This window comes from Diuraphis noxia, unplaced genomic scaffold, assembly GCF_037042655.1.
Source record: "Diuraphis noxia isolate RWA-SAM2 unplaced genomic scaffold, SU_Dnox_SAM2 contig0002, whole genome shotgun sequence".
In the NCBI taxonomy this organism is placed as follows: Eukaryota; Metazoa; Arthropoda; class Insecta; order Hemiptera; family Aphididae; genus Diuraphis; species Diuraphis noxia.
In genome coordinates this window covers 65,696,736-65,840,914 of record NW_028301712.1, presented here as the reverse complement: position 1 = coordinate 65,840,914, position 144,179 = coordinate 65,696,736, and the positions used below count along the sequence as shown (strand labels likewise).

Genomic DNA, 144,179 nt, shown 5'->3' with positions numbered 1-144,179 from the left:
AATAAATAATATTTTGTTTGACAACAATTCAGTCTCAAACATGAAAAAAAATTAGTTTATATACAAATTGTTAGTTTTTTTTTCAATCTAAATTGTTGAATGACTATTTTTTTATTACATCTTTAAATAATCTAGAATCGTTTGGCAGTAGACTTATTAGTAGTACCTATAATATAAACAAATTGGGTGACATAAAATAGGCAAGGCTGAAATCGTCAGTATAAGTAATCAGTATATATAACTCTTGAACTATTAAAATATGTTTCAATCAAGTCTACAAACGGTAGTTTTATGGACAGTCTCAATAATACGCGCATATCTATATAATCGATGGGATTATACTAAAGTGAAGAGCTGAATGCATGCCATGGTGTTAGAGGACGACTGCCAAGATACCGTGTGGCGTGATTGATGCCACGATGACGCCGATGGATGTATAATATTATGCTACAGTCAATTAGCAGTACCTTTAGTTTATAGTATATATTAATTATAATAATAATAATAATAATAATCATATTATCATCGTCAATCAAACACATGAAAAAAATTGGCAGTGCATCTTTTCGCCTACAATCGTAGCGTTTAACAAAAAATAAACATAAATCAATTGTATTTTATGATGAAAACCGAAAAGAACGAATCCGCAAAAATTTGGCCAAAAATGTATACATAATAATATATAATTACTAGATATAATATAACATTATACATTATAATAATATGGTCGTACTACGCCTACACGATTCGTATATCGTAAATACAATTGTCAATAATATTATATTAGGCTGCTTTACAGCTGTCAGCTAGTGATGTAATATTCTTCTTTCTTTATTATATTTTTATAATTGTTGAGCTATCATAGTTACACTAGAAGCTATTAAAAAAAAATTCTTCTTTTCGTTATTGATATTGAATTATTGCGCAGTTTGACACGAAATATTAAGTGTGTTTATGTACAATAGTTTAAGACACGGCTGTTGAAGACCTGTTTGTAGATTAAAAATTTGAAAAGATGCCAATATAGTTTTTTTTTATCCTTATATAGATACGAAATAATATAATATAATAATATATAATTGGAAACATACACCCAGCAAAACATATCATATTTTTTTATATCGACTAAATAAGATCCCTCTCCTGTGAAACAAAATATAACACTCCCAATTCGATTGTGATTAATATACATATTATATTCACGCACACGCTGTACATAATATTATCATAACCATAATATATATTACGCATAAATATAAATTATTATATAGAATCTACTTCGTGTCGTGTTGAGCAGATTTACAGAGGAGAAAAATCAAACAGAAGGCGTAGGATCGTGGAAAGCGTGGAAGAATCCGTGAACGCGGTAATATTATTATACCTAATAACAAAGTATATTAATTATTGTGATAAATACGATGGGATGGGATGGGTTTGAGCTGCAGCAGCATATCCGTCGTCGACCGTATACATGGTAAAACCATTAGACGAACCGACATGCGACGCCGCGGTGTACCGCCATCCCAGAGACTTCCATCTGCAATAATTTGTACGAACCCGGACACGTACGAGAGTGCATATATATTATATTATAATAAAAATAATAATATTAACAATCTTATAAATTATATGTACCTATATTTATACGATATCATTTGTATATTATATTATTATGTACGCGCGCACACGTCACAGACTGGAGATGAATAGTGTAGGTTGTATTACAGGTAATCATACGTAATATATATAATGTATTATAATACATAATATTATAATGTCGTTGTATCGCAGGTAATGCTGGTATATAATAATAATAATAATAATATGTTTATTGGGACCGGTCCAAAATCCAATTAGTGCGGCTGCTACAGGAACGGTCGTTGAAAAATCGGCTGCGTTTCGGATGTATGCAAACGGCAATCGGCTGCAGCAGAATATAATATTACCTATATAGTTACTGCAACCTCGGTCGCCATCATGGCCTCGGACGAAGACGAGAGTGCAGTGTCGGTAAATTCCTCTAATAGGTTGCTGCAATATTTTGCATTTTAAATTGTTATTTAAAATAAAATTGTTCACCGTCATGTTTTCTCAGCTCGATACACGCAAATCTTGACTGTTTATTATTGATTTTTTAAATGATAACAATAATTAATTGTATATTTGTATTCTCTAAAATAGCTAAAAATCTACTGTGGTTCAGTCGTAATTACGACTGTATACAATACTCGACTGCAGTAGTCTATATACACTATAGAGTTGCAGCTGTAATCTATAGGTCGTCATCGTGACCCCAGATTATACCTTATCATATTGTTTTTTCGACTCGATTCATTAAACCTGAAAACGTCGAAAAAATGATTAATTTATAATTTATTAACATATTAACATTTAAAACAATCTCTCAACTGTGATATAAGTATATAATAATGATACATTTCCTTGCAATGTTCTGTGTATGTGTTGTGTGTAAAAAAAAAATTAATATACTTATTGTTTTTTAGATTACATCGTATATATATCCGACATTCCGACATCCATGGAAGATTTTCAGATACGTTAATAATATAATATGATAATAATTTATGCTCGTTACATATTTTAGTTTCTTAATGGAACATAAAATGTTATTCTAATCGGATTTAAATTGTTTGAAATGATTTGGGCGAATCTACGACAATGCTGGTGAAATTATGTTTTTAGAAAGGATATAATATTATATAATATATAATGTATAAGATGTGTTGAAAAAGTGCAGTCTCAATTCGATTGGTAATGATAATGCGTGCGGATTCCACTACCTAATGAAGATTGTTCTCACGTTTTAAACTAAAACGATGAATCGATCAGCAGCTACCTATGTATTGCGTACGTGTTTTTTATTTTAATCATTTTTTTGTTGAATTTCATAACTATAGGTATAATATACAATGATATTATTACATTGTCCCTGAAAAGTTTTTATTATATCTAATCACCTACAATATACAATGTAAGAATATGTAACTATAAATTACACAATACAGTTACAGTTTTAACATTAATAATTACGAATATCGAGATATAGTCATCAATACTATAAAATCTGACGATTACCTTTACTGTTATTATGATTGAAATTTATAAAAAAAATATATTATTACATAATATACATAAATACTAAATCGATTCAATCGTAACTCATATATTTACAAGAATTATATTTTATATATAAAATTACATATTGTGTATAGTGTGTATATATTATTTCAAGTCTTTGTTGTAGAAGATTAAATATTTTAGATAATAATATGTGTTATGTTATTTTCAGGATATGAAAATGATTAAGCATGGTCATCGCTGAAAAATACTGATAAATATATTATAACTATTATACATATTATTTGTTTAATACTGTATGATGATAATACGAATGAAAGCAATCGAAAACAATGTCACTTTATCAATAATATTATAATATATATGAATAGTTATTAAACTTCAGTTTTTCAAACTACTAATTAGGACATTTTACTGATTTTCACATAATAATACATTGATGTATGATATCTCCAGCAATTTTATTTTATTAGCTGTATGGTTTCAGACTGTGAAGTCCGAGTTACGTCTGCAAGAAGAAGGAACGAACGTCTAATTATTTTACTTGTATTATATTTATATTATATTATATTAAGTATATTGAATATATTTTGTTTTTTAGTATCTAATTATTTTTTGTTCATTAAACGCTCTAATACATGATGTCAATATTATAATGGTTATGATAGATGATAGTCAAACTGTCTGATCATAGATAACTGCTATACAGCCATAACAGAATGCATTCAACTCAGCTGGGTCAATTAAAAATAAAGTTTATTTAATAAACTCATATAATATTATATTATTGTTATGCATGTTATAGAAGCAGTATAATTATGTCACGGATAGAAAAAAAAGGTAACTCGAAAAGTATTATAAAAAACTTCATATACGTATCGATGATAAGTGATAACGATTTATAGTAACTATAACAACAATCATCAGTCATCATATTATATCTATACCTACAGTGCGTCATATAATAATAATGATATATACACCGCGGTATCGACCAATATTGACCTATTGATAGGTACCTAATAAATCTAACATATGACACAAAATATGACATTAAATACAACGACGCGCACACATCTATATAACCTCACATATCACCTATAGGCTATAATAATATGTGCGGTATACAGCAATAACGTACATTGTTATTGTTATTGTGTATCTGCTGGTGCTGGTCCAATGTGTCCTGCCTACACCTACACAATGTCCTCGCACGATGATACACATATTACCAAGTGTACCAACTATACATGTTGCGGTACACGGTGGTATATATAGTGTAACGATACCGTATACATATACATCATATGATGTGCGTGTGCGCGTGGTCGTTATGCGTACGATATAATATACTTATATGCGCAGAGGGGCGTTCGGTGGCGTAGGTGGCAACTTCGGCGCGGGTTCAAGGGTTAGCCGAGTTAATGGTGTTTTAAACGCGTCTCTTAAAAACCCATTAAACGACCCGGCCGGGGAAAACTCGTTCGGCGGCGGCAATAATGACCATGTGCCGGGGAGGAGCCGGTGCCGCGGCCGCTCCCATTGGCCGCGCGTCATCGCCTGCGAGAGAGAGACTGTCCGCGGCCAGCCGGACAGCGGCCCGCTGACCACTTCTGGTCGTCGAGTGGGAGACCACAATGTAGTGTTGTACAGGTGTTTGTACGCGCGCGATCGACGGAAGGGGTTGTGTGGAGGGAGCGGGTGACGGTCGCGGGACGGAGGCGCGCAATAATCGCCGACCCAAGCGTTCATACGACTGCAGTATAGGTATACGATCCATATCATCATTTTATGATATTTTATATGACGCTCAGAGCATATAATGATAGCACAACAATAATAGTAACATATAATAAAACTTTTTTCTGCTTTTATTATCAGTTGATAACGATTAGCTTTCGTGACGTGAACAATATTGTATTTTATAAAACTATATTTTCAATAATTTAACAATATTGTTAAGTCGTGGAGAACATTAAAAGATTATATTATTAAAATATAAATGTATTATCATTATATTATACGACTGCGGTCTATGGTCTTCACTTTATACGTCATTATATTGTATAAGACAGTTAATCCGAAAATTAAATCCAAGTAACAACTATTGTGCAGACAGCATTAAATGGAAATGTATTTTCTATTTTTTCTTCAATTTCGAATTACTGTTACACATGTATAGTATAATTAATTGACACTATAATTTGTAGAACATATCATAGTAAGATAATTCATGAACTTACTTATACTTATAGTTTATATTTTGTAATTTAATTCATTTTTTAATCAGATCCAATATCTCATAGTCAAACATGCGTTTAAAGGATAAACCAGTGAATATACACGATGTAATTCATCATAATGTTTTTATTAATTGAGTATAATAAAATTGTACCAAATGGTAAACAATTTATTGATAGTGATGAACATATTACTTAACACTCAACGGTGTGCAAGTAATCACTAATTACTAATTAGTATTATAATTTATAATAATGACATACATATAGGTGTTCAATGAGATAAAAAGTGAAAGAGGCCTACACATAAATAGCTATAATTACATAGATTAGTATACATAACGCTCTAGTCCGAAGTTAAAGGTAATAGAATGTAACACAGAATAATTTTTGGGTGACCTTCAAACAATTGAATTAGTTTATTTTTGTGACGACATGGTATAGTATATTACTTTTGGAAAAAATTCAAAAATTCAAAATTGTAATACTTTTTATTTGTTTTAAGCAACACTTGATAATTATAATAATTTTGATAACCGATTTGGATAGAAGATAAAACTAATATATCGTTCTACTTTAAACCAAATATAGCCTGTAGTATCCATACGAATTATTGTATTTTATAACGTTTGAATGATTCTAAAATACATATACATATTAGGTCTAGATGATTACTCATGATCTCGTTAAGGCAATTGCGGAGGTACACTAAAACTAGGTTATAATAATGTAAATCGGCCAAAACTGAAAACAATAAAAAATTTTACTTTTTTACCATGACTATTGACTATGATTAAGAATAATAATCGTACCAACCGAAAATCAGTCACGTGTTACCGTATAACTTGCATAGTGCCAAATGTTCTTGTTGAGTTGGAAAGGATTTCGAGTCGGAATTTAAGTGCATATGAAAAAGAAAATATATTTTTTTTATTTAAAATATACGTATATCGTTGGCTCAGGGAATTGTAAAGATGTTGGCACGAAGGCGTTTACAATTTTTCGCATAGAGTAATATTCCCATTATATGTGGCTCTGAAAAAATGTGAATTGCCTAGATATACGGTATATCATATACCCATCATGACGTATATTATATCAGCTGTAGATATATTAAGTTATGGATATGTGATAACACATCGATAAAGTTCATAATAAATGGCTCTATATAGGTATATAACAGACGCTTTAAGCGTAAAAATTAAAATCGGTTGGAACCACGCACTACATGTTATATTATGTATGTATCAGTGACGATGGCTGCAGATATGAATCGCCACTTCACGTTTTCCGCAGAATAATAGCTTTGGTTCCAAAGCGGTCGAGCGATTCGTCGCTTTCGTCGTTGTCGTTGTCGGTCGATCGGTGCGCACTGAGAAGATGGTATAATATAGATTTACTTTTCTTTCCTCTCCTGGCACATAGTATTTTATGTATACCCGTGTATAGTGTATTTATATACATATGTATACTCGACGAATCGTCGATATAAATTCGCGAGTACGCCGCCGCCGTCGCTACCGACCGATTTGTAAACGTCCGTGGCCGCAGCCAGCATAAATCAAACGGGAAAGGTCGCCGCAACTATTACGCTCGAGCTCCTCGCGACCGAGTGCACTGCTGGTCTCTCTCACACCCCCTACCACTCTACCCCTACCCTTTATACTTGCTAGTTCTTCCACCATCTCTCGGTCATTATCTCTCTCTTTCTCTCTCTCTCTCCTTCGTCACGGTCCGTTGTCTAATAATTATTACCGTCATCATCGTTATACTGCGTGCGTTGTTATTTCGCACCGATTTCTATAAATAAATATTATGTATACAATATATCAATATTTGTGTGTACTCGCCACTTGACACGCGTTATTCTGCAGGTTCTTTTCTTTCCGTGTTTACACACATCCAGCATTTTCCTACACACGCGCACTAACGTATTTAATTCGGATTGTTTTACCGTTGATCTTTAAACTATATTTTAGGCAGTTAATAACTCCAGCCACTAAAAAAGAACGCTCGAAGTCATCGATCCAAACACTAGCGTTTACAGGAGTGCAAATACCTGTAATAAATTATAATGTAATAATTGTTACATGCGAATATATGGGTCATAATATCTCATATAGTAAAACAACGCATAATATAAGTCTATATAATATAGGAGGCACGTCCTGTATATCGATCGATATTGCTTTTCTGATACAAATGTATAATTATAATTTTTTTCGATATGATTGATTACCCTTTCATCCCTACAGACCACATTAGCATTAAAGTAATGTATACAGTCCGGTAAAAGTTCGTTATTTTCGGATGGCATTTATTATTCTATTGCAATATTATCTACAAATTACAATAATACCATAATATTTTTCTATGTACATCCGTAGTAAATCAATATTTTTATTCAGATTCCTCGATAGTTATTAATTAGAAAACACTGAATAAATGATATATATATACAATATACATTTGGATAAAATATTTATTTGGAAATTTGATTTTTGAATATTTGTGATTAAAGCTAATTTTCAATTTAATTTTAATAAACTAATCTAACAAAAAAAATATTGCAACTAATTAATGTAAATTGTCAAAGTTAAAATAATCATGTTAAGTTTAATGATAACTGTGTGGATAATATTATTCGAAAATAATAGCTTAATTCAAAATGTAGACTGGTTAGTTATTGATTATGCGTTATACATAATGATAGTATTATAACTATTAGGGTGACAGTATTGTGCTGAACATTTCCCACCCGTTCCTGGTTTTTTGAAAGGAAAAAAAAAGTATTATAACTATCAATTTTCAAAAAAAAATTAACTATAAAATGTATTGAAAGCTCTGCTCATTTTTATAGATTATCTAACTATCTTATAAATTCCTCATACTATTGAGAATTATTTAGAAAAATCGATTTTTATTTAAAGTAACAAGATTTTACCGAAGTTATTGATTTTTAACGCAGATAGGTAAATACGGGATTTTTGAAATTTATATACATTATGATATTATAATAATAATTTTTTTATTTAATTAATTGACGCCAGTCGGCATTTACATACATATTGGTGATATAATAGTTAATTGAGAAAAAATTTTAAAATTGTGTAAATGAGAAAATTATAGATATCATAAATAGTATATTAAATTTAACATAATAATAACTTAATAATTAACAATAATATGATATTATGTCGACTGACTCATACGATTTTATGGAAAGTGTATAGAAGTACCTATGCCAGGGTATACTTGGGCAGTTATTTTTAAGACTACAGGTCACTGTTTCTTGCAGTTGGAACTTAAAAATCAATATTATAATTTTCATCATTACCTATAGAATAATATTTTATAATATTATTGCCTATGCTAAATCAAACTAAAAACATTTTGTTTTCGGTCATCAAGGCATCAGGCTTACAATTTCCAGACCATAATTGTATAACAAATTACAATAGTTCTCTGTCATTTGGATGAACATTGGTTGATACCATATCTAACTTACCTATAAATTCCCAGCGTCCGAAACGACCGAAATGCGTGGGCGTCCACGTGAAACGGTCATTATAATAACATAAAAATGCAATTCCGGTCTCAGGTGTAAACGACATTCTCTTAACTCATCGTTATAAAATATATATTATAATATTATTATTACGTACCTTATTAGATTGTAGCGGTTAATTTCTGTGCCTAATTTTTTATTTTTTTATTTTTAATAGGTTCGTTAAGCGAAGTTGGTTTTTTTATTTTCTCCCCGTCAAAAAAAGAAAGTGTTATATTTTGCTTTGAAGTCAACTAAAAATTATAGATATAGAAATTATATCTATATATACGTCTACATGGGTAATATACTAATATTGCTGATGCGATTGTTCGTTTTATGTTATTATTGTGCAAGTCACAATGATATATTTTACAAAGCTTTCACCACGTTATACCAAAAATTATGTAGGTATTTACTTTCACAAAATACAATATATTAAAACATTGCAATTGTTCCGGTACTTAAATGTGGTACATTATTACACTTAAAACGTTTGAAAATAAATACACATTATCAATTCATCAAATACTGCAGCAGATATTGATTGATAGACGTTGAGGAATTTACAAAAGCAGAGCAAAAATGTAATATTTGTACACTGCACAATTCACACATAGATATACACGCGCGTGCGCATGTACACACGATATCTATTTGATTTATCTGAAACTTTAGATAAGATATATATAGTAAACGTTGCAATTTATTTTCAATAATAAAAATGATACGGTTGGCGTATATAGTAAAACCTAATTTATCATATGTTTAACCCAGTGTCGCGGGGTGGTTATTATTTGAATTTCAGTAATTGAATGCATTTTAATAATCCTATTTAATTGATAAGAATAATAATAATAATAATAATAATAATGGTAACAATGGAGAAAAAAATACATTACTTACCGCCGACATTGCAGCAGCGTGCAGCATAAACCGCAAGTTTGACTCGACCGGTATACAACATGCACACGCCCTTGTCTTTAATCAAACACGACGATGCTTCTGCAAAATGACTATAAAAATATAAAAAAATCTCATCAATTTACACCAACAAACGAAAGTTGACCACTGCAATAGTATGCCAACTGCGCTTAAACAGTCAAACACATACTATTATAATTTATAATAGTATACCTGTATACCTGATATCTGGCGATATGTTGCAATTATAATCGTTCATAATATATTACATTATAAACGCAATATATTATCAGAGTGCACCTGCAGTGTGCGTATTTTATTATTCAAGTATTATCATAGATTAAGTACCGCAGTTATGAGATCACTGCGCAACTATAAATATAATAATGCAATTTATGTTGTAAACTCATCGAAATATGTTAGGTACATCACACAATCTGATATTAATCAATGACGACTGACGAGGTTATAGCATCATATAAAACAATCGTGTACTTATGTATAACAATGGAAATATTGCCAATTAAAAAAAAAAATATATATATATAGACTATTTAGTAAACACTAAACTCTCATGTATCAGAAAAAGTGCATTCATTTCCATATATGGCTGTTGCTGTATGGTCTATGTAGAAACTATAAATAGATAATTTATATCATAGCCCCACTATTACGGTGCTGACCCATATATAATATTTATATACATATATTTTTTCCCTATTATACGATTGGAGGTCAAATATTAATTTATTTTATACCGCCTGACTTTGGATACGCTGCAGGGTAATTCAACTTATAATTTATATCATATAACAATATATAAATCGGTTACCGACTAATAATATTATTATTCTTAACGACGGACGCCATTAGTTTTCCTCGGCGGGCGATTTTTCTATATTCCCTGCCCGCGTTCGCTTCTATACGGCCTTCGCGGCGGCAAAGGTATTATTCAATATATACATATATATATATATATATATATATATATATATATATATATATTTTTTATAATTTGTTTTCTCTTGCCAGCGCACAACCCCCAAGAGCCCTTCTAGCCGCTGCCGCCGCCGTATGCTTCTCGTGCGGCGGTATATGCGCGCGTGACTGTTGATTGATGCCAGGCCATCAGTCAGAGACTCGACCGAGCGACCGAGCCCCCCTCGGCGTCCCGGCCGACGACGCCCTACTCCGCCCACGGGGCCCACTCCACCGGCGGTTTTTATTTTATCGCCGCCGTCGACGGACCGAATTAATAATAACCACCACCTCTACCGAGACACTGCGTAAATAGTGCATTTTTCCCTTGTCTATATGATTATGGTATATAGGTACTATATAATATATGTTTATCATACTTTTTAGCTTTCCTATACATATATAATATATTATAATATTACAAAATAATAATGATAATGTATACTCCTAATTTTTTTGCCGCCACGACTGTTTTGCAATGACGTTAGTAGTATACCCGCAGCAAATATATTGGCTTATTATTGTTTCACTTGAGAAGTTATAATAATATTATAATCAAAATATTCACTCAAATCACTCAATATTATATTAATATTCTCGACAAGAATTTCTTAAAATTTGTTTCATCGTATTCAATAAAGGTTTATCATTGAATTTAAATTGAATTCATCCATTTCAGTGACGAATCATCTACAATACTGTATACAGAAAATTCGGTATAACTGTTTATTAACATTTTTTATTTTTTAAATTATGTTAAGTCTCTATTTTAGACTTTATTCTCTCGACGGTTAAAATTTTAAATTTCTTGAGAGAGTAAACTAGGTACAGGAAATACCAAATACATGTGCAGGACTTGTGAAATGCTGTAATATTACATAACTGATAAATTATGACTTCTAACCTGCTACGTTATTGTTCATTTACACAGTAATTAACTTAAAATTTGATTCATGTTATTTAAGATTACAGGTTTTTTTAAACTAAGTTGTACTAAATTTATATTATATTAGAGTGGTATTGTCAGTCAAAGTCATTAAGTAATCTTCCAGATTTGTATTTTATTATTTTTAAATTAGGTTATTATGTCTTGTTTATAACGTTTTATTCTTAAAAATAGTAATTTTGTTGTTCTAGGCTTCTGCAGGACGACCATCTAAAATGTAATGTGTTTCGTTCGTGCAATATATTATGAACTTATGTTTTCACTTTCTTTTTTTTTATTATCATCACTGATAAATGATAATGCGCCATCTAAAATATTTATGTGACTTCGGATCGTTCTTTGTAAAAAGTTATTTCATTATCTCGAATGGGAGCACAAGATTCAAATCAAAAAAAAAAATCCAGTCTTTAGACGAGCGTGTTCAATAATTTGGTACGTGTTACGTAAGTATATAGTATAATCGATTACTTTCATATGATTATTGCGTAAATATCAATACTGTGATTTACGGTGTGTACAAATTTACAATCTACAAGAATCTGAAGAATCTACACGTCATGTTTTGCGCCATGTATAATATATTATTTTTGTAATACTATATACGTATATGTATCCTACAGTATTTAAACTGATATCTTCGTTTCATAGTTAATTTTCGCCCTCAGGTTTTTGTCATAATATTAGGTGTTATAAATTATAATAATTCATTTCTGAACGTCCAACGCTCGAAAATCGCGTACCGGGAAGCTGAGGAAAGACTAGTTTTATAAACCATTCCCTACTGTATTATACAATGACGTAAAAAACCAATTAAAACAGCTATGTTGTTTAAGTACATATAACGTGCATGATAACCAATAAGCGGCTGAAGAATTAAAATATTATTTTTTTTTTTTTTTACACACAGTTACAACGGCAAATTTCGAACGGTTAGGTTACACCATAAATAGTGTAAACTATAATAAAAATATAAAATAATATATTATTATGTCGGTTTATATAATTACTATACTGCAGTCTGTTAGGAGTTAACTATTAGATAGTTTAACAGTTGAGCCAATACTATCCATCTAAAATTTGAGAAATGTAAATACATAATAGTATTATTATATATAGGTAAATGTAACAATACGAGTATAGCTAGGTGCCGGGTCTGACAAATGTCGTATAACATTTTTTTATATACTTTATTGTAATAAAAGTGTGAAATTTTTTGTTTTGATTAGTTAGATATGATTGAACAAGACATAATATATATTATCACATTTTTGAAGACTTCATACCCATATACATATAGCCTAGAGTTATATCATATAGATAGGATAGTAGGATTAAAGTAGTATATATATAATATAGAAGTATGAGATATATTATCTTATTTTAATATTATGAAATTCATTTCATATGAATGGTAAGTGTATAACACAAAATATCTTATCTGTCATTTGATAAGATACGTGATATATTAAAGTTGTTTTTTTTATGAGCTTTTTAATATTATTATTCATGTATAGATAAGAAATCTTATTGTTAATTATTTTCCAATTTGTAAAAATTGGAAATATTTTATACAAGTTATATCATAGTATTCAAATAGGTACACTCAAACTAAAATAAATAAATATAATATAATAAAATACAAATGAAACCTGTCCTATAATAATTTTTTTCTCAATAAAAAAAACTCTATTAAAGTAAACCTACTTTAAAATTTTTAAGTATATTTATTCAACTATTTTTTGTTTTTATCTTTTTAATTATATCTTTACATAATATTTCCCCATCTTTCTCTTTTCTGTTTTTTGTTGGATCAATATTAGGCTATGTTTATATTAAGAAAAAGTTATAGTATTAGGTACAATCATGGCTAATTCTGTATGAACATTAATTCATTACATTTTTTGAAAATTATAATAAATAGGTTATAAAAAATAAATAAATATTATGTTATTAATTGCTTATTTATACTACAGAATACTAACAAAACTACTATAAAATAAAGATAAGTAATTAATAAGAGAATGATGGATTGAAAGAAATCTAAAATAAAACAGAACTTGGTTAAACATCGATTCATTAAACAACGAATATACGGTTTATTCGATAATTATTACTTGTGTTCAAATTGTTAAAAAAAGCACATTAATTCAAAGTTTAGCCAACATGTGTGATAAATATGCCTATAGGTATAGGTGAGGTTTATAATATATAGGTCAAATTAAAATATTTGTGGTAGCGACGAATTTACGGTAATAAGAGACTATCTCCTTGAAAAAAGATGCTGTTAATATTGTATGTTACACTTTTCGTGTAATTTTATGATTATATAGGTATTAGGTATGCGTTACAGGATAGAATGGCAGGACGTTGAAATCTCTCTGCGGTAAAAAATAAGCTGAGGACATATAATATATATATAATATAGGACATGAGTATTAATATATTTCACAATTTGTATTATAATTAATAATAAAATATAAACACGTATTGTTATATTATATTATTTTAAATTTTATAGCTCACATTACAAAAACGTGTGAATGGTAAAATTAACATCGTATGGTGGCTGGTATGATGTTTAGAAGCATCTGTGAACTTGGGACTTAAACTCAAAGCAAAACAACAAAAACAAATATTATAATACGTATGCGTATTACATATATATAAACCATCATTAGATTATCAAAAGATGTAATCGAAATATTACCATCTTCTAAACGTGCCGCCATGGCGAAGGTACCTGCCTACAAAATCTATTTTGCTTCTCCAACGTCCACCTGTCTATTCATACAATTAGAGATCGCGTGCAATTCTCAGGTCTAAGCCGTTTTAAAGTATACAGTTGCGGTGACGCAGCATTAGTGTTGATATTACATAGGTACGGCTATGATGTTAAGTGAGTGAGTGAGCAAACACGTAAATAATTTCCATTCATTAATTTAACTAACACCAACTAATTAAAAATTGAAAGTTGAGTGACGGAGTGACCATCAATAAACTCCTTGATCTCCCCGACTTCCGTGGCTGAAAACACACAAACGGACCTCCAGGCCCCGAGAAAAAGATAATATGCACAGAAATATACCATACAATATATTATTCGTCAGATGACTCCGATGTATAAGTAATAAGTAGGTAAAGTCAGCCTCGATTTGTTTGATATAAAAACAAAATACAAGTAACTGTATATAGGTAGTGACTGTCGTAGTGTATACATGTATATTACATATTATAATAAATAGATATACCTACTCAACACAAACTTGCAATAATATAATATAGCGTTATAGGTTCAGAGTTTCAGACATATTATAAACATGTAGGTATAATTTATATATTATTATTTATTTTAATCCTCATTCGTGATAACTGTAAATGACATTGTAACCAAAATATCACTAATCATCTAACCAAGTAACTAGTGAGTGATCACGTTATTGGAATAAGATAAAACTATTAACGGGGATGTACCATATTATATAAAATATGAATCACATGATACTATATGGATATTAAATTATTAACAATCATTTACGAGTAGACCGTAATAATTAGTAGGTTTTTAACTGCACTTTGACAATACGCTGATTGTACTACCTAATCCGTAACATAATAACAAAAAAAATAAATAAAAATAAAACATCAAAATAACATCATACCACAGATTACTCAATGGTGTTACTATGATAATAATTAAACACACGTCTTGTGAGATTTTGTCGAAACCTGCACGATTAATGTTGATCGCTACACGTATTGCTCTCTAGACGACGATATAATAATGATATGTGTAAATAGGAACTCGCAAAATAATAAATCATACTTAAAACTGAACCAAAGTCAGGTTTGACATAAACATAATGTAAGTATTATGATAAAGTGTATCTAACCACTATACGTCATATACGTTCGTACATTTTGTATGATTTAATGTATATATATATATATATATATAACCAATGCACGGTAATGTATGAAAATTAACAGAGTATGTGCCACGGTGATACACACACACGCGGCGAAGCGTCTTACGATCATGGCGGTTTGGTCGTTGGTGGATGAGGAGAAGATCGCCTCACCAAATAGGTTTCTTCGCGGGAAAACTTTTAATCGCCGGCCGTTTGCACGCGCACGCGCGCGCTCTCAAACAACAAGTCTCGCAAGTCTCATAAACGTCCACGGCCGCTTCCGCTGCCAATGTCGATTAGCGCCACTAGAAAGATCCGCTGCAGCGGAAGCGGAATGAAACGGCGTGCAAGCGAGGTGCCTCATCTCCCCGAGACGGCGGCGCCGGTGACGACCGAAAATAATGTCTTTACCACCGTGTGCGGCGGCGGTCGCCGGTCTCGATTATTTTAATGGCAGCCGTTAAGAACGAAAGTCGGAGAGAGGCTCGCGCGCGTTTAACGTCCCCCCCCTCACCATGCTACCGTGGCGGGCAGAAGGGTTGAAATAGGGGTAGGTATGTGCGAGAAGTGCGATCGTTTTACTACTCACGTATACACGATACAATAATAGTTGTACACGCAGCTATAGTTAGGTATACCTACGAGCGGGTACATGCAGACGCGCATGACGTATTGTGGGGGGAGGGGTATCCTACCAACATAATATATTGCGCACGAACATAATCGACAAACTCTTTGGAATTTCACCGAAGTCGCGTGAGACCACAGCTGACTGAACGTCGGTCGTTACTGAATTATCGTATATATATACCTATATATATATATATATATATATATATATATATATATAGTGTGTGTGTCGGGAAAAGAACCTAACCTACCGCGGCGGCGTGTGGCATCAGCGGGGCGATTAAGGACTGCGGCTCGGCGATAATCGTTTTACGGTCGACGCGGCGAAAACTCGACGAATCTTCCGTCGCGGGCGTGTTATACATCGAGTACATCCGGATATATATTATGTATATAGGTATATACATATATACGTATAAGACTTAAAATAAACGTACATTACGTGTAGTTATATTATCTTAGCGCAATTTTAGTGCATAATACTTCCGGATTCGAACGTTATATATCACATAATATAATATAATTTTTATTGTGTATAGGCATCATTATATATATATGAATTAGGTATACTCTAATATATTATATATCAGCGATATGTTAATGTGAACGAAATCACTAAAATCTAAATTAAAACTAATAAGTTTTCCATGTGCGATTTTAGTTCTTATAGGATATTTCAAAATAGGTTAGGTTAGGTTAAAATAAATACAATTATAGTTGTATTTAACAAATGTTAAAAATAAGCGCTGAAATTTAATTTTTAATGCTTTAGCTTAAGCTTTATGCTTAGGCGTTTAAGAAAAACAATTTTAGATTTTGCTGATGGCACATTATAAATTTAATTGTTTTTATTGTAACGCCACACTACTTGCTGTCCACTCTTTCTATTTATATCATCTTTATTTTTTATATGCCTACCTTGTTATATCACCCTATAATTGACACCTATACGTATAATGGATAGTATATGAGCTAGATGATATATGTTCCATTATAATCTTCGTAACTTTATTCAGAAACACCTTTAGGTACGTTATATAATTTGAAACACAGTACCTATACTTATTGATAATTGCAAAAACCACAACTCAAAAGTAAAAATTAACCTCACCCTATCTAAGGCAACGTAAATACGTAATTAATTTTGTGCCCTTTGTGTTATCATTATAAGCACTTTTTATTTAGTTTTAAGACTATTTTACTGTTTCTTATCACAGCGTTTTCAACTATAAAGTATAATTATTCTTTTTAGGTGAATATTGCGCTTTAAATACTTATCTGAGGTTAGACGATCAAGAAATAAACATATCGCGGTAATTCTTTTTATGAAAATGAAAAATTATTTGGGTTTGTTTTGCAAACGCTGTTGATGTTAGATTGTGAAACATATACACAACTATACTGTATCATCTATACGCATACAACTTTCAGGTCAGGATAAATGGTGATTATAACAATGTTATGATCGCAATGACCCGGATCAAACGAAAATACCAAACAATTTTTATGTCACATATATATCTATTATAATAGGTACACGCTATAGTCGGCAGTTTTTACAAAGCGAAGAAAAATCGTCGAGATAGCGTCGGTGTCAGCGACCGAATCCTTATCGCTGGGGTTGTAGACCTTCCTGTCCTATACTATATTATAGTTACTATAATATAACATACGTCCTGTTGAAAATGGACATATACAATGTGGATTGTATCTGGTCATCCGAGGTAGTCGCCGCGCGCTTACAGTATAGTCTTGAGAGGCGGTTCGGCGACTGACAAATGACGTCGTCCATATAAACCTGTTCGGCCGGCGGACCCAATCATCGATCAGCAGCTCAGATCACACATATATTATTATAACATATTATAGGTACATTTAATATATATATATATATATATATATATATATATATCTGTATATGATGTACCTACGTGGATATGGGTAGGTAAATGTACATGCGCGTCCACACACTAATTAAACGTTTCGTTTCTCGATGATATTTTCGAATAGTGTAAATCTCGTATGTATAGATGACTTGCGCAGGTATGTGTAATATTCTTTTTTCCTTGCACGCTATACGCGGGGCCGATCTGACTCGTTTGATTTTTCGGTTAAATAAAAAAAAAAAAAAACGGTCCAACCAAACATTAATTATAAACGAGACTCTCGTGTACTCACGCACACATACATATTAATATATATATATATATATATATATATATATGTTTATCATACAAAATATGGTGACTAATGGGCAGCGGAGAACCATAAAACGAAATCTCCGGACCTATATACGTACCGCGTAACAAAAGGCAATTTGTTTTTGTTATTTTTTTTTCCGGAGGATATCGGTATAGGTCTGCGACCCACTAAATAATATGCGTACACTTCTCTAGAACTACTGCCTATAATATATATACTCTATTATGTATATTATAAACCTGCTCGTCGTATGTACGAAAAAATAAAGCGTATACTAAGAGTGCTGGAACCCCGCTACACCGTCTGACGAGCGAGCACTCCCGAGGCGGTCACTGCGCTGCTGATGCTTTTTCACTCGCATCGCAGCAATAACAGCAGCAGCAGCAGCAACATCATCGTCAGAAACGAAAAACCCTCGCGTGATTGATATTATAATATGTAACGTGACGTCGGACGGAGAGACTTCGGCGGCAACTATCGTTATAATAATTTACCATTATAATGTTACGCGTATATAATACGTATACGGCTCGTTATTATTCTTACTCGCAGCGAGAGAGTTTTATATTCGTTTCGATCTTCTGAATATAATGTAAACTAATATATTTATGTATAATGATGGCCTCCTCTCATATTACGTTGTTGGGGTGGAAATGTCCAATAATATATATATGTGATACATACAGCGCAATATTACATATCATTATATGATTATTATTATTCATTGAGTTATCATATTATATTATTATAATCGGTATTCCATAAACAGCTAGTTGACTAGGATTTTCAACGATCGTCAAAACCTCGAAAATATTGACTTACCGCGGGACACTCGAACCTTCAGAGACGGATCCTCCTGGAGAATGAAGTGTCTTCGTGCACGATCGCCCACGATAATGTTGAATAATCGTATAACCCTTTGATTTTTTATTGAATTTTAAATGGTACGTACCACAGAGTCGACGCATAATTAACATTATTTAACGATGTATAGATTTTGAATTCTCTACGAATCGACGAATCTGTTCGTTTAAGGTCCGACTATACCCAATTGCAAATGGTATATACAATTGTATGTTTGTACTAGTATATTTAATAATAAATTACACTATATTAGTATATACAGTATACAGTATACACATTACACATGTTATTATATGTATTCAAAACTCACAATATATTTTATAATACTATTATATTAATACAGTCTCAAACGGACCGAATTATTCACCGCCATTGTAATACTAGCTCTATTATTGTAATAGCCGACTATATTTGTATAATAAGTACAGCGTGAACCTATATTATAGGTGGGCGGTACTCGTTGTTTTTTGCGTTTATCTATATATATATATATATATATTTTTTCATTTATTTCTTACATTTCCGTGAGAGAATATATAATGTAATACAGTGTAATACGTTATCAAACGATAATAATAATATACCAATTAACTCCCGACACAAACGAAACAACCCGCGCGTGAATAATTAAACCGTTCGTTATAATTAAACGCGTGCAAAGAATATATACACGAATATATTATAATATATACCATGCCTATAGGTACGCTGTGTATACGTAAAACACGTTGACGAATTAAATCTCATTATTCACTCGAAAACACTCTTTGTATCCTCGACGTGCACGTAAATGACGTATGGTATTTACACGAATATTAAGTCACGATAATATCAAAAACAGAAGGGAAAAACGTAAGAGGGAAACTCGCGGGATATATTTTAGTCAGTAAAGGTAGGTAGTTTTTTCATTCTCTGTAAAATTCGTTTCTCGCCGTATCGCATGCCACGAGTATATATTTTATGTCAGTATAATAATATAATTTCATTACGTTTATGCATAATTTTACAATGTATATATTATGTATGGAGAACAAAACTGCATTTATTTCGTGGTGCGCTGTTAATCACACAAAGTGTATTTTATACATATTTAAATCACAGGACATTATGCAATTTTCGATTTATATGTGTACATTTTGAAATGGCATCATATACGTAATATTATATTGTCTGGTGCGTGTGAAATATTGTCATTTTTTGATAAAAAAGAATAATAAAAAAACATGACTAAAAAATATGTGAAGTTACGCATTATAATAATATGGCCGCAATACGACAATACTATAATAATAAATTATAATATTATAATATTAATTCGCGCTTTGTATTTCCTCCGATTGTTCTTCGCTTTTCGGAGCATAACAATAAGCGTATATATATATATATGCAGATATACACAGAGCACAATAAAATGCAACAATAATAAATAAATACGCGTAGATACACCACCGCATGCGATAGTAAATATAACATATTATTATAATATCGTGGATATGGGTGCCTATATATTGTCACACGTGGTGTCGACATCCGAATAGACGAGCTCGCGCATGAAGGGGATGACGAGCACAACGAGTTCTACTGTTACAACACGCCGCTGCAGTGTAAGTCTTCTGTGCAACTCGAGGGGGTGGTTTCCAGGGGTATTATTAAATTATTTCAGAACGGCGGTGTCTTTCTATGTATGTTTTTACATCCCAATTCGATCTACATATAATCACACAGTAATATGTGTGCATTTGTGACGGAGGTAGTTATATTATGATGCTTATAATAATATTATGTTATATAATGTAAATACATTGATGTACTGCTTGCATCTCATCGGACGATTTAGTTCAGGATGTATGTAAATATAGAATAGACCTATATGCGTAATGCGTGTCATATAACCTTCCTACTAAAATTGACGATTCTTCTGTCTTAAGCAACATCATTTTAAAAACAAATTATACTAACACACAAAATAAACAATTATTATAATAGAACCCTACACTCAAAATTATATGTCTCTTGTACACCTATAAATATTTTATTGTCTAGTGGAATAATAGCAATTCAGCAAATAATTTAGATTTTTTTTCTCAATTATTTAATTTTTTAATATTTATTATTATACATTTTTATATTTTATCTTTAATATCCTTATTGTATAAATAATTAAACATGATGTAATAATCTTCTATTTACGCAACTCTGATATTAATCATTTTTTTATATATATATATCAAATATATACCCTATATGTGGTACTATGTAAATTGGACTAACGTCCGCTAAATAAATAAATAAATATATAGGTATATGACATTCGAACGCTAAAACTATATTATATGAAGCTGTTATATGCGGCTTGGACTGGGCTTTTAAACGAAAACGCATGATCATCGTCGTATATATTCATCGGATACTAAATTATATATTATCATAATATATAGTCAGTGCAGCCAAAGACCTGCAGGCTGAGCGTAATGATCACACGACATTTGAACATGCTTACATCTCGAAAATTTCCTACACGAGCAGTATGCACGTTCATCGTCAATAATTACCGCCAGTTTATGTTATATATATAATATAAATAAGTGTATACAGGTATATTATGCGATGGAGTAAATATTCTTGAAATTCACGAGTCATTAGTAACACGTCATAATATTATATTATACTAAATATAATTGCTTATATAAATAGAAGTCACATCAAACGATCACGACCACGGATAATGGATAATATATTAAACCTGACAATGATTCGGCGACGCAATGACTACGCGAAACATACGAATACATTCTACAACTATCCACATTAGTTATATAACAATAGATTTGGTAATTTATTGTGATACCATTAATTAGGTATGCAAAATATAAATTTACGAAAACAATAAAGTATATAACAGGGGTGACCATCACAACGAGGCTCACAAAGTCACAAACCATATACATGTGGCTCTTGACACCAAGATTTAAGTAAAATTGATTAATATAACATAAAAAGCACTTCTCAAACGTAAAATCGCATTCTTTAGCATGTAACTAAAACAATAATGTACTGTGTAGGTAGTCTAAAAAATAAATGTTCCTTTATTTGTTATAAAACTTGTGTTCATTTTATAAACATATATTAACAACGTGGATCACTTCAAATCAGCTTCATAAATACTGAGCTCCTAAAACTAAGGTTAGTTGTCACCCATGGTATATAACGTTTTTATCGTGATCAGAGCTTTTGGTATTAAACTGTTTAATAAATAATATGTAACGTAACTAATTAGTTACATACTAGGTATATTGAAATATACTATGTATTATTGCGTTATTAAAACACTCAAGAAAATCAAAACAATTTAGAAATAAATTTTGGTTGTGTTTAATTGTTGAGTATATTTATATCTATTATAATAATGCTATACTGCAATAGAATCGTATTAAATCCAGTTAATAGGTATATTTTACTTATTAGATATGTATTAGTTTTAGACCAAAAAAACACATGTTCGATTATCGTCATATTATAACGATGACAATCTATTTATTTCGTATACAAGCAAATTGTATTATTATATAATATGTATTATTTGATATGATAAAGGTAGGTAGGTAGGTACTCTACCCTTCTCGCTGCAATAGTGAGTAATGACACGTCGTATGATGCGTCTCAATCGGGTCCACACAAACCGATTCGGGTATCGAAACATTTAAGAACTATAAGTACCTAATACATAAAATATTATTATTAAACTAATGCCATTATAAAATAGGCGTTATTTTATGTACGCATATATTACATATTATAATATATCTATATTGTAATGATAAAATATATTATGTACAAATCTACTGTCTACTGTACTTACCGGTAGCTCCCACTGCATACCTGCTACATAGATGCTTTGGTCCGATACTGTTCTTTTCGTCTCCCGAGGGGGTCCAAACACCATATAATAATAATAAAATAATAACGATATTAATATATAATACGCATTCTGTCGATGGGTCGGCCGCCACCGTTTAGATTGAGACGTAAGCCATTTCGTGTGCTTTGTTGTTTTTTTTTTTTTTTTGTACACAAGAACAATGGCGACATTAAATCGGTACAAACGGCCGTCCGTTGAGGATGTCGAGAGAGCGGGGGAGGGGGAAGAGAGTGAGGAAAAAAAACACTGTGACTTAACTTATTGCCTGCCATTATCAAACGACAGTGTTTTTAAACGACCGTACGGCGGCGGCGGTGGCTGCGGCAGTGGCTGTGCCACACGACATCTGAAGATTAACGACGAGCGATCAAATCAAACGTCGATACGACCATGTCCGGGGCAAATCTTTGGGGGTTCTATCATTGCGTGCTTATATTTTATTTTCGTTTCCATTCACGGCTGCCACCGCCTGGTAGTCACGACTGTCGTATAGGTATATATTATATATGTTTGTAAGTATTATGTATGTACACATGGTGGACGACTACCAAGACGCTACCTCCCCTCACCATCTCACACGATTGAAGCAACCAAACTCTCTCCGATCCGGTGTTATATAGGTACCGAAATTCATCTCTGAGTGTTCACTGCTGGTCACATAAAACTATTAAAAGTACATAAAATTTTAAAATTAAACATGAATTTGTACTCTGGATGAAGGCAAAAAAATAAGAACTCCGATTCCACAGTGACGCCACCAATTGGATGATCCAAACTTCTATACTACCATATAGGTAAACATCCAATTATTGGCCAGTCATCGAATTTCATAATAACAACGCGCTGAATGGCAGATTTCTAGATTTCTATCAAATTTGTCACTGAGAATCCAATATTAAATAAAATGATTAGATGTCTTGAGTCTACTGAGGGATCCATAGCGTTCATGGACTTGCGTTCTTTTAACTTCTTATTTATTAATCCATTATCTAACTAGTTTTTCTTTAACGTCGGTTCAGCCTTGTTCAAACATACCTAAAATTTATATGAGATATGATATATACATTTACTATATTATATTCGTGTAATGAAATACAGTCACATCGTTATCGGCGTGTTGTAATTTGCATTTACTTGTATAAATGTATCAAAGCTGACTTCGCGTATATAATAATATGTAACCAATCGCGAGTAAGAATGGCCAATATATTATATACGTGTACCTATATGCACTCTAGGTACAACTATTTTGTAATCTTAAATTTTTGTTTTGTTTTTACCAAATATATTTATTGTACAGGAACCTATATATATATATATATTATATACTACTGGAAGTGATAAAGTGATGAAGGTCAGTCATATGTGTCGTTATGGGAATAATACATTATAAATTTACGACTTGTGTTATTATATTGTATTTATTTTTCTAGCAACATACCTATCCACACAAGTGACAGTAAACCATATATATATTGCATGTCTCCATGTTTTGAAATAAAATGTATAGACATATGTGTTTCTACTACTCTTACGTCACATATGATATTTTATACATCTAATGACGTGATCGTTAAACTATAATTATAGAATAAACATAAGGTCGTTCGATATATTACAACTCACTAGCTATATCTAATGTAAATTTCATATACTTATATCTATTGCGTACATATTATTACAATACAGTTAGCTGCATACAACCCATCTGAATACAGACCCACAAACGGCACAAACAAACACGTATTTTGGTTTGTTATATTTTGCACACACGTATATATCCGAATATAACTTATTAAACGCATATGAAATATTCTTATTCTAAGTTACTGCAGTCTATAAAGTTTTTGTAATATAACAACGCAATTGATTAGTAAAATTATGATATTTTTTTCAAACTATGAAATTTGTAAGCATCATAAAAAGTTTAATCAAAAATGTTATTGTTACCTATTATAAATAATTTTTATAAAACCTATGTTATGCTTATACAAGGTGTAACAGATAGAACTGACTTTAGGAATAACTTTTGTTCAAATAAATATTTTTTATTTACTTTTTTTGTTCATTAAGTGACCCTAGCATTACATGTTTTTTTGTTCATTAAGTGACTCTAGCATTACATGTATGATACATTCTTTTCATGTTTATTTTTTAGTACTGAAAATAAAAAAAATTTAAATTTAATAAAAAATTGTTTGGATAAATTCAATATAGTCTATTTGTTAATTTGTTTTTAAGAATTATTTTGACGGTAAAAATATTTATCTAAGTCAAGGTAGTTTATTTTTAGTATTTTTTTAAAATTATTATTTTGGTTAAATCAATCTGGAACGTAATAACTTTTTTAAAAATATGATTTTTGAGAATTTGCTGACATGAGTATATTTCTTAAATTATTTACTGATCATATAATATTTATTAATTTTTGTCATACGTTTAATTAGTATAATTTTTATTTTTATTTTTTGTAAGGTCTTTCTGTTACACTCTGTATTATGATAGTTTTTTAAATGGTCTTAAATAGTTTTGTATGTTACCACGTTTAATTAAAAGTAAATTTTGGGCATTGAGATGAGGACATTATTTCAAATGGAAAATTTGAAATAGATTAATGGTTTTTTCTCTACCAATCGATCAAGTTTTAACTTTTTAAAACAATAATTTCATTCATATTGATGATGTTTTATTTACTAGCAAAACGAAATATTATTAACTACATCTAACTGCAGATACTGTGCGTGAGAAATCGATTGTTCAAAACAAAAACCGTTCAGGAAAATGTCATGACTACAAATTGTTCAAGTCAAAATAATAAATTACTCTTTTCTACTATGAGCATGAACAAAGTGAATTCTAAACTCTAAAAAGTTATACATTTTTTAGAGTATGTAATATATTTAAAGTAATATTTAATATTATCTCTTGACGAATGATTTTGACAACTTATTAGAAAATGCGTACCTGTACTTTTATTAATATTGCATTATTATTATAAATCGTAATAGTAATTACTATACAATTGGTAACAATATAATACCATGTTAAAATCTACTTTCAACCTAATTTACTGGATGAAAACAGTATAGGACCTATGCCAGGGGTCAACCATTAATATTTTCAACGGACCACATTAAGAATTCGGAAAATTCTCGCGGGCCATATAAATGCAGAGTATATAATATTTACTATAATATGCCGGTTAGCCAAAAATATTTTATTTCTAAATAAAAAAATATACTCTTATTAATTATTTAACTAAAACTAGTGAAAATATAATTAAATTATTGGCTTTTGCTCTCAGTCTGCGGGCCGGTTAAAATGCATTCGCGGGTCGGCTGCGGTCCGTGGTCCGCCATTTGGTGACCCCTGACCTATACTATTGGTGTAGGTATACCTATTACTTTTATTTACGTGTATTATTACATTTATATCATACATTGTCTTGTAAACAAAAAAAATTACAAAATTAGTGAAAATTTACCTATGTCGTGTGTATACAACATTATACATTTTGATTTAATACACGGATGGTGAAAACAAAAATAATATTTCGTTATTTCCCCTCGTTTATATTTTTATTCGTGCAGGGTGGTAAAAACGCATTCAAACAAACACACACACAATATATATATATATATATAACATTACTCTGGCGCTATCGTTGCGGGCTGCACGTCCGCGTTAGTTCTATATACACGAAATAACGACGTCTCGTTAGACGACGATCAAACTAAGGTGGCGGTGGCGGGGAGGAGGGAAGGAGACGTTGGATCTCAATTTCTTGCGAGGCCAACTCTCCTCGTGCACCACGCGGCATCTCTAGAAACCGATGGACCGATGGTTGGGAGCGGCGGGAACGGGTGCGAGGAGAGACCTGCAGCAGCAACTTTGGCGCGGACGCTTCGAACTGTGAATAAATTACCATAACAATTGAAGGATATAACGATTCCTGAGGGCTATACACAAAACCGGGTATATATATATATGTTATATTATATATAAATTGAGAGAGAGAAAGAGAGAGAATGCAACAACTCTCCATTTATATACATATATAATATGTGTATATATCCATCTACATTCCGACGCCAAGTGCGTCTGTTTTCGCGCGCGCGACGTCCCGAGGGAATCAATTCCGAGAATCCGCTCGCGTTGGCAGACTTGATTAAAAAGGTTTTGTGCACATCGGTAAAAGCGTTGGTGGTGACGGCGGTGGTGGTAGCAGTAGCTTTTCGGTTTTCGGCGTAGAACCCAAACAACGTCGACGACGACGGCGATGACGATGATGATAATGATGATGATGATGATAATAATTTTAGTATAGTAGTAAAGATAAACTTTTATTTTGTTTCCCCAGCTCCATTCACTGCCGACTGCAATATTAGGTACAATCATTACATGCACTTATTTGATAATATATTCGTATTTTAATAAGTGATCATAGCATTAGTGGATTAGGTAGGTGATGACGATGAGGTTAGGACATAGATATATTGATAGATGACATAGATGATTCAAGAATGGAATAGGCAAGTTGATGCATGCAACGGAGAGAAATATTTTACGCGTGTGATAGATCAAGGTGTTTTCTCACTTCTACGAAGAGTTGTTTGATAGGTAAAATAAATAATAATATTGATAATACGCTATGATCACAGTCCACAGCTTATTAGCATAGATTATAAATTCGTATCCATCTATTATCCGATATAACTACAAATAATTCGGGTAGGTAAGTGGTCAGTATAGGTACTACACTTTGCACTTATCACGGCAGTGACGTTTCGATCTCGAGTCGATTATACGCGTACTTCAGTGCGCCTAATATGATATTATTCTACCTATAACGTGGTAAAAAGTTTACGTGTACATCACAGCTTATGTAAATGTATATATAATTACCTATATATTTACTCAAAATATATACTCGAACTGACGTATAAGCGCCACGCAAACATATAATGGTTAATATGACGTGTATTATTATCATGTATAGTCGAGGCGTTTTGTTTAGGCAGCCCCAGGGACGTCCAGGAGCGTTTCCGAGCCGGGTCCGAATATATATTATGACATCATGTAGGATATAGATGGGCTCGAGGGTAGCGCACGTTATGAAATTATTGCTAATAATGTACGCGTACGTCCTCGACAATGAAACGATGCGTATGCAATGTAATATTATTATATTATAAATAGAGCCCGGAATTATATTCTTTTGCATATAGAAACTCTAATCATCAATAAAAAAAATTTTGATTAAATTTTTATCAAATGTAGTATACTACACTAGATGCTTTTCCACTGTATTATACCATTTTGTATGTACCATTATGATTTTTCGATATTCCTTGCAAAGAAATTTAATATCTAGTAGCACGGCATATTTACAAATGACATTTTTTTTTTAAATTTAAGTAGAAAAATGTATGAGGAATCTTGATTTTAATTTTCAAATCTTAGATATAAAAATAATACATTTTATTAATTTCTAACTGCGGACGCTTATAAACAAACATTGTGGACTTACGCATACTTTTTTTTATTCTTACACTTAAGATGTTATCATTATAACAGCATATTAATTATTTATGATGATAATTAGAGAAAAATCATAGTTTAATATATTTTGGTGAAATTAATCTTATTATATAAGCCTAATAATACGATTTTTAAACGTACCCTTTTATGTTTATTTATTTTTCAAATTCAGGAATCTCAATGAAGAAATCCCTAATAGAAGTATTATACAGATAAACTACTTATTCAGAATGGGAAATTCATTCACTGCGCATTTAAACATCCAAATCACTTGAACATAAAGGAAGACGAGTTTTAAAATTACTTTTACTCGTCGTAAATGTGACAACGAACACAACGGCAGAATGATGTCCATGAGTATAATGACGTATATAATTATGTATCGAAAATTATAATTCCCGTTTTGATTTGAACAAAAATATTGTTGAATATCTTTAAAGACTATCGTCTATCGATAGTCTTTGTTATTAGTTTTGTTATTGACGTTGGCAAACAATATTTTATATGAATATAATAATATTGCAAGCGGCGTATGTAAGAATCATGATAATTTATTATTTGAGTAATTGTATATATTGTATGATTAGCAATGAAAATTATTGCTAATTTCCAATATTGGATGTACCAAATTTTAGAATAATTTTAACATATCTATGATGGTGGTTTTAATGTATAATATATTATGAAATTGTCAATTTCTCTAATTTAATTTTATGACAAAATTGTATGGCCTGTGTGACGAAGAGAGAGAGAAAGTGCGTGTGTTTGTGTTTTGAAGCTAAACATAATAATCATACACTACTATTGTTTATAGACAACAATATATTATTTTTGTAGCACCATAATACACCAATACGTGTAATTTGTAAATTTTGTTTTTCAAAATACTATAACGAAGCGAATGAGACATTAACGCACTAGGCGCCGTAATGTAAAATATATGCATCTGAAAAAAGTAGCAAATAATAATGATTTCCATATTTTAAGAAAACAAAACGAACAAGGAAACGTAAGTATATACCTACTATATGTAGTAATTTTACAAAATGTCTGATTTAATTTTGAGTTAACTTAAAATGTATAACCAATTTATTATTCTATACTATAATATATTATACACATATACATAACCGATAACCCAATCGTTTTTCAATTTTTTCTCGAGCTACGCTTTAGATGCACCCAGTGGCCAGTAACCTTTTTATTCTAAATGGGTCATAATACCTATATTAAGGCAGATTACTTAGGAGTATAATAATTTCACGAATCATTGCATAAACCATTGTACAACCCTCCAAAAATAACCTCGTCGTAACAAATAGCATATTATTATTAAAATATTAATTAATAATAAACTGTATTTTACAGTGTCGTGGACGCCAAACGGACACAACGTGTATATACGAATTAGAAGCACATGCCCGGCAACGATGTGAGCTGGTATTTTTTAAAAATAACCCCGTCTATGTTTTCATACGTATTATATCGGTGTAAGACACGATAATATTTTAATTTCTGTTTCAGAATAATAATAATATAATATGGAGATTTGTTAAAACGATATAATATACTCTTCGAATTGTATCAGCGTTTCGGATCTTAACATTGTATATAATATCATAAACGAGTCTTTTTTTTTTATGTATAGATTTTGAGTCGATTACGCGTTATTTTATACAGTTCAAGAATAATTTTAATTATTTCATTTAGATTTTCCGTTGACAGCTTCATAAGAATATATAGGTATAAGTATTCTGATTTGTCATTCAACGTGTATGCCTTATATGGATAGGTGAAAACGATTTATACTGATTTAAACTTCAATATTATATACACACTTGAGTTGTACAATTTACAATAATAAATTGCATGTATGTTATTCCGACACAAAGATGAAAACCAGTAAATTTTTCTGAACAAATTATTTGAACATATATACGCAATGTATTTAATAACTACACATAATTCATATTTGTCTTGAATTCTTGATATACTGCAGGATAAATAATTTTAATAATTTTACGATAAATATAATACCTGCAGTAGTAGGATTATATTATAATAACACTATCGATCTAGAAAATAATAAATAATAATGACCGAAAACCAAAAACCCCACAATATGTATCTGAAACTATTATTCCTATAGTAATATCGTTTATCGAACAAAAGGATTCAAAGACGAAATTTTAAAATCTAATATTATAATATTATCCAAGTCATAATATTACTACATTAATATATTATTATAATATTGTACACAAAACCAACACGTTGTGCATACACGTGGCGTGCAATATTTGAACACGAGACGAGTCCAAACACTCCAAACGCATCCAGGAGAGATTTCATTAGGAAATATTAAATTAAGTATTCCACCCGCATTAATTAATATCTATATGGAACTAATAAATTAGTATAAAGGGTCCACGGGTCTATATACTATGATATACTATAAATATAGGCACGAACATTTTTCACATTCCTCGTCGGCCGTCGCAACGCATTACTCGCTGTTGGTCCTCGTGTGCTTGCATTATTTTATTATTATTATTATTCTCTCTTTGTCGGGTGAGTTTTTTCCTCAGTTCTAGTCGATTAATTTTTTTCCTTTTTTTTAAATTTTTTTTTTTTGTCACCAAAAGTCTCCATTAGTATCATTTGCTTATATATATTATATATATCATTATGTATAAACGCTCGCGTTTTCAGCACAATTATTTTCTACAAAAATAAATAATATACACGTTTGCGCACACACATAATAATATATAAATATGTATATACGGTGCGTACACACACACACACGCGACCGGGTCTAACGTGGCCGGGACCCTATCGGCCCACATCTCGCAGTCGTCGCCGTTCCTTCTATGTTTTTCCAACCGTAATGAATGGCTCGCATTAGCGATATTAATGGTAGCTCGTAATTATTATTTATTTCGAGTAAAAACGAAAAACGAAAAAAAAAATTAAAATAAAGAGAGAAAAGTAAAAAAATAAAAACGAAGGGTATGAAAAAAAACAACGGGAGCGAAGTAAAAGATTTTTAATTAAAACGTGTTTGGATCAGCATAATTCCACACGACGTATAATAATATTATTTATATAACGTGCACATAGGTATTATGACTGCAGACGTGATACGAACATGTATATAGTAACACCACATGTATATAATATGTATATAAAAATCGAACGTCGTAGTGATGATAAAAATTTTGTTGTCGCTCGACAACGGCGGCAGACCTATTATAGTGGTGTGTTGCAGTTGTGTATAATAATGAAATACATTTACCTGTCCATGTGCATTGTGCACCCATAGTATCGGGGTGATAATATTATATTTTGTTACGAGTATTATAATATTTTATGAATTTACGCAGCACGTTGCATAATATAATAATTATATTTTTAAAATAATATAGTGGAAACTTCGACTTTTATAAAAGTATACCGTTGTGAGAAATTGATATTACTACTAGGTACGACGTTATAGCCGTGAAAACTGTATGCACACGCAGTTTCATCAGCTCGCACAGTTTCCAACCCCATCGCGAAAAAGGTCAATAATACATTTCAGCGCACCTATACTTAACCTATGTTAAGTGTCCAGTATTTCACGTTTTAAATTATAGAATAATATGTTTATTAGACTACGATTGACACTAGCGCGTGACAGTGTGGCTATTCGGAGTAATAATAATAATTGATCTATTGCATCGCGTATTTTTTTTAAAATATATCTTTATCAATTAATTTTTTATATACTCAAATATATATACCTATATGCACGTTTCGCATATAGGTTATACGGTTAAAAGAATTCGATTTGTTTTTAAAAGTTAAAAAAAAATAATAGCACGTTAGAAGTAGGTATAGTGTCAATAGATGTCAATTACCTATTTCATGTTAACACACATATGATAACACATTATGATAACCAATTTACTAACTGCATCACATGCTTATATAGATTATTATAAATTTCAAGTTTTCCTAATAATACCAAAAATAAATAATCATAAAAAAAAACTTTTAATATGATGTGGTACCTACACTAAACACACTATATTGTTCACTAGACGCATTTATAAGCACTTCAAAACATATTCGATATAGATAAGTAGTAAGTACTATCAAAAAAACACACCAGAAATCAAAAACTATTCAATGCAAAAAATAGTTGTAAAATTAAAATCACACATCCAATATGAACGCAGCAAGTATGATTAATTATTAAAAAAATAATTTGTTTTTTGTCAGCGTAATAATTAATTATTATAACTTAATATAATATATAATATTATATATTTCAAGATCTAGGATAAATGATTTAAATTTTTCAACTATTTCCATTGAATAGTTTTTAAGTTCTGGTAAATTAATTTAATAGTACCTATATATTTATGTTTAATGCTAATCGATGAATTAAACCGAAAACATGATTAAACGCACTTTTATGTGAACAATTTATTAGTTTACGAAAAATTACATCGTTTAACACTAATATTATTATTATATAGTTTTCACATTATTAAGGATTCTCTAAAGTTTAATATCATTAAACGCTTAACACATTTAAACTTTAAGTATAATATATAATATATTATTATATAAGCTGATTCTTAAATAATTTATTGTGATGTGACTTATATACATATAATGTATATAAGTATATATGTATAGGTACTGTTTTAAGATCCAGAGTAATGCGATGATTGTATTGGATTTAAATAATGTGTGTTTTTAAGAAAATAAAATAATATAGGGAACGCTGCAGTTAAATAAAAATACGTTTGATTATTTTAAAACACTTAGTAAAACATTATATTATACGATTATAATTATTTTACTTGGAAATTAACATTTTAATCAAATATTTTTTTATTTTTTATTTTTTGAAATTAATGGCATTTATTATTATTTCTAAGTATTTGTAGTTCGTCGTAGGTCAGACAATTTTTTATCACTTCTCGACCGGTTCAAAGGAAACATTAATTACATTTTACGTCTCCATCTTATATAAGATTTTTAGTTTATCTATACACATAAAGTATTTAAAATAATGGAATTCTAATGTTAAAATAAACACATTTATAATGCCTATTGTCGAAATGAAATGATTGGACTATATGTATACAGTGTTTAAAACAATCAAATATATTACGCATCGGTTATTGTTGATGATAAAATATCATTATAAATCATTGGAGCTAGGGCTATGGCAATATTCATCATGCTACATCATATTCATTTACAGGTGGAAAACTAGAAATATATTAATACTATACAAGAATTTAAAAAATAAATAAATAATCGATTATTATTCAACAGAATTTTCGTCAAAAGTTGTCACACATAACTCATCACGATTCATAATTATAAATTATTTTTATTTATTATAATACTGTGTACTCATGTCTTGCCTGGTTGATCTTCATTCAAGGTGACCACGATTATTCAAAAACGGTTCGAGGTGTTAGATATTTTATAATTATATATTATATACAAAATGTATATATATTTCTCAATGAAACAAAGATTTACTCTGCTTTAATTATACCTAGACAATAAACTTCACGTTTTGATCAATTTGTATTTAAACCGACCTAAACCTTTCAGGCGAATTATATTATGAATGCGTTCATAGGTAATTATTTTTTATTTTTTTTTCGATTAACTCTTAACTTTAAAAAAATATTGTCATACCTAGTAATATGTAATATATACAGTCATAAATGAGTAATGACGCAATTAATGAAACATAATCAAAGAATATAAATAATTAATAACGAACCCTATTTTTAGAAACGATCGTATCAAAGTCAAACAGGTAGGATTAATACGAATTAAGATAAAACAAAAATCAGATGGATACCGGTATAATATTTTTTTTTTTACGTTTTCTGTCCTTACGGTTGTTCTGCGCATAGTGTTGCCCACATTTGTCCGCGTGGGTTGCGTTTTTGTCCTTCGGGCCAACAGAGGGCACTACGAGGGTGAATTTCGCACTGCAGCGAATTATCGTTTTGGCAACCAAGGACAGAGAAACGAACACAGTCACTACCCGTCACGTCATGCATAAATGATAAATTCATAATACTCGATGGTTGCATGTTTAATAATACATATTATACAGTGCTTGAATCGGAAAACAAATCATCAGAAGGGTGCAAAAGTGTAAAAAAAAATGAGTGTACCTGATGATCTAATGTCTTACATTGATAAGGATTTACCTACCTTAAGCGGTATATACTAAACATATTATTTTTTTTTAAAGAGTTATTCAACACCCCCACCCTCTCACCAAAATCAAGCGCTGGGACTGAACTATAATAATATAATCACATAAACAATAATAGCTCATAATCGTAATATGTAGGTATTATAGTAGGCTAATAAATATTTTAAGCTGTTGTTCGATTAGCAGCCGTTTAACTTAATCATTGCATCTGCCTCGTAAAATATTACATTGTTCTTTAATACGAAATTAATGCCTATGTGCAGCTAAAAAGGACTTTTATAAAAATTAAAACAATTATTAAGAATAATATTTTTTTTATATTCTGTGTTTAACTGGTATAATTATTAATCAAATAACAAACTGCGGTGTACCATACTTACGTACACCATTCAGTTTATTTTTGTTAAATAATATAAACATTGGTTTATATTCCATAATATAGTCTCAATTTAATATATTATGATATTCTAAAATTATCCTTTTAACGAGGAATCCATTAATCATATCAAATCTCATCTATACATATCGAATAAAAACTATAGTATATTATGCTGTGTCCATTGGCAACTTACATTGAGAGCCGCTCGCTTTTAGTTAGCATTAATAAAAGTTGTTTCTCTTTAATAATGATATATATATATATATTATGAACAATTGAGTTATTGAGCGTGTTTTTTTATTTTTATAATGACTGCAGCAACGATTGTTAATGTGTACTTTAATAAGTAATTATTATCATTATTTTCGATGAATATTTACATGAGTCTTGAAATAATGCAATTAATGTTTGAAATGTCATCAAGATTATTGGATATCGTAACAGTAATTTGAATATTATGTATTTCGTGTACAACTGCGCTACTACGTTAGAACAAAGGAAATAATTAAATAGCAGTAATACTATAGGTTTAAATTTTCTACTATTATAAAATGTTTTTATATTAATATTATGTTTTCATTTCCGCTTTTTTGGTGTTTTACTTTCATGCCATTATGACTTCACGAGGTATCAAACCGTGAATAATTGTAGTCTGTAGACTTCCAAAAACTATAAATAAATGCATTATTTTTAGATGTTTGAATTAAAAAATATTTATAAGTAGTAATCATAACAATATTAATACACATTAATAATCGCATGTATTTTTTCATATAAAATTATAAAATGTATTGTTGGGCTACTTGGATGGTTCAATTTCAGGTTTTCGATATATTTTTTTATTCAATCTGATATAATAATTGTTATCACCGCAACTAAAAAATGATTCATAGATTTTTTGTGAATTTTGATGACGTCAATAAAATTTAATAAGTATACTAATTTAGAGGTAACTATCATTATATAAACTCAACACTTTATTATATCTTACTGATTTATCATTAATTGTAAATAAAAATATAGTAATTTAAAAATGATACAAGGATTTTTTCATATAATTTTACAGTTTTTTTTTTTTTTTTTTCATAATATAGGTCATTTTTGTAAATTGAATGAGCTGTAGGTCATTTACTTTTATTATTATTAGATTTACTGCGTACAGGTGCTCGTTTACTTCACATAAGCGTGTCAAACATGCTTTTACAGATCGTAAGTAGGTATTATTATTGCAATAATATATATATACCTATATATATTATGTCATTACTCACGTGAACGCACGAATAAGAAACGTGATCTATTAATAGTCTATTAAAAATGTGTATTATATTTTGGATGAACAATGAATTATAGCTCATAATAATTTTGTAACGCATTAAATTATATCATTTCAGATTGTACTTAAAACTCAATAGTATAACGCATATAAATAGGTACTCCCCAAAAATATGAAGTTATGTTCATAAGGTCAACAACAATCCGGTTGAAAAGTGATAACAAATTTCTGACCTATGGCATGCTATACGAATCCTTAGTGTGAATAATACTTTATAAATTTATAATATACCACGGTCATCACGTTTTCGAGAAGATAAACTAAAAACATATTGTGAAAAAACTTGAATGTATATTCAATATCAGTTTGTTTTGTTTCTTTGTTGTAATTACAAAAATAATAACTTGTTCTTTTTCCTAACGTTTATCTGAATATTTAATAGATGAGGAATAATGTTAAAACGTTTTTGATCTTGTTAAGCAATGCCTAGTCAATAATCAGTAGGTAACCATAATATAATGTGATACAAAATAATAATATGATACAAGCGATGTTTTTTAAATAAATTTTAGTCTAATCTAACATGTTAGGCACTAGTATAAAAATCAATTACTTATGGTACCTAGTATATATATATTATAAAAAATTCTTAGAAATAAAGTACGACGTCTCCGCTTAGAATTATTTTGACATGAATATGTATTTGGGATGGATACACGTTTTATGTGTCTGACTTTTTTAAAGTTTTCGTTGTAATGATAGCTATTGATGAAAACATAGATTTATGATTCATAGAATTTCCTTGTAAAAAAAAATATCCAGTACCGTGCTATGGTTTTTGTGTAGGTAACTACAACAATTTATCATTGAATTCAAATTTAAATGATTCGTTACAGTGAATTACTTAACGTCGAAGTTCTATTAATTCAAACTACATATCATATTGAAAAGTGAGTTAAAGTAAACAATTCAAAAAATAAATATATTTATTTAAATTATTATTATTTTGACAATTTAAAATACATTTTACCAATCAAAAATGATATATTTTTAAAAATAGAATTAAGGGTTTGACTACTAAGGTTATGTAAGGGGGGACAGTTGGTTGGAACATATTTTTGAATGTGTGGCACGGATTTTTTGTCAAAAACTTAGGAGGTAACCCATCCGGGAGCTAGCAACACCAACCGCTACGTACATTCAGAACGTTTCCGCAATAGAGCGTAAGACCGCGCCACACCAACCCACCAAAAATGATTTTTGTGATATAAAAATATACATTCGTTTGTACGAGAATCAATTAGTTTGGAATATTTAGATCAACACCCGTGTTTGTGTGGCAAAAACCGCATTCCACCTAGAGCAGACATTTACATTTTACAATAGTGTGACGTGTGCCACATAATATATTACTATGTTGTCATCGCTGTATAAGTTATTGTCTTACGTATTGAAAAAATCCCTTCAAAATATTTAAATATCCATCTTATCTTTAAGTTCTTTTAATATATTTTTTCTCAAAGTTGTCTTTATTTAAAGTTTTTCTTTAATTTCGACGTAATAGTCTGTTCGTATTATCGTATATTGTACACATAATACATAACCAATAATAAATCAACTAGCAGATTATACATAATACGTGCTTATATGACAAACCTGATTTTTATTTAAATGTCTGCAAGTTTTTTTTTTATTGTTTTAGCAGGACCCAATAAGTTGAAGTTATGTCTAAGACCTAAGTACATGACCCGATTACACGAGAGGCCTCTTAGTCCATCAACATACTTAATTTCATGGAACTATCTTAAGTTATTTTTAATACTTTTTTAAATTAATCCTCAGCATATCGACTACTGAAAAGTTCTAATAATTAAAAATCTAAAAATAAACCCATTTGATAATAAAATTATAACTACAATATTAGGTACCGTAACCGTAAGTCATAATTATACAAAATAATTTAAATCTGACGATTCATGTGTTTAAATTATCTTAGATTACTTTTTTCCCATTAAGTAATAATTATAATGTTATAGAAGTGTTATTATTATTATTGACTACGTATCGTATAAGTGAACAATTATTTGATAATATGCTCCAGTTATATAGCATTAGTATTTTGTAATTAGTATATAAAATTATCAAAATATTAAAAACAATGACGTAATTAACATATATTAAAAGTAGAAATCACACTAAATCTGGTAAACCTACATTTGATGGTATTTCAGTATTGAGATACGCACATAACTTAACAATAAAAAATAAAACATATTCCAATTCCATTAGGTATCATATAATCAAATGGTACAAAAGTTATTTAAAATGTTATTATATGGTGAAATAATAAATGATTATTCTTAATCAGTAAACTATTTTTTTCAGATTATGCAGTTTAACTAATAATTAGTATAGAATTAATATTTTTTGTTTGTTTAATTTAATTTAAAATATATATGAGTACTGAGTCGCACTGAGAGAGCTTACGTGTGATTAGGAATACAAAATATAATCACGTAAAAATAACATGCGTAGGTCAGTGCTATCAGAAAGTCCATTTAGTTCCATCGTATATATATTTTTGTTGGGTACCTACGTTATTTATTGAGCAATAATCTAATAATTTATATATACCTAATAAGTGTTTTAGATTAATGTATTAGGCGTCATTTCGTTTAGAATTTATATGATGTGATGAACTTCGTTTATATTTCCTGGTTTTTTTTTTTTTTCAGTGTTCTATATTGCTATACCTAGTGCAGTACATTATATTTGGTTTAAAACTATTTTTACATGATCTATATATTAATATAATAGCAGTATGGTAGATATAGGTAGGTATGCTATATATATGACGTTTCTCGAGCGGCACAGGACTCGGGCCGCGACTGTACGTATACACGACAACTGTGGCAATTAATTCGTGTCCGCCTCTATCCGTGGCGATTGATGTGTGGCGCGTTGGCGTATATGCGTTTTGATACACCGATGTGTGCGCGCGCGTTCCGTTAACAGCGTTCGCCAATTAAAGTCACTTGTCACACTTGTCAACGTCTACCACTGATGCCGCTCAATAATACCGGCAGAAAACGCTGCTTGATCGATAGTCATCACCACCACTCGCGTGATTTTCAATAGCTTTGCATGGGAATATATATATTATTATTGTACACCTATACTGCACTAAACCAAACTCGGTTAAATTATGCACGACAATAATATATAATACACCCACCGAGCTGGCCTATTTCGGTTTGTGTATTACCGAGGTACGACGTTGCTCACGCGTAAATCCTCGTCGACGAAGTAAAACCGCTGATCGATTAGACTCAGTAAACGGTTCTAAGTCGTGATGGTATAATAAAACCTTTATGTGTAGCGGTTCGACTGGAATGATATTATCATCCGTCGAGATTTGAATATGAAATTATATGGTCCGTTCAGAACAAAATCAAAAAGTTTACTAACAAACGTATGAATAACTGAAGTTGTGTCCTCCATGTAACTGCTAATCAATTTCTTTACAAGTTGCAAGACATTAGATTTTTCATTATATACCGAAGCCATACGACTCAGTTTAAATGGGTTAGGCTAAGAAAACGGTATATCTTATTGGAAGTACAATTCCAGATATGTACATTGTTCATGTATTATATAGTAATTATTATAATTATATATGTATTATTTATAAATATTATCATATTGGATTCTCCTATATTCGTCCAGTGACCTCGGATTGATATGAGAAAATAAAAATTCACATTTTTTTATGGTCTTCACATTTTAACTTTTTAAAATAGGCAAATATAACTTGCATTTTTTTAAGTAGCAACAGGTGTTTTCAATACCAAATTTGGACCGAACTTTTATAAAGTCATTTTTGTCTCTTAACTGTGACTTTATATCCGAAACCGTCTGCATGATCGCGATTCCATGTATTTTTTTCGCTGGATGACTCGTTGTTAATATCAATAATACCTATTGTATTTCTCGTAATTTGTATTATTTAACAGATCATACTACTTATCGTGTGTAGTGTTTGCAAGCATTACAATTAAGTTATCCGATAATCTCCAAAATAATACGAAGGTTAGAAATAGATACGAAAATAATGTAAAACCGAAATGTGATCGTTTAACAAAATATTGTTATGTAACGTTATTGTTATTATATCTAGGTTAATACGTTATAATTCTTAACATGAAATAAATTATGTGTTACTTATGATTATAGTGATTACATTACGTTGTGTTACTATCAAACCATTAAGATATTAGAAATAGTCCGTTCTACAAGCAGTCATTTATCGTTAATTTAATATTTTAAGTTTTAATAACGCAAACAACTAATTATTCTTATTTAACATATGGGCATTGAGTCCGCGATAATGTTGATGATTTTATGTGGCTTTAAAAATAAGTTATTGTTATAATACGACATTAGAATTATTTTAATCGAAGGTATGAAAAAATTAAAAAACATACTTCTTCTAATCAAAACCATTCTTTTAATAGTCATCACTTAGCTACCTAACTTAGGTATATATTCAAATAGGGAGTTTAATAATTATGATTAAAATGACCTTTTGATAAGCCAATTGCGCTCAGTCTTTTTTGGGTCGATTATATACCAATTTCGCTCAATAAAATAAAAAATATTCAATGAACGTCAATATTCATAATATTTGTAGAATATATATCTATTCCTATAATAATACACATAATATGCATATAATTCAAATGTAATAAATTACTAGGTATTATAATATTATTCTACATTACCCGTAGACTTTCATAAAAACATGTATGAATTAATAGATATTTTTAGCAAATAAAAAAATTAAATAATTATTTAATAAACGTCAATAATACTAAATAGTTAATAATATGCACACAAATGTAATAAAAATTCGATAAATGACTATTATAATATTATTCCACATTATATTATCTACTATGTACTTTTATAAAAATGTGTATTAATAAAAAAAATGTCCTAAAATTTTACCAGCGCAATTGATATACTGGCCTAAAACACAAATTTTGTTATAGGCGCAACTGGTCCATGCCCTATGTATATTATATCCCTCAATCGATTGCGTCAAACGAAGATATCACACATTGGTTGTAATCTATATATGTAGGTAGATATACGTATCAAATATTTCACAATTAATTATTCAAAATTATGAACCTATAATTGAGTATAATCAATTGCAGTATATACGAGTATTAAGAGTGATGCACTGCAAGTCTATAACATAATGTGGCCCATACACAAACGCATATTATTATATATATTTGTAAAATGTTTTCGAGCCATCCATTCTTTACATTACTTTCCGATGGGGATGATGGACCCGTCAGGACAATGAAGCAAAAACGTATCAAATCTTCGCTGAAATAAAAATAAAAATATGAAATTGATATCAATATAAGAGTCGACAGAATGGCAGGACCCGTCACAGCGTGGCAGCTCTTCCATTTCCAACACGCAAAACGCTCTTTCTCTCCTCTTTTGCGGCATTTGCAGAGATATACACACGCCGCCGTCGCACTTTTTACGATTCCATCAATTTTATTCAACCGCTAGACCCTCTCGTCGTTCTTTTTACGTCCGTCGACGTAACAACTAGCGGTGGCGGCGGCGGTGTGACAGACAGACAAGACCCTTCTCTTTTCGGGTGGGTTTTTTTATTTTTATAAAGCTCGGCGTGTAAGTGTACACAAAAGAAAACCCCTTTCGAAATATTTTCACCGCTAAACACAATAATTGAAAGGTATACATATATATACGCGTATATATGTATGTGTATATACAAGTATATATATTATGCTAAAGTGGTGGCGCGTAAACGTCATCGCCACCGCTGCCATCTCCCGAGCTACTATAATAATTCGCGTGTACGATATATATTTCATATATGTATACAATGTAAACTACCCTTCGCCTACTATACAGTCGCTTGTACACCAGACGATATTATATAGTACGCATTTATATGAAGCACTTGGACCCGATCATGAAAATACTGTCAAAATCATAAAGTTTCTTAAAATAATCAAATTGTATAACCTTATCTGACATTTGTATTTGTATCTATTTTGTACTTTGTATTATTTTTTAATTTTTAATTTATTTTTAATTTTTATTTTTTTCTCTTCATATTTCTCTTCATACTTCCAATGCTGTACTTCTATATTTTAAAGTTATACATTTATAAATAATCTACATTGTACTTAATATTCATAATGTTATCTAGCACCTAATTTAATGTTTACATTGTACAATATGCCAATAACCTTAGTTGTTGCGGCTTTAATAAAAAAAAAAAAAAATTATATAGTACGAAAACATTATTCCGAATATTGTAATACAATAAGCATCATAACAATAGCATTATTAAAATCCTGCAGTGTAAACGGCGGTGAAGTTTTAATTATAAACATATTAAACAGGACAGAATATACCCGAATGGAGAGAATAGTATAAGGTATCAGAAGAAATGTTTGGATATTCACAAAGATTAAATTAAGGTTATCCGAAGTATTATTAAAAAAAATTGTGTAACATTATATACTCGTATTCTTTTGGAATATAATGTTCTTGCTCTATACCTATGTGGTTACAATAAAATTTTCAATAAGCTTTCCCTTGAAAAGTAGAAATTATATCGACAGTGATGTACAAAGATCAAAATTATGTGAATAGATGAATTACTATTATAAGGGTTAATCTGCAATTTACATAAATAAATAAACATAAATGCTTTAGTGCATATATCACATAATATGTAGTCTACCGACAATTTACGAATTTTAGTATGCGCTATACGAGTGTATATCAACCTACATTTTGACAAGGAATTGAATAGGTATCTTAATAAAATTTTGAAACGTCAATATTTTCAGAAAAATAAACTCAACAAAATGGCTATCTTTAATTTTTTTTGAAATTATTAAATAAAAATATATTTTTAACTTTTTTACCAAAACATTAAAATCAAATAAAATATGAAATAATTGTAGTTCTTATCCTTGTGAGTCTTATTACAAAATTAGAATTTCGATATCACCATTATTTCGGGAGATATTGCAATGGGTTAGGTTAGGGACACCTTGTAGATGCTTCATAAATGGAATAAATCAAAAGAAAACTCTGCTATCTATCACGGTAATTGACAATATAATATAAACATGCACCTATATAATAATATAGGTAATATTATAATCTTCTTTATTTATTTATATAATTTTGTATGTTAAGTACAATTTTGTATACAAAAATGTTATTATTTGTAATGAAATAATTAAGTCTTGTTAAACAGTACTATTATATTATATCACTCATTGAACACAATTAATTTTCGTGATAATATCTGAATAACGATCAAAAGTTGAATCTAAATAAATGCCGGTTAATAATATAAATTATAATATAATACTGTTTTCACAACACATTTCTGTTATTTGTCTGTTCTTGTTCCATTTTATTTTTTGAGCATAAAAAAAATCATTGTCCGTTTAAATACTTTCCTGATTGATATATCTGGATGACCCTAACCACCCCCTCACATATTTAAACATATGTAAATATTTAAATCATCGTATATCCAAACGAAACGATTTGCATCGTCCGTCGAGTATACCCGCCGAGACAAGGGATTCTAATCCCTTCAAAATCCTAATTGACTTTTCGATCGCAACCCGTTCACCATCAATAATAATATGTATATTATTATAAAGTAATTGAATATAGATACGTAGTAATTTGGCGTGGTGACATTTAATTAATTAGTCCAACGTTGGCACCCATCGTCATCCGAATCATTAATCGCACAACGTCCGCATGCATATTATTATACATGCAATATACGCGACCGCATCGTTGATATATTAATGCCCATTATAATAAAATGTTCGTTTCCTTCAATTATATTATAATGCAATTATTACCAATGTGGGCATGTGGCGATGTCTGACACGAATAAGAATAATTGTGTACCGAGCATCGCACATATAATAAACGCAAATCGAATAGGAATCGAATTTTCGTGTGTAAGCATATCATAATAATAATATGTAATATATTAAACGAACAGGAATATAATATTAAAGGGCAAAAAATACTATAGAAGAAAGGATTGTAGGGCATCGCATCGTTTAATGATATTGTTGGGGGTAAAGGAGGGGATGACAATTATTATATTGTTATCGTCTATTCCTGCTGCACCCCCTATACCTACAACGAACCATAGAGTGCGTGCGCGCGCGTGTATATAGTTTAATAATATAATATAACAATAATAATAATATACACATATATGCTGGAAACCGCGACATTTTCGGGGCGGTGACCGGTGATTGATGGACGCTATTTTTGCGAATGGTCGTATTATACATATACATTACAGACATGCTACCCGTCCCTACCCTGTTCCCGCAGTAGCATACAATTTGCACCCAATAATATGTTAATAAAAACCAGTCGCGACAACCGCGACGTATACAATATTCAACTATATACGCTAATAGAGATGTCGTACGTTCGAAACCTCCTCCGAATGTGTATATACAACGTGTGCGTGTATATATATATGTTATATCGTTATATGAGTGTATGACATTACCTACACTTTATTAGTATACGTTGTGTATATTTATTATATAATACTATAAAATATATATAACATGCGCGACGACGTGATAATATAAACGGCCGTTTTCGTACATGCGATCAAACAAACATCGTGATAATTTTATTGTAGAGGGACGGGGTGAAATATTGACGTGTATAAATATAATTAAATCGTATAACTGGTATTTATAATTTTGTAATATTATTAAAAACGTAATATGTTTCGACGGACGTGAGTGGAATGATCTACGACGGATGTGAATTTAGTGATCACGATCTATAATGGGTACGAGATAACGTCGTATTTTGTGTATCATATCTAGGTATACGATATATCCAAATAGTTCAAAATTGTACATTTAATTTATGTTTCCGTGAATCCATTTTTAAGGACTATTAACCTTAGCAATAGGAATAACAATTTTAACAACTGAAAATCTTGTTCGAATATTGGATTAAGTACATATAAAATTTAAAAAATTTAATAAACCATATATACTGAATAACTTAGAGGAAAAAAGGGGGAAGGCTTTTATTTGAAAAACAGAAGTTAGTTTTGTCACAGGACAGTCAGGACACTCTTTAAGTGGAAAATCTAAAGAGTTTGAAAATATCTGGTTATTAAATATTTTTAACATTTATATAAATCAGAACTTGAAATATAAATAAAAAAATTGGTGTATGGTGAATCTGTACCCAGTATGGTTGACCGAATCGACTTGACTTTGTTCATACTTTAGTATACAATATATATATATATATATATATTATGCTATGGCCGGAAATAAATTTCAAAACTTTATTGAATTATTGAAGATAAAAAAAAAAAAAAAAAACACCACCCAGAAGTTAAAAACGCAATTTATTGTAAACCTGTTGATAGTCACACGTGGTATGGCGTATTATATTATATTATTATATTATATCACCAATACGGTTTATTTCAAAACGATCGTTTTTATGATATACGAATGTCGGGTGCGGGAACAACCCTATTGTGTGTATATGACGTAATAATACGTATATACGGCTAAAGAATTCGTATTTAATGTTTACCATACATTTTATATGTATAACATAGCACATGATATGTGTTGCAGTCGACCGCTGCGGTTTTTGAAAACGGAAAGGATGACGACCTTTTTGCGAGATAATGCGACGTGCGCCCCGCAGAGGAGTCGGTCGGTCGGTCGGTTGGCGGCGGGCCGATATGGCACCGATAAATCTTTTTATGTTATACGCTGCGGAAGCCGACACGCGCGTTATCCGAAAGTAAAAAAATAAAAAGACGTTTAATTCTTCGCGGTGGCTACCATGCTGCCGATTTACATCATTTTTCTATATCACGCAACGTGTCTATTATATATTGTAATATATATATTTATCGGATATAATATAATATTTTTTTTAAAAATATTTTATACGTATACAATAGTAAAGCATACAGTGCACACCCATACACGTACTCTGCAGTAAGTAATGGTTTTTTATTTATTTTTTTTCGACAAACGGGGAATTTAGATACGGTGGACGGACCTTAAATGCGGTGCGTATGGCATCCGAACGTCCGACGTGATAAATCGATTTCGATAGACGTTTTCGCAATTCCACAGTCGCCCGCTCGCGCAGCAGTCGTACTACACTAGCCGCACAATGGTATAATTGTATTTTCTGTGTCGGTTGACAATGTTTCATTATTTTCGGGGAGCACAATTTTTTTTTTTTTTTTTTTTATGTTTTTTTCCAACAGCTAAATCCAAATTATATATATTACATTATTATTATACTCCTATGCATTATATTGTTATGTTCTAGTTTCGCAGGAGCCGCCGACTCAGCCCCTGCCGCCCACCACACGGCGTGCGATTTTTTTTTTCACAATACGACCAATGTCGGTCCCGGTGACTGCAACATCGCATTATAATATATACGCGGGCGCGCCATGTGCGTAAGGTTTTCGCTCTATTTCATTCCGAACGTTTCCCGAATAATTTACACCACATATGGTGGCACAGCGGTGCTTACGGACTTAACGGGCTATTAGGCTAGATCGATTTCGCCGTCGCAATCGTGTGCTTTGCTCTCGCGAGCGTATGCGTATGCGTGTGTGGGTGTGTGTGTGACTGCGGTTTTCGCTATTTGTGTGCACCGCGTAAATTGCCACCGTCGACGAGTCAATTGCGATATGATTGTTCTGAGTAATATATACATATATTAATATGTATGGATGTGTGTGTGTGAGTGTGAAATACAATAAAAAAATCAAAAAAAAAAAAATCCGTGGCTTGAATTGTGAGCAAATTGATTCGATCCCGTAAAATATGCAAAAGCCGAAAATATTTGCAGTACATACCGTGCAGTCCGATATATTATGTATATTATATACCCTCGTATGAGAATTATTACAATAATGGACGGACGCAAACAATAACTTGTGTACGAATATAATAATAACACATGCGAATAGGTATATAGTTATATGTATTATGGTGTATATGGTTTGATTAATGTAAATACCTGCGAGGAACCTATACAGCAAATTCGGTACTTCTAATAAGGAAAAGAATACACACTGACTGGCCGTCTTTATGTATGTCTTGATTTGAGAATTTTAATTCCCTCGTTGTCTTAACTACGGCTGTGTGTTGAAAACGCGGGTGCTATAATATAAGCATCACGGATCACTATCATCAATACACATTGTTTACAGTCATCATAAATTCATAATTACAGTTTCCTAGTGCACCGTGTACGCAGACGTATTAATATTACTCATGTTATTAGTTTTTACGCCATCAAATATTTGAACTTAATAACAACATTATATTCCTCATCATGGTGAAAATCCAAAGTCGTACCTACGAAACACCTATAAGGTTCTTTTTTGAAATCCGAGATGATTGGTTGTGCGCACATGCTGTACCGCCTGTACCTATATTATACGATTAAATGTAATTATATTATACTAGATATAGCATGCGAACCATTGTTAATTCAACTATTCAATCGCAATCTTATGATATACTCGAAATATAATCTAAACGGTATATCTACGTAACATAATAATAAAAATATAATATATGCGTATCCTATCTATAGGTGTCGGTTACAATGGATGCCGAGTGCAGTGGTCGGCATGGCATTGTGTAATTTTTGGCCGTTGCATAACTCTAATATATATATACTCATTTCTATTTATTATAATACGATTTGTGCTGCTGTAACACACCACACGATAACTGATCATACTTCTTAGTATTTTTATTTATATTCTTACGTTCGCGCGCACGTGTATGATGTGTCTGTTTTTTTTTTTTTTGAATACGTATATGTCCTACCAGATGTTCATCGGTAGGTGACCGAGAGACTTGCCCCCCGAATCATGATGGGGTTTTACCACTTGGGCAGAATGGAATCAACCTGCAAATCAATAAGTATATAATAGAATGTGCCAACTGCATAACATTAAGTTTTAATGTAGTTAAAATAAATGATTTAAAAACAAAAAAACATGATACATAAAAATTATGGGTTTTAGTTATTATTTCTTCACAACGTTATAAAAATTTAAGTATTCGTTGATTTTTATACAAAAATCGTAAAATCGTTAAGGGTGCGACGGAACCGATGCGTTTTGAGTAAAAAACTTGTTTCACATGAATAGCTCTCATGCCTTAGAATGGTGGAATTAAAATCTCAATAATTTTTTTTATTTAAAATATAAAGAATTTATACGTGTTGAATTTTATTCCGATATTTTAAGCTCGGTTATCAGAAGTTTTGATAAATGCATAAACCTTAATTTCAAATTAACAGAAAATATCAAAGTTTGTGAACTCTACAAGTTTTCCAGTACCTTGCTCATTTTAGATTCTAAGCGGAGCGAGGAATGTATTGATTTTACAATGATGTGTGTTTTTTTTTTTGTATTTGTGTCTGTCATCACGTTTGGTACAGTAAAAGTGCTTCGATTTTCGACTTCAGTACCTCGTTTAATCAGAAAGTGAATCTAGTTGGTACTTTGGGGGGGGGGGGGGTTAAGAGTAAAAATTTCCCAATATTTTTCTTAATAATTAGGATAAACAAACTAAAAATTAAGGAAAAAACGGGAATTTTTACGCACAACCAATTTTCGACAAAATTTATTTTGAATTTTGATGTAACTTTAAAACAAATGACCATAGATACATGAAATTTTCACCAAATGTTTATATAAGTATATATTCTATACACCATGCAATTTTCAAAAAATGTCGACTTAAGTTGAACTATTTATATAGGTATATGCAATTTTCGTTAATTATTAGTTTTTTAAAAATTAATATCGATAAAAATTTAATTGTTGGATAGAAGAGCTTGAAAATGTAATACAGCGCTCCTAACATATTGCTACAATAGCAGTTTAAAAATAATTTTTTTTATAAGCATTTAAATTTTAAAGTTCAAATTTTGACTAGGTAAATACGTAAAATTTACGGCAATGTTCAAATTATCTTAGATAGAAATAGTTTATAAAATTTTTTCTTATTAAATCTAAGGTTTAAAAATTTAATTCAAGATTCCTTATAAATTTGTCTACCTTTATCAAAAAAAAAAAAATATGTCCCCCGGAAAGTCAAATATTTTAACAAGTATTAATAATATATAATATATCCTAGACAGATAAACCATCTCCGCTCAGAATCGTTTTTCTTATACAATGATATTATAATATCATTAGATTCAAATTTAATTCCATCCATATTACAGTAACTCATTTGTAACCTACTGTACAGCAGAACGATATCCACTTTCCCGCTATTTATGGTTTAATTTTATTTTCGACATGGTTTATTGTATGATGATGCGTGACTTCTACACAACGCAAAACATGACATTTTCCGAATTTTCGTTTTTAAATAATATTATCCAATAGGAGAGCTTTAAATCAAACTTGCGATGACATATAATATGGTGTATATAAAATAACGTCGAAACATTTAAGAAATAAAAAACACGTATTTTACTAAGTTGCCGGTTTGTACCTCGCTTATCTGATCTAAAAATTACCTGATATAGTCGCTTTTATATTATTCAATATACCTATATTATATAATATCATCATCTATTTGGATGAATTATATTCCAAACGCCTTCCCTACTAATTTGATCAAGAATAAATAATTCAGTAGTTGTATACATCGAAGAAGTCCGAATTCCCTTCGAAGGGTTTTACTAGAGATATAACCATACCACAGTGGCACGTGGCGTACTCATGTCTTTATTTCTTCGAATCGATTTTAAAACGAATCTTAAACCGAGTCCGAGTGTATAACATTATCCATCTAACTGTTATATTGTTGTATTACTGTATGTGGTGGCCCTTATCAAATTTATAAAATGCTAAAAAGCATACATAACCAATATCTTACAATCATGCATGAATAGAAAAAAATTAAACAAATACAGTAAAATAAAATTTTTTTTCCTGTTAAATAAAAATGTTTAATGGACGTCCATTTAAATCGTTAGTTGAATCAAATACAAGTATATTATATATATATAAATAATGCATAGGTACTGCTGAACGTACAGATATCTTATTGAGGGATGTTCTAATTTCGAGTGGCGTGCCAGTGCAATTGATTTATCGTGGCATGTTCAGATAAACATGACAAAATGGTCCAACATACCACTTTCTTCATTTCTTTTTACTTCACTCTATACTGGGAATACTTACATTCAAAATATAAGACTCCTTTCAAATAAATGACTAAAAACAATGCGCTGTTTTCTCATTTTTACTGTCAAAACTGTTCAAAACACCATTGCTCGTCGGTCGTTTCACCGATGTTAATACATTATTATTATCATTAGTTTTAAGAGACCATAACATTATATTGACGTTTAAGAAATTTAAAACCATAATCTTTGTGCTTTATTGTTTTTTATTATTATTGTTGTTTTACGCGTGTACCGTAAGTAGTTATAATAGGTACAAACTGTTGAACGGAGATTTTCTATTCGACCCTACCGACCCACACTGCGTAATGTGGCTAATTGTCAGCGTATGCGATTTAATTACACTGTATTACCATGAACCCAAAAGCCATAAATGTCAGCCAGCATTATAGGGGAACTCACCATCATGCTCACATGGGTACTATGCGATGATTTACATTTACATATACATAATGTTAAATAGTGTTCATTGAGTACTTGGTGTTTACGAACAACGACGATTACTATTATTATTATAGTCTTCGTGATGACTGATGTTCAGACAAATATTACACTGATGTAACTTTTAAGACTGTCATTAAAACTGAATAATATTATTACTTTCTTGTTGTATCCGAAAAAAAATGGTAGACTAGAAATAAATAATCGTTATTATTTTCTGTAACTTTCTACGATTTTTACGTTTTGCAAACTTAATACCAACCTAATAAATATAGGCATTTCATTCGAACTATGTATTATATTATACTATTTCAATGGGTATACCAGAAATATTTCAAAAAAATTCCAACTTTTAAGTCTTCAATATTTGTTATTCATTTTTTGTTTATACTTTAGTCTATGTATGTCACAGATAATCCATAGCTTATAATATTTTAATCGAGACTGAACTTTTATTATATACATACCTAATCTAACTATTCTAATTTAAATAATAATCTTAAAGATTGTTAATCATGGCGTAAATAATTATTTTGGTCAAAATATTATGGTCATACGACTAAATGACATTCGAGTCTCGCTACAATTCAATATTATATTTATAATGTTGTACAAGCGATGATGAGCGAAATGAGTTTCTAAGAATTAGTTCCACGTTAACGTCATAACAACGAGCATAAAACATTTAAACATCATTATACCTACATGTATACTCAGACAATCGAAGAAAATATAAAGACGTTACATAAACACATGATAATATATTATACTTGAAAACCGCTACAGACAGACCTATCACAGTCGTGGACTGCGTCATTACACGATAATAATTATCTTAAATATTTTTTTGTTGGGTCAGAATATTTCCCGATAGGATTGATAATATGAGAGGATAATTAGTACACACACATATTTCCGCGGGCACTGAGTCACAACTTACAAGTAAATATAATATATGTATAATGTGTTAGTACCTACTGGTCCTTGGAAATGATGTAATGTGAATATTATTATATATAAGCATCACAAGCACCAAAGTGCGTCTTATAGCGTATACCGTATACCTAAATGACGATGTACCTATAGGCAGAGTTTCGGGTGTTGAATATTATATACTAGTGAAAATATATCTACAAATAATTCGAAAACAGCCTTGAACAACACGCGTACCAATAAGAACAAGGCACACAATAATCATATACAAATTTTCATACACACCAATTTACACTATATGTAATGTATAGTCGACACCTCCATCCACATCACGTCGCAATATATTTGTACATATTGAATATAAGGTGATTTAATTGGCTACATACCAAGCCTACAATATCTTATTCAGTAAATTTTAATTTTGAAAAAAATGTCTTTATACATATAATATGTACATAGTAATATACATAGATGGGTTGTGTGCACTCGGGGTAATAATTAGACACTATAAATTTAGGCTTGCCATTCATCCCGGTTTGACCGGGACAGTCTCGGTTTTAACAGCATGTCCCGGTGTCCCGGTCGGTCATTCATTTTGTCCCGGTTTAATGTTTATGGAAGACAAGAGAAAATAACTTTAATATTATTTTGTTTAATAATAAAACATAGAATAGTAATATACATAGAATTTGGGTTTAATTTGTAATTAATTTTATTTAAAAATTAAAAGTAATACAGCTGTCTTGAAAACAATTCATTCAACCGAAAAGTTTGAACATTAGGTTATCACTAGAGCGCGGATTTCTATGCAATGCATATTTTTTTCCTTTTAATATTTTTGGATTGTTGTCAGTTATGTCCACGAATCATCATAATTTGAAGCAAAAAAAGGTTTTTACTATTTTTATTAGCTTCTAGTATTAAACTATGATAGCTCAACAATTATAATTGAACATGATAATAAAAAAATTATACGAAAAAAAAGGTTATCCAATATGATGTCCCGGGTTGGTATATAATGGTTTTATATGGCAACCCTAACTATAATCCATAATGGTTTAAAACAAAAACAAAACACCGATCCGTAATTGCACTATAACACGTGGACGTGGCCATAATATGTGGTAATGTAGACGGTATTGGGATAGATATTGAGAATTAAACGAAAAATAAACGCACGGAGGGGGACACTCTTGCGCCATTATATATTCAATGTTGTACTTGGAAAACATAAAGATTTTAATAAGTAATCGTTCCTTTGGTATCAAGCTTTATACAGTATGTTACAACTTACAGATAATATCTGTAGGTATACTGCATACCCCCCTGCCGGCGCCAATGTCCATGAATATTTGGTATTCGAATGTTTATAATGTAATAGACAAATAAACAATAATAGTCTACAACTAGAACAACAGGCTAATTATTATACTGAATTATACAATAATATTAATCTACAACATTGTGGAAAAATACTTCCGTCGAATTACAGTAGCACATCAGTACCTATATAATGTATAGGTATAATAGAAAAGTGGCCAACCCCACAAGCAGCAGTCTTATTAATAAGAACGCGCCGTATTTTTAAATGATATATTTTTATAAGAGAGCGTGGTCTCGATTCTGAAACCTATCCTCATCGTCACGAAATGACGGCATACCGCAATAATGATTTTATAGTCATATAATTATATGAATATGTATAGTCGGAATATACTGTAATACGGTAATAATAATAATTTAACTTGACCCTCGGTCCGATTTCCGTTCTCTCCCCATACGATATAATAAACACGTATCCCTGCACCGAATCGTATTGCGGCACCGTGGTCGAATCGTCAACGAGTCTTTAGATTTTAGTTCATTTACATATCATTAATTTATTAGTTATTACAATTCAATTTTACGGATTCTGTGGGTCTGCGTGTGCATGTGTTAATGACTATACATCTACGACTTATACTAAAATCGTGAGAGGGATCATTATTTAAGTTAAATGGCTGATTTTTTATAATTTTTTTAAATATCAATATTTTTGTTAAGTAAATTAAGATCTAGTTTATGTTAGTAACATTTTAATTTTAAATAATATGAAGTTTAATATTATCATAATAAAATAGTAGATACAATAAAAATGTATTAGATTTAACATGAATCTATAAAATGTTCATATAAAATATTTTTTTAAATTAAAATGTTTATTACATAAACTAGATCGTAATTTACTTCACAAAAATATTGAAATTTAAAAAAATTATAAAAAATCAGCCATTTAACTTAAATAGTGTTTTTACCATACACATTTTTCTGAAAGTCAGATTTACAAATTGACTATATTGAATATTTCAAAAAAAAAAATTATCAATTTTGAAGTTTTTTATTTTCAATATTAAAAAATAAAAAATGTAGCACAATTAGTGTCTACGAATTATATTAAAAGAAATTTTTAAAAAATATTGATTAGAACAAAAGTTATTTGTCAGATCTCCGTGGGACACCTGTATAGATTTGAATTATTGGTACTCGACAAAAAGTTGAGCAATTGTTTTGAACACCACTTTTTAGATGCCTTAGCAGTTATATTATATATTTTCTCTAATATTATAACTGTAACGATCACAACACGTTTGTTAGAATACCAACCAAGTAAACAAATAAAATATGGATCTAGAAGATCTATCATTTATTCTAAATTACTCAGACACAAACATGCTGATAACTATTAAAATGCATAACTATAAGTTCATTATAATAATTATAATATATTATGTTGTCTAGATGATGTCTTATCTCCTTGTATATTACACACGTGCGTGTATTTATTTAACAGTTAGCTTTTAATTTTAAAGTGGTCAACAGGAAACGTTTTTAAAGAGAAAATAAAACAGTAAACAAAAATAAATATTTTAAAGCTGCACCTAACACTTAAATCAGTACAGCATGAACACATTTTCAACATGCAAGAGCACACGACTGTCACGACTAATATATAATATCTTAGAAACGAACCATTACTGTTGTTGTGCATTTACAATCCAATATAATAGATGTCCATATATAATAATTTATATGAATAATTATTGGATTCGATTAGTTTTTATCAGACTGGTATTGTTTATTTTTATTATGGGCTCCGTCATTAATCATCATAATTGGTTTAATATGTTTGTTTATTAATTTTAAACGTAATAATTTTTACATTGTCGATACCAATAATCAAGGAAATGTGTTAATTGGATGAAAAACACTTAATTAAAAACATATATATTTCACGAATCGATTTATCTATGCGTGTTTTGTAAACAACTCACATCCTGCGGCTCAACAGCTGATAACGAACATGATTTTTCTCGGTACTTAATGTAGTTATTGTTATTCCGTTTGAGCGTTTTAAAATACGAGGCAATTATGTATTCTTAAATTATTTCATACATCTCAACATGCCAGTAATTAAACAATAAATTAATGGATTTATGATGTATCAGACGATAGATTTGCCAATATTATGACAATATAATATAATAATATGCCCCCGTATACAACGGGACGAACACATTTTAATAACGCAGCTGATGCGACAGTCGATGACATTGAAAAATATACAGTTTATACAGACGGAGCACACTATAGTCTTGTCTACAATAATACTATTTTCGTAATAAGTGCAAACATAATATAATCGAATAAAGTTACGATGATAATATATCGCCACAGTGTGCGTGCTGAATCCGTCGAAAAGAGATTTTAGACGAGCGCGTGCCACACACACTCGTATATATATATTATGATACATCGACATGGCCGTTCAAACAATACATACGCACACATAATATAATACTATATACAAAATACAATATTTAGGTGATTCACCCAATGCCCTACTGCTGCTGTACATCACCACGGTGTGCACTGTGTATATTTACTCAGTCCGGGCGCAAAAATATCGCACACTCCCCTGCGTCGACAATATATATATGTGTGTATGTCGCGAGTGTCTGAAAGCCGGCCGCCGATGGGGGGGAGTGGAGACCGCGCGCAGTCCGACCGAGGGTGGCACCTCCCCGGCGGTGACACAAAAGGCGAGACACGGATTCTGTTTATCGAGTTCATTGTGTTTTTTTCCTCCCCTACACCTCCGCCCCGTCGGCGTATATATCTCCCTAAATTTTCGCCGGACTCGATCCCCGGCCGCGGGAGGGTCCATCGCTCGCGTATACTGATTTATAGGTTAGTCGGTTTTCGGAACCCGACCCGGTAGACGCGCACACACGACCGACAACCATGTCCGCGTACGACTGGCATCCGCACCAGCAGCAGCAGCAGCAGCAGCCGCAGCCGCAACAGCAGTTTGTCGTCGACGAAACTCATCTACACGAAGGCAAAGGTAAGTTGAGAGTATATAATACGTTATTATACTTCCTAGTCAGAAAAATATAGTATCGTGCACAACGGAGCGGGAGTCGGAAACGACACACTATTAACATGACTTTTGTAGGAAGAACTATTTTCGTTAAACCGTCCGTCGTGTTCCAATAACTCGTTTTATGGGTTTTTTCAAATATATATATATATGTCGTGTGGTTTTCTCCGCTTTTTCAGGCGCCAGCAAAAGGTCCAGACAAACTTACTCGAAATACCAGACGGCCGTGCTGGAGACGGTGTTCCAGACTTCCAGGTATATCGTGCGGAACAAGAGACAGCAGATGTCGGCCGAACTGAGCCTGACCGAGCGGCAAATAAAGATATGGTTCCAGAACAGGCGGATGAAGGAGAAGAAATGCCACAAGGAAGCGCCGCGGATCGTCGTCGACCGGCAAATGCCTCAGCTGAGGGGCGAGAGATGTCCACCTGGGACATTGGCTGTCGGTTATGCCGAAGACTATTGCAGCAACGTAGTCGATCCGGCCGATGACCCGCGGGAAGAAGACGCTTTCGTCAGTGGTTACCAAACTGCAGTGACCAAACACCGACCGGACGACGGCGTCGGTTACTCCGTGTACGGTGGATACGATTTGCTGACCGCACCCGATCCGTACGACCAACGTGTGGCAAAACAACAATGTTGGCCTGCTCCCGTCGACTTCCATCAAGACTTGTACGGCGACGTAAGCATATTATAATACATTAATTAACTATAATATTGTTAGAACTTATAACATGTACGTAAGTATAATAAATAATAATAATTTTTGGGCTCATCAAATGCATATACAACTATTAGATTAAAGCGCGCGACCATTATTGTGTCTCTGAAAATACAAATCAAGTTATTATGTCACTCGTAAGATATCACTCGTACTTTATAATATGGTATCTGATAAAACAAACACCGTGATCTATCGCAATAAATATGACGTAATACGAACATGTTCAGTGGGCCCAATAATTATCTTCTTAAAGAATAAAATATAAAAATAAAATGTACATAAATGAAAATAATCACACACGCGTGCAGCCATCTCTTATTTCAATGCGTTTATCAAACAAATATTGTATCATACAATATTATTATTTAGTAGATCTGATAGTAACTTATTACTTATATACATACTAATATAATATCATAGAATAGTATTTCAACTGTTGTTTTGTTGGAAATATTTTTTAAGACATTTTCTGATATAAAAATATATTTCCATATTAAACACCTGTATTTATTTGAAAAATCAATTTCATTTCATAATTTTTTTTTTCAGCACGATTCAAGTCATTTTCAAAGATTGCCGACGACTCATCACCACTATCCGTTGAATTCACAAGTAAATAATATTATTAAAATTGTTTATTGATATCTAACTGACTATATATTATTGTATATTATTAATTGTTATTAATTGGCGCGGAACGAATTACGTTCTTACATTTAATATACGATTATATTCTATAAAACTAATCGAAGAAATTATTATTCTTTAAATCTTAAATCTACGTCTGAGAGCGATTCTATTTTAAATAATATCGGATTTTTTATATTATATAATAGTTTCACAGCAGTGATAACGCGTGTTGTGGTTTTTATAAGCTAATTGCTATTAGTATTCGGTTGATTGTGCATCATAAACCATATTTCATAATTGAAAATTCTGACCAACAAACGTTTGTATCATAATTACGATTTGTTATTATATCTATACACAACCCTTGTGCCATCGACTATATTGATAATGATAATAATTTATAAAAGTCTCGATATCGTATTGTAAGTCGTCCTAACGCGTTTAATTTAAATTTGATTTACAATAAGTACAATATGCGCCTCGGAGAGAATGCACATTACGTTTATTCATGTGTTCAAATTGGTGTTCGCAGGTACAAGACTACTGTTCACCACAGCTGCAAGCTGCGCATGGTTATTGACGGCGGTCACTATATTCTTCAAAACGATTGTAATAATATTAGGTGTGCGCAGTTCGTCCCGCCTGTATAATATTATAATATTCATTATTCCATAATATCTTTCGACTGGTGCATGGTGATAAAATTCTAGTCAATTCAGAAAAAGGTGCTGTCCAGCTGATGAACAATCGTCGGGTGTCGCGTAATAGGGCCAATCATAATAATATTATCACAGCATCATGATAAAATACACTAAAACTCCGTCAGAATATTACGCACCCTTTCGGATCAGACCACCCACACGCAGTCACCAAATGATGCTGCAGCTACCTAGCTACTACACATATACGTGGACCTAATCCAATCTGACACGTTAAATGTGAACCATTCATTATTATTATTATTATTATTATTATCCTTTTTTTTTACATACAAATGAAATTATAATCAAAATTATAATATATCGTACGTTAATAATATTATTATTATAAGTATATTTCAACATAGTTTATGTATATTGTGCATGTATGCCTCTATGTTTTTTCGTGTGTTTTATGATTTTAAATATAATATAATTTATATATACAATTAAATATTAATACAGGTTTTTTTTTCAATCATTTAATAGTCGACATATCGTATAGGTTAAGCAGGTTCGGCACTTCTTTGGAAGATAACGATCATGTAATAATTAATGAACGTAATAAAAATCCAAGTAAGTAATAATAGTAAAATCAACAGCCGGATATAAAAATATGGAAATTAGATGCTGCAATACGTGCGCATTTCGCTGATCGAAACCCGTGCATAATAACGCATATTATTGCGTCTATGGCATACACGCATTGTGCATTATACCTACCCGTAGATATTGTACAGGAGTCTTTCGTTCGTCGGCACGTACGCGGGGGTTGCTCTCCTGCTGCGCGCGACCATTTAATCGCGCAGCTGCCGCGTCACCGTTGTGCACACGACGATATTTTTCAGGTAAGTCCTGCGGAGGGTTTCGTGTTCATGTAGTCTCGTGCTGACGTGCTGACTGCGGTTTATACCGGACATAAAGATAGATATAACATTGCTATAATAATGGTTTTTTTGCACAGACAATATTACGAATAAATTACGATTTTATTGTAATATGTTATTGTTATATTTATTGAAGCGGTCATAAACACTATAAAAATCGTTTTGTTTCTTGCGTTCGGCCGTTACACGTGGCTGAGCGTATTATTTCGTCTTTTGTCACCCCTATCTAATTATTAAAATATATATAACTTATACTCATTAACAGCGAAACCTCGAGAACTCGAATCGGTAATGGGTAAACAATGATGTTGATGATTTGCTGTACCAAAATATGATTTATAGTAAAAATTAGATGGATCTAATACGTATTAAAATTCAGCAACCAAGATATTTCTTCATGTTATCGATAATTTGACTTCAAGCGATTCCTTGAGATTTAGAGGATGTTTTTCAATATACCAATAATACATAATATACCTATAGGTAACTAAAAGAAGCTTGTACATGAATTTATTCTATGGCCCACGAATTTTTTTTTGCTTATTCATAGGGTTGCCATTTATTGGTTATATATTATATATTACTATTATAATTATTAGAGATATATACATATTTTTACAAATGTATTTATATTTTAAAAAAACAACAAATCTTTGACATGGGTATCGCCACAGCAATAAAGTATTATACGACTCAACACAAACTATAGGACCAATACTAAACATTACGTAGGTATTTAATATTTTTTAATTAACATTTATAATACTATGATATTATATGCTTCCGCCGATAAACTAATATAGTTATGATGTTATAGCCACATATAATAAATATAAGTCGAAGAATTCACGTACACGTTGATTGGAAGTATATTATATACCTGCTTATGTTAGCTATATCTCGTCGTCCGCTAAAATACCATTGCAGCTCCGCTTATATTATATGGTATTCGTATTCTTATTGTATTTAATACAATATAATTTAATATGTGTGTCAGAGCGCGATGGCCGATTATAGCAACGTCATCGTTGCACCATGATGACAAGCGCGACGCGGTAGCGTAGAAAATATAAAATACGAGATGGAGAACGGCAGCGCCGACATATACCTAATCTGCAGATGGACATTAAAAACACATTTACAGAATGAATTTTGCAAAACATCGCGTGAATTAACCGGTACTGTGTGGGAAAACTATGGTTGTGGTCGATGAGTATACCTACCTATTATACCTGCCTACTAACTCACATGTATTAGCAGTCGTAGTAAAGGTTGTATATATAGTAGCTGTACCTACACAGTGCAGGTTACCCCGTTACAAGTAAGACCTTGCAGGTAAATTTCGCTTTCACAAACAACAATTATTACTCAGTAATCCATTTTTATACCAAATATAAAATATTTCTGCATGGTCCAGACATTGGAGTACAGCTGCTCACCGGCCGAGTGTTGTTTCAGAGCATTTTGTGTCACACAAATGTATCTATTATTCAGCTAAAAATAGGAAGGCTTTTTTCCAAAAAAATGTGATTTCAGTAAGTATACCTATCTTTCTATCTATGATGACTTGCATAATAATTTATCGTCGTATATCTGATATCAGAACATTTTTTCTCGAAACAATTTTCATCCGTATAGCATGAACTACCGTAGCGTGTATAAGTAGCACTTATAGGTACACAAACTCAATATATATTATTAAGTTCAATTTTAATAGAAAACCAAGAAAAACAATGGTGATACAAATATAATCAATCTCCAACACTATCTGCAAAAAACGGTTTAATTTGACTAAAATGCATTCAAAATTCAATTAAAATTTTTTGATGGTTTATCATCAATTAATTGGCTTTGTTCCAAGGAAAAAGTTTATTTACGACGAGTTCAGTATATTATGAACTGACAAAATTTTGCTGACTATTTTTAAAATTGTTATTTATTTATAGTTTGAGTCTATTTAGTAAGCAATCGTATAGTATTTAGATCATTCTTTTGTAATTCAAAAAATATATGTTATCATATTTCCAGAAAATAAAACATAAAACTTATTATCGTATTCAACACGAGTTATAAATATATATATACCTAATATAATACAATATTATGTACAAAATATATTTATAATAAATACCTATAAGAGTACTCTAATAGTTGTGGGTACTCTCAAAATGCATCCTTCAGTCTGTTTAACTAACGAAATGTTATTTTTTTTTTTACCACTAATAATCTCGGATTACGTCACTACATGGTTGAACAATATTTTAGTAAGTTTCGGTCAATAAATTTTTGAGACTTGTGAATTATAATATGGTTATATTTTTTTGAAAAATAAAAATACCACAATCGAACTATTATGTGAATACTTTTAAAAGGTTTTTTTATATGTATAAAAATGCCCAAGGGATGTACAATAGGTATCTATGTATATGATATATAGTTATACAATATACCTAATATTATTATACAAACGAAATATTTCCGGAAATATTTGTGAAATATGTGAATTCATTTTTTTCACGATTTTTTCTTATATACCCTGCAATACCTATATTATATCATATTATAGTGCGTAATGTTTACACCATCACAAGAACAAAACATTCAGACACAACAGTTCACGGTCGGTGGTAGCGGCGGCGGATCTTCTTAATGGTTTTTTCCGTGACGATCTCTGCGCTCGGAAACACCGTGACCGAAACGTTGTGCATTCACGTCCACCCTGCGTCGCGAATCAGCTGCTGTCCCTTGTTTTTTTCGAGCACCCTGAGCAAATAAAAAATAATAATATTAACACACGTCCACCGATACAGCGATGACTGATGATCTCTAATCGACCACACGCACGTCATATTATTTTACATAATGCGCAATGCATAATAAATTGTATTATTTTGATACGTGCACTAAAATAAAACTATCGAATCCCACAAAATATTATCGATAGATGATAATAATATTATACTGGTACTCTATATGCGCTGTGTCGCGTTATAATAACAATGATAAGCGTGACTATATTAAAATATAAAAGACAACATTATCACGTATATATTATATATAGTTGCCAACCTTTTGCCGCGCGTACTATAGTGAAATATAGGTATATCACGCAGAGTGATTAGGTACTTCAGAATATTAAAAATTACAATACTAATGTTTTGCGTTTTACCATTATTATTGGTTTCACGTCCTAAAAACTATATAAACAAAATTATAAGTACCAAAACTAAATAAACAAATAAAAACTTAGTGAGAACCGGATTCAGAAATATTACATGTATATTATTATTATACTTAAGTTATAAACACCAGTTTTTTACAATTTTGAAATATTTTGTTGAATTTAAAATGGTTTATTTAGTTATATATACGTAATATACCGCAATAAAATTTTAAATTATTAATAAATTAGTGACGAAAACGTTTCACTCATGTTTTAAATTATAATCAAATATTTTTTTTTTATCTGGGACGCCTCTTTTGTACGTATTTCTCAAAAACAATGAATTCTAGGTGTTAAGTTTAGAAAATAACCAATACGTTATAATCTAAACTGAATAAACCAAAATGTAATCTGGAGTCCATATAGGTGACAATATTGAAAAAGGCTGGTCACAATACACTCGAATAAAATAGGTATAAAAATAATTACGTAGGGATTCATAAATACTCATAATCTGGTGAGTTCACATTCGTTTAAGTCTCCGCGAACATATTAGTCAGTACTATAGCTGCTGCAGTTGCTATAGTCACCGGACGACTACGAAGAATAATAATTTTAATAATATTCTATCTATGAACAAACCGTAGGTATATGATGCCGTGGACAGTGTTTACGGGCACCAGGTTTTCGACATTATAATATTCACACTCCCCACGCGGCGTTGATAATAAAACCTCACCCGCGGACGTTTGTAAATGATGTAAATATGAAAATTTATTTTCGCGGTTATAATCCGGCGAATAAAAGAAATAGGGTGCAGTGGCTTCGCTCCACCATACGTCGTTTTCGTGATAAAGTGAATTCGATTAGAATAATAATATCAAGGGCCACTCATGCATATATATTATACATACATATATTCGTGTTAACTATTATACTTATGCTCTTCGTATATTATGTCCGATAAAACTTTTCACGGTTGTATACTATAAAACACTGATCGATTCCATTTGTACACAGTTTGCAGGTTGCCCAAAGTCGTTTTCATACCTAGCTATATATATCCGCAGCGACATTAGTGATGAAACAATAAAGCATCTCGGCTACGATAATAAAATTATTCACGATTGAGAATGAGAACGACAAAAAAGTCTATTAAATCGAAAAAAAATTCGGAGTAACACGCCAATTTGGTCGTCATCATTAGTCAAAAATAAAACAGAAAAACAACAACAACAACACGAACCACCGCGCGGAGACCCTCTGAGAATTCCTTTTATACTCATTTCGAATGGTTGCATGTCATGCATATATATATATATATATATATATATATATATATATATATACATAAACACGACAACAACGGTTACGGGTGGCAGAGGGTGGTTGGGGTGACGACGGCGGTGGTGGTGGTGGTAGTTCCGAGGAAAGGGTGGTAAAGCGGAAAAGAAACAATGCGTGCGTACGCGGTTCGGGTTTTAAATTTTCTCTCCGGGCCAAGGGGCGGATTGTCACTCAAGTTTTGAACTGCATTGACTAATGACACCGGGCCCCGGTATTGGCACACACCCCTCCACCGCCGCCGCCACAGCCACCGACGTGTACACTACTCGCCTCGCTGTAGGGCTGTCAAATACATAAAAGATGGATGGATATTCGCAACAGGCAAATACGCGAACGCACGCACACACCCGCGAGTAAACACTCACACATACGCGCTGGTGCAGAGACCATTTTGAATTTTTTTCGCCGTCGACCCATCACGGAAAACAATACCGCACACACGTCATTATATTAACGTTTATATAATATGTAGGTAGGTAATGAATATAATGATATTTTACGTGTTGCAGTATTTAACACTGTAAATATGGTTGCAGTCATGTACCAATACGTTTTGTCATCGCTGCACCGGTTTGATTTCGTTATCTTTTTTTGATGTGTTCATACGAGACTACCGAAAGGCATTTTAAAAAACCTAGTTAAGAACATCAATAGTATAATTTTATTACACATTATATTATGTATATTCAAATTTAAATAATTATTAAAATATCGTTATTAGGGATGGCCGATATCTGCAAACATTTTTGTTTCTACGTTTAATTAATTGTTTTGAAATATATAATATATTCATAATTTCTTGCAGCTATAATATTCTCTCAAACAATTTATTGTACTATGTAGAAACGTACCTGTATGGCACTTGTAATATTATGATGTATACAAAATATATAAACATAATATGTTAAAGTTGAAGAAAATGTTCAATTGAAATCGCGAGAAACATCTCAATTTCAATATTATACGATCCTATTTGACTATATAGTTCAACCACAAGAAAGGGTATCGACAAATCGAATAAGTGTCGCCCACGTTTAATTTTACCTATATGTACTTATAGGTGCCCATTCTATCGACGTTTTTCATAATCGCAAATGGATAGATAAAAATTAAAATCGCCGGAATGATATGATTATAATATTATAATAATATATACGTGTCTGCCACTTACAGAACCGCCTGACGTGATGCCGCGGCTGTACGCATATAGTAATTTTTACAACAATAAAATTGTTAGCACATGTGTTTGTGTGTGTCATTATTTATATCACTCTCTTCGCGTGAGAACGACCGTGTCGGTGGCGTATTGCGCGTTAAACTGCAAACAGCAGCGGACCATATAGAATCGTGTTATCATACATAAAATTATACTATATACATAGCACCGCGGGGTGCGTGAGGTCGACTCGAATGATGGAATCGCCGGTCGTAGAATTTACGACGCCGCCGCCACTGTTTTATTATTACCATATTATTAGTATGATGTTAACCTAACCGGCATATATACGTATATACCGGCCATAACATATATATATATAACAGTACGGCATTTAGCTTCGATGCAGAGAGAGAGAGAGTGCTGTTGAGAAATTTATCGGCTTATGAAGCAACGGCAGCGGCGGACGCGCATGTGACAAGCATCTGGTCAATACGCACGCCGGAAACGCGCGAGTATTCGCGGCTGTTTACAATCTTTATGATATTATGTAATATCTTTGGTACCGCTGTAGTTCCGCGTAGGTATGCATAATATATCATATTATACGATTCGGTCTCTTCGATGGAGTGGGGAAGAAGAGTGAATTTTATTATTTTTTTTTTTTTGTAAACGACACCTATCCATAATATTATAGTTCGCTTATATTCCTTAAAGATTGTCCTTACACAAATGTGTTCATTCAAGAAAAATCCATGGGATTTTCATATATATACGCTCCATTCTTATTACTCCTTCATAACTTTAATCTCATAATAGTATAAAGTATAAAATAAACATAATATCGTCTTTTGAATCATTTTATCAATCAGAGTTTATTGTATCATCGCAATAATTATATACAGGACTAACTATATTATATCAAGATAACCAAAAAAAAAAAAAAAAAGATTATCGGAAAGAAGTTTTTTAGAGTGGCATGTTCATAGGAAACTGCTGCAGTAATTCAACTACCGCTTAAGTAAATATTATATAGGTATCGTGCCAATATGATATTACCTCGAATGGTAGGTACCTATATATCACCGATATATGAAATTACAATAATTGAATAATCTTGCAGTGGCGCGTGACGTCGGTACGTGGTGCATAATAAGCCAACTCGAATATCATTATATACGTCTTATGGAAATACCTGAACATAATACTTGTTGTGAATGCGCCGAAGAACCTTGAGCAACGTTTTTCCTTCTATTGTCAAAATGCAAACGACTTCGAAAAAAATCTATTTAACAGAAAAACAAGAATAATAGAATATGCATTATTACATCGATGCGATCGTGAACGCATCGTGACGTTTTATCATGGCAATATAATAATAATAATAATAACAATATTATGTCACACACACACACATGTATATACAAGTATACAACATTTTGGGATTTATCATGTTTTTGGAATAACAAAACGGAATAACCCTTATCATAATATCGTATGTGTACGCGACGACGATATCATCACGTTCTATTGGTAATTAAACATTTTTGGCACACCACTTGGAGGGTGCAGACGTGAATCTTTATCACAAAGGCAACGCGACGAGTCGTGTCAGGGGTGGCGGGTCACCATGACCCCAACGCTACTGTTACTGCAGTCTTTTGGGCTAAACACAACACTCTCATAAATACTGCACGCACACACATACACACACACATATATATAAAATTACTTTTTTTCTTTACAATCGGTCGCAAGTAAAACGCTATTTTTCATCGCCACTCGAACGAAACGAAAAACGATTATCGCGCATGTCAATTATAAAATATAATATATCATCTATATGGAGTACATTAATACAGTACCTATTATACTTTCGCGAGAAGTCATTGTGCATATATTAGTTTAAGTGCTAAAACAACGTACGTAAAACCAGCCCACCCACGTTTGTGCAGATAACGAGATCTGTAGACTGCAATTATGGTTTACGAGAATTCGCAAGTAAATTAGTCGAAATTCGTTAAACTACGCACCGATTTTCGCGGAAATATACGGAAAAAACGGTATAACTACGTTGGCCCACCCGAGTAGTCCTGTAAAACTTTCGAATCGGTGTCGATTTGTTCCTCTCGAGTGCACACGCGTCTCGTGTCGGATAGTTGACCTGCGCATGTAAAAGCGTGGGTAGGTATATTACGCCTACACGGTTCGTCCCGTTTTCGTACGACGACGAACAAAAATGTGTTATTGTCGTAGACACGCTTAGTCGAAATCTGCAAAGTAACTCTAAACAGTATACACTACGTAGTACTTAACATATACGTATATACTTAATAGTGACGTTGTAATAGAAAACTGTTATAATACGAGTCCATAAATATAATACTATCATACAACGCCGGCCTAAAAGAGATAATATGGACCTGCAGGAGTTATCCGACCTACGGCCCACAAAACTGGATGACGAATTTTGAAAAATCTCTCTAATAAATCTTTAATTTCATTAACCCTGTATCCCCTATATCACTTTAAAAAAAAAACATTTTGGCCCGCCAATCGTGATGCCGAAACGAATAACAGATTTCGTCCGCCGCCGTAAAAAAAAGGTTGGGAGACCAGCTTAATATAAATCGTTTGATAGTAAAATATTAGTCATAGGTCATAGATAAGTATATAGTATTACAGATATATTTTATACGAATTTCGTTTCATATGCATTTAAATAGTTCATTGGAATAGGCGAGTTTTAAGGTTTTAACGAATAATATTTATTAATATAAACCTATTCGACCGTTGTCAGTGTGCTACTGTTGCAGTGTATATACAAAATCCATTGACTTTACACTAATCGTCTTCCACAGTCCGTTTAGTACACTGAAGTTGCTCGTGTATTTTATAATAGTGTATATGGCACACCCTATTGTGTCGCGCGTAAGAATTCGTTTCACGCATGTTAAATAAAGAAAACAATAATAACGAATAACAATCGATAAACTGTACACATACTGTCGCCGAACTGTATAAGTATATACATACACATATATATATATATATATGTATATATAATGTATAAATGTATATTCGAATTCAATCGCGATTCGAACCAACGTGAACAAAAAATCGTATATTATTATGCTAACGGAATATCACATAGTATATGTATAATATGTATATGCGTATGGATCGGACTGCGTTCTGTCGACTCGTAATACGAATGTTATATGGATCATTAATCATTTTCAAAAAGTATAAAACATATATTGTACTTAAACGATTAACGATGGTTCTTTTTCTGCGTATATTTAATACCACTGCGGTCCGCACACCCCTTCGATGTATACGTATACTTCAACGACAAATAGGTATGCATAAAGCAGGTGAAGGAGAATAAAATACATAGGTATCGAAATAATTTCTATTACATATTCCTAAGTATACTGTAATAGATCCAATTATTTAGAATTTAAATGAGACTTGAATCATGTGGACGGAGCTGTGAAGACAATATTATAATATACCATTATTGTACACTGCACAGTGCACACGTATACTCGTATATTAAATATACGTTTTAGTTATGTCTCTTTGATGCAGTTCTTTGTCCATGTGTGAAAGCAAATTACTATGTAACATATGAGTGTGGGTGTAGTGCGTACCACAGTGATAAACATCACTGCCACTGATAGTCACGTAACAGGTCATCGCTGATACCAATATAAAACTTCAACTTTGCCTATGACAGGAGGAGATTCAAAATTGTTTCATTGGGGGAAGGGATTCAGCATTGTCGTTATACTTACGACTATGTTGTCTATAAATTATGTAAACGTATTAAACATAAAAGCAATATAAAGTATGTCGAGAGTTGAGAGGATAAAAAAAAAATTCGGTCCAATATATATTAGATAGGTTATAGGTATAGTGTATATATAATATTTTATAAATAATTTAAATTACAAACATCTTTTTAGAGATTGAGAGACACTGTGTGCCTTTCAGCCCCTGGATTTGTGCCGCACCAATAATATGCGATTTACATAATTTACCGACAGTATAATTACTTTTATATGATTTTCGAGATCGATATTTTTATGTTTTGCAATTAAATTTTGCGTGTAGTTATAATTTCATTAGCTAAAAATCACGTAATGTTCGTGTTTTGTATCTATATACAGTATAAATGGTGACCAATCTAATGGTTCATATATAACATCATTATATCATGATACATTGTACGTCTAATATTAGAATAGTAATATTTTTTTTTTTAATTTGTATAATAATAAAGGGATTAAAAAAAAAATAATATGCGAAAAACGGTTTCGAGGGACGTCCCTCGTGCCACCGCCGGTACAGATCGTGGTCGACGTAACTAATATTTTATTATTATTTGGGCACTTACGCGAACCGGTTTCATGGTCAAAGGGACTCATTCTGGAAACACTTTACTCGGGGAAATAAAAAAAAGAACATCACCATGTGCACATTATAACGCATATATAATATATATATATATATACAGGGTGATTTTTTTATCATGAACCACTCATTATTTCAAAAAGTATCAATGTTTTTTAAAATATTTTTTTACAAAGTTTCATATTGTTAAAAAAACAACGTTTTTATGAAAAAATTATATTTTTTAATATTTTTTATCCTTATAATTTTTTAAGTTTTTTACTTTTTTGAATGGCAACCTACAGTTTTAATTTCATATTCCAAAGCAGAATATTTTTCTAAGTATTTTGATACGTAAAAATCGAATTTTGGACGAGTAGTTCATGAGTTATAAGTATTTAAAGTTTAGACAAGCGGAGTAGTGGACAAACATTTTGCGGGGTAACCCCGTACCACTCCACTCCGCCAATCTAAACTTTAAATACTTATAACTCATAAACTACTCGTCCAAAATTCGACTTTTACGTATCAAAATACTTAGAAAAATATTCTGCTTTGGAATATGAAATTAAAACTCTAGGTTGCCATTCAAAAAAGTAAAAAACTTAAAAAATTATAAGGATAAAAAATATTAAAAAATATAATTTTTTTATAAAAACGTTGTTTTTTTAACAACATGAAACTTTGTAAAAAAATATTTTCAAAAACATTGATACTTTTTGAAATAATGAGTGGTTCATGATAAAAAAATCGCCCTGTATATATATAAGTGTGTAAGCCAAACGACACGAAAGCCTAAAAAATAATTCCCATAACATATAACCTCTTGTGTACCTACATATTATATGCACCGCGAACGAATTTTCTACAATATGCACAATGAATAGTCCAGAGCATCAGCGCAATTTGACAAATCGTTAAGTTGTAAAACGTGCATAAGTTGTTATTCATCGTTTATACGTGTGAATTATACATATATATTTAGTAGGTAGGTAGTTAAAGTTATAATACGGCTAATTACTCTCTGTTCTAATAAACTATATCAAACATAACATATATATATCGTAAACACAGTCATGTTTACTCGTCTCATATATTATGTACTTCTTGAACAACGTATATATATATATATATACATACAATAATATTATATTATATACTCACACGGCGGAACGGTAACTTCGTCAGCTACAACGTGACATCACGCGGTAGACGTATACAACTTATAATTATTTAGCCTAAACTCAAAAGAAGATAAAACATTATAATATTACACTTGGGGTGATTGCTGCTGCTTATCGATATAGCTGAAGCGACTAAACAATAAGTTCAACATAATACCGTTTGTTACGTGTTGTTCTAAATTACAGGAAAATTTAGTACCCTTAAAATTGTATATATCTATTATATGCTTACTCTGTCCACTGTCCAGTAAAAGAACACGACACCCACGGTCCCGACGAAATTCGGTTCTCCTGTGTATTTTCTATACGTGACATCCTGTCTGCATACTTAAACTGCGGTCTCGATGGCAGGGTGTCGCGGTGTGGAGATGCGCAGGAATTCAGAATCAGCATGTTCACTCGCTGGACGGAGTATCTATATATGTATATAGCTTATCTATACAATTATCGGAATTATTATATTAGAACTCACTTCAATAAACTCGAAACTCAGTTCATCAAGACCTAACCTAACCCGTAACCTTCACACAATCTGTATTATTTTAATCTTATTTATCTCTTAACCGCAGTTGGTTATTTTTCTAAACTATCGATTTTATATATGAATTATACGAGGAGGTAAAACGATAATACAAATATCAACTTCTGAGTTTGTTCAATTGCGGATCTCGCGATCTCTTTAAAAAATAAATAAATAAATAAAATCTATTACGCGTTATGTTATAAAATGTTAAAAACAATAAGTAAACAAAAAAAAAGTCCTTGAAACTGAACATATACGTACATCGTTTAACCGATGGATATTATATAAAGATCACGTGCGCTTCAAAAATTACTACAACGTATTTCGTCTGTGTTGGATCTACATACAAAACACAGTGTAGTAGTAAAACAATAAAATAAAAAAAAAAATGAGAAAAAAACGCGCATAACGCACATTAAAAATATTTAAAAAAAAATATTTCGTCTTAAAACACTGCCAACGAAAACGCTATACCATCTGCACGTATGTATATATATATAATATTATGTATAATACATTTTACGACATACAAATTGAACGTTATCCATCAACCGTGTCACGTCGTTTGCGGTTGAGAGAAATTGAGGGAATTCCCGTCGTACTTCGAACACGCGGCATTATTATTATCGGGATCGGTCGTAATAAAGGTGCATACGATGAGCGAATATGGAACTTAAAAAATCGTCTAGAAAAGTCATCTTGCAGGACTGAAGGTGCTGCTCCGGTATACTGCAGTTAATTATGACATGCGATATGCTGCTGCAGTCTTCAGAAGGTAGACTCGTCGCTGATTTACCATAATATGTATAGTGCATCGCACGCGTTATCGCTACTGCAAGTTCCGAGTATACATATATCGCCAAGTGACAAACGATGGCAATCTGTCCGAGGTGGCTATATACATATAAATGGACAAAGTTTTGGCAAACTCACTGGGAAACGTCAAGACCGCGAGCGTATACACACATGTTACGAACGCACTATATCTACAATAATATTACATATTGTCAATATAGATTAGACGCAGACACGCGCTCGTGCATAATATTATCCAGCGATGCTGCGGTGGACCGCGAGCAGGCCAGCGGGTTTTCAGTCGAAGTTCGTCAAAATCTTCGGTCGCAAAGGGTCTGTCAACGGGCACGTCATGTGCGTGTGTGTGGGTGTGGGTGCAGGATGGGTGCGGGCGTGCGCGCTTGTGTGACGTGTACCTACTCGATCAACCCTCAAGAATATCCGTGTGTGGGGTTGCTCTGGGGCCCCGCGCGTTTACCGGCCGTAAGACATGTGTTAGACACACTCACACACCCGCACGGCGACTACAATAATCCAATAGACACACTGTACACAGTTCTGACTTACACGTGTGCGACGAACTCGCAGTATCCTCCCATCGTATATAATATGCATATCCTGCACCAGCGGCAGTAATAACGACGTTTTATTATATATATATAGGTTAACCTTATAAGCATCGTATACGCTGCAGTATTAAATGCGTAAACAAAAGGTTAGGTGTATGATAACAGACAGAGACAGACACAGCTAGGGAGACGTACTCTATATAGTCCTTATATATACGTATAACAAGACACTATAACGATTTTGTAGTGAGAAACTATATACCTATATATACCAGCCCATAGGAAAACAAGTGGGCTGCCTACCCTTTTTTATCCAGCCCACGCTCCCTTTAAATATGTTTCTTATTTTTGACCTAATACTCCAACCCTTTGAAAAATTTCCATCGCCTTTCGTTAGAAATTAATGAATAATAAATATTATTTGAAGATGATAAATATTTATTATACTATGGCTCAGTCTCTTACTCACTGGAATTACAATCTTTGAAAATTGGCTCATAGTAAATTTGAGTTGCTCGTCCTTGCTGGTCTACATATCGTATGTATATTTTACACGAAATAATATACTATGTCACTTGAGTTAGTCGTTAGTCTGTCTGTTTACTAAATATTCATTACTACTAACTAGTATAAGTATAACTATAGATATTTGCTGTATGTCCTATATTATATATGGGCTATATATTAGGTTTTGGGTATACAATAAATTGAAAGTGAAAGCGTTCAATCAATTATGCGTATATACTTTACATTGAGAATTTGAAATATTATTTATCCGTGATATTTTTAGTTTCAGAATGGTTCTTAGAAAAAAAACAATGCGTTTAGATTGTACATTGTACACTGATCCTTCAAAATTAAAATGTCCTATTTAGTTTATACTGATTTCAACTAGGTCCAATGTAATTTTTACATTACTCGACCAAATAAAAAAATACTATTAATGTCTTTACATAGAAAACTTAAGTTTTTTCCTTTTCGGTTCGAATCGCCATCACAATTATTAATGTATAATTTTCGATAAAATTCATAGTCATGGTAGTCATGAATTATTGCAGCTTTCCAATTGAAACGCGTTGGGAAACAGATATAATCTATACTATAATTCGATCGTGAAAAATGTCAATTACGTGTACGGCATTGCATGGTGAAAAGTAAACAAAGAATTAAGAAATAAGATATTATATCGTTGGGATAAGCTGATTTTATTAAAATATTAAGCTTATAAAGTGCTGCTTTGAACTGGCTTAACTCCGCATGCTACAATCGCTACAAAAACCAACTATTCCACCATTATAATCCACTTATCACTAGACTCTTTTATAAGTTATAAATAATAAGCATAATAACAATCCAATACAAGAATACAACCCCGAATTAAAGATTAAAAATACAGCAGTAATGTTTTGACCTTCTTGCCTATACATTGATAAATGATAATAATAATTTATAAATAAAACGTGTTATGGTTATATAAATATAATGTTATGTAAAATGTATATACAATTAATGTTTTATAACCTATATAAAGAATTACTATATAAGTCTACATCTTACTATATTTGATGACTGTCGACGAAATGACTTCAGTGGAAGGTACTTCCTTATGTACCTAGTATTATGTATATCAATTGATCTTATATTATTCAATGAATCTCAAGTGATTTAATAACTATATTCTTATAGTCTATATAAAAACATAATATATAAAAAAAAAAAAATGTGTATATAAAATGATTTAGATACCGCTCCAACTGCAAATGGTAGACCGACAAGGTTCAGGGAAGATTCTCGATGGGCCGTTCATATTGTGTTATATGATTTTATTATAGGCTCCAGGGGCGGAGTCGACCATCTGGATATCTATAGAGCGTATTACAGACGTTATGAAATTTTTAGCAATTTTATGGTCTGATGATCCTTTTCACGTGTTCGCAAATCTTTCGAGTATAGCTGCAGAGCTGCAAACAAAAAACTTATATACTTTTAATTCTGATATAACATCAAGTCGAATATTATGTAACGCACCTTCATAAAAAATATTGATACCATGTGTTCAAGTTCAATATTTAAATATGATTATAATTTTGCTGTCTAATGCATTTATTAAATACCTAGTAACATATTGTAATAATTAGGCTACGAAAATGACTAGTAAATAAATAAGAATAATATAGGTACATTTTTATAAACAACGGTACTTTTTTAATATGTGGTAAGGACTGAAGTTAACATATTACTTAAGTCATACCAGATAAATTATTTCAGTAAAAAAAATTTAAAAAATTAGAAATTAATTAGAAAAATTTACTCTCGGGTAGTTGTTTTTATGAAATCACATATAAGGTTTAAAAATCTTTTGTACACACTTGTAGCTTTATAAAAAAAAAATTTACATCGATATAATGTAAAAATCAAATAGAATTATCAATATTTTATAATATAAGTTATAACAATAAATCATTTGCTAATCATGCATCGAAAGATTTCAAAACAGCTTAATCTTCGCTATACATAATATTCGGATGATTACAGGGTGACATAGTTCGCGGGCTATCGATATCAAATTTAAATAGTCACGTTGTTGAACAATAATATCAGACAAAAGTGTTGATCATTAATCATTATATTATCTAGACATGTAAAATTACGGGAAAGTATCCGAGCTGTATATGACGGGATGCGAACAATTAGTACCAACCAATTTTTGATACCTGCGCAATCACGTGTCTCGGGTTGAAAAATAGTTTGTCATTTAATACGATATGTTTTATTTGTAATTTTTGTACTTATATGTGTTTTCAATCACATTCATATGTTACGCTTTCTTATTTTAATATAAGATATGATGAATTGATTGTACACTGATACATTGACGTTCGACTGCAGTTACTAAAGACCAACGAATATTTGCTGTATACTATATATAGGTACATACCTAAATATTATTTTCCGAACGATAGGGCTGTTGTAGAATAATATATGTATTATCTTAATTATTATTTTAATATGTTATCATTTGAACAGTCAATATTTATATATATATAAATAAATTAAATGTAATTAAATAATATTATGTTCTAAGTTCTAAAGCACATTGCCATAATATGTGTTTATTATTAATACTATAGCAAACTTTTTTTTCACTTACGTAGGTAGTTAATAATAATAAATTATATTGGTATTTAGGTATTTTTGTATTATAACACAATATATACAAGGAATATTATAAGTTATAACGTTTTACTACAGCGGGTCAACAAATTATATGCCCTATACTTGGTGAAGTATTGGTGTATTAAAAAAAAAAAATGTACCTAATCAATTTGTTGATATACAATTTAAGTATGTATCGGTATATTAAAATGACATTATAATTTTTAACTCTTATTTTATTTTATTCATTAAATTGTAAATCTCTTACATTAGTATAACTCTTTTAGAAGAAAGAACCTTTACAGGTTATAAATACTTATTAATTATAAATTATAATTACCAAAATAGAGTAATTATTGCGTCTAATTATAACTTATAAATACATTTTACATTATAAAAGCTACATAACCTAAGCCTATATGGCTATATATATTAAACACTATTGACAGCCTTTAAAATGATTATAAAAAAAAATATAATTAATTAAATCATCACAAACCCATACAAGTACACATATCAAATATTCAATATTTATAATCTTAAATACAGTTTAATTATTTAATATTAAATTGCTACGGCCGTTATATTATTAATTATTAGTCTTGATTGTAGATTTTGTATTGATTATTCAATAAACGATGGTGGCCGGAGGAGAAGTATTGGCAACATAGTTCCTTCTCCGGTCCTCGATACCATAGGAAAAAAAAAAAAAAGAAAAAAAAGTCTGGATTGTAAAAACCGATAACCAAATAACTAAAATGAATTAAAAATTATGCATAGTTATAGGTGTATAATAATTACTTCTTATAAAATTATTATGTACTTACAATGTAAAAAAAAAATGTATTATAAGTACCTGATAAAATTTACAAACTATACCTACACAATGATTCTCAATTTAAATTATTTTATTCAGATTAAATCAAGAACTTAAATTTTTGTGGAGCAAGGAATGCATTATAGTTTTATAATTAAGTGTGTCTGATAACACATTTTAGAGTAAAACATATTTTGATTAAATCTTATATACATTATACATAATACATTAAGTGTGATTTTTTGGCAAAATTGATCATAAGATTCTTTGTAGTGACTTCATTTGGAAATTAAAAAATACGAAAATAACCTTTCTTAATAAATGCAAACAACTAAAAATAAAAGTTGGTTGACCAGGAATTTACACATAACCAATTTTCACAAAATATATTTTGATTTTGATTTTCATAGTATAAAAAAGAATTAACCAATATTGTATAGTCTCGAACTATTTATCAGATACTTATATATACCTAGTTAATATTTTCTAGAAAATAAATCATTTTCAAAATTATATTGAGTTGGCTATTTTTTTTATTATTTATTTTTTTAGCTACCTGTACTTTATATAAATTTTTAACATTCAATTTTTTTTTCGGTTTATATTGATAACGTGTTTGTTCCTCAGTCAAATAGTATAAGTATTTAGGTAACACAAGATTTCTGAAAAGTTTTATTTACATTAGGTAAAAGTAGTACCTAACTAATCAAACAGGTAGATATATCTTATACATTTTATTCTATATAAATATAATAAATTAAAATTTTGAAGCAATGTAAAAATTATTTAATTAAATTAATCAAAAAATGTTACTAATTTTATAGTTATTTCTATATGATTCAAAAAATATTATCCATGGGTATTTGGATAATTTATATTTATATTGATATACACGAAGTCATTTTTAAAATGATTAAGACTATTTTTAAGACTTCTTCATTTATCGATTCTAAAAATATATTCACACTAGTGACGTTATGTTGATATTGAATTAATAATTTGCGATGTTATTGCCAACAATAATTCAACATACTGAATTAAGAAATCACTAATAAATAATATAACATTAACTACTCTCAGAAAAAATACTAATCCAGTAATCCATCTACTTCCCAGAGATGGGTGTATCATATTTTATTATTTATTTTCATATGCACAATGATTTATCATTGAATTCATGTTGAACTAATCCTGAACCTACTCAATGACCAACTCAATCATTCAGGGGTACACTGCACACACAGTGATAGGTACTATACAGAAAAAGTGAGTTCCCCATTTAAAAAATAAATATATTTTACTGGTATATGATACCGGGGATTCCTGCATAAAATTTAGTTGTAAATTATTAATTATTAATTTTTTTTATGTATATTATACCATATTTTTTTCTAAATCCAAAAAAAATGTTTACATAATCTATCAATATGGTAATTTTCTGAACGACTTATACAACTTAAGTTATTGGAATTTGGAACAGTATTATTACTTATTAGAAAGGAGTCATTATTATTGTTTCTCGTTAAAAGATATGTAGACAATTAAAGTTCTCAGCATGAGTACTTACAAATAATGTCATAAATAATTTCGTTATTAAACTTAACCCGTACCATACGAAATACAATATCAATTAATATCAACTGACAATATTTAGGGAAAACTTGAGTCAGTACCTGAAGTACATGAATGCTTTAAATAAAAACTAGTTGGGTCCACGGTAATATTTGATAATACTCGAATTGGGTCCTCGATAATATTTCATCTTGTTGTTATCTGAATTAACGATTATCTTATTTATCGACGTTTAACCGGACAGTTGTCGTCGAATAACATATTGTGCAGTAATTCTATACATACAATTAGGTAACAAAAAACAAAAAAAATTGATAATTGAATGATTATTTTAATTATTTTTACATCAGGCCGTTAACTTTATGTAATAAAAAAAAACTGTTTGGAAGACTTTCTAGCCAACCTCCACGTGGTGTCTTCTGGGTAACGCTAATAAGCAATAGATCCAACACATGTATATACTTGATAAAATATATCGGCACCCAAATCATTTAGGTACTCGATAAAATACGTCCAGACCCAATATTCGTGCTATTTTTGAAATTTGGGACACAATTCAAGGTTATCTGGTATTTAAAATTCAATAATATTAAATCGTTGTACTATTATACAACAATCAAAATCTAAACCAAATATGAAATGTAACATTAGTGGTTGTTATTGATTAGTAACTACGGTTGTCACTAATCAAATATATTAATATAACCTATATTATGGGAAACGAATAACAATATAATATACACATAGAACAATTTAAATATGCGATAAATTCAAAATCAAAGTTATTTTGAAATAATGTTAAAATTAATTAATTTACCAATACGTATCAGAAAAAGAATCTGTAGAACCATTGTAAATAATAAATTATTTAGCATTATTATATTTTTATAATTATTTAAAACAATCGAATTTTCATACAGTTAAGACATGATATATTTACTTTATAACACCCGTGTCAATAAAAATTAATTTACGTAATTTCTAAGCAAAAATTGTGTGGGTACTTCTCGCAGAGTTTAGACTACAGTGCGAAAACGACATGCAATTAAATAATAAGCGTTAGGACGTTAAAATATGATTTTTAGAAAATACATTATTGTTTTCTACTCGTAGTTGAAAAAAAAAATAATAATAATAATAACGTAAAACCATGTATACGCGAACGCCTTGACCGGTCGGTCGCCGGCAACAACTCGGACACGGCTGCGTGTGGCGTACAAAACAACAGCGTTCGCGACGAAATAGGTAGTCCGAAGGCGGCGGCGGCGGTCACGTTCCCCCGCCCCCTCCACCACCGACGGCGCCGCGCACACCGGTTCATTCATGCGTCGTCGTCGTTGCCGCCGTCGCCGCCGCCGCCTCCGTCGACGGCGGCGGCACACGAGGGACTGCCAGATCCGAGCGCCGACCGTCCGGCGTTCCGATTGGTCGACGGCCGCGGTTACGTTTGTACGGATACGCGCACTCACACAAGTGCGCATGCACACACGAAAACGTACACACAAGCATACGCACACACGAGCACACGCACGCAAACACTCACACACAAACACACGCACACACCGGCACAGCGCGCGCACGTCTCCAACCGCGTCGGAAGTTGTCGGGTTTCGGAGTGCGTTCGGTCCTCCGAGTCGGTCCGCTGTACTGTTCCACTCGCCTCCGAACGCGGATCGCCGCCGCAGTCGTAAATTACACTAGCACGTGGCCCTCAGCCCCGTCCGACGGACACGTACGACCGTACAACATTATTATTGTCGTATTATTATCGTAATCTAATATTATTTGTTTTTATTCGGTCGCGACGCGCCAGTGATTTTTTGACGTTCGCTTTGATATTTTTAACAATAATAATATTTTACATACTATTATTATTCGTAGGTATTCGACTATCTCGATTTTTTTTTTTTTTTTTTTTTGATATTTCGTCTTCGAGTGCGTTCGATTTCGTGTTTTTCCGGCTAATTTTCCGACGGCGCAGACATTATGACGCGGTTTTCGAATGGCATGTTGGAGACCTGACGACGGACGAAAGATAAAAATATTTGCATACCGCTGCTCGCAAATATATATATTATACATTTAAACATTGGCAAAGCACGGTTCGTCGGTCCCCCGGTGAGCTTTTTATTTAACAGACCGGTACAGTGACCGGTCGTCGAAAGTAATCGTCGCATCGAGGGGTGCATCGAAGCGCGCGCGCGCGAACCGAACCGTTTAGATGAACATGAGTTCGTATCAGTTCATGAACTGCTACCAGCAGAGCCAGCAGGCCCAACAGCAACAGGGCCGAGCGGTCACATCGCCGGTCGACCCGCTACAGACAGGCAACAGTCCGGGCGGAGGCGGTGCCGCTTCGGCCTCTGCTGCCGACTATTACGGACAAGCGGCCCAGGGCGGCGGCGGTGGCGTGTATAACTCAGGCCCAGCCGCCGGCTGTTACTCTCCGCAACAGTACGCGTCGCAGTACATGCAACAATCGTCGCCGTCCATGATTGACTACACGCAACTGCACTCGGTCAACCACCAGCAACAGCACCAACAGCACCAGCAGCACCAGAGGCTGCAGGCGGCTGCGGCCGCTGCGGCCGCTGGCGCCCACCTGCAACACTTGCAGCACCACGGCGGTGGCGGCGGCGTCGGCGGTCTTCCGTCGCCCGGCGGCGGTGGTGCCATATCGCCCATATCGTCCGCGCTCAACAACAACGTCGTCGGCATGCCGTCCGTGGCCGGTGGCGTCCAGTGCAAATACGAGGTGACTGCCTCAGCGTCGGCCACGCCGAACGGCATCAGCTCGCCACAAGACCTGACCACGTCCGCGGCACCGCCACCCGGGTCCCGGTCACCACCGCCCGCCGTAGTCATGAAGTCTGTCCGGTCGTCCGGCGGACCGGTGGCCGGTTCCTCGCCTGCCACACAGGGCCCCGTCTCACAGACGTCCTCGTCGCCCGCCTCGTCCATATCGTCCACGTCGTCGAACGGCGGCGGTGGCGGCGGCAACGGCAACGGGCCCGCGTCTTCGGGCGGCAAACAGGGCTCCGGCCAAAACCCACCGCAGATCTACCCGTGGATGAAGAGAGTTCACCTCGGACAGAGTGAGTACAACTACACCTATATAATATAATATAAAGATTGTTACCAATACCATATTAGGTATACCTGATTTTATGATTTTAATATATATATATATATATATATATATATATATATACGGAAGTGTACCTACTAGCGTATAGGTTCATATAATATTAGGTTTATCGTTTATCATACTCGAAGGTAGGACATGAGATTCTGTGTGTTAAGTCAAATAATTTAATGACGATATACCGTGTGTTCACCAATTTATGATGAAAATATTCAAAAAGTAACCAATAATAAATAATTATAAATGGTTTTATGCGTTTTAAAATGAATCGTAAAAATGTATTATTTATCAAAATTTGAATGGCTCTCATTTAGTCAATTTTGGTTTTAGAGCCATGGTTAATTGATCAAAATGAATAAAAAAAATGTAGTCTTTTAGAATTTGGTATCAAAAATACCGGTTATTATTAAAAAAAGAAGGAGTTGTTTTGCGCATGCGCGTACGGAGAGGGTTAAACATTTGGAATTTATCTGAAAATGTGTATTTTTATACCACTAACTTCTAAAAAAATTCGATTTATTCCAATATAATCCGGCCGAGAAATTCAGTGTTCCCTAAATTGGTGAACACGGTGTATGGTCCTGTCCGTAATCGACATAACACTTATTATAATATATAGTACCATGTGGTAAGATTTTTTTTGAATATCACGATAATCGGAATACAGACAACATATAATATACGTATAGAGTATAGGTAGTTAAAGTGCGTTTTTATTTCGTGTTCAAAATTATTCGCGAGTTAAAAAAAAAGAATCGCTAACACTTATATAATACATGCAAATTAAAAATAAAAATGTATTTATTATATAAGTACCTATATTGTGAATTTTAATTTTAAGCATAGACCAAACTTACTTATTCAAAAACTTGTAATAGTTAAACACCTATGATTTTTAATCGTATTATACGCCCGTTGTTCGTGTGATTATATAATTTTAATAAATAGGGTAAATTTTGATTAAATATTTGTTTTATAGAACCTATTTATGAATTTCTTACATGAATCATCTTATAGATATATTATATTCGTGTACAAAATAAAATCAATATTCTTCTCTTTTTAATCAAATTCATTATAAAATAATTAAGCATTTCCATAATTACATTTTTATATCGTTCAGTTTTGAAGTGTCCAGACAACAATATAATTAATATTTATTACGTATGTTACATATAACTGTAAGCAATTATTATAACATGTGATTGACAATTAAATGTCGAACTTTAAATGGTTTAACTATAACTTTTAATTATCTACAAAATTGTGGATTCCGATTAGTATTTATTTGTGTTCAACGTTAGATATTTTATGATCAATTTTTAATAAATTAATCTTAAACACATTCGTTACGTACAAATTAAACACATTTAGATACAATGATTTAAATAAATTATTTTTTTGGAATAAGACCTTACGTTTTAAGAAAAAATATTGCCAGCACATGAAATTATAAATTAATATATCTAATTTAGAAAGTTATTTAGTGGAAAAAAAATTAAATGCTAACCTTTTATTATTAATTTTGATGTTTATAAAATTCTAACTCAGAGTAGATTCTGTTTGAATGTCGAATAAATTATATATTGTGAGAGTCTGGATATAAAATACATTATAATACTCCGAGTAATAAAATAACGTTAATTTAGAGTCAATAATATATACCACTGAGGTCGAACGCGGGTAGTTAAAACTCGATTTGAACACCAATAAAAATATTGTTGTGGTTAAAATATAATTTGAAAAAACAACCCTATTTTGAAACAAACAATGGGACCGTATAAAACATTAGCTATTAGCGTCAAAAAAAACCACTAACGATGGTTTAATTGTTAAAGTGTTTCTTTTATAACACTCAAATTCTATACATTAACCTATATAGATCGAATTGTGCTAGAATAATATGCACTGACATTTTTCATTGCTGACAAATATGTTATGTATAAAATGATTATTAGCAACCTACGTTGAAATATTCTATTAGTATTCAATAACACATTCGCGCAAAACACGTTCGAAAATTATTGTATATAGAGTAGGTCAAAAGTAAAAAAAAAATATATATAAACTACTTAATACTTTTGTTGTAAAACTGGTAGTTATACATAATAGATGTTTAAATACGAGTACTGCTTATGAAAAATAAAAATCCAGTTCATCAGTGGTATACCGCGTAGCCTCCGTATAAAAACCAGATCTCAGCAAACCTTACACTAAAAAATACAATCAGATTCTTTACTTCTCTGAACTGAAATGTCGGAATAAGGAGCATTCGAGTACCATAATATAGCTCAATCGTTTCGGTGTATTTGGCTCGTTTTGTTACAACTTATAATACAACGAAATAAGTTTTAAGAGCTGAGTACCTATATTATAGTATAGCAAATTTTCAGCATTATCGGCCTGACGACCTATATAAAAGAGCCAACGGAGAAGTACCAATATAGTTAATTATAGCTAACTATATATGATTATACCACAATTAATTCTCAACTAACTTTTGTAAATTGTATTAAATACGATTATCATGTCTCAGCTATACTCTTATAATACCCAGAAAATTGCTTCCTACAACACTGCTGGAAATGTCACATCAGTCAAAAGCCCTGTGGCTATAACAGTGTATAAAATAGAAAGTATAATAAAATGTTAACAAACCTACCAATATATTTGAATCTTTCTACGGTCGAAAATTAACCACTGCAAGTTTGCGTAAAAAATAACACCATCTTCATCAGTCTCAGTAGCACCATCTCTTGTATAATTATTTAGATTCATTTTTTATTTTTATAATTGGTATAATTACACCTATGATAAAATTAAAATAATCGGAAACTACCCTTCTTCATTCGCCGTCTGACTTTCTCTACTGTTCGTTCTAATAAACATAGACGACAGGAATTCTAATAAACTTATTATAAGTACATTTAGATAGCTAAGGTACTTACATAGTAGCTATTCTTTACACCTACCTTTAAATTTACATGTAAATAATAATATCTACCTATGTAATAATATTATGAAACCATGGCGTCTTATAGCTTTGTAAATTTGTATTATATCACAATATTTTATTTGGATTATTAATATAAAATGTATCAATTGGTCTTCTGCATCAAAGCTGCATTCAAAATTCTGCTCATACATGGTCAAATTACATAATAATAAATAATAATAGTGTAAGTAGTGTACCTATTGTGTACGTGTACGCGAACCGAGAGGATCGAAATCTCGTGTCGCGCATTATTATACAGCAATAAATAATCACTGGAATCGTAAATAGGGCTTTTTTTTATATACATGTGGAGGATCCCCTTGTTCACGGGAATAAAGTGCGAAATGATCACCCACCGTCATCCCTTCCTGCTTGTGTATAGAATACGACTTTTCGTGTCAAACGTCGTCGTCACTACCGTTTTTCGAGGTCCCTTCAACCCGCGTGGATGTTTACATTTTATATGTGTGTAATATGAAAAACCCGCATTGATTCCCACCAGTGACATACTTATTGTCGACAATCGCCTACTCAGTGTCACTATATTATTATTACATGGCTTTAACCTTTTACACGCGCATATCGTTAAAAAAATATAGGTACGTAGTTATCGTTGTCACAAATAATTATCAAATTATTGTTATCGTAATATTTATAGATCGTCGTGTTAACAAAAAGGTCGAATCATATCGAAAACGTCGCTGGATTACGCGTGGTTCGACGGTTTCACGAATTTCGTCACACCAACGTCTGCGAACGTACAGTGCAGAAAAACTATGAAATATATTTAAGTCCGCATAAAAGTTGTCAAAATTCTAGTCTTCGTAAGGACATAATAATAATAATATGCGAGATGAATCCGCAATCAATCGTGTGTAGTCCGCTGTACATTTTATGACAATAATAGTATGGCATATAACCATAATAATAATATTATATAGGACATAGGTTAGGTATAAGACAATAATTTGTACGTCAGCGCGTGGTTTATTTTTTTCTTATTACTATAGCCACAGACGATATATCCGCCATAATTACTATACCATTATTATAATGATAATAATAATGTATACGATCGTCGACGTTACGTAACGTTTTATAATGAAACTATATTATAACACAATTAAACGAGTATATAAATATTATAATTTTTTACATTAAACTATAGAAGCACCGTGTACCTATAATTTACGCACGCATAATCCATTTTATAATTCGTGATTATATTGTGATTAAAATGATTGGAGTTGGTTATCGGTCGTTTGCTACATAAATAGGTACTTTTGAGTTGACGCGGACATAATGATATCCACGACTTTAAAACCGAATTGTAAATAATACGAAAATGGATCTCGGACTCAAAAATACTGCGAAGATTTCAAAAAGGCGATTCGCCGACAAAAACTATTTTTATAATGACACATCTGCAGCCGCGTGTCTCAGTAGTGGTCTTAATTGAATTTAAATTTGAGTTATTTTTAACTATGATCAGGCAGTATTATAATATAATGTATCGTTTCAAACACTACTGCAGTTTGTTTGCGACACCCGACAGTCACACGAAACGTTAAATGTGGGTGCACGCGCAGGTCATCCCGATGACCTGGGTCCTAAACTACCTATATGTTCAAACAACCGACCCCCAACGTGTTTCAATATATTATCCTAACGTTTGACTATATATTACAGTCTACTGCTACTGTACAGTTTAAAAATTCGATTCAATTATATTATTTTCCACTAATCGTTTGTGTAATAATATATGTCACCCCATCATCTAAATGTTCTCGGTATAACTCTTCGGGCAGCTTATACTGCAAGTTTCAATGAGAAGCGAGATCAAAAATCGTATTCGACCAAAAGTCCCGCATGCAAAAAAAAAAAACCCGCAAATTTTGGTTTTCCTCCCCTCATACTATGATATATTAGCCAACGATTGAACTATAGCGCTCTATACTATTATTACCGTCGATCGTGTGCAATCGCATAGAAGTCGGGACGGCAGGTGTTAGCGCGTAATGGCTGTTTCCCCCTACGCTGCGGCCGCGTGCGGTGACGACTTTTGTACCCCCGCGAAAAATCAACCCTCACCGATAGAATAATGCGATGCAGCAAATATAACGCGTCTATATATAAATGATACAATCATTTTATATGTATAACATATACGAACGGTGATAAAATTTTTAAACGAAAAAAAAATATCAGTCGAACAAAACGGTTTTCCGAAGTGCGCATACAATGCGTAAGGGGGGTTCGGGGGCGCAAATTTTGGTGGTGGCGGTAACGACGGTTACATATACATACGGCAAGGGTCGTTTGGGTGCGGGTCGAGGCCTTCGCGCGTGCAGTTGTGGGACGGTCGCCTGTCAGTCAGTCGGTCGGTCGCGACGCTATGTATAGCACATAATGTACGCCACTTTGTGTGCTGTGCGTGTATATATATATTTATAAATATATATATATAGCTATTATTATTCCGGCGAATGGTGAAAATTCTCGTAGTGCCGCCGTCTCTGTGTAGTTTTAATAATAATAATATAATGTAATATATAATATACGCACACGTGCGGTCGCGTACAAGAAAAAAAAAAGGCGCCACCGAGGTCGAAAGACGTTTCGAAAGGAATTTGGATGAGCGAGGAAAAAATATGAAATTACTTGATACGCCGCATTATGTTCGAACTATACAATAAACAAATGGAAAATCGTAATTAATTAAGAATTATTAACGTTTACGACTCGACTGCACGGTGACGATTCGATTGTACCCAATCCACTTATTAGCTGACGAAGGTTGAAAAATACTATAGGTATCGGTACTTTTGGTCGGTGTACTTATATAATATTATGTACGCGGGGACGTTAATGTTTTTATTATGTAGGTACTGTGCGGTTATTATACTTAACCGATCACACGAACAAATAATATTTTACAAATTAATATTTCCCACGCGATTTCATAATAATTACGGAAATGTGTCACTGTAGTGTTTATTTATTTTTTCTCGCGACATGAACCCTGGTTACCTGCACCGGCTCGGCGTTGTGCAACTATATATTGGCCCGTGATAATAATACACGCACGCGCCAGCGTAATACGCGTCAAACCATAATGACTTTTTCCATTAAACATTATTAGGTACATTTACTGGTAATCGGTCGTCGATTCAGGAATGAAAAAGGGGAGGTGCTATAGGCAATAAGTCATATTTAATAATATACTCGTCTGTACGCTACACCTGCAGTTGTGGTTAAAGCTAAAAAAAAAGTCGCATTTAGTAAATATGAAAATTAGTTATGGTAAACCTATGATATTATATATTCATAATAAATCGGATTTTTAATGTTCCTTGTTATTCGATGTGAGAAATAAATTAAACAGTTCTATGCTTCAATTATAAATTATAAATATATTATGTACTCAAACTTGAGCCTTATTATGTTCCTATATTTTATATATATATATATATATATTATATAATTGAAATAAGATTCTATATTCTGCGTACCTATATAACTGTTTACAGAGGTATATACTCGTAGTATATTGGTAGGTACACTCGGTTCAAGTACGAATTCTATATTGACGATTGCAAGATCGGTATTTAGAACGAATCACTGACTAGGGATTACTTATATGTAGGTACATTGTATACATGTACAATGTCTACATGCATGTAGAATTATCAAAACGCCGAAAATAACAAAGAAATAGGACGCGTATTACGTATTGTTTACAAACTTTGTATATATAACTTTTATATATTATATTATTGTGCTTGTGTTTGTGTTTACGTTTTGATTTTTTCGTTTGTTAATGCAGTTATTTTTTATGACTCTCGTCGTCCGTTTCCAAATGAGAGCAGTAATAAAACGACGACATTTTTTTTTCAAACACACACGTGACTGTTATTTGTTTACTAAAATATTATATAGCGAATGATATAAACTTATAAATATACGCATCGTTACTATAGCATATATATACATACATATTATAATATCATAATGTATGATGGAGGTATTTACCTGTATAATATATATATACAAACGAATAGAATAGATAAATATCGTTCGGGGAGTTGTGTGATGTGTTTGCTGTCGTTTGGTGGAGCAGCTAGGTCGGGTCCGGTCTAACTTTTGCTTTCGACAAGAGAACGATCATAATATCATAATAATATCAGCATGGCGCAGCACATATATTATATACCACAGACCATATCCATATATTATTATTTAATATGATATTTATATATATACATGGGTTCTATAGAGTGTGTGTGTATATTATAATGCATATTGTATAATATAACATTATGCTCGTCTTTCATATCAATAATTATTGTTTAAGTCTCGCCGCTTCGGGCGCGGTCGCAGCCGCAGTCCAAGCCGCAGCCGTGTAGTACGAGTTTTCGCTTGTATCATATATATTTAATATGCGTCCTACCAGTTGTGGTATTATATTAATATAACATCGCAGTTATAAAAATGTATATATATGCATCGTAGGTATTCTGACCGGTAATTATCGTAATCGATCGAGTCGTTGACGACGGGGGCGTTTATCTTCCATGTGTAGTGTATACGAAAACAAGTATGTGTATATAGAATATAGATATATACTGGTTTATTATAAACGTATAAAATAAGTGTTATTGTTAATCCATATAAAAAAAAAAATTAACAATAATATGATATATAGAGTTGTACGTATATATATTCTGTATAATGTCATAATATTGTATATGTAATGAAATAGTACACCATATCAGCAATCTGATAGAGAGATTTAATTGTTATCAATAACACCACACGTTATATTATTATTATATTTTAATAAAACACATCTAATCTTCCATTTCAGACAGCCGTCATGGTTCTGCGCTTATTATATGTCACTCTGTTTTTATTCGCGCGCTCGCATGAACCTTTTATTCGTACACATTATACACAATTATTGTCGTACGGCAATTAGTTACACGAAATACGCATTTATACACACAGACGAAACTATATAATTTGTATGTTATAATAACGATATATTTACACTTAGGTATACAATATAGTATATACATACATAATATATTAATATTATACATTTATATATTTTGTACGCGTATACATTTGTTCAGAAGACCGCGCACGTTCGTCTATTATTAAATCTTCGAGAAACTAAACTGAATGAAAACAGATGGAACTTAACCGAATTTTCCACCAGTCGGTTCACAAAATTCACGAAATTCGAGTAACTATATAAAGGAAGACGCAACAACTGCAAACGTGCCATTATTTTTAAGGTGCATTAAATCGATAAAATGTTTGCGCTTTATCGGTGATGCGTGTATGTAAATGTCATTTGTACGAATACACGATAGAAATTTCCCCGAAAAAAGTTTCGGATTGCATTGCTAAATATTATTGTATATATAACAAGTAGATACACATAAAAGCGCAGGTAGAATAGGTAAGGCCGAAACACTGTAACCCAAAAAAGTTTAATGATAATAATAAAATGTACACATAGTTGTATACACTATTAATAAAACAAATTCACTTTAGGTATATAACTAACGTCTTGGCTACCGGTAAACACTCAACTTGGCGTTGCCCAACATTTCGGATGTTTGAATGCATTCATTTTTTATTGACGTTACCAAAAGTTTAATTCAAACGAGCAAATTAAAATTCGTAAGTGCTTTTTAAGAGACGCCGCCGTACATGATTAAATGTCGTGAAATTTAATTACTACAACAACTCTAGTTGTTTTCCTCGTCTTTGCAAAACTATTTAAATATAACATACGGGCTAATCAGAAATGTGCATGTCACTTAAATCATATAAAACTAAACATCTCGACCAATACAAAATTTATTCGAATTCGCGGAAGCACAACTTCGAATTTTATGTTTTCAGTCTCACTCTTGACAATAACATAAACATTCTTCCGATATAATCTGATCTCGCTAACGACTTCAAACACACGATACACAGAACGAGTGTCCGTATGACCAATGTTCATATTATTATTATATTATATTATTTATTTTTGCAAGACTCGATCTATTTTATGAATTATTACTACGGTACACATTGGATGAATCTAAATACGACTTTGATACACCGCGTGTGCTTAAAATACGTATACTGTGTAATTAAACAAACGTGCGTGAAATTATCCAACACACGCTCGTACTATTCATTCATACCATATAATTCACTGTGATTTAATACTATATACGAGCGATAGCCATCGTATATAATATTATTTGTTCGACAATACACAACGTCTGCATGGTTTTTAGTCATAAATGAAAATAGTAAATAATATACTGAAGATTACAGTAAATAATAGTATCGTGTATGCGTAGTCTGCAAACTGGTTGTGTTGCATCAGTATGCGCCTGCAGTTTGGCACAGTGACGCGATTCATCCGATTTCGGGGTATTAATTTCCTCATATTTAAAATCAAAACCTAAAGATTCTTACGCCATCGCCGTGAAAGAACTCGCACCACTGGCGTGTATAAGAATTTGTACGAACGCAAAACCCATTCGAACGGTGCAGGGTGCAGTATAGTCGCGTACGACTTACACTGAATTGTGCACGCGCTCGTCGCGAAGATTCGGAAATAGTTTTCCGGCTCATATGATGACTACGATGTCCCGATGAGGTGGCGGCGGCCTATACTGAATACAGTCTGTCGCGCGTGGTGTAAATTATGTTAACGAAAAAAAACCGACGAAAAAAAAACCGCGTCTGTACAAATGATGTTGATGGGAGGAAAAAATACACGCGTACATGTATGCGGGAGACGCATACTCGTATATATATATATATATATACATCACACGCGGCGTAAATAATGTGTTTTTGGCGATCGAGAAAAAAAGCGAAATAATAGTAAATCATATACAGGAGACGTTTTATGTATGCCGCCGACGACTGACTGACTGCGGCAGGAGTCAAATCGGTCAGGTTAAATGTGCCGTGTTACGCGCGTAGTCGTCCTCTCTTTTGACTAGTGCGCCAAAAAGGGGAGCGACGGCGTGTGTAGTTGTACAGTAGCATATTATAATAAGTCGTACAATAAATTAAGAGTAGTCAAAAAAAAAAAAAAAAAAATGTACACATAATGAAAATAAAAATAAAGATTCTCGAAAATAACGGCGTTAACCCCAATTATCGGCAACATTATTTTATTACGTGTATCGTGTAATACTATAGGATTTGAGCGTACAACAGTATCACAACTACTACTACAACCACTTCTACTACAACCACTTCTACTACTAGCTACTACTACTACCACTACTACTACAATTACTACTACTACAAATATTACAATTATTACCACTATTATCGACGTCGTGCGCGTATGAAGCAGACAATCCGCTGTTGTAGTACTATTACAGCGTTTTTAAAGGGGGCAACGATGCGTGCACGGGGACCGCATATTATATTGTCGGTCCGCCGAGGACGTCGTAAATTATCGGTGGCGGGCCCTCCGCCCCCGCCGTCGCACACGGCCCCGGTCGGGCGTTAATTAAATAACTGTAATGGAGATAATATTGAAACATATACGCAACACGCACGCACTCGCGCTTTAAAGCATGATATATATTTATATGAATATATGATGTAGCGTTTAAGACGTATAACAAACTACTTGTAAAATTAGTGTGTGTGTTAAAATTTCCGATGAAGACGTTTTTTACGGACCACGCGTTTGTATATATATACATTATACATATTTATATATATTACATATATTATGATATGGCCGTATGGTTGTGCCGCGGCGTGCCGGCGGTCAGATTCAATTCGTGTCGGAATGATTTAAAAGCGTACGTGCAACCGACAAATATAGATATATTGTACACACGTCTATATATATTTATAATGGCATAATATTATATGTGTCCGATATCGTTTCCGTATATTACCGCGAGTTGTAATATATTACATCATCTTTCTGTACGGACGACGAAGTCTTCTGCACAGATACCTATCTATATATCATTGTCACGTGCATTTCGAATCGCATAGTATAGTAATAACTAATATGTATATACGTAATATACGTCCACCCGAACGGCTCGATATTTCGGACTAAACGGAAACCTGCAATAGTCTAAAAGACTAAGAGTTCGCACCTTGATGTTACGGACCTAATGTATATTATTTTTATATGCATATTAGTACATTATTATGTATCGGTATCTATTATAACATTCTGTGGCTACGTTTTGTAATTGTTTTGAAACGATTGGGTGGTGGCCAATATTTTACCTAAAAAATGAACGTACCATAAAACTATACTGCTGTTGTATTATTAGGAAGAACGCATTTTTACAAATTACTCAATGATATGTGTGTTTTATAGTTATGAATATATTTGAGCAATGTTTAAGATAAACAAAAATCTATACACCTACCTATAACCTATTATTATATAGCCATATCGTTATCGTATTCGATAAACCATTGCGCGTATATCGTCTGTCATCATATATTTCTCGACAAGCATCGATTCATCAGTGCAGCTTACTCAATTTGTCACACATCTACAAACCATATTATTTGATATTAACTTTAAAATACGTTCCGGAATACTGTTAATTTAATTTTGATAAGAGTATTAGTGGTTTTATCTTTTATAAAACAATACCATTAACTGTGACAATCTGTTTACATATACTTTAACAACTTGCAAGGGCCTATATTTATTTTTTAATGATGGTGATTACTAACATTGGCAGGTCTACATTTAACATTCACTATCGTACAGCATATAATAGATTAATAAACAACACAAAATTCAAATCAGCAAGATCAATATGATATAAATTCGTTCACGTATTTAAATGATATAGCACCTATATATAATATATGTGTGGGCTGAAGAACAGTATTTTTTTCAATATATACCATTTATTAATAGTTTATCAAATTCATTTTTAAGAACTGAATATTAGTTGGACAATCATCACCTTTACAAAAATATAAATAATAGTATAATATATAGGTACCTATTAATGGAATAAAAATAACTTATAACTTTAAGAGCTTGCTTATAACATCATCATATTGTGTAATGTTAGTATAATTTTAAACTTAATACAATACTTAAATGTAGACGGAATCATTGTAACTGATCTCTTTTATATGTTGCAATTTCCAACTATGTATCAGACCAGACTATATCAGTAAGTTATAATGCTGCAATTCATTCACGTGAGGCACATTGCGAACAGACTGTATTAACCCCCAACCCCCAATTTAACACGACACTGGGTGGACTTTTATCGCATTGTGGCGACGTTCAGTTTATTTTTACGACAAGGATGAAAATTGTTTCTTTTATGAAAAGCACACATCGCGCTCGCCGTACACAAACCAGACGGAAATGCGAACGCGTAAACACAAAACATACCTGCAGCAGTGGTATACGGTCCTCAATTCCTCATCGACGAAAACACGAAACTTTACAACAGTATTATCGTTGTAGAATAGTAATAATTACAATAATTATTAATAGTAATCAATATTATTATAATAAAACGATGTAATATTACGTTCACTCCTGCGCGGTTAATTGATGGGTACTTAATATATTTTTTACTAATATTCAGGCACATATAATTATTATTATTATATAATGTATAATTTAATATATTGTAGAGACGAGTTTAGTGTTACCTTATACATTATAATATATCTGCATGCATATTATTATATGATGTGTACGCTGTCGCCCAGGCGGCGTTAGGTTCGTGTGATTTATGTCGTATAAAGTACTATAAACGACGAAATCAACGAATTTTCGTCTTTTTGGCGGCGGCGACAAAAGAAAGTTATAATTAAAACTTTGTTTGCCGCAAGCGCGCGTGCAAGTATGTGCGCGCGCTCACTATAGTGTGTGTGTGTACATAGTGTTCTGGCAAAGTATTTTTTTTTCTGTTTTTAATATTTATATATATATATATAATATATATTATAAAACCGTTCAGAGATTTTTATTTTTTAAATAAGCGTTAGTAGTGTGTTTTGTAGAATGATTTATGTGCCGAACGCAGGCGTGGGCCATATAGCGTACATGCTCTCTGTATTAAACCAGCTACTATTATAATATTATTATGTGTACCACTGCACACACCCCGCGTGCAACAGTATATATCAGCCACCGATACGAAAGAACACATGATATAATAATAATAATAATACGATTATTTAAATGTGTATAAAATACTGTGTGTGTGTGTGTGTGTGTGTGTGTGTGTGTGTGTGTGTGTGTGTGTAGGTATATAATATTATGTAGGTACTGCTTGTCTTATCGATGTACTGTATGCTGTTATTTCTGCGACTAATAGAAGTTATATTACATGATGACGGGAAAACAGGTTCGAACTCCGAACAGAATTTTATTATCGCGAGCGAATATAATATTTGGATGGGCAGTGACAGTCGTGTAGTGGTGTATTCAATTTATTATCGATAATAATGTATCTGTGGATACAGGATGCGTGTCCAATGGTATTGAAATATTTATGATTCACAAATGTATATAGTGTTAAATACAGATATTATTATTATTATTATTTATAATTTTTCGGAAAAACGTAACACAATAATGTACAAGTTTATACAATATCAAATTATAAAAAATTATTAGTATCGAGAAAATTTACATAGTATTATATTTTTCGCCGAGAATTATACCATTCATAATTTAGAATTTTAACTGTAAAATAGTTTTATAATTGGTAAAATTGTTGTCTTTGAATATAATATTATTATAGGTAGTAAGAAAAATATCAAAAGTTCTAAAACATTTTAAGTAGCTGTATAAAAACTACAAAATGGTTCTGATTAGACCTACAGTATATCATGATAAAATAAACTAATATTGTATTTCTATATATATATATACGTGTATATATATAACGAATATAATATAGAAAATTTCGTCGACGACACAAACCATCACCACCCAACAAAATGTCTGTCACACATTCACAAGAGCAATTCGCCAATCGCTATATAATATATTTATATAAAATATAATATAGAACAATAATATTTTAATAAATAGTTCGTCGTACACAATTCAAAGATAGTACATTATTATTATTAAATATTAGTTGTTTGGTTTTTTCTGTCCCTAAGTTACGATTTTGTTGAAAACTTACTTCAACCCGAATGAATTCGTTTATTTATTAACTTTTAATCACGGTGACGGATTGCTACAAAAACCACGGAATTAGACGAACACGATTTTATTTATACTTACATATATGTTTTATAACAATTTAATTACACCATGATTTATATTCAGAGAGATGAATCATTGGTGCATAAAAGCACATAACTTCAAGATTATAACATATATATATATATATATATTGTAGCTTTATTCTATATGATTAGAGAAACGATGACATTTGTTCAATAATAACGTCTTAATTACAATTTATGTTGCCTATTTTATAAAATGAATATGTGAACAATTATATTAATATTTTGCAATATTTTGAAATTTAATAAGTACGGAGTCCCAGACTACACATATATTCACTATAAATTGATATATCGTTATTTTAGTTTTCATAAAAAGTACAGATTTAGGTTCGGTAAAAAATTTTAATTTCACACATCATCGTGTTTATGAGATAGAATAACATAAATCTACATAATATTATTCATCACTTCGACACTACTAATATTATGTTATAATATTGTTCATTATATATTTTTTGGTAGACGACAGATATATATATGAGCTCCGCCAACTCATATTCGAAAGATCTATCCATAAATCTTCTGTGTATCATGCCAAATATAATTCTAATATAGGTATATCTGTTACACTTAAGAAAACATAATATATGGTGTGTATGTATACGATGTATACATTGTACACTCGTAAATGTTTTTTTTCAGTTTTTCTATACGTAACCTATGATACAGGACTAAGGGTGGTTTGCGAAAAAACACAATTCAAACAAAATGATGCGTATACACCATTGTTCCCAAGTAGGTACCCACTGCGTATTATATAGATACGTATACATTTATAACGTAACGAACCGAGGCGGTTAATTAAACAACAATATGAATAAGTATACAGAGTATATAAATATGGAATTAAATAAACCGTATCGGAATAAGAAAAATAATAATAAAATACAAGAATAGGCGAAATAAAAATCAATTTTCTCCGGCCACACTCGTTTTGTTTTTTATCGTTTGACATCCCGATCACCGCCCGTGACCCGTATACCGTATACCTATATATTATTTATATATAATGTTCCACGCGCGCGGTGGCGGCTTACTACTGCTTGTCCCTTGCAGTGTACACACGTATCTATATAATACACCACGCACGCAATCTCACGTTTGATTTACGATCACCGGGTGTGTATCAATTAAACCGTTTCCCTTTGGCCTGAAAAAAACCACACACACATGCACGGGGGACCCTAAAAAACAACGGGTCGAACCAATTCCCATGGTGTTTTATAAGTTAAAAAAAAGTCTGAAGTCTATTAGCCGCGCTAGAGCAACACCCCGTGGGAGGAGGGCGTCGTCCGCGGTACTTATATGTTTGTATATAATATGTGTACGAACGTCGAGATAACTGCTGCAAGCCTCGGCGGCGGCACTTATTCTTTATTATGCGCGTTTTTTGCACCGCACTTTGACCACGGGACGGGAGAACGCAATGCTTACTGGGGGGAGGATGAATTTGTGAACATGCTATATAAACATATAGGTATATATATATAATATGTGGTGTACAATGTGGCCGTACGTATAAGAAAACGGTAAATTTCTTTTGCGCTCCCCGCAGTGGTCTACCGCCTTAGCACACACACGAACACGCTTATTTGGACGCTCGCGCTTATATATATATATATAATATATATAAACATACAGTGGCTGAGATATCTCTAGCTAGCGAGTGACAGCCGAGGAATCCCGGGCACCCAATCTAAACGCCATAAATTTCTTTTGGGCCACCGCCGCGGTGGTTTTTCTCGTCGTGCATGTGTATTTTATTTCTCCCCTATATATACATAAATATATACATACGTACATATACAAACATACATAACTACATACGTACATACCCATCGCATACAGTGTATTATGACTAGGTACTATGTATATATACGTGCATCTGAAACACAACAAGTGTGTTTAACCTTTTATTTTGGTTTGTTTATTATGTCGTTCGAACGTCGAAAATTGATTTAAAACACACGCCCCATATAATATTAGGGATAGTATAATATTTTAATATGATACGATATAGAAGCAACTGGTAGTCGCGCATTACAAATAATAAATGATTAGGTATATTATCATAGGTATTATATAGTTACCCTTAAAATCGAGTGCAATGTTTTCGTTCACGTCTGTCTTATAATAATATTATGATAAAATTATGATTTGTTGTGTGTTGACCAGCGTCCGCGCTCGCGCTCTTCAAAGGGTGCGGTGAACGGCGCGACCAGGTGAAATGACGCGCGCGCGCGGTGATTTACGGACGTATACCGCACGGAATAAACCGGTACGACCGGTGGCGCGATCGCGGTAATTACCGCGCGGTAACGTTCCTCCGGGCGTTTGTGGGGGTCGTGTCGCACAAAATGTTCGCCAATCATCGTATAATTATATTTTCTACGACGGTTATGATGAAGAACTCCATAAACAGAAAATTATGTATAAATAGTAATATATTTTACGTCATATCATTTGAATGAGCGTCGTGCGAGGTACTCGACGAAAATTTCGTATATCACACTCTCTCTTTTCACATATTATAGTTTGGACCACCGTTTGTCCGTCTGTCTCGTCTATCGGATATTGTGTTTATATCCTTAAACCGTAGTCATCGTCGTCGTCGTAGGTATATATGGGTACCGGCTGTATATATTATATGTAGGTAATATATATACACCGAGTTATACGAATATGGACAGTCGTCCGAGTCGGTTGAAGGTGATTTATTGCGTGTGGTTTCGTGTAGCGCTGCGCAGTCACATTATTCATATAATCCGGACGGGCGGACTTATTATTGTAAGCGGCAATATGGATTTCGGTTTACAATGCTCGCTGTACGCGTTCAGAGTTTACGATATTTACAATTATAATTTTATTTCGATGGAAAACCACGCGTGAAAGAATGACGAACGCTGACAATATCATATGGGCACATTATTATTATTATATTATGTGTATTATTGTTATGTATAGTGTTGTTAGTTGTTTATCGTGAAAGATTTGCATGACCGTAAAAATACATAATCGGTATGAAAATGTGACCTAATCGTAAAGGAAGTTTTTCTACTTCCACGATAGTACCTTAGATGAAAACTCAACCGATCACCACGTCACCATTTTGAACAGAGATGAGTGTAATACTATTTAATATACTACAATAATAATGTGTGATAATGTGATGATAATGTTTTTATCACGACAACGATATAATATTAAGTGGCGATCGAGTCATCTAATTCGCAAGCATTAAATGACTGACGCGTATTGAATTGAAATTAAAATATAATATTTTGATATCTGTTGTCCTATTTCTTACTTATTACCATCATGGCTCGTTGTACTCTATAACAAGAAGACGAGGAGTTTCGTAATCATTCTCAAAAATGTGTTTGTCATATATTATTATAAATTATAGTGTACACGTTCTATAAAATCTTATCATGACTTTTCTTTAATATAATCACTACGAAGCGATTTGTAAGTATAATCTTATTTTCTGGTCTGTTATTACGCCACATACCGTCTCAGAGCTGTTTTTGTCACCGGCCTTATCATTATTTCTCGTGGTATAGCCTCAGGTCATCGTTGTGATATTATATTTTATTTATCTTAGTATTATAATGTATATATGCTGATGACTCACTCACATACATAACATATAATACTATTTAATATAATAATATATATAATGACATACTAACATTTTATGACGTGATGAGACAAGACACCGATAATAATTCACAACGCGATAAATTTTGACAACAGCGTCACATAATTTCTACATAATAATTTCTGCATCGAACCGATTTATTATGTTGACTGTGCTGATGATGGTGGCAGGGAAGGGTGGTATGAATTATGAAGTTAAATGCGTACAAAGTCATTTTCTTGTAAATATTTAATAGAATATTATCATATAATTTAATAATATATAATACCAATGCATGTTATTACTGCGCGTCTGTACGATTCGCTTAAACTATTATTTTATAATAGTGTCATGTCGTTTTAGTTATATCAAAAAGTGAACGATTTTTCGTCAGTACCTACCGGAAAAATACGGATTATACAAACTATATTATTTATTGATTTTCACAAATTCATCTTGCATATGATATAATAATAATATTCGTACTTAGGTACTAATAGAGTTGAGCATGTATACAGTTATATCCACTTGTTCGATTAATATCGAGTTCCGGAATCATATTGTATCATAGTTATGTTAATATTATATTTATATTTTAAATATGTTTTTTGACGAAATGTATTTCCGTTTTTGTTTTGACGTAACCTGAACCTATCATGTATAACTATATGCATATATTACAGTATTTTTGAAGACGTCAAAAATGTGTTGCCAACGAGTATTTTTCTATTGAATTCCTTCCTAGCCTATACGAAAAACACAATATTATTGTTGTTGTGCTGACGAAATCACTCGGCCTAATCGCCATCATCGCCGCCCGCAATCCGTGTACACCATGAACTACGCGCGCCTGGCCGGTGTCCAAAAATGTTTGTAGTTCGCACCCCAATTGGTGAGGTGAATGTACAACATATATTGTATTATTATGTACATTATTATGTACAGTGTTGTTTCGTCCAATGGATATACTTAATATACGCCGAAAAGTCGAAAACTCCTTATTTTTGTTGACATAATTATGTATATGCTGTGCAAGTGGTTTATACAAATATGAAACAAAAAACTCGGCAACTCGATACGTATTTGGTCCTGTCTAGTTTTCTTACATTACTAATGCCGTTAAGTTCAAATATCGACGGAAAAATAAACCAAATCATATGTCTTCTTATCGAAGAGCAACTACTACTCGAACTTAGTCAATTTATTTAATTCATCAATTTTTCTACATTTATTCCTTTAGGTTTTAAGAAGAAATGTATTTTAAATTATATTTGTGATCGAATCAACATTTCCCCTCCACATCCCATTCTCCTGAGATTAGTCATCAGTAAAAATAAACAAAATATCCATCCGATACAAGTGAACAATTATAGGTGTGCAGTATAGTTTTAAAAAACTTTGTGGAAATTTACTATTTATAATATTTTCATTCTATGATATAGTCGTTGGTTTTTAATTGTACATAGCAAAGGATCTTTACAAAAAAACGCAGTCCTCTCAGTCAGTTAAAATCATCTCTTGACGGTTAGTTTCAGGATCTTGGTTCAGCGATAGCTAACGGGACCGATTCGTATAATGATAAATGATCATTGTGCACTCTGTCCGACGGTTCAAAAAACAATAATATGTTGGAAAATATCGAATGAATCAAAATTAATATTGTATTCTACTTTTTAGTAAATATGACGCATGAATAATTGTGGTAGTTCGTAAAAATAAAACAATAAATGTTTATAATGGACAATGTTAATTTAAATATTATAATTATTTTAATCTGTTATACCATTTTGGTGATAGCTGATAAAATTAAAAATTAAAAATTAAAATGTATGAGATAAAATAAACGTAACACTAATTCATTGTTTTTCTACGATAATATTATTGTGTAAGATATTTATTCAAATTAACTATTAAGTCTTCATCAAAACTGATTATACGAAGAACATGTGTATATTTTGAGTACAATTAATTTTTATATGTTCCAAATTAAGAATATTGCAATAATATTGTGATTATGATGAAATTCGAATTTCTAATTACTTTCTGATTTAGGTAACTATATAAACAAATAATTGAAAATTTTATGTTTGAAAAATACTGGTTTAGAAACCAATTAAATTGTTAGTAAATTGTAATAATTATTAATGTAAAACAGCCTTTCGATGTTATAGAGTTACATCCATCTTTACATATTACCGACAGTCATTTAAAGTATAAAGGGGTCCAGAGTTATTTTTTATCAATTTATGATGAGTCACCGGATGCATATATGATGTATACTATTATCGGCTGTACAACATTTGTAACATTGAATAAATACTAACAATTATTATTTATTGCTTAATAACATTGTGATAAGAAATAAAAAAAAAATTAAAATTAAACACCTAATTATTTTAACAATGTATATATATATATATATATATATATATATTAAGCAATACAAAAGTAAATTATGCGTTTATTTAATATTTGTTTTAATAACTCAGTGTATCGTTCATTACATTATGTGTAAATTGTGTAATAAATGTGGAGATATATAAAAACCATCAACGATAATTAATTATTTAAGCCAATAATCTTAGTTGTTAAGACAATAAATGATAAAAAAAAAATCATTATTTTTAGTTGTTATTGACAAAACAAGTGTGTTTTAAATACACTAATATAATAATAATCATAGGGTAAGCACAATTAATTATAATTAGGTAAATATGTAATAATATTTTAGTACAAGTTGTACCTATACGATATACACTAAATAGAAAAACTTTTTCATTAAATTGAATTAAATAGATTTTGATTAATAACTAGGTAGCGATAGAGCTAACATCAAGTATTTTTTTTATATTTATTATAATATTATGTCTGTACTCTGTGAGATCTTTTTTGGGGTATACTAATAGGAGTGCCGGCCCTTGTACGCTTATCGTTTATACACCGATAGCAAATCGGATGTGATTGTACATTAAATGTCGATTTTTGATTATTAATAAATTTTATAAGAATTTGAATTTTTTAGCTATTCTATATACTGGATTTTCAATTGAGTTTTAATCAGTTTTTATTTTTAAATTTAAGCACTACCAATAGAGTTTCCTCATATATGTATAGTACCTATATAAAATAATAAGAATCTGTATAATATAGAGAAATAGAATATAGGATATTTAAGAAAAATACAGTTTACATGATTCCGATAGACTATACATAGATGGATGCAACTATGTGAGAGAACAAACCTATTTATTTTATTTTGTTTTGGCAACTTTAACAAATTGCGTTTAAATCGAGTTTGGATACGGTACTCGCGTTTTAAAGTATATTATAATATTATTATTACATTTTATTATACATATATACTCTTATATAATATATATTTGTGCGCTCGCGATCTTGGTCACTTTCATAGATGTGGGAGCACTTGGCAAGTACGGGCGAATCGTTTATTTTTAACCATTTTTAATCTGGCGCTTAGTAAATTATATGCACATACGAATTCGCGTACACATTCATCGTGAGTGTATCAACTCGTAATTTTTTAATGACCCGTTGTTTTTTTTTTTTATTTAATATTTGCAGAAACCACTACATACTTAAATATATTATACTGATATTTTTCACGTGGATAAGTCCCGTGACACGGTTATTTCAATGGACTATAATAATATTATATAATATACAAACGACGATATTTTATATATTTGTTTATTACATATACTATTATGATATGCTGTATATAGGTATATACACTTACTCGAGTTCGTGTCCATATATACTTTATAATATAATATTATTATATTGCAGTAGAAATTATCACGATTCACTTTCGAACGTTTCGGAAGAAAACTTCCGCGAAGGTGCATTTACTATATATTATACAAGCTATAACATCCTGTCTTCCTTCCCGCGCAATTAGTTTTATATACCTACACCATCCCCACTTTTTGCGACAGGGTGAACCATTGAGCGCGAGCACAAACACACACAATCGCACTCTCGAGAGCAAGCGATCCGGAGCTATTATAAAAACACTCCCTTACAATACACCCCTTTCCATCACCTAGCCTATGAACATATATATACACGCGTGACGTCTGTCTGACCGGTAGTGGTGGTGGTGGCGGCGGCGGCGGCGTCTTTCCCGCATGTGTCATAACCGCGATATAATTTGCCGTTTGAAACGTGACGGCCCACCCTTCCACCCCAACCACGGTACAATATTACCCGAACGATTTGTACCACGGTTTCTCGGACCGCGTCCGCGCAGTGCGCCAGCAGCGTCGCATTCAATTACGCCGCCGTCGAGCTCCAAAGAACTAGACGGCTGCACGTCATAATAATATAATATAGTAGGTAAAGGTATTTTCTTAAATGTATATATACTAATGTTATTGTATAATATATATATAGAAAAAATTCTGGCTCTCCATCCGATCCAATTTGTTTCAAAAATTTCCCGCCGTAAATGTAAGCGCGTTTACCATCACAACTACCTTTATTACATTTCGTATATATAGGCTGCATTCCCCGGCCCCTCGCTCTCGGTTTTCGTGTGACGTTCACGTGACCATATAGTATTATATTAACCTATACTCGTAGGTGAACATTTCTTGTGTAAAGGGTTTTTTTCCTCATACTTCCTTATTTTCTCTCGCTGCTCGCTACACTCTATAGCGGACCGTTGCGAATATAGCTAAGCGCCGTGTATGTATATCTACTCGCGGTTTCCATAAACACAATTTTGAAACCAGCCAACTCACACGCGGATGTTATTTCGACTGTTTATTTTTTTTTACGGGGAGGGACGGCAAAGGGGTGAATGCGCGTAACGCCGCCGTCTGGCCATTTATAACTGTCCATGACTCTCTTTTCAACGCGCGTGTGTGCGCCACGCACTCGGGTTTATATACGCTCGCGGGTCGGCCCGTCACTCAAATCGTTTTCACTTACCTCGCGCGTATATATACTGTTGCAAAGCATAATACATGTATATATAGATATACTACAACATTATTGCACCGTTGCCGACGCGTTCTTCTCGAACGTTTTCTTTTTCCTACCGCCCTCCCCACTCCCCCTCACATTTCCCATCACATCTCTCCACTCTTACTGCAGTTCCTCTTCCGAGGGCTACAACACAAATATAATAACCACGAGACGGCAACCGGAGTTTTTCGCAGGTCACGGTTTTCTTTTTCTGCGGGGCGCACATCACACGTAGGTACCAATAACACAATATATGTTGTACATACACAAATAATATATATAGTACCTACAGTGTGTCGTATCTATATAATATGTGTTCGATATCGCCAGCGAGCGCAAACGAAACAAAATAATTAATATTGCAGTCTAGATACCGATTCGCGAGTCACTATTATATATGTCACTCGTGGGCCGGTCCATTTTTCGCGCATAACATATATCTTGGTATATAATATTAACCACTTGAATACATTTGGCCGCAATCCTTCATGGCGTCGCCGGCGGCGAAACGGTTGGTCGGGATCAAAGTTGCACGGTCATGGTCAAAAACGTCAAGTCATTCGATGGGATCCTTTCAAACAAAATAATATAATATAATGAATATGGTATACGCATCATCTGGAGAAATGGCCGAAATTCTCGTGCTCGCACTACATATTATTACTATTCCCCTCTCCCATCATTAACTTGCAATACTATCAAAAACGATCAATTCTAATACGTGTTAATTTTTGTGTTTAATTTGTAAATGAGTTTATAAATAAGTATACTCGAATATCTATTATCTACAGTGATATTTAATAATATTACAATCTAATATTATTATTGTGTTGAACTTATTTTATAAATTTAATTTACTAATATTTAATTTAATGTTATGGAATAAATAAAATACTTATTGAGTATCAAATACACAAGTATACTATATCATAAATATGACAATATTTGTAAAGCTAATTAATATTTAGTCTATATACTTAAACTTGACGGTCTAGAAAAAATACTCTAAATATGGGTAATAATATTTATCGCTGACTATAATACCCAATCATAATTTTAATTTTTGATTGATGAGTATTTTAAATAAATTTCACCAAAAAACTTTGGTATACTATATTATAGAAAACAGAATAATCAAAATAACGAATAAAGTATTTAACTTGACAGTGTTTACTAATGAGTAATGATCTTTAAATTAATCATTTTTTATTTTCAAAGAATTACAGCCGATTTAAATTATACGAATGAGCGTTTGCTAAAATTGGTCTTATTAAAATACTTGAACAGTGTGCATATGTAAGAAAACGACCTTTTGAAATTCCAAATTAACCTCTTGATATTTTAAATATAATAATCAAGATTTGATGTGTATTCAAATGTCATTTGCTGCAGACGGTTGCCGCAGCGCAAACCATTTAATGTTGTCTGCAGTTACATAGATTCGACAATTTTAAATACAAGTGTCTATTTAATTTTAAGCTGTATATATACTGTAATTATTACCAAAAATACATATTTGTGAAAAATGTATCATAGGTATTCATATTATTTTATTAATTCTTTGTTATTGTATTAGAAAAATAACTTACGAAATGGGTCTATAAACCATAACATGTTATATTATAATATCTATCGTATATGTATACTATATTTGTTTTTTAATTTACCGTCGTAATAACGATATAATATAAAATAAACGTCATTATTATTCGATGGTGAAAATAATAACTATATTACATGGAAAATGACCACTGTCAAGTAAAAGTACATAATGCCTACTTTGTGTACAATAAAATCATGTATACAAAAGCACGTGGAACACTGTTTGATTTGTATAATATATTATTATAGGTACCCACCTAAATGTAAACTGGAAAATAAATTGGCAAACGAAATCGAAATAAATCTCCGTGAGTGTCTGCAGCTGTAAAACGATCGTAATTGAGCTGTTGTCAGCACGTCGTTATAGGCTAAATATAGTAGGTATTAAAAAATAAAATCCAACAAACAAAAATTAATCATTTTTATTGTATTTTACTATAAAATTATGATATTTTAAACAGATGATGTCGGTTTTAATAATCATTATTGGGCCTCATCGAGAAAAACGTAATTTTTTTCTGATCATAATAATAGACTGTCGGTAACTTCATATAATGTCTGCAATCAGAAACCGACAGCGGAGATTCAGTTCTCAATGATATTATACAACAACTACTCAAAATATCAATTTCAAAAATTGCACTCGGCAAAATTCTGATGGAGAAAGTCCACGTCTATATAGTTTAAACTTTAAAATACCTACCTATATATTGAGCATTGAGCTGCAGCTGTATCGTACCTATAATATATTATTTAGGTATGAGATTTTTTTGAATTTCAACAACTATGCGCTATTAAAGAAAGAAAATCGTTTTTGTCTTTACATACCGTTGACAATTTTGAGACCGAAAAAGTTCATGACGTATAATAGTGTCCAATAGATATATTGTATACTGTATTAAAATCCTTAATTATAAATTATTATTATTTATAGATATATTTATCATCGAGATTTAAAAAAAATATGGCTTAATATTATGATAGCTTATAATGTGACATTGTGACGACGTGGTTGTGGTGTGCATGAATATGATAGAACAATTATTTAGGGCCTGCAGTTATTTTTTGTCTCTGTTGCGATTGAGACGAATAGTATCAGCGATCTATGCTGTCCGTACAACGAAACTTGAAATAATAATATATATTTCTGCGGCGGATGGAAATATATATATATAACATATTCATGGATAATAATATGGGATATGAAAAGTCTAAAATAAAACATGAACCCAGCGATACACGTCAACGGTTAATTTGTCTGATTATTATTACTATCGTCACCGCTAGTCGTCGAAATGTCTGTTCGCGGGGATAAAATTCGTCGGTGGTTTTGACGTTTTCCTGAACAAATATGTATATATAATTATATATATATAACAATTTAAAACAAAAAAATCGTATAATAATAATAATTACTACGCGCCCACTCGACGATGGCGACGATGACGACGACGTCATTACCGACATGTCTCGTACCGCAGTCGGATCTGTCACCGTTTTAGACGCGTCGTCTGCCGCGGTGACAACCGAGTCCCGTCGTCGTGACGCGTGAAAAATATAAACAAGAACCTCGAACCGCTGAAATAATTGGTGCCCAAATCGACCATCGGAAGACTTCGAGTTCAGTCGTTCAGACGACGACGTATGATAAATATTGTATCTGCGTGTCCCTGGACGTATAGTGGCTGTATAGGAATGAATAATGGGGTGGGGTAGACACAAAATATAGCTTAAAAACCCACAAAAACATAATATAATCGAAATATAAAGTATTAAAGATACTGTCAAAGACTGAAAAGTATTACACATTTTTGTAAATTAACTACAGTATCCAAGGAGGGGATACTTCAGCACTTGTAACACATTTATTCGCCCAAGTGCGTGCGCAGTGGCTTGTTACTTTAGAAACATCGTACGTGTAAGTCAGCGATTTGCCGAAGAAGCCAGATTTTCCTGTGTGTATTTTATCAATGTTATCACACGTTTTCGACTATTTTTTATTTCGTATTTTTGGCAACTTCTGAATGCACGTGTCATATACACGTCACCACAGACAAGTAGAATACATGCGTGGAAAACAAAAAATGCATGCCCATGTCGTGTAAGTACACGAAATTTGTCTCGGAATGTCTACTCGAAAGCGACCCCCCCTACACCTTCCGCACCCGACCACTAATTCCGGCCACGGCGGTACTGCACGGTCTAGACGCTGACTGGGGGATTAAACGTTTTTCGAGTGTGACACTTACGACAGTAAATCGGATTGTACGCAGTGATATTAACAGCTGAATTTAAACGATACATATTGGTATACACTATTTATACATATACGTATAAATAATACGGGAGCCAGTGACGAAACGAGCGGATATCCGGTGTTTATGTTCCGTCGTGTAACTGCTGCTTCAGTGGTTTCGATCATCGATTTTTCCTCCGTTGTTCAAATCATTATTTTTACAACAATGACACTAATATAGACAATTGAGTATACCTAACAATATTATTACGTGCAGGTAAATTATATAATATGGTAGTAATAAACTAATAAAGACGTCAGCAGACTTCGTGGCGCTCGTTCGTTCTCCAAACAATTAACGCTTGCACCTCTGACATATTACAATAATAATAATAATACACATTAGGTATACGTATGATAATATATAACTACGTTGTCACAAGACGTGTTGAAAAAATGCTCGTTAGACCGTTTAACAGGTTGTCTAATTATATGAGAGATTTATAACAACTACATTGCACTGAGCGCTTTTCAGCGATTCCTTTACACGCGTGTGTAAACCTTTATATATATATTGTATATACGTCTTTCACTAAATATATATAATATACATATTTATACATATATAAATATGCATAAATAAAGGTTACAGTATATAAGCGCGAGTTCTGTTCCGAGCACCAGTGACGAACAGTCAATTACGTCGTATTGTTTGCTCACTCAATGTATATATCTAAGCGTAAGTCCGTTTTTATACTTGATGGTGTTCACAAATTATATACTGAGCAGTGAACATTTATATACGTACACATTATTATGCAGTAACAACTTCTGTGTTGTACACAAGTAAAATTTTTTACAGAATATTAGACTTTGGTATATTTATATAGCATAATATATATTATGTATAAATATACTTATTATTATTTTATGTACGTATCGTATAATATTATGCTATATTTAGCTGCTTGTAAATGGACGAACCTTGCAATTTGCGCACTCATAAATCAAAATATGTCCACATATATTATATTTATACACGATATACTCCTATAATATTTATATTTATAATATAGTAGATTTTCTTAATACCAAATCTTAGATGTTGCTACAACACGTCATAATAATTGTCGTCATTTCAGTTTTCGTCGTATATAAATTCTGTCAGATTTCCATTTCCACTTGTGGAAACTAATACTCAAATCTAAGGAAATTGTATGTAAATAACCTTATGACCTCATAATTAGATTCAGTAAATTTTAGATTTATTCTAACAATAAATATGTTTAAGATTATCGAATACAGCTAAAAACTGTAACTACAAAAAAACGTGAAATCAACGATAGTACAACTAAATTTAATTTCAAAACTAATGTTTAAATACAATTTTTAATCTCCAAATGAGAATTAAAATTATAATATAATATGAAAACTCTTGACTTAATTTTCTAATAATATTTAATAATTATAACATAATAGTACGTATAGAGATAATATTATAGTTAATATTTCCATAAACTTGTTTCGTCGAACTGCACTTGCGAGTTAAGAATACTTAAATAATATTATAAGACGATTTTGAACATATTTCTATATTATGTATTCAGAACGTTGTTGTAAAAAGTAGAAGTATATTTTATATAATCAATGATATCACAACATAATAATATACTCAGGCGGAGGAGGGGTTGGAGCTGAAGTATGGAACCCTGTTATTTTGGGGCCTGTTGAAATTGATTTGTAATATTTTAAATTTGGATTAGAATTTGTAGGTATCATATTTGGAATATTTGGTATGGAACACACGTCTCGTTTGTAACGGGTTGTATTTTATAGGAAGATTTGTTAGAGCCCTCAAAAATATTTGGTACATAGGGACTCAAAATTTGAAGTGGGAGGAGGGAAGACTGCAGCTATTATACCCTTAACGTCGTTTATGCATCGTACACCTTTACTGTATAGAGATTCTATGTAAGAAAAATTTCCAGACACCCCGTCACCTCATAGCAAACTCATATAGCTACCAATTACGTATCATCGACATAATCATCATCATCATCATCACAATATATTAAGTGTTTGTTCTCATGCGTTTTTTTGTTCGATGTTTGCAGGTACGGTGAACGCCAACGGCGAGACAAAACGGCAGCGCACGTCGTACACCCGTTACCAAACGCTGGAGCTGGAGAAAGAGTTCCACTTCAACCGGTACCTGACCAGGCGGCGGAGGATCGAGATCGCGCACGCGCTGTGCCTGACCGAGCGACAGATAAAGATATGGTTCCAGAACAGGCGGATGAAGTGGAAAAAAGAGCACAAGATGGCCAGCATGAACATGGTGCCGTACCACTATCACATGGCCGCCCAGCCCTACGGCACCCCGTACCCCTTCACGCACCTCACCACCTGAGATTCGTATTATTAATTTAACGGTTCCGTTTAGGCGGCGTCGTCGTCTTGGCCGTCGTTCTTCACACCGACGGCGGCAACGGCCGCGGCGCTGCTTAACGGCGAGCACGCGATAGGTAAGACAACCGTTAAATTAATAATACGTACAAAATTAAATTTGAAAAGTGAAATTCACGAGACGTGCGAAAACGCGTCACGAACGTTACACGACGGGTAGGTATACGTGAAAATCGCGACTCCGTATATCGATCGTCATAATACTGTAAAAATATGTGTGTAAAAAGTGTATAATATCAATAACGATTTTAAAAAAAAAAAAAAGTAATATATTATATATTATAATGATGTATTTATATATTTATATTTTATAGGTGAATATTATTTTATTTCATTGATTATTGCGATTTGTATTTAAATTTATCGCTTTTATAATATCATATAATAATATATATTAATATGTTGTTTCGTGTAATATTACTGTATAAATGTGTTTTTCAAATAATAATATAATACAATTTAATAAACGCACGTCCTATTAAAAAACAAAAAAATCAAAAAAAAAAAAAACAAAAAATCATTTCTCTCGACACCTTTCGTTCGATTTCGTGTTTCATTATACATAGTATATATAGTTGACCCTGGCCAAATTTAACAATATAATACAATATCGTTATATTATGCTATAACAATAAAAACACAACTTCATTGCATCTCAAAGATCTATAAGACCGATTTGAAATTCAAGCAATCATCATAAAGTCTTCGATTCGAATAATATGCGTAATATCAGTTACATCAGACACTCATGTTACACCTAGCTGCTGCTGTGTTTGAACGGCGTAACAACCGTGATGTAGGTGACAATTGTGTTTAGGCATTTTTGTAGGTGATATCTCATATCGTGCTAAATAGTTTGTGGAAAATGGATGTGCGATAATAACAATAAAATAGAAGAGTCAAGCGTGGCATTGATCGGATGTGTATATTATTATTATTATTATTATTATTATTATTATTACAGTATACCTATTCATATCGTATATTATACGACGCGCACAAATATCTCCACTGAACTGCTGTGTATATTGTAATATTTTTTTGTTCCATAAATTATCTTAGACGTACGCGATCGATTTCAACGATTTTCGTCATTTTTGGCACTCATGATATTCGCTTAAACTGACTTCACAAGTATATTATTTTATTATTATGATAATTTGTATCATTATTCGAGGAGGGTATTACTCGTTGCACTGTTGCATACACATAGGTACCAATCGTAATATTAGATAGAAAACTTAAAATATTAATATTTTCAAAATATTCGAAAAAAGTCTCTTGCCAACGACCTTCGTGATCTCCATTAAAATCAATCGCGCGTGACTTTCTCACCTAAAAATTGCCGTTGTCACAATTCAACTTTTGGCCGTAGATATCATTATATCAATGAAGACCGCAGAAAATGGGCGGGGAGTTGATAGGTACAATCCGCACATATAAAATGTCAAATGCTTTTTAGGCCGAGTTTTAGCGGAAACTAACTCATCGGCAGTACCGTTATGATATAACTTATTTGTATATGCTATGTTTTACTATTATACACTAAAACCGGTTTTCACGGAATTAAGAAAAAAGTGTACAATGTAATTTTAAAATCATTATAATAATAATATATCATATATTATATTTAAATGTCATCGTAAACGTACTAGCGTGTTTATATTATTAGTATTTTACTAAATATACGGTTTTATTGTAAATTATTCATTGTATAATATGAAACAACACATTGTAAATATTCTATATTATACTTAAATAATATAAAAAGGTATAAAATATATTATAAATTACGCTGTAACTATTTTCTGTACATGTGTTAACCCAGAGTCTGTGATTTTTCTTTATTTTATTATTATTATTATATTATTATTATCATTATTATGTTTTAGTTTCTAAGACAAGATATTTAAACATTAAAATACTTAGTTGTTTTTTTTATAATTTTGTTTTCTTATTTTATTGTTCTTTCTTTAATTATTTTATTCTCCTATTTTTTTTTTTTTTTAATCATGAACAGTTGTCAGTTTCCAATTTTTTTTTGATTATTGCTATGTCGATGACAAAATTCTATATTACAAAACTATCTATTATAAAAGTGCAATATTTATTATTTGATTTTTGTTGTAAAAAGATAAAAATGTACTAGATGTAGAAAGTTGATTCTATCATAGTGTATGCTGTATAGAAAAAAAAATTAATATATTAATTTATAATTCTTAGTCTTGTCATGTTGCTGTCACTCATGATATATTTTTTTCTCGAATCATTAGAGTATCGATCGAGAGCAATAAATAAATTATTATAATCAAAACAAAAAAAATATGTTTCAATGATAATAATTTGTACATTAAATTTTAAACACCTATAGTTTATCTATAAGGTTTATTATATAATACGAGTATATAGGTACAAATATTTTCACAGTTTTACACACGAATAATATTATATTATACCGTGAACGGGAAACCAAGAATTTTTTTAATTACTATATTTAATATTATAATATGAATATATATAAATATATATATATTATATACAATACAAAAAATTATATGTCTGTTTTAATTTTTAATTTTCTTTTCCATTGTAAATAGATAATATGTTAAAAGATGTTATGGTGTGTTTTGAATATTCTCTGTAAGAATCCAAACGATGATAATAATAAGAAAAAATAAAATAAACATAGTGTGCGTGTTATTTTTTTTCCTCAATTCTCGATTTGTGTTTTAATAGGTTATAGTTGCCATCGCTGCACTGTTTCCGATACTAATAATAATAATAACGACTACATATTAGACTTATAGGATTAGTAATTGACTTTTTTGAGGGGTGCGGTTCTGCAATAAACGAAAAGCATTTAATCAAGTCTTTATAATATTATTAGATATAGCTATTTATTTGTATCGTAAATGTAAAAGTGTGTATATTACATTCTAAAACAGTAAAAGAAAAGAGGTTTTACATTTTACTACCTAAATATTATGTAATATCCTTTGCAAGGCACGATGACGAAAACGCCGTTATTCCCTTAGTCACTCGCGTGTACGTTAAGTTGACTACACTACGCATTAACATTAACTTCTTATTATTATTTTATTTTTTTTATCGGTTACAGTAATAGTCATTACTCATTTACTTGGGCACACTCTCGAACGAACATAGGTACACGATCGCAAACTTGCGCGACTTTTAAGCGTGTCCCTTACACGTGTAGGTATACAAAAGTTGTGAGTTTATATTATGCTCGTGCGTGTAAATGTCGAAAAGCATAATATAGCTGAAAGCATTCAATTAAAAACAGAAACAGCTTATTATACGAACAGATGTAATAATTAACGAAAATAATAGATTATTGTTGTGATTATTCAAACGTTTATGCATGTTATATTATTATGTTAATTTATCGAGAATCAGTGTAAATGTTGGGTGCTAACTAACCTAATCTAACTTAGTGTGATGGTGATAACTTATCACTGATAAGTATATCACATGTTTTTACATATGGCTGGAACCCGATTGAGCACAGTTTACCTTTTTCATTACCCTATTGAGCATAGATACAATTAAACAATAGAAATCCAAAATATAACACGATTGAGCATAGAAATACGTACAACGTTGCCATTTCACACAGAAAAATAAAAATTTAAAAAAAAAATTGAAATTTTTACAGGAATTATTTTATAATAATGATCAAGCTATTAATTAGTGTATAAAAATATAAAATTAAATTATTTTACAAATATATACAATATACATAATTTATGTCCAATACAGATTAGTCTTAAAGTTAATAATAAAATAATAATTACATAATATAATAAACAATAGTTCATTTTTTTATAAATATATATAATATAATTCAAGTCCTATACGGATTAGTCTAAAAGTTAATTTACCTATTGATGTAATAAATTGAGTATAATTTTTTTTTAAATAAAAGTGTGTGTAAAAAAACGTTAATAATAAAATAATAAATAAAAGTTCATTTGTTCTATAAATATATATATATAATTCATCTCCTATACAAAAAAAAGTTAAAGTTAAAAGTCTTAAAGTTAATTTATATATTTAATTTGAATATTTTTATTATGCTATACAATATGTATTATGTGTCAACGTTTTAAAGTGGTATCCCTAAATACTTATTTCCCACTTTTAATAAATATTTTAGTAAATCTTTAGAACATTTATTTCTTAAATATTCATCGTAAGCCATTATAGTTGCATTAATTTTTTGCATTTCAATAAAACTCATACTTTTATAACTGTCGGTTTCAATTGACCGAATTTTTGTCATCGTTTCAGCTTGCGTTTCTTGTAAAACTATAATTACCAAGTGTATGTGTGGGTGAGACTTATAAAATTGTGAATTGTAAGTTCTATGAAAACTTTCAACAGCGTTTGTTGTTCTAAAAAAAAACATTTCATAGAAATTAAATTGACATTTTTTTTATATTTAATAATTAGACTTTGGATGATCTACCTTGGATCAAACATAGGTTCTTTAGCCCATATATTTGGGGGAAATGAAGATTCATCATCTATATAATTATTGAAAACATAATCGCTAAATTCTGAGCAGACTTCATCATTTGGGCAGACACTCATGAGTTCGACGAATGCATCGGCTACTTCATGACTAGGAAGAAAAGCTAATCCAAAAAAACTCTTAAGCCAATTTCCTAGTTCGTCGTTTTCTTTTTTATAGGCTATTCTGAGAATAGAATCGCTGTTTATCTATAATAATAATTAAGAATACAATTAATATATAATTTTTTGATTTGAAATTATTTTGTTCTTACTTTTCGCCACCATGATTGTCCTAAATGAAACCGACAAGCTATTAATTGTACATTTTCAAAAACTTCATACGCGGCTTGGTGGGCTGCCTTTTCAAAGTCAACGTGTAATTTTTTTAATATGAACTGACTTCCTGTATATTCTACACATACGTTTTGTAGGAATATCCACATTTTTTTATATGTATCTTTTGATTTTTTAAATAAAAAAAAATAAACCAATGGCAAATAATAGCCATTTTTATATCCATGAATAGAATATAGTTGTTCAAAATATTTGGGTGCATTATTAAATGTACCATCGGCGAAAAAATCAATACAATCATGCTTAATCATAAATTTTAGGTTGAAATCACAAGTAATACATACAAAACTATTGTCTTCGGGAATATGTATGAATGGTTGTCCACGAAACTTAAAATCATCTTGAGTTTTCATTAAATTCAACTGTAAAAAAACGTCTTCCGGTGACTTAGGCAATTTGGAAAGTACTTTTATTCGTCTATCGTACATAGCTTTACGAACCGTTTTTAAATCTTTATGAACAATTGAAGATTGTTCTAAATTATTTAAAAGTTCACTTCTGATCAACTTTAAAGGTTGAGTTGATAGTGACTCTTCAGCACGTCTTTTACAATTTTCACGTAATACTTGCCTTTCTAATTTATTAGGTGAATTTCCTACATGATTATGTTGTCCACTTGATTTAATAACGATATTTTTATCTGGCCCAGAATAAATCATAGCTGTACAATTATTTTTTGTGCACCGCCATTTTAATAACTCGCCTTTTTTAATTAATCCAATAAATCTGTACTTAAAAGCACCAACATTGGCTAATTCTTTTCCTCTCTCGGATAAAATAACTTTTATTTCACTAATGTCCATCGCGTTCTATGTATATAAAAAAAGTTATCTAAAACAAAACGGTGTAACGTACTAACGCGTAACGACGAACGACACTAACCACTAACGCCTGATAATATTGAGTCTAAGTTACTTATATTTTGCCATTTTGGCAATACAAAAGCCCACTTCTATATGACTATATTATATTATGTAGATAACAAATAATATCCAATCTTACAGTCGTACAGATAATCTTAATTGGCGTAATCGACAATGCATGAGTGTACCTATTTTGATTTTACGATTACGTCGATCCTAATTTCCTACACGACTCGTATATTATTTATCGATTAAACTCGTGCCGCTTTTCAAAATATGGGAAACCACGATTGAAAATAATCACCACGACTAGTAAAGCACACAGATTGACAAATATTTCCATTTCATAGTACTAGTATTTCAAAATACGCGTGTAGTCTAGCTGGTTGTAGTCGGACAAAAAAATTGGCAACGTTGCATTTATTTGACTGTGCTCAATCGGGTTGTTAAAAAATATGGACCGTGCTCAATCGGGTTTTTTCAAAATAGGGACTGTGCTCAATCGTGTTTCACCGTTACATATAGGTAATAGCCAAAAGGTATATTGTTGGATATAAACGCATATACCCAATAGGTTTTATTATATAAATATATATATTATCATACTAATTTATATCGTGTTACCTTTGGCGCTTGCTGCAGGTATTGATGTCAAAAATAACAATTATTTTGTGTTTAATCATGTCTATAATTTCCGTTAGTGATAATAATAATTATTAATAATAACTGATACGAATTAAAAAATGATATCTATATGACTATATGACGGAAATTTACCTTGTAGTGATATAAAATAATGTATATTCTATTGTAATACATTATATATATTATATAATATATAGCGTTAAATAGTTTAAAATTTTAAACCAATCATTTTTTTACATTTGTCAGCCTTTTTATAATGAAGATCGCGAAACCGAGGTTTTGTCTCGATTTGGACGTGAAGTATTATTTTAAGTTGAGCTCCTGTGAATCGTCTTAATGGGAGTGTATATAGTTCACTAAGTTATAATAATTGAATAATGTCTTTATAATACATACTTATTATAGTTATTAATATGTGGAGTGTATCAGTAGTATTTGCTCAGTTCTTATGAAAGGAGAAACATGTATTTTTAATTATACCAAGACCACTTCATCATAACAACGGCATACATTTTTATTGCTTTATCGTAGGTATATTTTATATGACAAATATAATTTAAAGAGTTGGGGAGATATATGAAAAGCAAACTCATACAATTAAAAAAAATATACGCTTTAATAAGTTTGTTTCATTTAGATCAATTAAAGTATATTATTAGGCAAGTAGAATCATCTAGGTTTTTTTTTTTATCGACTTCGTGCATAGGTCCCATGTTTGATGAATCGTCCGGTTCATACGGTTCCTATCGCGGTACAGCTGGTTCTGAGTATATTCTCTTATAACTTATAACACAATACGATACTATAATTACGAAGCGATTGCACGCCACGGACACGGAGCGGCTAGCATTCAGGTGGTTGCCACTCGGACAACGCACTATTATTATACACAATATACCTACCCATATTATATAGGTATACATTGCTTGCGATACGCATAATCCGAACCTTGGTCCTTCGACCGAATGTATTGTGGTGCAATTTTTCTATTTCTGAATAATCCGATACCCACTGTAAATTATTCATTTAAATGCGGCGGCGACCCGTGTTCACGGCCACATGCGTTATTCAAATTTTTAGACGAGACTAAAAATAAACGCGAGCCTATTCAAAAAAAGGACAGAAAAAAATGTACACATATTATTGCGTAACGACGTATAATATCGGTATTTCGACGGTATAACTAGTAAGTTTCCAAAGACCTACTCTTTACCTCTATATTATAATATATAATATATATATATTATATATATATATATATGTATTTATGGCATAGAATAGTATGTGTTATAGAATGTGTACTTACAGCCAGACACACACCGGCGGCAGCAGACGTTTTGACGTAAGTACATATTATAAATTCCGTTACGGTTTGTTCCGTTACCTATATTTTTACAAAGGCATCGATTGTAACGTGCAAGCAATTCTATAAGACAATTGATTTTACAATATAGTATTTTATAAAATCAATGCTCTCCGGACAGCAATAGTAATAATAATGGAATAATATAATTTGTATTGCAGCAATAGATTTATTCATTCTCACATTTATGTAATGTATGTGTGTGTAATTTGCATTAGGTCATTTTGTACCACGTATCACATGAGTCAGGCGCGTAGCTAGAAATTTCTAAGGGGGGTGTTATTCAAAATTAATTGAAAAAATTATTATAAACTCAAAGTTGATAACTTTACGTAGGTATACGATAGTTCATCATGATAATCAAATAATCAATAATTAAGGAGTCGTTAACGTTTTCTTACACGCTGCATAAAAAGATATATTAGATCATGCATGAAACGAGAAATCGATAAAACGTAACAGAACGGTCCAAAATAGTAATTAATACCGGATCCCGGCTTTAGTGCTTTACATTACGGTTATCGTAATATAAACTAATATACTTCATTTTGATAAATAAGTGTAAATCACGATTTAAGATAATTCGTGCTTATGATGCATCTTTATCTTGATAAAAAAATATTAAGTATACCACGGCTGAGGGGGGGGGGGGGTTATTACACCTGTAACACACCCCTGGCATGAGTGTATAATACTGTATATGTAATGCGATTAACACATCGCTGCGGTAGTATTAAAAGAAAATGTTCGATGTATTTATGACAATATTAATGGGTCTTTTAGCACTTAAATTGTTTTATTTTTTCAACATCCCATGCTGGTGGAAGTTGCGGAAACTATTTTCCAATTTTTTGGTGTACACTGTACAGTAACTGCTGAAGCAGTGTTATTAGTTGTCGTCCACGGCGAAAAAATCGTTTGTCAACATTTCCCCAACTGTTCAAAAATTAACCATCTACAACGACGATTTCAGAGGGAAAGAAGGGAGAGACAGTAACTGACAACTTTAAATTGCGTCGGTATATGACTTCGACAACCCTTCGAGCTATTGCTATAGTGCGCGCCGAGGGCCCGTGCTGCATATAGTGTATGGACGTAATTTTATAATATAGTTCCAAAAGTAGTCTGGACGCATCCGTTTGTTAAACAAAAGATCGTGACGTGTACGCAATAACGTTTTAACGTTTTATCTTGTTATTATTATTATTAATAACTAGTAATAAATTATAATTTATGTAAAATATGTTAGTCACCACTACATGACCGCCGGGTATATAAATTTTGACGAATGTCTGACTCGATTTTCACGAGCATGTATATAACATTTTTACATTAGTTTTTTATTTAATTCCACGAAATCGCTTTCCCATTTAAAACTATATAGGCGGCGAGCTCAGGCGACGGCTTAAAGTCATTCTGACGTTTGAGTTTTTATTCGAATCGCGAAAAACCTATTTTTGTGTTTCCTTTTTTGCATCGCCAGAGACTTTCAGCGGGCGAGCTCGCCGACACCACCCAGCCCGCGGAAAGGCCATTAATCATGCGATCCCCGCCGCCGCGCCGTTATCAATCGACTGTTTGATTTCAATAAGAAACCCACTTTTTAGAGAGAGTGGTTATTGAGATCCTTTCGTTACACACTGTAATGGTTCGTATTTTTTTTTTTTACTCTTATTTTTATACCCTACGTGAAAGGGTACAAGTGATGGAGGGGATGGTAGTGGCGTCCTGCCCTACCCCGTTTACCTCCCCGTCCCATACTCGCGGCGTCGTCTCCGCGGTCGGTTATTATTTGTGTGCGTGAATGCCCTGTGGCATAGCAGAGCATATCGGTTTTCGTCGAGTTGTTCGGCTGATTGAAAAACAGGCGCGAGCGCCTTTTAACTTTTCTCTGCAGTAATGGCTTTTAATTGGAAAACTTCGGTGCTTGTAAAGGGAGGAGGCCGCAAAAATTCTCGTAGATCGAGCGGATGGTAAGGGAGCCGGGGGGGAAAATCTCACCAGTGATTGAGGTCGTTTTTTTGTTCAGAACGCATTTCGCGCACACATAACTGCAGGCACACGAGTCAGAGTTGACAAAATTCTTATACGCAAATAATTGATAACCGCGGTATAGATATATATAGTGACAACCACGACACGCATTGTTACACCGTAAAATAAATACCAATTATAGTAATTTGTTATTATTATAATTTATGGTAGGTACATGGGGTAATTTGGAGGATTTGACAATTACTCATTAAGATTGTTATTTAAATTCTAACTATGCATGACGTATACACAAACAATAATATGGTTTAGATATATTAAGTTATTTTAAAATATCAATGAAACAAATATAATATATTCATATATAGAAATACAATTTCTTGAATCCAAATAGAGATCTAGATATATACGTATTATATGTATATTCTATTCTAAACATCATCTAATGCTATCGGGAGTGTAATCACGAGAGCCATATGGGTGATAGACAATCCACCCCATGATCTTTGTTTTACAAATCGTTTATTTTGATTAATTTATTGTAGAAATCGCACATAAAAAATCAAATTGATAACGATATATTTTTTCTTTCAACCTAACAAACCAACCTTATCATAATGAAAAATGTTCAGAAAATGTTTATTTTATCATTTTAAACATAATAAAACGGTGACTCTCGAGTCTCAACACCTTTTTTTTTTAAATGCATCATCTTGAAAAATAACAAAATAGTTAAAGTTCATAGGTCAAAAGAGATGTGGTGGCTCGCCACACAGGTTGGTGGTTAGAAAAATTAAAATAAGACATTTGTATTTGCGCAACTGATTAAGCCAAATTCAACTATATAGTACCTATATCGTATAATAATAGTATGCATATATTTGTGTTTTATTATATGCGAGTAAGACTGTTATTTTTATAATACATTGCGTTATGTCCGTTATGATGTATTATGTTATTGTGTTAGAAAGTTCGTTGACGAAAGAATAAAAATTTATATTTTACGGCTTTTCCCAAAGTTTTATAATCGCAGCCGGAAAAACGATCTCGTAAAAGGTTAAATACTTGCAAAATGAAAAAAGTGCAAATGATTTATTTAATATTTTTTTTATAAATTATCTATTTAAACAACATCGTAAGATTATGATTTGTTTTATAAGACCATTTACGGGCATAATGTTATAATCAATCGCTTACACTTGACTACTTGAGGACTGGTCTACAAAAACAGTTAATTAGAGCTACTCATCTGTATTAGTCTTATCATCGACAAAACATTTAACGAATATTAATTATATTCTACGTATACAGCTGCAGTTAGATAAATATAAATAGAAAGATGTGTTTGAGTTAGAGATGAGTTTGTGAAAATAAGAAAAATTAATTTCAGTGAATTTCACTACATTTACCAGTCTAAATATACGTACCTACTATGAGTTTCACAACCTACATTTAATTCAGCATATTTTTTCCTACGTATTCTATATAGTTACCTATATAGAATATATATTCATCATTAATTTAAATTTTGATTTCATTTAACACCGTGGATGAAAAATACTTTGGTGCACATGTTAAATTTCTGATAGTTACATTCAAACGCATCAGATCATCATATCATGTTTTTACGCTTAATATTATCTAAAAGACTTAGGGTTAAAACAGTATAATTCACAAGATCTTATAATATATTATATTCAAAACACGTGATTCATTTTAGACTATCTATCGTAATATATTTATCGCTTTTGACCTATCTCTAACCCCCACAGTGCAATGTGTACGTTATTTTCGGGTTTTTTCCTCCACCCAAACGTTAACTAGAATGAGCAGCATTTACCAAACACAGACACACACACACCACACACTCTCTCACACTCTCACTCTCTCTCTCTCAAATAACCTTTTCTCAGTAAAACGACGGCGATGGGTCGACCCCGTTCACAGACTTGTTATGTACTCCATATAATATATATACCATCACGACCCTATAGTCTTTATACTCTGTACAATATAATATTATTATAATCAGATAACCTATAGATATAATATGTACGCGACGTATAGTGTTTATCATTATCTCCCGACAACTCGATAGCCGCGACGGCTAGAACACCGTCAAAGATTTTCAATGTTCAGTTTTTTCGTTTTAAATTTTTGTTCAGCCGACGGTTTTCTTCCCGTCGAAAATTTAATTTTCTACGTCGCTTATTGCATTATACACGCGCGTTTAAGTATAGCGACGTCGTCGTTGTCGTCGTCACCGCTACCGCCACCGTATACCTATAGCCACTAGTCATATTACTAAATACATTGTTTTTTTTTTTTTAGTCATAACTATTATTATATAATAATATAGGCCCGCACTAAAGATCCGTTATTAATTGATTTTTCCTATAGGATCTCGCGCCCGAGGAAACCGCTCATTTTCTACTTAATCACGCACGGACTGCGCCTGCCGTGCCATCGATCAAATCGTTTACCATGAACACGGAATGCACGGACATTAACGCGTTTCACGGCTGCTTAGTCGGACTTTTTTTCTACTCGCCTCACACACACACACACCCTGGTCAACCCGCTTCAGTCGTTCTGTACCATATATTATATATATATAATAATTATTATTATTGTGCTGTTCAGGTGATGACCTCGTCGTCGGCCGCACGTCTCTCTGCACCAAAGATAATGCACTTTAAATACGCCACTTTTCTCGTACCGACGCACCCAGCACCGCCACTGAATACATTTATTATTGTTACTATACTGATATCATATACATATTATACATCTATAACCTAATCATGACAGTGACTTATTGCAATAGAGACTTATCGTACCTTGAAAATGTAATATTATTATTAGACTGTGATACATACCTCATCAGCATAATATTCGACTCTGAAGCGTGTTTTCCTGCTTTAAAGGAATCAAAAATAAGAAATTCACAGTATTCTATACCTATGGGCTATGGTTAAAATCTTATGAATTAAGAAATGCTATAAACAGCTTTAGAACTGAATTATATTAAAAAATTGTAACACCAATTTTAGATAGTAATTATTTATTCATTCATTCATAATAATATTTTTTTTGATTTACAATGGTAGAATGCTACCTAATGGTTTTTATTATATTTATATTAGTTATGAAGTTACTACTCAAAAATTCTTATTTACCGTATAGAAATTCAGGATAATTGAAGTTATTCAATATTCAATTAAAAAAACTCAAACTACCCTTAGAAACATAACGTAGATAAGTCCCCTTGTTATTTATACACTAATCTAGTAATTTTCTTCGCTTAGAAACGTGTATATATGCACCTAATACCTATACAATAGTTTATTCAAATTTATCTCATCCGGATATGGACATAACATATCATCATACCTCATATGACGTGTATTAAACTAAACCTACCATGAAGGGTGATTTTTTTATCATGAACCACTCATTATTTCAAAAAGTATCAATGTTTTTGAAAATATTTTTTTACAGAGTTTCATGTTGTTAAAAAAACAACACTTTTATTAAAAAATTATGTTTTAAATATTTTTTATCCTTATAATTTTTAAGTTTTTTTCTTTTTTGAATGACAACCTAGAGTTTTAATTTCATATTCCAAAGCAGAATATTTTTCTTAGTATTTTGATACGTAAAATCGAATTTCGGACTAGTAGTTTATGAGTTATAAGTATTTAAAGTTTAGAGTAGTGGAGTAGTGGAAGAACATTTTGCGGGGTAACCCCGTACCACTCCAGACTACCAATCTAAACTTTAAATACTTATAACTCATAAACTACTCTTCCGAAATTCGATTTTTACGTATCAAAATACTTAGAAAAATATTCTGCTTTGGAATATGAAATTAAAACTCTAGGTTGTCATTCAAAAAAGTTAAAACTTAAAAAATTATAAGGATAAAAAATATTTAAAAACATATTTTTTTAAATAAAAACGTTGTTTTTTAACAACATGAAACTTTGAAAAAAATATTTTCAAAAACATTGATACTTTTTGAAATAATGAGTGGTTCATGATAAAAAAATCACTCTGTGTATTATTCGAAAGAAGTTAGTTTCCCAATTTATTTTTTATACTAGATATATAATATTATATAAGGATGAATATCAATGATACAATAATAGGTAACTACAATTTAATTTACCGGATATTTAAATAAATTATTATTTTATATTAACCATATTATATACTTATTAATTATTATCAACTATGATTTTTCTATTATTTCCAATATATTGATTTTGCATGGGTAAATACCTACGTTTTATTGCTAATTCATTACAATGCTAGAAAAAAGTTTTGTTAATATTAAAATTATATTTAGATTAGCTGAACCAATGCATTTCGTATCTCGTTAAAAAGACTGCTTATTAAATGTCTCAAGCTGTGTGTTAAATTCGTTATCTGTGAATTGTGATCATGCTAGCAGTATTTTTATAAGCATAATAGACACGTAATGGTTAAAATATACTAAGTAATAATCCTACACTGATAATTAATTTAGTTAATTTTTTTTATTTTTTAAAGTTTATTAAGGCTTCAACAACACAGGTTTTTAGCCTATTTTATTCAAAATTTATACAAGAAAAAGAAAGGAAAATATATACAGGCGCGGGTGTCCCAAAGAGATCTGACATTCTGACAAATGAAATAACTTTTGTTCTAATCAATATTTTTTAAAAATTTCTTTTAAATATAATCCATAGACACTTGCACTACATTTTTAAAATACATTTTTGATTTTTTAATACTGAAAATAAAAAACTTAAAAATTGATAAATTTTTTTTTGAAATATTCAATATAGCCAATTTTGTGAATTTTATTTTCAGAAAAATGTATATGGTAAAAACACTTATTTAAGTCAAAAGGCTGATTTTTACAATTTTTTTAAATATCAATATTTTCTTTAGGTAAATTATAGTAATTTATAGTTTATACATCACATATTATTAAAATAAATACAATAAAAAAAAATTAGATTTTAACATGCACTTATTTAAAAATGTTCTTATAAAATATTAAAAAAAAACTTTATTATTATTTGAAATTATAAGGTTTCTAACATAAACTAGATCGTAATTTACTTAATGAAAATATTGATATTTAAAAAAATTGTAAAAAATCAGCCATTTGACTTAAATAAGTGTAGTTTTTACCATATAAATTTTTCTAAAAATTAGATTTACAAATTGGTTATATTGAATATTTCGAAAAAAAATTTTATCAATTTTTAAGTTTTTTATTTTCAGTATTAAAAAATAAAAAATATATTCTAAAAACGTAGCGCAAGTGTCTATGAATTAAATTTAAAAGAAAATTTTTAAAAATATTGATTAGAACAAAAGTTATTTCATTTGTCAGATCTCTGTGGGACACCCAGTATAATATGTGTACATTAAATTTTGGAATAGATTTTACTACATTATTATAGTTATTATTTACAATGGGTATTTAGTGTTTATATTATGTAAAAAAGTAATGATTGCAGCTGTGTTTTCATCTTTGAAAGCTTGATAGAGTGATGCAGGATTTTGGAGTATTTTGCGTGCTTCAGTGTATTTGGGGCAGGTGATTACGATATGTTCAATGGATAGAGTTACGTTGCAAGTATCACATATGGGTGCTGGTTCTTTTTTGATGAGATGTACATGGGTTAAGTAAGAGTGGCCTATTTTGACTCGAGGGACGGTCACTTCCTCTTTTCTTTTTGTGCCGGGAGGATAGTTTAAACTAATAACAACCATCACTAATAAACAGCCATATATGAACAAAAATTTCCATCGTAAATCTCAAAATATCTGTTTGAGCACTACTGGGGTCGGGGCTATCGCTTTTTAACTTAGATATCTTCTGCCTGTGTGTGTTTGTGTGTGTGTGTTTACTAAATTTACTACAAATATTAAACAAATGTATTTGTTTATTATATATCTTATGATAACATGTTTGTGAAGTTAGCCCCCCAACTTTGTCCAAATTTCCCCGGAATAATTGTAAGTTGTAGTTCTGTATTTGTAAGTAAATGTAAGTAGATTTTCGGAATTTGTAAGTTATATGGGCCGATATTTTGACCATTTATAACTTGGGGGGCTAACTTCACGCTGCCCCCCAACCTTGTTCAATTTTCACCAATTTTATTGTAAGTTGTAGTTCTCTAATTGTAAGTAAATGTAAGTTGATTTTCAGAATTTGTAAGTTCATAGGAACTAAGTTATGGTCAAAATTAACTTAGGGGGGGCTAACTTCACACTTCCCCCCAACTTTGCGCAAATTTTCCCGGAATAATTGTAAGTTGTAGTCCTCTATTTGTAAGTAAATGTAAGTAGATTTTCGGAATTTGTAAGTTATTATAGACCGACGTTTTGGCAATTTATAACTGTGAGGCCAACTTCACTACAATCCTCTGGATGGAAAAAGATCTTTTTTTTTCAAGCTTCATCCGTCATCAGAAATATTAAACACTTGGTGCAGGTGTTTTTTAAAAATTTATAAATTTTAATATTTTTAAACGTATCTCTTATAATTAGAATAATATAAAAAAGAGTTTTATATGTTTTTTTTTATCCTTACATTTTGTATTTTAAAATAGAAAAAAAAGTAAATTTTTATTATTTTCATTGTTTACCACTGAAGCATTTCTATTGTTTTATTTTAATAATTATTTTTTCATCTTAATATATATTGAGATAATTTTAAATAAACTGTATTATGTCTACCTATACTTCTCTTAAAATCAAAATTTTTCATAAGTATTAGGATTTAGGAGCATATTAAAGTGATTAGAATTCTGATTTTGATGTTCTAATATTTAATCAGGATCATTCTATTGATTTAGCAAAACAACCATGATATTTTTTAGTATATGATTTAAGCATTTATGATAATATTACCTATAATATTGTGATAATTTCTATTTTATGTTTTGTATTTTTAGTAAAATATTAATTAAAGTATAATACACTTTATTATTTTGCTACAACAAATAATGCAATAAAAAACACCTGCACCAAGTGTTTAATATTTCTGATGACGGATGAAGCTTGAAAAAAAAAGATCTTTTTCCATCCAGAAGATTGTAGTGAAGTTAGCCTCACAGTTATAAATCGCCAAAACGTCGGTCCATAATAACTTACAAATTCCGAAAATCTACTTACATTTACTTACAAATAGAGGACTACAACTTACAAATATTCCGGGAAAATTTGGGCAAAGTTGGGGGGCTAACTTCACATACATTATGATAACGTTGTGATAATAAATAAAAATATAAAAGTATCTATTGGTAAACCAACTATCTACGAAATACAGTCTAATAATTTTATTAGTTATCTCAAAGTAATTTTGATCACTTATTAATGTTTAAACATTAAAGTTATAAAACTTCTTAACTCTATATTAGATCGTGGTATTAACAAAGTCAACGTGTTAATAGCATTCGTATTAAACATTAAATGGTGTAGCATCAGTGACACAGCATTTAAGTATTAACCGTTTAGAAGGGCGATCTGTGCAATCAACAGTAATCTGTCTACAGAGAAAAATGTATAAGATAAGTTTTTAATTAATTATAAATATACTACAACTAAACAACATGCTACCTACTAGATATTTTTCCTCTGAAAAAAAGATTGAGGAATTATAAGTATGGCCTTTTGGGCGCAGTGGTAAAATATATTGTTAGGTACCCATCTATTAAATTAATAATTAAGAACTATAGTTAGATTGTAACTATACATTTGTCTAATGATTTGCGTTTCTATAGCAATAAACAAAGCGTTACGCAAAAAATCATTTATAAAAACAAAGGCTTTACATATCATATATCTATTTAAAAACTACGAAAGCAAAATTGATCTTGCATACAAAACAAAACTTAAATATTATTTACATAAATAGAACACCACCAGGTATCTAAATAATAATTATATTTTAATTTTTAATACACTAAATTAATAAAAATAAATGGCAATTCTACATTCCACCAGAAGATCAATTTTTTTACGGCCATAAGTGTTATCCGTTACCTATGAAATACAAATTATTATCATCGGCTCATACACATGTTATAACTATTTCATTAAATCGTCTACAATATTATATTATTTATTGACGTTAATGCAATATACCAACATTTACGGCGAAAAATTCATATTATAAATAAATCATAAACCTAAACATAATCAGGTATAATAATATAATTAAATAGTATTTAAATAACAAACATAGGTATGCATATAATATTAAATTATATACTAATCAGTAACATTTATTAGGTAATTAAGTATACATGTGTAGGTATGATGCTTATTGCTTAATGTCGTAAATGCTATTACTTACTAATCAGTGTGTACAAATAAATCCAAATTTTTAGCTTGAAGTGAAAACAATATATTAATTAATAATTATAAAGTTAAAATTAATCAATTTCATTTAAAATTTTTACGACCACTTGTTTTTTATATTCCAATTTATATTTACCAAGACTTTAAGCGTCGTATTATGTTTTTAATAATTATTATTCAATAATCTATTTTTAAAATAATCGATCTAGATTCGATTTGTTTTAATTTTATTAGATCATTATTATAATTAATATAATACAATACTATGATGTAATAGTAATAAATTTGTCTATAATATCAGTGGATACTGAAGAATATAGAGAATCTGAGAACAGCTGTCACAAAAAAAACTGTTAATGGTTTCATATGTACTATAATCAATACTTATTTTATGTTCTTTTATAAATGATGTTAAAATAAATTTGTTAAAATGACTCAGCATTGTTTAATCTGTAAGTAAAAATACTCTCTTACAATATGTTATTATTATTATTATTATTATTATTTATAAATAAAACTATACCTACACAAAATATTATATCGACGTGAAATAACTATGAATCTTTGTACTTGCATTGTCGTAAACAAAGGTGTAATGGCTTATAAATTAAGTAGATACGTCGTACCTATTATAGTTGTAATTCATCACTATAACGTCATTCAAATATTTGTTTGTAAATGGTGAAGTAAGCCATTTTTAATGTTTGTTTGTATATGAATTGTATTTGACCTCGTGAAAACAATGTTAATTTGTTTTTAATACACAAGTTTGCGTTAACTGCAGGTTCATTGGCCAACTTATATTATGGTCGGATCCGAAGAACATGAATATGGCGTGGCATAATAAGAGTAAAATAATGGCTCAGTATCAAGATCTTAACCAAACGGCTACTAAAGACACCCTTTTAAATCTCTATTAGAGTCCAACGAGGGGATTTTTGTGGCCATCATTTAATGATATGAGGGTGAAGCAAATTGGCCTTGTACTTAATTATAGAAAATTTTAGAAAATTTATGTTCTTGCTACTATTAAAACAAAACGAAAATTAAAGAATCCAATACATTCAATTATACGTGATATAATAAATTAGGGTAATAATTTCATGAAATTAATTTTTTGAAATATTATTTAATGTTGATTAAAAATAAAAAACCATATTTTAATTCAAAACTGTAGTTGAAAATACGGTAAACACATCTAATTAATATAGTTACAAATTGAGTAAAAAATATTATAGAGATATTACTTACATCAGTTACACATTATATAAATCACACAATAGTTATTTTAAACATATTTTCTCTACATCGATGATCGAGAATTAAATATTGATTATCAATAATCAAGTACGATCTGAAGTGATGATCTTATAAAAACATAAAAAAAATATATACAAAATTGAAACAAATATATTTCTCAATATTTCTAGAAGAGTAAAAGTTCCTAAGTGTAATTATTTATTCATTTAACATAAAAATTTTATATATTATTATATACTATATCTGTTTACAAGTTGATGACACATCAAACAATGTATAACACATTTTCATGTGCAATCCAATCGATAGTTAACGATTTTTTATAATAACTATGATTCACTTATTTATTTTAATTGCATATGTCACAAGTGTTTCAACAATACACAAACAAAAGAAACGTCTAATACTATACCCGGGCCGAATTTTTTATTTAAGCAATGCTTAATAGAACACGCAATATCACAATATTAATATCAAAAAAGCGGGAAAGTGGTTATCGCTTTGCTAAACATAAGGTTATTAGTGGGTTACTATAATGGATGGAATTCAATTTGAATCCTTATAAGTTTTTCAACCTTTATCATAAAATAAATATCCACCAGAAAGTCAAATTAAGTTTTTACATGGGTTTGAAATTTAAATTTTTACAACGTTGAATTTTCAATAGATTTCTCATTTAGCACTTTAAAAATATTAAAAATAAATTCGCACGATTTTTTTTTATACGCATTTAAGTTCAAATTTTGACTAAATACGTGAAAATTTTGACAATGTTCAAATTATCTTAGATAGAAATTAGATACAATTTTTATTTTTAAATCTAAGATTTGAAACTTTAATTTAAGAGGACGTGATACCCGCATGTGTTGTCTCCGTCTTACAAGTGCGTATCATACCAAATTTTATGCTCAGCAGATCACGTTTAACTCCCTTAGTTCAAATATTAGAATGAATTGACCTTTTGTAAAGCTTAAAAGTAAGATTATTATTTAGACGACCTCATCGGCTTTTTAGTATAGGTATTTCAATTTTGAAGTGAGTTATAAGTATTTTAAGAAGTATAAAATATTTATAATTTTATATATTTTATAACTCGCTTCAAAATTAAAATATAGTAAAAAGCCCATGAGGTCGTCTAAATAATATTATCCTTACCTTTAAATGTTATAAGAGGTTAATTTATTCTAATTTTTTAACTAACGGAGTTAAAAGTGATCTGCTGAGCATAAAATTTGTTATGTTACACACAAGTGTCATGTAAGACGGAGAAAACAAATGCGGGTATCACTTCTTCTTAAGATTCCTTATAACTTATAAGTTATGTTTGTCTACCTTTATCAAAAAAAAAAAAAAATGTCCAATGTATTAATAATAATAGTAAGTAATAATAATCTATATATATCCTAGACAGATAAACCGTCTCCGCTCAGAATCGTTTTTCATATACAATGATATAATATCATTGGATTCAAATTTAATTCCATCCATTTCAGTAACCTACTTATAACCTATTGTACAGCAGAGCGATATCCACTTTTCCGCTTTTTGCATACTTGAGTGTTTACTTTTAAATATATCGTTTTCCAAAATAACATTAAAAAATTTAAAAAAAAACGTATTTATAAAATGTATAGGAATCGTGATTCAAGTTCATCGCGGTCAGCGTAGCAATACACATCGCTGTATATTGCTCCGCGCCATGCGTATACTACCTAGCGCAATTCTTAACCGATTTTCTTCTAACTTAGATCAAAATCTTAGGGAAATTATCCAACGAATTTTATATAAATTTTCGTTTGAATTAGCCGTTAGTCAAAACCTACGTGGTCAAATAAGTGTTAAAACTAATTAGATCGATAATCTATTAAGCGCAAAGTCAAACTAATCTAATCGATTAATTACCAATAGCGCACGGTTCCAGGCACCGTACTCGTACGCGACCTTGGTACCGTAGATAACACCGCGGCGCAATGCCGTCTATGAATAACACGACTATCAACAACCAGTCCTCCTCACGCAACAGTATACAGAGCGGCTCAAATGATGAAGCAAAAAAATTAAAAATTTTCATAGCCAAAAACACGCAGAACACTTCAACTGACAGCACTGATTGGATAATCAACACTGGTAAACGTTCTACTTCTCCAGGTAACTCACCTAAATCAAAAGTAAACAACAACAACCATAACAAATTTACATACACCACTCCCAACCGCTACGAAGCACTCAATGTCATAGACGAAGAAACAAATAAAGTAAAAGGCGTCGAAAATGACCAAATGCAAACCGAAAATGTCATTCAGCCACCACCTCCTCCACCAATATTTGTTACCACACAAGTCAACTATCAAAAATTCTGTGACCAAATAAAAAATACGATAGGCAACGACGAGTTTCTATGCAAAGCTACAACTAAAAACTTCAAGTTAATTCTAAAATCTCCTCAATCTTTCCGTCAAGTAATCAAATTACTAAACAATAATTCTATGGAATACTTCACATACCAAGCTAAGGAATACAAATCTTACCGAGTAGTATTTAAAAACCTTCACAACTCACCGTCTACTGAACTTATTACTCAAAACCTCAACGAGCTCGGATTTTCGGTCAGAAATGTTACTAATATAAAGAATAAAAACCAACCCAGAAGTCCACTCCCTCTATTTTTCATCGACCTGAACCCGGCACCAAACAACCCTGAAATATTCAAGCTTACAACGCTATGCCACTCAATAGTCAAGATAGAAGAACCTCACTCCAGACATGACCTACCTCAATGTCACATATGTCAAAACTACGGTCATACTCGTACCTACTGTAATCGCCATAGGCGAATCTAGGAATTCACTGCAGGGTGTGCCTTTACCTCAAAAAAGCCCTCTGTAGTTCAAAATACCTCTCAGTTATCATATGTTTAAAATATGTTTACCATTTGAAATAACATTAATAATATTATTAAGATTAATTTTTATTGCCTAGTTTAGATGCTATTTTTCATGCTGTAGAATACACATGTAATGTTTCAAAATTATTCAATTTAATAAACTGCAACTATTGCAAAGTTGCAAAGTTCAATATATGTTACTCAATTTTTTTTTTGTACATACTTACAACCATTAATTAAATTGGTAATCAATTATGTTTAAAATTCTTGGAAGTTTAATATAACATCTTATTTATATTATTATTAATAACAAAGAATTGTATGAAATATATAATATAGGTGACTGATATATAGTAATAGGTGATATGATATTATACTTAATACTTCTGTGTTAAATGTTAATACTTAAGAGGACGCCAAACCCGTATGTGTTGTCTCCGTCGTACAAGTACGTAGCACAACAAATTTTACGCTCAGCAGATCACGTTTATCTCCGTTATTTTAAAATTTAGAGTGAATTGACCTATTATAAAAATTAAAGGCAAGATTATTACCGAGTGCATCTCATAAGTTTTTTATTATATTTTAATTTTAAAGCGAGTAATGAGTATTTTAAAATTGTAAATAATTTTTATATCTAAAAATACTCATAACTTGGCTTAAAATTAAAATATAATAAAAAGCCTATGAGATGCACTCGGTAATAATCTTGCCTTTAATTTTTTTAATAGGTCAATTCACTCTAAATTTTAAAATAACGGAGATAAACGTGATCTGCTGAGCGTAAAATTTGGTATGCTACGTACTTGTACGACGAAGACAACACAGCGGGTGTGGCGTCCTCTTAATACGAAATAAAGTATTTTTCATTTTGTCAATAACCATAAAAATGATAATTACTGATAAAATTAAATTACATAAAATAACTATGATTATGGCTACAAATTACGACTATAGTCGTGCTATAAATAAACAGGCATGTTTTCTCTATTCTTGAAAATATTGCTAATCTTTTATTAACTATGCTTATCATTATAATATTTATTGACAATATTTTTACCCATAATAATGTATTAAAATTAAAATAGAAATTATTTAATGTTTAGACTCAATATCATTGTAACTGAAGTCTGAAATGAGTATTATGGGCCCTACACAGGTTTATACGAGTCGCAGGGTGTGCCCTGGCACACCAGGCACACCCTGTAGATTCGCCTATGGTAATCGCCAACCAAGGTGCGTCCGCTGTGGACAAGCCCATCTTACCGACATGTGCGAAAAATCCAAGGATCTACCGGCTACATGTGCGCTATGTGAGAAAGATCACCCTGCCAACTACAGAGGTTGCGTTGTACACAAAGAACTCCAAAGATCCAGAAACACAAAGGATGTTAGCAAGGACCCATCCATTCCAACTATCTCCAGCCAACCAGAAAACAACGAACAACACACTCAACAAAACAACACAAAGGGTAAGTCCCTCAGCAATGCCACCTTTCCTATTCAGACACAGTCAAGTCATCCAGCCGATCTAATCTTCAAAAATGTGAGCATAACAAACCCCAACTTACCACCCAACTTTCATCCTTTCTTGAACATTTTCAATCCCTTATCACACCTTTAATAAATCTACTCACGACTCTAATTAACAAAATTTTAATCAAAAATTATCTTCAACTCAAATGCAAACCGTCCTTTAACCATCTTCTCCTGGAACGCCAATGGCCTCAGAAAACACTTAGAAGAACTACAGCACATCCTAACCGAAACAAATACCGACATTGCTCTAATTTCTGAAACTCACTTTACTTCTACTTCCTGCGCCAAAATGTATGGTTTTAATTCATACTACTCGTGCCACCCTGACGGAACTGCTCACGCTGGTTCGGCAATTTACATCAAATCTAGCATACCCCATCACCTACTACCTTCTTACATCTCTCCTCGCATACAAGCATGCAGCGTTTCAATTGTTACTCATAATAACATACTTATTACTGTATCCACAATTTATTGTCCTCCAGGCGTCATCACCACTATTGATCATTTCTCTGAATACTTTTCTACACTGGGACATCGCTTCGTTTCAGGAGGTGACTTTAACGCGAAAAACAAAACATGCGGAAATCGCTCTCCCAACACTAGAGGCAGAGCATTACAGTGCTGCATAAACAACAATAACTTTTCTTCTTTAGCTCCTCCTGGTCCAACCTATTGGCCCTCTCACAACAACAGACTACCCGATATCTTAGATATTTTTGTCAAGCAACTACCAAGTAATATACACAGTGATCTCACCAACTTTTATGACTTGTCTTCCGATCACACCCCAATAATCCTCAAATTAGGTACAAATGTTTCTCCATGCCAAAAAGAAACTCTCACACCCGGTCAAACAAATTGGCATATCTTCAAAAACATTTTAAATGACGACATAAAACTTAACGTTTCCCTAAAATTAATCGATGAAATCAACAACGCTGTTAATCACCTTACAACCTCGATACAAAAAGCCGCACTAGCAGCTGTAAAACCTCAATCTAACAAAAAACACAAAAACGCAAAAAACCAAACTCCTCCTCATATACTAGCTCTACTTACCGAGAAACGTAGAACTAGGGCACACTGGCAAAACTTTAGGTATCCCAATGACCTAACCAATGTTGACCAAACTCAATAAACTAAATATCCAAATAAAAAAGAAAATCCAAAATTATAAAAATCAATCATACAACACCTATGTAGAATCTTTAACAACTAAAAACATGTCTCTGTGGAAAGCAACAAAAAACATTCTACGAATAAACCAACCCAACCCTCCTCTTAGAAAAGAAGACAATTCATGGGCCATTACCGACACCGACAAATCTAATATTTATCTCAGCACCTTAAAAACTGCTTCTGTCCTCATGATATTCAACCCAGTCCCACTCAACTGCGAATAGTTGAAAACTACCATGAATCTCCTCTCCCAATGTCTCTGCCTGCTAAAGCCACATCCCCGAAGAAATAAACAATATAATAAAAAAAATCCCTATCAAAAAATCCCCAGGTCACGACCTAATTACCAACTTTATAGTAAAAAACCTACCACGTAAAGTCATAATTTATTTATCCCACTTATTTAATGCACTGTTTAGATTATCATACTTTCCTAGGGCCTGGAAACACTCTATCATAATTCTTATTCTAAAACCAACCACCCGAAAATCCGGAATCATACAGACCAATTAGCCTTCTCCCCACAATATCAAAAAATTTTGAAATTTTTTTATTAAAAAGGCTCCTCTCCATCGCCAACAATGCTAATGTCATCCCGCACACATAATTTGGTTTCAGAGCCCACCATTCAACCATTCACCAACTACACCGCACGATCATATCTCCAACGCTCTGGAAAAAAAAGAATTCTGCCCCACCGTTTTTCTCGACGTCTCCCAGGCCTTTGACCGGGTCTGTCACGATGGACTCCTCTTTAAATTAAAAAAGTTCCTTCCAGCCCCCTATTTTCTACTATTAAAATCCTATTTATCAGACCAGCGGTCGCCAACCGGTGGTCCGCGGTGAAAATTTAGGTGGTCCGCGAAAAAATTTGAACTTAACTTGCAATATTATTTAATATATATAAATAATATTAATATTAATAATCACTATGTGAAAAAGTATAATTGTATCGTGTTGCTGTGTAGGGTCCGTATTAAAATAATAATAAAATCATCATTATCGTGTGTTATCGTTTGTTAGAACAGTTATAAAACTATAAAATGTTACGAGACCTTATACTCAGCGACTAATGACCTACAATATAATGTATATATATATACACATATATATTATATATATTATTGCCGAATCACAGAACGGATAAGATTATCTATAGATGCGTCGTTACATACGGGCTTGGTAAAATGACTATTTTATCTTTTTATTTTTATTGAAATATTTAGTTAACGTTTGGTCGCGTTGTCGTAATATTTTATTGTATTCAACGTGCGTGTGGTTTTTTTTAAATTGTATTTTGTTTTATTATTTACTTACATTGTATAATGAGTGAAAAAAAACAAAGTAATGGTTATAATTTCTTTATAAATAAAAAAGACAATTGCAACGATAGTAATAACTATGAAGAAACTTTAGAGCCCCCACAATTTTCGTCAGGTGTCATTAGAAAAAAACATTCAAACCGACGAAGGATAGAAAAAAAAATTTAAATAGTAAGAAAATATAATTCAAACTACTTGAAATCTGAATTTATTCAAGAACCTGATAGTGATCTACATCCACTGCCACTTTGTGTTGTGTGTTCTGACATATTATCCAATGATGCTATGAAACCTTCGAAACTTGAAAGACACTTCCAATCAAAACATAAGAATTTAGCAAATAAACCAATTGAATATTTTGAAAGAATGCGTGATGACATGCGAAAGCAAGTAATTACTATGAAAAAAATGACAATCGAAGATAAATCCTTGTTAAAGGCTTCTTATTTGGTAGCAACTTATCTGATAATCAGACCGTTTCTTCACTGTTCGTCTCAAAAACAGCTACTCAATATGTCACCCCATAAAAGCAGGTGTCTTACAAGGAAGCGACATCGCCCCTTTTATATACCCTGTGTTCACCCATGATATCCCAAAGACTTTTTACACGTTCATTGGCACATACGCTGACGATACTCTAATATCGGCGTCACATCGCGATCCTGAAATTGCTAGATTAAGGATCCAAAACCACCTTAACATGATTAAGTTATGGGCAAATCGTTGGGAAATAATAATAAACGAAACCAAATCAATTCACGTAACATTCACTTTACGAAACTCTGACTGCCCCCCAGTTACACTCAACAACAAAGTCCTTCCTTCAGCAAACGAAGTTAAGTACTTAGGGCTCACATTTGACAAACGTAATACGTGGGGTCCACACATAAAACTAAAGCGGAAACAAGTTAACTCCAGGCTGCACCTCCTTAGACCCCTTTTAAAATCTAAACTATCCCTAACAAACAAGGTGACAATATATAAAGCGATAATCCGCCCGGTCTGGCTCTATGCCATAGAGTCTATGGCATTCAGCTATGGGGGTCTTCAAAGCCTTCCAACACCAGAACTCTATAAGCTTTTCAATCAATATGCCTACGCCTAATAACCTCCACCCCCGTGTACGTAACAAATAAAAATCTTCACAAAGATTTAAATCTACCTACCCTTAACGATTTGGCCAAATCCCATTATACCAAATTCTTTTCGAAACTCCACACTCATTACAACCCTTTAATCCAAACTTATCCTCTGCAACACACGCTCCCAAAAGACTAAAAAGGCTGTAGCCCCGAGACATGCTTAAAGCATAAACACAAAAAAAAAAAAAATCAAAACTATACCAAATAATTAACTTAATGTTTCTTGTCAGGTGGCACTACTGAGGGCCTTCCTTTTCTAATCTCCTTAATGTCATATAAATAAAATTTTGTCATCATACTTACTGATTATTGTAAAAATAGATTGTAAATATATTCTTCTAAGTAAATAAAAAAAAAAAAAAAAAGGAATCGTGATTGATTGTTTCCGGCCAAAATTCGATTGTATTTAATCGAATTTACTTCAGGTGGCCAATAGGCGCTACAATATGCATCTTAACAAGTAAACTCTGTTATAGGAGTCACCACATAGGTAAGTATGTACTCAAGCACTCAGCTGATATTCGAGAATCGCTTTTCATGTGTCTCAACTCTCAATAAATATTATTGTAAACACACAATAATAATAATAATATCATTTTATTATAATTATATTAACACTATTGTTGTTGTTGACACAAGGCCCAATCTCGCGGCACATTAAATTATTAAACAGCACTTCCGGTATCCTTATTATATATACCTAACTCGCATAGACGTTATAATCGTGTCTCGTCGTTAGTTTTTATAAGGTTTTAACTCTGTAGGTCAGTCGTTCGTCCACCACAATAGATTTATTACGATATGACTTGCACAGACGCGTCTCATATCGGATATTAGTCATTTCTACCATAGCGCAAGTACCTGTATCGATAATATTTGATTACAAACACAATGTCTATACATAAAGTCTTATGGCAAGTCTGCTGGAGCGTGACGATACTGTGATGGTTGGTAATTCGGAAACGAAGATATCCGATTATCCTGTGCGGACGGTGCAGCGCGGAAAACTTTAATGTGCGTGAAAAATGGTCGTCGATGGCAAGTGAAGAACGTGTCGCGTACTCAATTCGGGTGCCCCGCCGAGGAGAAAAACGTGATCGGACCCCACAAGGAGCTGTGGCAGACGGCAGACATACGTTTATTGCTTTTTCTGGTACACCGGAACTCTGCTCCTGTAGGTGACAATGACAATAATAATTGTAATAATAGCATCAAGCGGCCTATATGTATTATTAGATAATAGATAGGCTCTTACATGTTATATGTTATAATATTATAGCCATGCATATATTAGGCACAACTATCAGTAGGCACGAGTGTGAAATGCATCCGCACATACCTATCACATTACATCGATCTATAATATAGAATTTCTATATGAATATAATCTCGTTGATTACAAAAATATTACCTTGAACGAGAAATAGGTCTAAACACAATTCTATGAGAATAAGAATATTTCATTATTATTTACCTGATTTTCGAGGAATTTGATAAGTATACGTATGAAATAAACTAGAAATCTAATCATGAAGTTGAAATCTTTTGATTTTTGGGCGTACAACCATGGGTGAAAAATCCTCGTCCCTATAGAGTTCGGCCGACGTTTTAAGCTTTGAATTATTATAAATATACAAAATTAAGTTTTTCAAATTTTTAAGTATTTTTAATTGATTACATCTAATCATTTCATGAGGAAATAATGTATACACCAAGTTTATTTTAAAATACGTTTAAATCTGTAAGTATAGGTTGCAATTTGGTTTTTAATTTTTCCATAAAATATTCTATTATTCTCATATTTATGATATTATCATATATAGGCCTTTGTATGTTACACATATAGACATGATATGGCATTGTTAATATTTATCTCGTGTGCTTATAAGATTTATGTAAATAATTTACAATAGCTTACCTAGAATCATAGCATAGTAATATATGAGTGATATTCAAATATATTAGCATATTAAAATAATGTATTTAGAGGAATGTAATTTACAACGTTGTCAAATTGAATATGCTATTATATTAATACATTTTCATAAGTTATGAATCATAACAAGTTAAGTTTGTAAAGGATGGAATATAGTTTTCAAGGATACAAACTATAAAGCTAAACATATTATTCTGAACAAAAATTAGGTACATACACGAGATACATGAGTGACATCCAATATCACATTTGACACAAGTCAGTAGCAAAAAACAATCATAATCAAAACAACAAGAGTATTACATATTTTATTTTTAAATAAAATAAGCATAGTGTCTTTAAAACAAAACAGTATTTTTTATTGATTGCATTGTTTATTTTTAAAACAAATGATTTATTATTTTGTCCAATTTAATTAAAGGTTAATATAATTAAGACATATTGTTATATCATGAAATAATCATGCAATAAGTATTGAAACTTATGGTTATTATTAATTTTTAATGAGGAACCTCATCGATTGTCAATGCTTAGCAGTCGAAATTTAACACTTTATTCTACAAAATACCAAATAATTAACCGTAAAATAGGATACAAAGTCCCACTAAATTTTTTCCTGATTACATCTTGAAAACTATTGAATTTAAATAATACACATTGAAACGAAGAACACCTTGAAAAGATTGGCTTTATAAATTATTGTATCTAGTAGAGTTTCGTTCAATGGGTACATGTAGTGTTAGTATCTTATAAAAAAAAATATGAACATTTTCTGAATATTAGTTATTTCTAGACAACATTAAATTTGAAAAAACAAAGTTCAAAACTTTTCGGAATAATCAAAATATAAAATTTTTAAAAAGTTAAATGTCTCGCCTTAAATTGATCATAATGTTATATATTTTTATAACTTGTTTTATAAATGAATAACAACTTTTTAGATGCGTAATTGAAACCAAAACATTAATATATGTACAAACACTATGTATGACATGTGAATAAATAAAAAACACCTGCGTTAAAAATTGTTTTCTAATACCTATGCCTTATAAAAATTTAAGTTTGCAAAAACGAATTATAACAATATCCAAAAATGTAGAATGTATAGTTATAATACTTATTATAGTTTACATTATAATATAGTTAAAGAAAATTACATTTAGATCGAACTGGATCCAAAATCATAATATAAATTTCTTTAATGTATTACTACTATAGGTCCGGCTTTATTTACAGATTGGAATACGTTTTTATTTTCTAAAGCTCATAAAGAAAGTTAAATACTTAAATTTCTGACAAGTAAAGTTATCAAAAATAGTAGACGATAAAAAAATAAATAGTTGTTAACAAGTTAATTCCAGTGTGATATAATTATTAATTTAACCAGTATGAATGATATTTTATATAAATTATAAATATACATATTTCCCAACACCACAAAAAAATATAAAGTTATTTTTTAAATGCAAGGTTTACCTGTTGATTATATAACAATCAAATAATCATGCGATAATTATTGAAATTTATGATTATTATATATATCTGAAATAATTATATATTGTATAAGTTTACGATACCTATCCAACAGATTTTTTCCCTATATAATCCGGATGTGCATTACGCTGAATGTGCTATATCACAGTACGTTGTTAAAAAAATATGGGTTATTTATTTTCGGTCATATTTTTAGATATTCGAGTCAGCAAAAACGTCAGACTTATTCTTCACAAGTAAAAAAACTGCGTATTCAAGAGATATTATGCTTGTTTACATGTTCGATCGCACAACATCTACAGGTCGGCGTTAGAAAATCATTGGTATTCAATTCGATCCCAAGAATGTGCAGTCATCATTATAGCCTGATGGTCATTTTGTCTTCACTTTCCGAAATTGGGTTACCCAAAAACCACATGAGGTTGTTATAACACATCCATTCAGAATTCGGTGTTTGGCATCTTATTCTTATTACCGCGGACGACGGGCAAATCTCATGAGCAGTGTAATCTTAAAATGTTAGTTGGTTTGCTTCTTAATTCTTATGGAAGTGCATACTCAAACTTTGTAAAATTATTCAATTCATCAATTATTTTTAAGCTCGTTAGCACAGGCTTTAAGAGTTTAGAACAATTACATTTTTTTCATAAATCAACATTTCACCTTCTCCTGATAGCTGATAAATTATTATTCTGCACTTTAGACGAAATGTTCAAAAAAACAATTATCATAAAATAATATAAAAGTAACCAAAATTATCTATTTTTATTATAATTTCCTACAAAGGGGCATCGTTTGCAATGATCGAATAGGGTAGAGTTTTATTTATTTCAGAAACACTTATTTCACAATAGAATACTGATTCAATACATTACACAGAATTTTTGGATCTTTTTAAATATATCTAAAAATCATATAATAACAAAAATAATTTTATGTTATAATTTACAAACGAATATTCGTAAAATTCAAGGAACAAACATTGAAATATGTTGGTTCTAAATATTTTACTAGATGGTACTTGTTTTCATATTTTGGAATTCTTTAAAATCATGTATTTATTCAAGTGCTATTGTGTTATTGTAGCATTTTTTTATATTTGTATGTATTATGTACTATAAATACAAGAACACTGTAAATTTATTTTCAGTATTCAAAATATTCGAACTTCTGAAATACTTATTGTTTAAATCATGGCAAAACTCAAAAAAATTAAAATGTCTTTTTTTTTGGAAATTTATTGTTAGTTTTTTTTATTGTAGGTTTTGTGGAGATGGTGCTGGGAAATGATGATAAATTATGGACTGATTTAAAATATGAGGTCAAAAAGGGTCTAGGTTGGTATATTAATATATTAATATATTCAATGCGTAACGTGTAACATGTAAAATGTTTAGTAGGAGTATAGATTTAATACATATTTAATATTTGATTTATTATGTTTTCTTGTAATCTCAATTTATTATTTTATTTTTTAGAACCCATAATTGGTAAGTATATGCTGTATTAAATATCAAAAAAATAAAACAAACAGTTTGATTCATTTAACTTAAAAGGTGTATACGAGTATATAAAAAAAATATTGACTCTTTAAAGATATTTTCCCAACATTTTTGTTGACGCGTATAACCACACAATACTACGGTGGTTGTATTCTCGTCGAATATGAAAGTCGGATAACAGGTATAGCAATTAGTATATAAATAATCGAATAAAATTCATATGACTATAAATTAATATTTGTGGATTGTACTAATTACATGACAAAATACCATGATATACATAATTGTCTTATTAGGTCGATAACTTACATACTAAATTTTTACAATTATAATATTTGTCGAAGCTGACCTGGTTCGAAGTCTTCGCAATCGCCGTCCAAGTCTTCACGTTAGTTGGTGAGAGACAATAAATTAGCTGGCAGCACACCACAAATCTGTCAGTCCTATGTGGAAAATACAATGGCCGTTTGCACACGTTTTATAACCACACGACCGATCGTATGTAAGCCGAGAACATACAAAAGGTAGCACATCAACTGCTTGCATACAAAAATAGTTTTCTTTTAATCCGTCTGTTGAAAATGGCGGCGTAAAACGCACACGTTTTTGAGTATTGGGTATCTTTACCGTGTTAATTTTTATCAGTGTCCTGCAGCCCGGCTGCAGGCCCTGGTTATAACACTGACTGTATCATACAATTTTCGATCTGACGATCTATGTTTTTCTAGAAAAATGTAAACTTTAAATTTTGTTCAACCTTGCATTTATTAGGTTTATCAACTGTCGAGTTTAAAATAGGAATCTATACCTACTAAAAATATCATAAATCAATAATAAAGATATGTATATGTATATATGTATTTTTTTTTATAAATTATCAAGTTCAAATTTTCATTTTAATTAATTCGTCGATGATATATTATAGTTCTTATAAGTTTTTACGTGGACTC

The 144,179-nt window shown here is 31.5% G+C and overlaps 3 protein-coding genes and 3 long non-coding RNA genes across 9 annotated transcripts in view; 3 read left to right on the top strand and 3 right to left on the bottom strand.

The window, feature by feature from the left end:
- Positions 1-1,105: 1,105 nt before the first annotated feature.
- LOC149058808 (uncharacterized) lies at positions 1,106-10,163 on the bottom strand. Of its 3 annotated transcripts, none has more exons than XR_016190575.1 (3): positions 10,032-10,163; positions 9,793-9,902; positions 1,106-2,340 (listed from the first exon to the last, which is right to left on the bottom strand). It is a non-coding gene; the product is annotated as an uncharacterized LOC149058808 (long non-coding RNA). The 3 variants fall into 3 exon arrangements; XR_016190576.1 differs by having other exon boundaries at positions 10,024-10,143; XR_016190574.1 differs by lacking the exon at positions 1,106-2,340 and adding an exon at positions 8,565-9,558.
- Positions 10,164-56,653: 46,490 nt separating this feature from the next.
- LOC107166970 (uncharacterized) lies at positions 56,654-59,361 on the top strand. The gene is made up of 4 exons (XM_015515838.2): positions 56,654-56,816; positions 57,032-57,537; positions 58,129-58,191; positions 58,742-59,361. Exons 1-4 carry the CDS (start codon positions 56,714-56,716, stop codon positions 58,787-58,789), a joined length of 720 nt encoding a protein of 239 aa, XP_015371324.2. The 5' UTR covers positions 56,654-56,713; the 3' UTR covers positions 58,790-59,361.
- A 2,689-nt stretch (positions 59,362-62,050) lies between these two features.
- On the bottom strand, positions 62,051-74,991 carry LOC149058807 (uncharacterized). The gene is made up of 4 exons (XR_016190498.1): positions 74,676-74,991; positions 71,275-71,478; positions 66,656-66,745; positions 62,051-62,557 (listed from the first exon to the last, which is right to left on the bottom strand). It is a non-coding gene; the product is annotated as an uncharacterized LOC149058807 (long non-coding RNA).
- Positions 74,992-80,052: 5,061 nt separating this feature from the next.
- On the top strand, positions 80,053-112,649 carry Scr (homeobox sex combs reduced). The gene is made up of 2 exons (XM_089219900.1): positions 80,053-81,569; positions 110,497-112,649. The coding sequence occupies exons 1-2, from the start codon at positions 80,696-80,698 to the stop codon at positions 110,790-110,792; spliced, it is 1,170 nt and encodes a 389-aa protein (XP_089076026.1). The 5' UTR covers positions 80,053-80,695; the 3' UTR covers positions 110,793-112,649.
- Positions 112,650-114,355: 1,706 nt separating this feature from the next.
- LOC149058806 (uncharacterized) lies at positions 114,356-117,114 on the bottom strand. Its single transcript, XM_089220882.1, has 3 exons — positions 115,657-117,114; positions 115,338-115,591; positions 114,356-115,263 (listed from the first exon to the last, which is right to left on the bottom strand). Exons 1-3 carry the CDS (start codon positions 116,539-116,541, stop codon positions 114,975-114,977), a joined length of 1,428 nt encoding a protein of 475 aa, XP_089077008.1. The 5' UTR covers positions 116,542-117,114; the 3' UTR covers positions 114,356-114,974.
- A 25,757-nt stretch (positions 117,115-142,871) lies between these two features.
- Positions 142,872-144,179, top strand: part of LOC149058805 (uncharacterized) — a 6,172-nt gene continuing 4,864 nt past the window's right edge. Inside the window, exons 1-2 of one of the 2 annotated variants that reach the window (XR_016190539.1) lie at positions 142,872-143,064; positions 143,206-143,217. This is a non-coding gene — a long non-coding RNA (uncharacterized LOC149058805). The remainder of the gene's footprint in view (positions 143,065-143,205; positions 143,218-144,179) is intronic. The other variant, XR_016190538.1, reaches the window with a different exon arrangement.

What these genes read in the sequence shown, in the direction of transcription:
- LOC107166970 (XM_015515838.2), top strand. Translation starts at nt 56,714, where the DNA reads ATGTCCGCGTACGACTGGCATCCGCACCAGCAGCAGCAGCAGCAGCAG. An exon ending in TCATCTACACGAAGGCAAAG is followed by an intron (nt 56,817 to 57,031) that starts GTAAGTTGAGAG and finishes CCGCTTTTTCAG; the next exon opens with GCGCCAGCAAAAGGTCCAGA. An exon ending in ATCAAGACTTGTACGGCGAC is followed by an intron (nt 57,538 to 58,128) that starts GTAAGCATATTA and finishes TTTTTTTTTCAG; the next exon opens with CACGATTCAAGTCATTTTCA.
- Scr (XM_089219900.1), top strand. Translation starts at nt 80,696, where the DNA reads ATGAACATGAGTTCGTATCAGTTCATGAACTGCTACCAGCAGAGCCAG. An exon ending in GAGAGTTCACCTCGGACAGA is followed by an intron (nt 81,570 to 110,496) that starts GTGAGTACAACT and finishes CGATGTTTGCAG; the next exon opens with GTACGGTGAACGCCAACGGC.
- LOC149058806 (XM_089220882.1), bottom strand. Translation starts at nt 116,541, where the DNA reads ATGGACATTAGTGAAATAAAAGTTATTTTATCCGAGAGAGGAAAAGAA. An exon ending in GACAATCATGGTGGCGAAAA is followed by an intron (nt 115,592 to 115,656) that starts GTAAGAACAAAA and finishes TTATTATTATAG; the next exon opens with ATAAACAGCGATTCTATTCT. An exon ending in GAACCTATGTTTGATCCAAG is followed by an intron (nt 115,264 to 115,337) that starts GTAGATCATCCA and finishes GTTTTTTTTTAG; the next exon opens with AACAACAAACGCTGTTGAAA.